Source organism: Onychomys torridus, chromosome X (assembly GCF_903995425.1).
Source record: "Onychomys torridus chromosome X, mOncTor1.1, whole genome shotgun sequence".
NCBI classification, from domain to species: domain Eukaryota; kingdom Metazoa; phylum Chordata; class Mammalia; order Rodentia; family Cricetidae; genus Onychomys; species Onychomys torridus.
In genome coordinates, this window is record NC_050466.1 from 116518301 (window position 1) to 116661822 (window position 143522).

Below are 143522 nucleotides of genomic sequence, written 5' to 3' on the forward strand. Positions count from 1 at the left end.
CCAGGAATCTGGCACTGGCCTCTGTGGGTATACATACAAACACATGCATGCACAAATGTACTCGCCACCCTCCCCCCTCACACACACACACACAGGGACACAGATGCACAAAGAAAGATCATGCTATCTCTAAGACATGGCAGTTAGTTCTATGAAATCTTTCCCAAATGCCAGCATGAGGATACTACTTTGTGCATCACAAATGTCATCCAGCTATTTTGCACCAAGAGCCAGTTTATCAGGAGAGGATACAAGTACTTGCTAGTTTTTTAAGATAACAATTTCTGGAAGGATAGAAGTGCTCCCCATTCAGACTGAAACTGCTCAAATAGTAGTTTAAAAGCTCTTCCAGGAACTGGTCCCCTGGTTTGGCCTCCCCCTAGCCATGGGATCTAACAGTGGCCTGGATTTGATAGCCAAAATCTCTCAATTAATAGCTATGTTTAAAAAAATACTTGGGGTTGGGGATTTAGCTCAGTGGTAGAGCACTTGCCTAGCAAGCGCAAAGCCCTGGGTTTGGTCCTCAGCTCAAAAAAAAAAACAATACTCAACAAAACTCTCATTAGAGTCCATCAAAGGATAGATATACCTCATACCTTTGCTTCTTCCCCACTGCTTCCCAGGCTCAGAGACCAGCAGTTGGAAGACCTCTCTAACCATTCCTTTCTCAAGTCACTACAGGCCCTCCATTCCTCCATAAAGGCTAAACATTGGACTATCCAAGAGACCCAGCTGACCTCTGGAGAACCACCACCAGTTCCCCTTTGTTCAAGCCCAGTGATATTGTCTGGATCAAGCAGGCAGCTAAAGGGGTGCTGGAACCAACTTAGAAATGACCCTACATGGTGATTCTCTCTAATCCTATGGCATGAAGGTAGCTGGAATCACCACACACCAAGTTAAGAAAGCAGAAACCACACAGAACAATGCTAAACAGACTGTATCCAGCACAGACTATGGAGGCATTACAACTAAGGTTTCATTGGGCCTTAGTCCCTTCCATTCACCTCCCCTCTACCTCTTCCTGAGTCTTATGTTTCATATAAATACAAGGTTATGGTCCAGTGCCCACCACCCTCAGGCCTGGATCTAGAAATTGAGGAAGACAGATACAGGGAAGGCATTAGCTAGTGTGACTACAGACCAGCAAACACATATTCATCTTGACCTTTTCTCACTGATGCCCACTTTAAATGTCTGTTTATACTGGGGAAAAAAAGAAAAAAAATATGGGAGCTTATTCTTTGAGTTAAAAATACAGAGTTTATACTTGCCCTGTGGCTGGGCCCTAGTTGGGTTCATCTTTTACAGACAGAAAATAGACCAGGATTGATGGTTGTTTAGACCTCTGGTCCCCATACTACATAGGGATAGGAACTAACCAGACTGTCAGCCCATTGACTGACAAAACTTAATGTGACTTTGGGGCAGCACAAATCAATGCTAGAGGACTTACAAGGGGCTGAAACTTGTCTACTATCCAAAATCTTTAACCTAGGCACTTCCCCCTATTCTGACACCTACTATTCTGCTTTGTAGGATAATTCATCTGGATAACATCAGTATTATCAAGCCCCTGAGCCTAATTGGTGGACATGTACTAATGGTTTTACTAAATATGCCTCTTCTGATGGTTTCCAAACTGAGAAACCCATTTTATACATCTTTGTACCTATTTGTCCCAGGTATACCTATTGTTTTAGTGAGGATTTTATTGCTGTGAAGAGACACCATGACCACAGCAACTCTTATAAAGGAAAACATTTAATTGGGGCTGGCTTACAAGTTCAGAGGCTGAGTCCATTATCACCATAGTGCAGGCAGACATGTGTTGGAAAAGGAGCTGAAAGTTCTACATCCAGATCTGCAGGCAGCAAGAAGAGTGAGCAATACTGGGCCTGGCTTGAGCATTTGAAACTTCAAAACCCACCCCCAGTGACACACTTCCTCCAACAAGGCCACACTTCCTCGTCCTTTCAAATAGCACTACTCTTATGAGCCTACAGGGGCCATTTTCATTCAAACTACCACATCTATATAATTGGAAAGAAGGAAAAATACATTTCAATATGGACCATGGACTACAAAGAAAAAAAAAAAAAGAAAGAGAGCTGCAGCTGTCCTCATCCCAGTCCTGGTTGGAACAGGCATAGCTAGCTCACAACAGTAACAGGCACATCAGCCTTCAACATGGGAAATACAAAATTTAAGAAACTAAGTAGACAGGTTGATCAGAACCTAGAGGTAATGAGTTTCCATTTCTAAAATAAAACAATAATTGGATTCCTTTACAGAAATGGTCCTACAAATCCGAGGGGCTTAGATTTACTTGTCAGGGGAATCAGGGGACTAATGCATGGCTTTGAGAAAAACTTGTTTCTTTGCTAATTGATTAGGTGTAATTAGAGAAAATCTCACCATGGTTGGGGACAACTACAAAAAGAGAAAGAGTCAAAGACATAAATCAAAATTGGTACCAGCCTTTGTTCTCTGGATCCCCCTGGCTAACTACTCTGCTGTCAGCAGTGGCTGCGATCTTTAGTTCTCATTCTAATTGGATTAACTGTGGGGCCCTGAATCTTAAACTATATGGCCAATTATGAGTCAGTTCAGTAAAATTAATGGTCCTTAGGACTAACTACCCTCTTTATGGCAGGATCAGTCCACGATTTGACTCATTCACTAAGACCTGTGGGGAATGTAACAGGGCCCCAGACCTTAGCATAAGTGACTCCATGGTGGAAGTACCATTCAGGCTGTGAAACCAGGCATGTAGACAGCAGCACATGACAAAACTTAAACAAAAACCTAATCCATCAAAGCCTGTAGTTCTAGGAACGTCTCTAAATGCACTAACTTTGCTTTTTGGCTTCTGTGGTTCTGCTTCTGGCTAACTGTACTTATTAACTGAAGAATATCAACCCAGAACATTGTTTTTGTGCTTAAAAGCTCACCCTGAGAAAGGGTGGGGGCTACACTGGGATCCTGAACACCCAGTATAATCACCGTCTAGCTAATAAAGACTTTCTATTGGCTTAAATCCATGCCCAAGCAGTCTTCTTGAGTGGATACCCCACAACAAGCCTTGGTTGACAGAGTTAGTTTGAGGACGGCCAGGTCTATTTAGAGCTCTGGGTTATAGGAGCTTAATGTAGCCATTCTCATTCAGACCGCCACAACCACATTTGTGCCCACTGCCTAAGGAGACCAGAAGAAGGCGTCAGATCCTCTGGAACCAGACAAGATTACAGACGGTTCTGAGCCACCATGTGGGTACTGGGTACTGAATTTGGGTCGTCAGTAAGAGCAGTACGTGCTCTTAACCACCGAGCCATCTGACTTATTTCAGTCCAGTTAAAGTCACGGCCCTAAAGAGCTCATTTGACACCCCATGTTTGTAATCCCAATACTTGAGAGGCTGAGACAAGGTAAATTTGAGTTCCAGGAGAGCCTGAATTCTGTCTCAGTTAATTTATTTGAAGTTCACATAATATTTTGTGTACAAAGGTATTCTTCACTGGGTCATTTGGGTTTTTGTTTTGTTTTGTTTGGTGTGTATGTGTGTGTGTGTGTGTGTGTGTGTGTGTGTGTGGTGTATTTGGTTTTTCAAGACAGGGGTTCTCTGGGTAGCCTTGGCTGTCCTGGACCTAGCTCTGTAAAACAGCCTGGCCTTGAACTTACAGAGATCTGCCTGCCCTCCGTGAACACCAAGCATGTATATGGTACAGACATATGTGCAGACAAAACACTCATACACATAAAATAATTTTTAATTATATATATTGTTGTAACATATTACTAGCATTAAGCTTCAATTAATCAATTTGTTTGTTTGTTTGTTTGTTTTTGGAACAAGCCCTTACTTACTAGCCATAGGCTATTCTAGAACTTACTATACAGCCCAGGCTGGCCTAAAACTTGTTATACATCGCGGACTGGCCTACATCTTGAAATCCTCACACTTCTGCCTCTTAAGTGCTGGAATAATGAGTGTGTTCTGTAATGCCCAGCAATAACATAGATTTTAGAGACAGATCTGAAATCAAGAGCATTGCTGAGGCCTAACAATCTTTCTAAGATCCATATTTCTCTTCTGTAGAATAAAGGCAAGGACAGTTTGTTCTTGGGGTTCTATACCAATTAAATGAAATTATATGTGTATTTAGCACAGGGCAAAACAGATCTTGTAAATAGTGACTCACAATTACTCTAGGGTGGAGCTGCTTACTATTGAGGAAATGGAATCAAAGCAAGGATAAGGCACTTGTTCAGTTCTATACATCTGGGACGTGGTTTGCTGGGATTCAAACCACATCCAATATAAAATTCCAAGCTCATAACCAATAAGCTGTTAGCTGTTATACTTTTGCTGCTGCTCCTGCTGACTATCATGAGTTAAAATGAGGAGTCAAGATAAAAGGAAGGCACAGGATTGTGTATAATGGTATTCTGCTTTTGCTTTTAAATGTTTGTGCTGTACATAAAATTAATAGATAAATATACTTTAAAAAATTATGGGGCTGGAGAGATGGCTCAGTGGTTAAGAGCACCGACTGCTCTTCCAGAGGTCCTGAGTTCAATTCCCAACAACCACAAGGTGGCTCACAACCACTTGTAATGAGATCTGGCGCCTTCTTCTGGCCTGCAGGGACACATGCAGGCAGAACACTGTATATATAATAAATAAATCTCTGAAAAAAAAATCACTGTTTTTGGCTGGTGACTTGGCTCAGTAGGTGAAAGCACTTGCCACACAAGTCTGCCACCCTGGGTTTGAACCCTGGAACCCAGAGTAGAAGGGAAGATCTGAGTCCCAAAAGTTGTTCTCTGACCTCTACACACACCATGATACATCTACTGTCACACACACACACACACACACACACACACACACACACACACACACGCAACAATAATAAATTTTAATCACTATTTTTGAGTAATGGCATATATCAAATGTTAATTATTGTTACAATAATAACTAATTTGATGCTTTGAATACTCATCGTTTCTCAAATGTGAATTTAGTTGAATTTTCCATGCTCAGGATTCATACTTGAATTTGAATATTTGCATTGTGAATTCAATACTTCTGGGATACCCTCTACTGTCACTTCTTTCTATATCTCATGTGCCCTCTTTCACTTGTCTCTTTACCTTTCCTTCAATTTATTTTTAGTTCCCTAACTGTCCATGCTGCACTGTGTCTGATTAGCTGTGCTTGCTATGTGGTTTACTATATCCATTGAGTTTGTAACAGGTTTTTGCTTGTTGTTATTTTTCTTGTTTTTTGTTTTTTTTTTTTAAGTTCTCACAATGTAACCCCAGTTAGTCTGGTACTTGTTATATACAACTCAGGGTGGCCCTGGGTTTGCAATTCTCCTGCCTCAGCCTCCAGCTTGGTAGGATTAAGGCATCGGTGCCAAAGAACCAGCTTCAGTAGGTCAGAAAAACTGGAGAGGAGGCGTCGAGTCGGCGAATACTAAACATACACACACAGGAGGCTTATCTGAGGGGCAAGGTTTAATTGTGCATTTTATTTCCACCCCCTCCTTCTTATTCTTATTTTTCTCTTATCCCTTTTATACCACCTAAGATAAAAACCTCTACGTAAGAAGGAAAACACCTCACAACCACAAGTTACATATTTTTTAAGAACAAATTAAAATCTTTACACAGGAAAAAAATCACATTATGATCACGTTGCATATTTTTCTTGGAAGCCCACAGTAGTTAAACATTTTTCTTTGTATTAATTCCCCACTCTAACATCTTCACCTCAAAGCAATGATTCTTTTATTATTGATTGACAAAGTTTTAAGCAGGCCAAGTCTATTTGAGATGGTCCTTTTGTGCTGGCAGGAGGCTGTCTGTGGTTTTAGTGTAGTGGATTCCTAGCCTATTTCTACTCTACAAAACCTTAACCAAGTGCTCAGCTAACCATCTAGTTTTCTTTTTTCTTTACACACAACTGGGTCATTTCATTTCATTTCACAACTGTTTTTTCAAGAAACCTGTGATTAATTCTGTAAAATACATGACCAAGGAACTCATGCCTAACCTTGGGTGGAGGGACATAATTGCTTTCTTTGATCATCAACATGTTTTTCCCCAGGCAGAATTCATGGGTCTGTAATGCATGAAACTTCCATGCTCTTATTTCCCGTCCTCGGCAAGTCTCAAATCTAGCAAAAGGAGGGTGACTCTAACCTTATTTCTGTCTTTTGTATCCCTCACTGCAGCGATTGGCAGAGCAGCCTAAACCATTTCCCTAGTCATCTTTACTAACGGTCCTAGATGCCTGTATCTTTAAATCATTGAGCCAACTAAGCGTCATTGCTCTATAAAAATCATCTTCACTATGATCTGCAAGTGAATTGCCTAGTGAGGAGTAAAATTTTCCCATGAAACAATCACACCATGTTGCATACAGGGGGATCCTTTCACATAGTAACCACACTATGCCAAATACAGTAGGAACAGGGCAGCAGCAGGCAGGAAGAAGGTCAGCAGAAACCACGGGAATTCTGGAGGCAATCTCCCTGGGGTTCTGCCTCTCCAAGGTGCACCCATCATGGCTTTGCTGTCTGGTGGGTTGAATTCCAAAAGCTCCATTGCTGACTGCAGCTCTTCCAACATGGCCACTGACACATGGGCCACCATACCTCATGAGTTTGTAATTTTAAAACTTTGTTGTCATTTACAGAATTAGGGTTTCTTTGAGACAGAATTTCATCTAACCCAGGCTGACCCCAAACTCATTGTGTACCCAAAGATGGCCTTGAATGTCTGCTTCTCCTTCCTCTACATTCCAGTAATATAGTATGACAACTATGTGTGTCATATGGATTTTAGTATTTTCAGAGGATAAGAGGCAATCTCCCATGAACACAGAGGGACAACTATACATCATATTTTGAGATTGTCTTATTAATTACATAAAAAGCATATTATATATTTCTTAGTAATATAACCATCATTTTTAATAACAAATGTTCCCCTTTGTTCATTTTAGTCCTTAATGAAATTTTGCAATCTAAAATTGATAATGGAAACTGAACAATGACTGTGATTTTTTTCATTTCTAGGAAATGAATACATAATACAATATGGAAAAGAGCAGGTTGTACATGATGAATTTTCAGTGATTTGTTTCTTCTTACTACTTACATTTAGTCTTGAGAACCTACCCTATGTATCTGGAAATTTTACCTCTACCTTAAAAGTCTACCAGGAGACCTGTGGGATGGTTCAGTGGGTAAAGTTCTTGCCACCGAAGTTGATGACCTGTTTGATCCCTGGAACTCATGTGGAGGTGGAAAGAGAGAAGTGAACTCAGCAAGCTGTCCTCTGACCTCCACATGAGTACAGTGGCATGCCCCCGACACATACAAAATAAATAAATGGGGGGCTGGAGAGATGGCTCAGAGGTTAAGAGCACCAACTGCTCTTCCAGAGGTCCTGAGTTCAATTCCCAGCAACCATATGGTGGCTCACAACCATCTGTAATGAGATCTGGTGCCCTCTTCTGCGTACATAATAAATAAATAAATCTTAGAAAAAATAAATAAACATTAAAACAAATTTTAATCTGCCAGATCTTCCAGTTTTGTCCTTCAAGTTTTCAGTGCTTAGTACCCATATAATTATCATCTTCCTAAAATACACACATCAAATACTTTGAAGGTTGCTTTCCTATCATCTTAAAAACAAAATCCAGGACCTAGAGAGATGGCTCAGAGGTTAAGAGCACTCACTGGCTACTCTTCCAGGGGTCCTGAGTTCAATTCCCAGCAAATTCATGGTGGCTCACAACCATCTGTAATTTGATCTGGCGCCCTCTTCTGGCATGTAGGTAGAACACTGTTGTGTGAATTCTAAAACGGGTCTTTTAATAAAAAACCCGGTGCCAGATATTGGGGTAAATGCTGAAAGATCGGAGACGAAGGAACAAGCCACTGCTGTGTCTTACCTCTAGGACTCCTAAGAGTGAAAAGCTTCCTCAGCCAAAAAGCCTTCAGTTCCTGTCTCCTCAGGTCTTATATACCTTTTTCCACCCAGCCATACCACTTCCTTCTTTGTGCTAGGATTAACGGTATATGATTCCCAAGTACTAGGATTAAAGATGTGTGCCACCACTGCCTGGCATCTATGTTTAATCTTTTGGCTTATTCTATTCTCTGATCTACAGGCAAATTTTATTAGGGTGCACAATATACCACCACTGAATATATAATAAATAAATAAATCTTAAAAAAAAATAAAATCCAGAACAGAATCCAGAGGTTCAACTGCTAGCATTGCAAAAAAAAGTCCAAACTCCTTAACACAACATGATAGTATGTCTACATGCCTCTATTTGCTCTCTATGTTCTGTTTTTCTCAGACAGGGTCTCTCAATAAACCTGGTGCTTCCCATTTCAGCTAGGCTGGCTGGCTGGCTAGTGACTAGTGAGCTCCAGGGACCTGCCTGTTTCTGCCCACCCCTTACCCCCATCTCGTGATTCTCTAGATTCTCTGAAGTTTATCTTGCATTAAAATTGTACCAGACTTGGTATGGTTGAATACCCCTTTAACCCAACACCTCAGAGGCAGAGGCCAGCAGATTTCTGTGTGTTCAAGGCCAGCCTGGTGTATATAGCAAGTTCCAGGCCAACCAGAGCTACATAGCAATACCTTGTTTCAAAACGAAGAAAGAAGGAAGAAGAAGGAGGAGAAGGAGGAGGAGGAGGAAAAGAAAAAGTAATAGTAGTAGTAGTTGTTGTTGTTGTTGAAGTGGCCATGCTGGAAAGATGGCCCAGCAGTGAAGAGCCCTGGCTGCTCTTACAGAGAAACTGTTCAATTCCCAGCACCCATAGGGTGGCTCACAACCATTTGCAACCCCTGATCCAAGGGATATGTTGCCCTGTTTTGGCCTCTGCAAGCATTCGGCATCCACATGATGTACATACATGAAGATAAAATCCTCATACACATAAAAAAATACTTTTAAATTGCACCAGAGTTCTGTAATTTATCCTGAATTCTACATAGACCTAAGTTTTTATATTAATAAAATATATTTGATGTGTGTGTGCTCCCACTGAAGTCAGGAAATCAATGTTTAGTAAATTCTGAAGCAGGCATGATGGTGCATATCAGTAATCTCAGTACTTGGGAGGTGGATGTGAGAGAATCAAGAGTTTGAGGCCAATCTAGGCTATGTGAGAATGAAATATTGTCTCAAAAATAAGTAAACAACTGGACCTGCCTGTACTGAATCTACCAGGTTGAGCTGAATCCCCAGGGGAGTCTTGTCCCTGGAGGACATGGGAATGGAGGGGAGGGGCTGGGAGGAAGGCGGGGGTGGGGAGGGAGGGGGGGAATGACAGGGGAAACCATGGCTGATATGTAAAATTAAAACACAAATATAATTTTTAAAAATAAGTAAACAAATAATAAAAAATGTCCAGCTTAGTTATAATTGATCTTCTAAAATGTAATTTCATTTAGATGTAATTTTAATTATTTTGTTTTATTTTTAATTAAAATATAATCTATCATTTCCCCTTCTTCTCTTCTTCTTTTTTTTTTTTTTTTTTTTTTTTTTTTTGGTTTTTCAAGACAGGGTTTCTCTGTGTAGCTTTGCGCCTTTCCTGGAACTCACTTGGTAGACCAGGCTGGCCTCGAACTCACAGAGATCCGCCTGGCTCTGCCTCCCGAGTGCTGGGATTAAAGGTGTGCACTACCACTGCCCGGCCCCCTTCTTCTCTTCTATCCAAACCCTCTCCATCTTTCTCTCTCCCACTCAAATTCATGACCTGTTTTTAATTATTAGTGTTATACACACATACACACACACACACACATACATACACACACACACACACACACACACACACACATACACATACACACACTAAATGTATAACTACAGCCTACTGAGTCTACATGTATGTATATGCTTTTAGGGCTGACCTATGTTAAAACTTACAGAATTTAATTTGAAAACAAGTCATATAGTTGATAATAATTGAAATGTTTTAAAGTTAAATTCTGTTAGTCTTAATATGTCTATTTTTCAATATTTTCAAATGTTTTTTTTCCTCTGAGAGCAAATTATTTACTTGTTTATCATAAGTAAGACCACATAACCATAATACACAGCAGACAATTTTTCATTAAACAGACCAATACACACAGCAAGTCTGCACTTCTGCTTATAGTCTGAACACAGGTACTTAGCTTGTCCTGTGCTATACATGCTTGTAATGCACAGAAGTCCTGTAACCAAAGTGGGATAAAGCACACAAAACTGGTTTTATTTTAACACAGCATTCAGAAGCATATGATTTTTGTGATTTTATTTACATAAATATTATTTTTAAAACTGCTTTAATGGCCTGGCATGCTGTCTCTCACCTTTAACTGCAGCACTCAGGAGGTAGAGGCAGTTGGATCCCTTATCTTCTGAGACAAGAGTCTATCACTGAACTCAGTGCTCTCCAATTGACTAATGGTCTCCAGAGATCCACATGCCTCCTCCCAGCCTTGCTAGGACTATAGATGTGCATGACTACCCCTGGTTTTTATGGGGGTGTAAGGAACTGCAACTCAGGTTTTCATGCTGACACAGTAGGTACTTTACTGAGTTAAACCCCAGACCAAATTCATACATTTTTGATGGTCTTGGGGTGTAGCTTAGTGGTCAATGTGTTCTTGGAATGGTGATCTCTGGGTTTAATCCCAGTACCAAAAATAATGATTATAAAAATACTTACATTATTTTGAATATGGAATTCAATCATATTCTTAAAGAAGCTGAAGTATAACAAAAACCATATAGTAAAAATGTCCTTCACATTGCTACCCTCAACCAGCTAGGCTCCTTTCCCCACATGCAACCAATATTAATAATATCCTTCAACAGGTCATTTATGGGGGCTGGGGAGATGGCTCATTAGTTGAGTGCACTGGATGCTCTTCCAGAGGACCTGGATTCAATGTCCAGCACCCACATGGCAGTTCACAACTGTCTGTAGCTCTGATTCCAGGGGATCTGGTACCTTCACAGACATACATGTAGGCAAAAGAACAATGAGCATAAAATTTTAAAAAATAGATCTAAAAAAAGAGAGCATTTATGATTATTCACGAAAATAGGTATATATTGTAATCTTCATTTTTAAACAAAATGGTAGCTGTATCAAGACTGATTCTTAGAATTTTGATTTAACCTCATCATATACTGGTATACTGGAGCTCATTCTATATTAATATATCAAGAGGTGCTTCATCATGTTTATTGCTGCATAGTATTTCATATTTCAATACAAGGTTGTCCTGGTTGGTTTTGTCAACTTGACACAAGCTAGATTCATCCAAGAACAGGGAATCTTAATTAAGACAATGCCCCCATCAGATTGGCCTGTAAGCAAGCCTACCGACAATTTTTTGATTAATGATTGATGTGGAAGGGCCCAACCCACTATGGGTGGTGATATCCCTTGGCAGGTGGTCCTGGGGTACATAAGAAAACAAACAGCAAGCCATGGAGAGCAAGCCAATAAGAAGCATTCCTCCACTGATTCTGCTCCAGTTCTGTCTTTGAATTCCTGTCTTGGCAGCCCTCAATGGACCATGACTAAAGATAGGTAAGCCAAATAAACCCTTTCCTACTTAAGTTTCTTTTGTTCAGGGTCTTTATCACAGCCACAGAGAGCAAACTAACACAAGGATATTCAGTTCCTACCTCATTGAGAGCCAAATGGGTTGGCTACAGTTCCTCTTTATTACAAACTTTCCTGTGTGTCAGTCTTTACACATGGGTACATTCACAGGATGAATTCCTAGAGGTCAGATTCTGGAATGGAAACTGTGTACATTTGCAACCTGTCAAATGCTGTTAATATACTGTCCGTGGATATAGTAACAATTTACAATCCCACCAATGATAGGAAAAAGTACCTGTTTCCTTACACCCACACATCACAGGATGGTGTCAGATTTTTGATTGTATGTTCTAAATATACAACCAAAACTTTAAAAACCAAAAGAAAAAACAGTGACATATCTTTGTGGTAGTTTTTGAATTTCTTTTAGATATAAAGGACTGTTCTCTTTGTTGTGGGAAAACGGGAATGGGAAGCACCCCACCCAGAATATGTACCAAAGACTGAGGGGAGAATTGAAACAAAGTATTCACTCTGACAGGGACTCAGGAGAGTAACCTCCCAAAACTTGAACACATGGTCCACAGTGTCTTGGATTAGGCTAATCAGCATCATTTCTGACTTCTTTTGTCATTGGTGGGTTCAAATCATAGCCTATTTGACTGAGGACCATGTGTGAGAACTTAGCCCATATGACTGAAGATGAGGAACGGGAAATTCCAGAAGCAAGCATGTTTACAGCAACGGAAAAAGGGGCAGATGGGGCAGGTCTTTTACAAGCAGCTGCAGATCTGAGATAAAGCCCTGTGCTTTTGCTTCCTGACTCCAATCTTTTTTCAATGGTCAAGAGTCATTTCCATTTCCATATATTTGAATTGTTTCATCTGTTAATGGTTGATTGTATGTTGACTTGAGTAGGTTAAGGAGTACCTTGAGAGCTTGGAAACAATATTTCTGGATGTGCCTGTCAAAAGCGTTTCCAAAAGAGATAACATTAGAATCAGTAGCTGGAGCCAAGAAGACCCATGTTTATCAGAGTGAGCAGAAATTCTCTCCGTTTCTGAATTTTGTGTTTAGTGGGAAAGTTGGATTAAAACCCACTCAAAGAAAAAAACTGAGAAGGACTGGGGTTCCTGTTGTTTGGCTTTGGTTTTAAAATCATTGTTATTACTGTAAAGGGCATCATGCCAGAATGTGCACTTGGTAGTCAGAGGAAGAATTTGTGATGTCGATTCTCTCTTTTCACCAATACGTAGGATTCAGGGACTGAACTCTGGTTGTCATGCCTGGCACCACAAGTGCCTTTGTCCACTAAACCATTAGCCTTCCCTCCTTTTATTTTAGAGACTCGGCCTTGCTCTGTAGACCCAGTTGACATCAAAGCCAGGCTGGCCTTGAATTCACAATCCTCTTGCCTCAGCCTCCTGAGTGCTTAGATTTCAGTGCCTGGTTCCTGAGAAGGATCCATATCAGTGAGGAACTGAATATGAATGGGAGTTGTCTATTTAAAATGTATGTACAACCATGGAGATTCCCCTTATAAAGGAAAATGGACCTGGGACTGAAATACTAAGAACCACTGACTGGGGATAAAAGTCAATGGGAAGAACCCTAAAGTGTCGGCAGCTTTGAAGAAAAGCAAATGTCCTTAAGACCTGCCTGAGGGAAAGAAAAATCAGAAGGCACATGGAAATAGAAATCAGTCCTTAAAAACACAGTGTGTCCTTCTTCACAAGGATGGCAAAGAAGAGCTGTTTAGAAGATAATTAGGCAGTGTTGATAATCTTTGCTTTGTAGCAACAATGTTAGGTCATGTTAGATTAAATGAGAACAATAGTGCATTAGTAAATCAAGCCAGTCATATTATGTAGCAAGTGGTCTAAACCTTAAAGAAACAATAACTGCAGGACTGAAACACCGCCTAACAAATAACTGCTGAGTCCTTGAGGCAAGATGCCTCAAACACAGCCTGCTAAAGACAACATGACGCAGGTTGAACATACCTAGTTCAAACTGTGAGAATCTGAAGTACTCTAAAACTTTCTGTGTGTTGAGCTGAAACCCAAACCCAGGGTCCCATGCATGCTAAGAACTGTTTCTTTACTTTTCTTTCTATTCTTTCTTCTTTTTTTATCAAAATAAAAATGCTAAAAGTTGTGGTAATGCTGGCCTGCAATCTGAACACTTGAGCAGACAAGGCAGGAGGATTAGGAATTCAAAATTCAAGATTTTCCTTGGCCAGCTTGGGTCATACGAGATGCTGTCTCAAAACCAAACAAAAAACAAATGATTGATAGTTCTACCTTTTTTGTTCTTGGCTTGCTTCTTAGTTTTTCTGTTAAAATTTTATAGACTATTGTGAGTTACCTTTTAAGTACTTCTGAATGTAGGTGTTTGCATCTGTTCCATAAGTTGTAGGAGGCACTAAATGACTTCAGGGGTTAGCCGAATGTGAAACTCCATGTGGCCCACTCATCTCAATTAGCTGTACCATCTTCCTTTCTATGCACATTTGTTTCCATTCTCACTAGCACATTACTCTCCAACTTATCTCTTTTTTTTTTTTATAGCAGTAAGGATTGAACCCAGGGCTGTGTTCATGCAAGGCAAGTGTTTTACCACTGAGCTACATCCACAGCCCCTTTTAAATTCTTTATTTTTAACCAGGGTCTTGTTATATTGCTCAGATTGATCTTGAACATGCAACCTTCCTGTTTCAGTCTCCAGAGTGGCTGGAATTACTTCCCAGCTCCTACTCCTTTTCTACTCAAAGCTTCTTTCTATTCCTAGTATTGCCCCCCTCTTCTTCATCCTCACTTCTACCTTAAGCCTTCCCTGTTTTCTCTTCTCTCAACTAGTGAAATATTCTAATTACTATTTTCTCTTTCTCCAACCCAATCTATGTACTGCTGCTAAATTCTAAACGGATATGTAAGGGTAAGTGGAGGACTGTCATTTACTATGAGTAATTCTATATAGTTCTTGAAAGTTTGAAAGCATGTATGGAGCCAGGCATGGTAGCACACACCTGTAATCCCAGAACTTGAGAGATGGAGGCAGGAGGATCCAGAATTCATGATCAGTGTAGGGTTACAGAGCAAGTTTCTGATTAGTCTGGAACTACATGAGAACATGTTGAAAAATAAATAAATAAAACAACAAAAACAAACAAACCAAAGGAACTGATTACATCTGTTATTAATGGTTTCTCATGCCCCAGTGGATGGCCTCATACTCATGCTCATATGATCAGCACACATTGGAATAATGGAGTTAATGATAATAATGAAAAAAGAGGTCATGGAGTTGGAAGCAGGATTGAGGGTAGTGGGGGATTGATAAAATAAAAATACATTATATATATGACATTTTTAACAATAGTTAAAATATTATTCAAAATGCAAATATTATTACTCCACTGTCTAAAATCTCTCAATATCTTTCCATCAATTGTAGGGAAAAACTCCAACGTGTATTCATTTTATGTGTATGGATGTTTTATCTGAATGAATGTTTGTGCACTACCTGTGTACCTGGTGCCCACCAAGGGTGTCAGATCTGGAACTGGAATTATTGCTGATTGTGAGCCACCATGTGGGCACTGGGAATTGAATTCAGGTCCTCTGTAAGAATAACAAGAGGTCTTAACAACTGAGAAATCTCTCCAGCATCTCAAGATCCCCTTTTTAAAGGTTTCTCTTAATTCACAGTTTCAGGAGATTGCTGTGGGATGCTCTGTATGTTAAATGTGTTGCTCTGATTGGTTAATAAATAAAACACTGATTAGCCAGTAGCCAGACAGGAAGTATAGATGAAACAAGCAGAGAGGAGATTTCTGGTAAGTGGAAGGCTGAAGCGGAGAGACACTACCAGCCACCGCCGCCATGACAAGCAAGATATAAGATACCGGTAAGCCACGAGCCACGTGGCAAAGTATAGATTAATAGAAATGGGTTAATTTAAGATATAAGAACAGGTAGCAAGAAGCCTGAGCCATTATGCCAAACAGTTTAAATAATATAAGCGTCTGATTGATTACTTTATAAGTGGGCTGTCAGGACTGCCGGAGCTTGGTGGGACCTGGAGAGAAAGCTCCAGCTACAGGAGATATGGTCCATCTCTGCAGAAAAAGCAGGAAAGAGCTGGTCACATTGCATCCACAATCAGGAAGCAGAGATCAGACTCCAAACTCAAATTCTTAACAGAATTTTCCGTGGTTAAAAGGCTTCCTGCTCTTCCAGAGGAACTGAGTTCAGTTCTCAGCACCCACATCAGGGGACTGTGACTCCGGTTCCAGAGGCCTGGATACCCTCTTCTGACCTCTACAGGCACACACCCACATGTGACACACAGACACAAACACACAATAAAAATAGAGAATAAAATTGCTCTAAAAACATTAAGATATGCCCTCATGTAGCCTCACACTCACTATGCAACCAAGGACAAATCTGAACTTCTCATTCTTCTTTTTCCATCTACTGAATGTGGGGATCAGCACATGCTCCCAACACCAGGCTTTAAAGTGACGACCTCTTCTTTTTCTCCTTTTCTCCCAAGCAATCATTTTTCCCGCATTATCAAAGATGCTCAGTTCTGCGAAAATGCTACAATGGGCTTTCAATCAAATTTGTTCTTGAGCCAGTGAGACGGATGAGCTTACTGCCAAATCTGACGTGAGTTCAACCCCTGGGACCTACATGGTGGAAGAACAGAAATGAATTTTGGGTCCTCTGATCTAAACACACACACACACACACACACACACACACACACACACACACACACCTCCACATACACAATAAATAAATAAATTTAAGATGCTCAGTTCTAAGCAACAGTAATAATAATAATCAGCTAGCATTTATATACAGCATGCCAAGTGCTTTTTATGTTATCTCATTTTACAACCCTGTGAAGTAGATCTGACTATCTCAGTTTAATAGATGAAGAAATTGGTGATGAAGAGGGCTGGGAGATAACTCAGTGGGTAAACTGCTTGCTGCACAACCATGGGGACCTGAGTTTGGATCCCTAGCACGGGTATAAGATGCCAAGCATGGAGGCATGTGCCTGTTACTCCAATGCTTGGGAAATGAGACATGCAGATCCCAGGGACTTGCTAGCCTGCCAATATAGCCAATACGGTGCTCTGGGTTCAGTGAGAGACTCTGTCTCTAAAAATAAAGTAGAGAATGATACAGAAAGATAATGTTAATCTCTAGACTCCTTGTGTTCAGAGGCAATGGCACGTGCATGTACAAACACACACACACACACACACAGAGAGAGAGAGAGAGAGAGAGAGAGAGAGAGAGAGAGAGAGAGAGAGAGAGAGAGAGAGATGGGCTAATGATGTAGCTCAGTTGTTAAAATGCTTGCCTAGCATACAGAAAGTTCTGGATTCAATTTCTAGCACCATATGAGCCAGTTTTCATTTGTGAGTTTTTAAAAATTATTATTTTATTAACGGTAGCAGTAGTAGTAGTAGTAGTAGTGTGTGTGTGTGTGTGTGTGTGTGTGTGTGCGCGTGTGTGTGCACGTGTGACAAAGTGCAGGTACACATTTGCTATGGTGTCTTGGTCAGTGTTCTATTGCTGTGAAGAGATACCATGACCATGGCAATTCATAAAATGAAGCATTTCATTGGGACTTATTTAGTTTCTGAGGGTTAGTCCATTATCATCATGGCAGGGAGCATGGCAGCCTGCAGACATGGTGCTGGAGAAGTAGCTGAGAGTTCTCCAACAGGATCTGCAGATAGCAGGAAAAAGGAGACTCTGGGCTTGCAATGGACTTTTTAAAACCTCAAGCTGGGTGGTGGTGGCACACGCCTTTTAATCCCAGCACTCGGGAGGCAGAGCCAGGCGGATCTCTGTGAGTTCGAGGCCAGCCTTGTCTACAGAGTGAGATCCAGGAAAGGTGCAAAGCTACACAGAGAAACCCTGTCTCAAAATAAAAATAAAAAATAAAATAAATAAAATAAAACCTCAAAGTCCACACACACAGTGACACACTTCCAAGAAAGCCACATCTCCTAATCCTCTCAAATAGTGCCACTTACTAGTGACCAAGTATTTAATCTATGAGCCTATGGGGGCCATTCTCATTCAACCCACCACACATGGTATAGGTGTGAAATTCTGAGGAAAACTTTTGGGAGTCTGTTCTCTTTTTCCACCATGTAGGTCCTAGGGATCAAATTTAGGTCGTTGGGACTGGTGGCAAGCAATTTTACTTGCTGAGTCATCTCAGACCACATCTGGGGTTCTTGATTCTAGTATTTCAGAACTTGGTTTGCCATATCCTATTGTTTCCTCTATAAATTTCTGTGCAGCAGAGACTGCCACGATTATGCTGCATAGGCTTTCCATTTGTAAGACTGATTTATGCTAGATGTAGGTTTAGATACAAAAGTTTTTTTTAACCAGTTCATACAATGAAGTGTTCAAATGATGCTCATTGATTAAGGTGCTAAGTAATCTACCAAACTACTTAGGCTTTCTTATTTAAGAATTAAAAGAACAATTCAGTTCCTTTATCACAGGAGTCATTTTTTTGGCCCTGGGCATAGCAGTCAGTTCTGCTTCACTTGTCCTTAGTGAAACATTGTTTTTTTGTTTTTTAAAGATTTATTTATTTATTATGTATACAGTGTTCTGCCTCTGTGCCAGAAGAGGGCACCAGATGTCATTACGGATGGTTGTGAGCTACCATGTGGTTGCTGGGAATTGAACTCAGGACCTCTGGAAGAACAGCCAGTGCTCTTAACCACTGAGCCATCTCTCCAGCCCATGTGAAACATTCTTATGGCCAAAGTCACTAACCTAACCCCTTTGGATATTCTTATCTGCTTTTAGAGGGCCCACTTCATGCTAGGTGTCAGAAACTTTGGCATCATCTTGAAAGTGCCTGCTATTTAGGAAAGCTAATTAGGAGCACAAGCCTGTCATGTGATCTTTGTAACCACTTAAATGAACAGTCTAAACCAGGGCTTGGATATGGTCAGTATATCTACAGTCCTTCTATGTCATTCTTTTCCTAACTCAAGAAATAGCAAACTATGCTCTTAGAAATTTCACTGGTACTTACTACCTGTGGTGTCCTTTACATATTTTTAGCTTCTTTTTTTCCCTATGCCTTTGGAGATGTTCCTTTTAGTCCATACCTGTTGCATTTTTATAATACAGCAATCTGGGCCTTTTTGTTTTGTTTTCTGAGAGGGTTTCTCTGTGTAGCCTTGGCTGTCCTAAAACTAGCACTGTAGACCAGGCTGGCCTCGAACTCACAGAGCTCCAATTGCCTCTGCTTCCCAAGTGCTGGGATTAAGGGTGTAGGCCACCACTGCCTGGCTTGATAAAAGTGTTTTTATTATCTAATAAAATGCCCCTAGCTGGCTAGCTCTGTAACTAATTGAGATGCAGTTAAAGATTCGGGATTCTGAGTGTCCAAACACAACACTGGCTATGGCAAGGGCTCTCCCTCCGGCTGCCACCTCATGGCAGGTGGCAAAAGTGGGAGCATGGCTGGCATGAAGAGATTGCAATGACAAATAAGGCAAATAGCAGTCTGAGTCAGGTTTGTTCTAGTAACTCACTCTCTGAAGAACTCAGTGGCCTCTGAAAGGTACCTTAACCCTACCCAGTCAGCTTCATCAGTGACTTAATGACCTGCCCTCAGCTCCTACCTCTATTGCTGTTCTTTTTCTTTTTGTATGAGTGTTTTGTCTACATGTATGTCTATGAGTATCTGGTGCCCACAAAGGCCCGAGGAGGGAGTTGGATCCTCCGGAACTGGAGTTATAAACAGTATAAACCACCATGTGGGTGCTGGGAACTGACGCCAGGGCCTCTTCAAGAGTAGCAAACGCCCTTAACCACTGAGCCATCTCTCCAGCCTGAAGGTCCTATCTCGTAAATTGCCCTTCCATTATCACCACACTGGGCCCAGTCTGAAGACTGAATTGAAATACATGAACCCATAGAATACATTCAAAATTATCTAAACCATACACTTGAGATGGATGAATCTGAGTAATACCCACATGCCTACAGAGAGGAAAGACGTAGAATACAGGACACTCCTCTATCAGCCTTTGATTCGATTCCGTGCCAATAAACACAAGCCTGAAGGAAGTTTTAAGAGAACTGTACCAGTGGATAATCTTTGAAATAACTGCTCCCTGGTCCAAGATTGTTTCAGAATTTTATAAGAAAAAAAAATTGGTATTAGAATTTTTGTTGTCTTTATTGTTTTGTTTAAAGAAAGGGCTATCAATTGTTTCCTTTGTCTCTTGGAAAAACTTTACACGGGTTGGCTTGTTCCATTTGAGACTTCAAACTCCTTATAAAGATGCTTATTGTCCTCGTTGTAAAGTCCTTGTTTCCCTTCTATCTATCTTTGCTAATATTAGTTCATGGACTCAGCAGTGGGGATTTCAGAGACAGGCAGGATACTTGGGAAATCTTTAGGGCCTCTAAGACAATGTCTTAGGCTCTGGTCAATATATGGGCAGGCGAGGCAACAGCGGAGATTCCGGGTAAGTAATACCTTCCACAACAGAGCAGCTTGGCCTCTTATTATATGTTAGGAATTACATCTAAGATTTCAGTTCAGATTTTCTTTTTATTTCAGTCCTGAGTTTTCTAATGTAAACATATTTGAAATCAAGTTTTGGAATTTCAGGACTGACAGTATGCCTCTTTTAATCAAGGTGTGAAAACACATTCCTGGGATTGCCAAAAACCCAGTGGTTGCAAACTACTGGAAGCAGGGCATAGGTTATACTTCTCTATTATCTTGTACCTAATGGTACTGAACAATAGTGCCAAATCATAATGTCCGAACCTAACACACTCTTCCTTGTTCTATTAGCTGATTATGTGATAACACTATAAAGTGAAAGCATTTCCCTTTGCGCGAACATACAATGAGACACAATATTTTAAGAATGAAGAATAATTCCAGGCATAGTGGTACATACATGGCTTTAATCCCAGCATTTGGGAGGCAGAGGCAGAAGTATCTCTTTGAGTTTGAGACCAGCCTGGTCTATCTAGTGAGCTCCAGGCCAGCGGAGACTAAGAGAAACTCTGTCTCAAAAAAAAGAAAAAAGAAACTCTGTGCCATCTTTCACCTTGACACATATAAAAGATGTATCAGATACCTACCCTCAGTGTTGAAACTCTGCTCCACATGAAAATGGCATCGTTACTAGTACTCCACCAAGCAGGAAGTTATGACATCACACACCTGCTTAGAAAAACCCACTCAAATGGCTTTCCACTATGCCAGGTAAAAGCCAAAAGGCCTCACACTCTCCTACCTTCCTCAATCTTGTCTCATCTCATGCTACTTACTGGACTTTGTGTTTTATCTCATGGCATGTAGCTTTTACCCTGAGGCACTTGGATTGTTATCTCTGCCAAACAATTTTCCTTGGCACTAAAGTTTGGTCCCTTGGTCCTCTCAAGTTTCAGCTATTTGTTAGGAAAGAGCAAAGCTCCACAAACATCTCCTAACACCCTGATTGTACTTTTTCTTCAAATTCTTTTTAGATGTAAGTTTACGTGCATGAAGACTTGCCTGCATGTATGTATGTGTATTGTGTGCCTAGTGCCAGGAAAGGCAGATGGCCTTGGATCCCCTGGAACTAGTTAGGATGGTTGTGAACTATCATAAGGATAAGAACTGAACCCAAGTTCTCTGCAAGAGCAAGTGCTCTCTCTCTAAACCGCTGAGCAACGTCTCCAGTCCCGTGCTGTTTCTTAATGAAACTTACTACACAGAAACCTTTATGTGTCCCTTGGCTAGAACTAATCTCCTTCAGCCTTCCAGCTGCTTCTATTGAATCCCTCTTACCAAACACGGAGGCTGGCTTGGAAAAGGCACTTTAGTTTGACTTATATTTTCATCACAATTGCAAAAATTTCCCTGTGGTGCCTAAGAGGAAATGGTAGAAGTATGTAATTGCCCACATGGATTTGTATTAAGCAGTTTTCCTTTAGGTCTACACTCCAGTCTATGAGGATTTTAAAAACAAGAGGGGAATTCAATATAAGCTCTTCTATCAGACACCTAAGTGTTAGCACAGAAGTTGTTTTCCCTTCTCATCTCATCTGAAAGAACCTTTATCTCACAAAATGTCAGGGACCTCTAGGAGAGATGAACTACATTTCTGTCTTGGAATGCGCCCACGTGAAATCTGAGTCGCAGATAAAAACCCAAAACAGAAAGCTTCACCATCGCAAGTTGATCTTTTATTTCAGTGACCGAAAGAATGCAGTAATGGAATTTATGACTGACATCAGGCATGCACCTCTACCTGAAACTGGTGTTAGTTTCTCACTGGCCTAAATCATTAGCATTTCTTTAGGCACATCTGTGAAGGGTTTGTATCCTGATATACAGAGTAGGTTAACTTGCTCCTGTGGCAGTCTCGTAGTAAGAATTATGCTCATGAGCTACATTCCTTTATAACTAATTAAAGCCCTCTAGATTCTCAGGCTGCCCGTTCTACCTTGAGACCATATTTTCAATTTGATATTTAAGTAAATCACAGTATAGGGGAGAAAGACAACCTAAAAGGCTGGATTATATGGACACCCATAGAATTTTTTCAGCTCTGATAGTCAAACTTGTAAAGATAAGAAAGCTCATGGTTAAACAGAGCCAGATTATTCCCCCACTGTTACTCCTTCTGACACAAAGATCTCCCTAAAAAATCAGAAATGAATCCATACAAATAGAGATTTACCCTATGTGGTCCCACTATCAAATTATAGAAGCACTTCCACTATCAAAATTATATAAAGCAGTTAGGGGACCTTGAGGAAGCATAGTCCCATATACAGTAATCTGCATAATTTCATTTATCTGTCAATTATTTTCACATGATTAGCTTTAAAAACACAACCAAATACATATGACTCTCAACTCCCATACATAAAATTGGTCTTTGTTCATTCTCAGGAGGCAAGATGTCCCAAGATGATAAAGAAAATTGGGAGCCAATCCCAATCCCAATCCCCCGTAGCCATTTCTTCAACCATCCAATCAACAGCTCTTCATTTCTTGAACTACTTTTCCAAAGAGGTAATGCTGAGATCAGTCAGAAAGGCTTTCTGAGAAGACTGGTTTGGACTTCTGGGTCTGTTCCAGTCGATTTAAGATGAATTGGCTTGTATCAATGAAGCGCTCAACACAGTTCACAAAGCAGGCCTCAGCCCGACTGTCCAACTTTGGCCCAGGCTTATCCATGCACTTCTCCTGTTCAGAATAAGACACAGAATCACAAAGGGAACTTGCAAACAAAAGCCTTTTGCTTATAGAAGTAATTTCACCTAAACCACCTGATTTGCTAATGCATTTGGACCTGTGTTTTCTCTTACCTAGAACACCTACACTTAAAATTGCATAGCATGTGTGTATCTATATGTGTGATGTAACTAGAAGACTGAGGAGAGAAAGAGATTGTAAGGGAGGCAAGAAATGCATGTTAAGAACATATGTGCCATGATAAAGCCCCTGGCTTTTTTTTTTTTTGCCAGAGCTGAGGACCGAACCCAGGGCCTTGTGCTTGCTAGGCAAGTACTCTACGACTGAGCTAAATCCTCAACCCCGAAGCCCCTGACTTTTACTACAAAATTAATATAAAAATTTTCACATTTAGCATCTTACCAATTGTCAGACAATTGGACACAGGTTTACATTACATTTTGCAACAAGTCAATGGAAAACACCATTATCAATCCTCATTGTTAACAGTGGAAACTCTGGCAGAGTTTGCTCAAAGTCAATGGGCCAGAAAATGGCACACCTTGGATATAACAGAGTGAGAAAAGAGGCAAAAAAAAAAAAAATACAAGTGAAAGAACCTTTCTCAGGCGGTGGTGGCAGCACACACCTTACCTCAGCACCTGGGAGGCAGAGGGATCTGAGTTTGAGGCCGGCCATGGAGGAACTGCTTGGAAAAACAAAACAACAAAACAACCTGTTAGGTACCCTAAAACCAACCAACAAAGAAAATCTATGAAGCGACATTCTTTAAGCCTGTTTCTTTAAGACAGAGTAGTTTGTCTTGTGAGACAGGGTCTCACTATGTAGGCTTAGGTGGCTGGAACTCTCTGTGTAGGCCAAGCTGGCCAGGAACTTCAGATCCTTTTGTCTTTGCTTCCCAATTTCTGGGACTGTGCCATCCTACCCAACACGTACCAAAGGTTCCTGTATCCCCTCAGGAGGAGCAGAAAACTGGAGTTCACAGATTAAAAAACAAACAAACAAACAAAAAAACTGACAACTTCCTACATGTATATATATGAAATGCATGTATATGATACAATTTGATCACATTCTCCATTACCCTCTCAATCCCCTCTACTTCCCAACAAGTCCTCTCCCTAGTGTATGCCCTTTCTTTATGAGCTAGTAGTTTGGGGTTGCTTGCATGAGCATACAAGGTTCTTCTATGGGAGCATGAGAAACTTCAGTTGGCTGTACCAAGGAAGGAAAATTAATTCTTCCTCTCCTAGTTCATTATTCTTAAAGCAGTCATTAACCACACTACTTCCCACCCAAACATAATCAGAGACTTTTTAAAAGAGAAAAAGAAGCTGGGCACAGTGGTACATGCCTTTGATCCCAGCACTCTAGAGGCAGAGGTAGGAGGATTTCTGTGACCAGGACGGCCAGGGCTGTCACACAGAGAAACATTGTCTCAAACACACACACACAAAAAAAAAAAAAAGAAAGAAAAAGAAAAAAGAAAAGAAAAAAGAAGAATCTATCATATCTTGGTGGTGAATACCTTTAATCCCACCAATCAGGAGGCAGAGGCAGGAAAAAGATCTCTATAAATTCCAGGCCAGCCAGGAGTAAAGTAAATAGCAAAGCCCTATCTCAAAAGAAACAATTTAAAAAAAATAAAAATAAAAAAAGCTGGAGGAGGCAGGAAAACCATTTTCAAGGTCACTTTCGGCTATTCTCAGCTATCATTCAGTATGAGGCTAGCTTGGAATACATGAAAACTTGTCTCAAAAACAAACAAACAAAACAAAGAACTGAAGCCCTCTGATCCAAGGCAAGCCAGAATTAATCCAAGCATTTCTAAAGAGCACAGTCCAGCAATCCATAAGTTTACAGGAAAAGCACCAAGTAAAGCAATGTCTGTATTACAGTTAGAAACCTTTATAATAAATTGCGCTCATGATTCTCTGCTTTATACACAGGACTTAGAATCTCTCTAATTCCAACGAATAATATCCCTGGCCTCTAAATTCTTTAAGTTTTTATGTCACAGGAGGGCAGTGCGCTTGTCCTTGGCAACGAGAACACTTTGATCTCAGCTACAAACAAATGCCTTCTGCCCCTCTGCCAAAGTCCCCTCACTGAGCCGACTCAATTTCTCAACCTTCAGACCTCAATGTCTTGGTATTACACAACTCACCGTGATGGCAAATAAATGTGTGTGTTGGGAGAGATTATGCCACTTTTATTCTTAATGAGCTAGAGCCGCTTGCCTTTTCATCAGGAGGGGTTATAACTGGGTAATCTAGGTAAATCCCGAGGAGTCCAGAAATAAGTCATGGGCTCTCTGGGATTCGGGCACCCTAAAATTCCAGGACTGGGGCTTCTGATCAGTCTTAAAGGCTAGCACTACAGCTTCAACCTCAGGTGCCTCCGAGTGCTGGGTGGGACAGAGGTGTGAGCCTGTGACTCCCAAACCCTCTCTCTGCACCTACGGTCTTCCAGAGAAGTTCAGGCTGGGCCTTAGGAATCTGAGAACCCAGAGTGCAGTCAAGACCACCCACTCTGAAGTTCCCGACATCCTAGCAAGTCCCGTGGGGCAAGGGCACAGGGAAAGTAGGCATAGCACCCAGATCCAAGCCCAGGGCTCCTCACCCAGCAAAGTTCCGTCATCTGGTGCACCAGCTGCTGGAAGCGCTGCTTCTGCGTCTCCACCTCGATGAAATGCTGCAACTGCGGGTCCACGGCGCCCAAACCGGCGCCCGAAGACGAGGAGTTGGAATCCATCCCGGCGCGACCACGCGGGCCGAGGCGAGCACAGAACCGACTTGCCGACCTTCACGTGTCTGGGTGACGGAACCGGAACCACAACCTCCCCCCTCCACCCCTAGCGCGCGCCGCCCCACCCCGCCTTGGGGACCGCCCTGTGAGCTCACTGCGTCGGCGTGGGACAGGTGTCCAGGCCGGCTCTGCCTGCTTCCCGCAGGCGATCGCTCTCCGCTGTCCCCGCGGGGAGGGGGGGAGGCTGCTCCCCGCCGCACCCCAGCCGTAGCGCCGGGCCGTGACCTGGAGCAGCGCGGCGCTGTGGGAGCGGAGATTCAAAAAGAAAAGACTAGTAGAAAGGAAAAGAGGAAGTTACTTCACACCACGTGGTCCAGTAAAGGGCCGGCCCTGCAACTGTGCCCTGCCCACTTCCAAATTGGCCCGCGCTTTCTCAGCCTTGGCTTTGCCCCCAGCCAGAACTCTTCTGCGAAGGAACTGGCTACCCTGGACCCCTGGGTCCAGTTCTTTGATGGGGTTTTCCTCTTGATGTAGAGAAATGAGGATCTGGCTGTTTGTCCCTCACTAAGATCCATTCAAATGATACTGTATGTCTACTGTGTGCCAATCACCGTGGAAGGCTGGTGGATTCCTCTACAATTAAGAGGCAGGCTTTAACAGGAGAAAGAGGGGTGAAATGTGGATTCTGTCGAGTTCTAGATTAGGAATATGCCAAACTAATAACACACGATTTTCTGCAATTCTCAAAACAGGGAGCTTCAGGGCGGCTGTGTAATGAATTAAAATAGAAGATAACTTCACTCTTTCCAATAATTTTATTTTATCAAAACAATCCATCCCTCTGATTTTAATGGCACCATTCCAGTCTGTCCTGCCCCCAAACTCTTTTAACACTTACCAACAAGCTGTTAGACATCTAGTGGAGCTATTTTCATCTTTCCCTCCCCCCAAATGTTCCCATCCCAAATTCAGTCTGTTAGGAGTCTTGAAGTTACAGGCAATACCAGGCACAGAAATTCCTCGTCCTTTTCTCAGAAGCATTATGCCGGGGACTGAAAGAAGAAATGCATTCCTTGGTATACAGGGGCCTTTACGTATTCAGTAGGAGCATGGAAGGCTACAGAGCCCGTGAGCCTGGGAGCCCTCAGAAAAAGTGGAATTAGGACTTGTAGGAGAGAGGAGTAGATCCACGAAGCTTATCAGCCAGTTCAGGATTCTTCATCCATGACATCTAGAATGTTACTCAAGAGAATTTTGAAACTAGGACGTTCATCTGCTTTCTAAAACCAAAGAAAACAGACAAGTGTTACAGTGTAGAATCCAGAATCCAAAAGGAAGCAAGTAGTAAATTACAAAGTATTAGGCTTATTAAGTATGTACTAAATACCTAGCCACATATCTTCTTGATAACACACAAAGAAGAAAAATGAAAAAGCAGGTCTTCATAAGGTCCTTGTGTGCTCTTCATCTTTAGCAACTCAAGTTTTGGGTTTTTTGTTTTGTTTTGTTTTGTTTTTGTTGTTGTTGTTTTTTTTTTTTTTCGAGACAGGGTTTCTCTGTAGCTTTGGAGGCTGTCCTGGAACTCGCTTTGTAGACCAGGCTGGCCTCGATCCACCTGCCTCTGCCTCCCGAGTGCTGGGATTACAGGAGTGTGCCACTACCACCTGGCTCAAGTTATTTTTTTATAATATATTTTTATTTTATGTGCATTGGTCTTTTGCCTGCATGTATGTCTGTGTGAGGGTGTTGGATCCTTGGCACTGGAGTTACAAACAGTTGTGAGCTGCTGTGTGGGTGCTGAGAATTGAACCCTGGTCCTTTGAAAGAACAGACAGTGCTCTTAACTACTGAGGCATCTCTCCAGCCCATAATGCTAGTAACGTTTGCCTTATCCCTTGCATCTCTTTCCAGAAATCAGGCAAGGACTTCCTATCCCCATTTCCATCTGGCTGTTATACAAACGATTCTAGGATTACTCTTTTTTATCTGTTTGTTCTCTGTGCAACCCTGGCTGTCTTGGAACTTGCTCTGTAGACCAGGCTGGTCTTGAACTCACAGAGATCCACCTACTTCTGCCTCCCAAGTGCTGGGATTAAAGGCATGTGCCACCAAACCTAATTGAGATATGGTCTTTTTGAAAAGAAAAATTTAGTTTTCTGTTGTTTGTTTTGAGATAAGATGTCACTCTATATCTCAGGCTGCCCAGGAAAGGCAATATGTATGTAGCCCAGGCTAGCCTGAAACTCATGGCAAACCCTCTGACCTCAGGTTCCTGAGTGTTGGGACTACATAGGCTTAGTTGCCCTAATATATTGGATAATTCAGGAAGGATTCATGACAGAATAGCCTCAATCTGTCAGAACCAAAGGGTCATCAATTTGTTAGTACTCAAATCAGTGGTTTTCAAAACTAGACAAGTATCAGAAGTTCTGGGAAACATGAAAGGATTTCTGAGTTCCATAGCAGATGTACCTATCCAGAATCTCTTGAAAATAAGCCCAGTAATTTATATTTTTGAAAATGCTGCCAGGCGGCGGTGGTGCACGCCTTTAATCCCAGTACTCGGGAGGCAGAGCCAAGTGGATCTCTGTGGGGCCAGCCTGGGCTACAGAGTGAGATCCAGGATAGGCACCAAAACTACACAGAGAAACCCTGCCTTGAAAAATAAAAAAATAAAATAAAAATTAAAAAAAAAGAAGAAGAAAATGCCTTAGGAGGCTGGACAGCGTAGCACATGCCTTTAATTCTGACACTTGGGAGGAAGAGATAGGTGGATCTCTGTGAGTGTGAGTCTGGTTTGGTCTACAGAGTGATTTCCAGGATAGTCAGGAATATGTAGAGAGACTCTATCTCAAAATAATAATAAAATAATAAAATCCTTAGGAGTAGGGCATATCAGTGCATGCCTGTGACTTCAGCACTTGGCTGGTGGAGGCAGGAGAACCAGAAGTGCAAAGTAAACCTTGGCTACATAATGGGTTTGAGGCCAGCCTGACAATTCGAAACCCTGTCTCAAACAAACTCCTGCGCTACACGCCTGGCTTACAGGCTGTGTGAATGAAACCAAGGCTTCATTCATGCTAGGTAAACACTCTACCAATTGAGCCACACTCCCCAGTGCTGGCAAAGCATTTTTAGAACAGTGAAACCAAGATATTTATTTCTAAAATACTATAACCGGACCCCCTCAAAATCTATAATATATCATTTTTTTAAGTGAGCTAGAAAGTTGACACAGGTATTTAGAGCACTGGCTGCTCTTCCAGTGGACCCAGGTTTGATTCCCAGCACCTACATGGTGGCTCACAACTATCCATAACTCCAGTTCCAGGGGACCTGATGCCCTCTTCTGGCTTCTACGGGCAGCAGGTATGAATGTGGTGCATAGATATACATACAAGCAAAATACCCGTACACGAAAAATAATCAAATAATTTAAAAATATTTTTGAATCAAAACCGCAAGCCCAAAGCAGACAAACAAGGTAGGACCTCATTAAAGTCTCATTTAGACACCCAACCAGAAAAGGTTGGCAGCTAGTAAAATGGAAGGAGAGTCCCAGATAATGATTACAGACTTTGCAATGCCCATTGTCTTACCTGCTCACCTTTGATAGATGGTATGGTCCCACCACCACCACCCCACACACTCTTAAAGCTGATATAGGTACTAGGGTCTGCTCTGCTAATGATACTCGATTGAAGATTAGGGTGGGCATGGAAAAGCCATCAAAGGATTCAGATTCAGGCCAGAGTAAGAAAGCACATGCAGCTATAAGTCTGTGCCCAGCTGACAAGTGACCATGGAGAGAGGGGACTGGCCAGCTAAATGAGAAATTAAGGAAATTAAAGGGAATAGTTTAAGAGCGAACACTGCAACACTTACCTCATGCCAGCAGCTGTACATGATGGTATACACCCTCTCTGATGCTAGATGAGGTCTGTACAGACGTAAGCCTTGAGCAATGTGTTCTGCTGTCTCACTGTTAGTAAATCTCTCATATGGCATCTTCCCCAGGGAGTAAATTTCCCACATTAAAACCCCTAAAAGATTTAAAAAGAAAAAAAGAGAGAGAAGTGTATTCAGTCTTTTTTGGAATACTTGGGGCCTAATCCTTCCGGATGAGCCTTAAAGATCAGAAGAAGCTGATTTCTCCCCTGTGAATTTTGCATTTTGTTCAGACAACTGCCATGGTCCTGGCTGCATTGATGGCTATCAGAGTTGCACTATGCTAGACCATTAGTTCCTCTAGAAGAGACATTGTGTCTTGTTGTCTTGGGAGCTCTGGGGTCTGGCAGAATGCCTAGTACATAGTCAGTATTCAGAAGCCATTGAATAATGAATGGTTTGTGTCCCAGGATATATTGTAAGTTCTAAGAAAATACAGATTATGTCCAGTTTGCTGTGGTTGTCCTCAGAAACCCCTATGGTTCCTGACACATAAGAAGCACCCAAGGATCAGATGAATGATAATGGGAATGCAAATTTGAACTTGTCCTGTTATGTTCTTCTCTGAAGTGTATAATTTATATTCTCTCTTCGCCTCACCAGTGTGTGTGTGTGTGTGTGTGTGTGTGTGTGTGTGTGTGTGTGTGTATGTGTGTGTGTGTGTGTGTGCATGCTCATGTACACCACAGCATATGGTGGAAGTCAGATAACAACCATGGTTGTTAGTCTACACCTTCTACCTTGTTAGAGACAGGAGGCTCCTTTGCTGTTTTTTGGTAGATTCTACAGGCTATCTGGCCTTTGAGTTACTTGTGTTTTCCATCCTCTGCCTCCTGTCTGCTGGTAGGGGCACAGTGGATTACAGATGGCTGTATTCACTACTGCGTCCAGCTTTTATGTGGTTCTGGGGATCGGAAGTGGGTTCTGGGGATCTGAACTCGAGTTGTAAGGCTTGCATGAGAAGCGTTTTGGCATACCCATGGAGCCATCTCTGCACCCTAACCTGTATGTTCACATCTACTTACCAAAAGCCCAAATGTCAGATTTGCTGCTGAACTTGCTATACATAAGCACTTCTGGCGGAGACCATCGGACTGGAAATTTGGAGCCTACCGAGCTGGTGTATTCATCATCCAGGACATACCTGCAAGGGATTCAAGACTTGTTGCCATTAAGATTTAGACAGCTTGATATGTGTGTGAGTCTTCTCAGCACACCCATGAGGGAGGGCTGCATGAATACACATTTACATTCTTTCTCAAAAGTTTCTGCGGGCCAGCCAATGCAGTCTACAAATGTTACTTTTAACAAAACCCGTTTTTCTTTAGAAAAGTATTAATTTGCCTTCTGTGTGGTTGAACCCAGAGCCTTGCCTATGCCAGTGATATTCACTTCTGGTCCTTTTTTGTACTTTTTTAAAAATGAGACAATGTCTCATTAATTACCCAAGCTGGCCTTGAACCTTTTTTTTTTTTTTTTGGACAGATTTCTCTGTGTTCCCTGGCTGTACCTGGAATTCACTCTGTAGACCAGGCTGGCCTTGAACTCACAGACATCCACCTGCCTCTCCCTCCTGAGTGTTAGGATTAAAGGCGTGCACCACCATCGCTGCCCAGCTAATTGTGAACACAGGTGGGATCTGGGTTTGAACCCAGGTCCTCTGGAAGAGCAGCCAGTGATCTTAACCACTGAACCATCTCTCCAGCCCCTTGAATATTCAATCAAGCCACTACCTGAGTGTCCAGAGTAGCTGAGATTACAGGCCTGCACCATCAGGCTCAGCTTCCATCCTGACTTCTGAGTGAGCTTTCTTGATCCACAATATGGTTACAGTAAGAATAAACAGGAAAAAAATCCCCAATAAGGGCTTCTTTCCTTTTCTCTACTCCACCTTTTCCTTTCTCTGCATTTCTTCTTCTCTTTTCTTTCATTCTGCAGTCACCAACAAGGGTTTTAGACCAAGAAAGCAGTAATGGAAGAAAGTCAGCAGGTTGAATAGCAGGCTAAGATACTGGGGAGATGGGAGAAGGATGAAGAGGGGGAGCAAGGTGCGGAGGAAGAAGAGAAAAGGAGAAGAGGGATACAGCAGCGAAGGAAAGGATGAACCAGGGTAGCCGTGCATGCCTGGAGTCCCAGGACTCCAGAGGTGGAGTCTGGTGGGGGCACAAAGGTCCTGGCACCCACAGATCACTACAGAAAACAGGCATGCTAAACACACAGGGGCCTCTTCTCAACCGGGGAGATAAAATACCCATTTTCCTGCCCAGAAGGCTGGGAGTGGATTTTGTTACCAAACTGGTGACTTCTTTGCTATCTGTGGAGGCAGACCTCACCCACCTTTTGCTATAGAGGCAGACCTCATTCAAATCTCCCAGAATGATTATCCCAGACTCTTTTCTCCTTGGACCATTATCCATCCTTAGGGGACATGTCACATGTACTCTATGGCCTGCCGACCTCTATACTATCAGAGGCCACACTAGTTTCTAGGCCTTTTAGCTATAGACCCCACCCTCATGGTCACACTTGCTTTGTAAAGGAGTTTCTTTGTAATCACACCTCAGCTTTATTGTGCACCTGGAATTGGATTGATGGCTACCTGGAGACCTTTTCCCAAATTGTAGTGTTTTAAATATGCTGACAATGAATCACCTGGCTTTAGACTCCCCAAAGTCTGATCCAGGCTGACAAAGTCAATCTGCACCAGGTTTTCAATCTCATCTCTTGGAGGGTTCACTTCCCTGCCCAGATACCTGTAGGGTCCCCCTCATGAGTCAAGACACTAAGGCAGGGTAATGTGGGAGGATAGCTGTGAGTTCCAGACCAGCCTGGGCTACACAGTGAGTTCCAGACCAGCCTGGGCTACACTAAAAAGATAAGAAATATAACCACCCCCACCCCCCGCCAAAAAAAAGAGAGAGGGAGAAAGAAGTGAAGTAAATAATTCAGAATATGCAGAGGTTAGAAGACACTATAACGAGAACAGAAAGTCCAGGCATGATGGTGCATGCCTTTAATCCCACCTGCTCTACATAGTGAGCTCCAGGATAGCCAAATCTACATAGAGAGGCCCTGTCTCAAAAATCAAAAAGACAAAAAAGAGACCAGAAAAAGAAAACAAGGAGATTAAAAATCATCCCACGCCCCTCCCTGTTAGTTCTCTGTCATTTTCCCATTTAAAGTGGACGAGAAAGTCAGATGTGGTAGCAATACCTGTACTGCCAGCAGGGTAGAAGCTGAGGCAAGATAGAATGCTCACAAGTTTGAGGCCACCACGGACAACATAGCACAGTCATTTTCCCCAAATAAATCCTAAGTAGGAAGATGAAAACGGCACACTCACCTAGACAGGCCGAAGTCGGATACTTTCACAACTCCTTGATCGTTTACCAAACAGTTTCGAGCTGCCTGTAGTTCAATAGATACGAGTGAGACAGCAGTCCTGGCTCCCAGGTTAAAGACACGAAGCTTCTGCCTACCAGCAAAATGAAACTGGGAAGACTTGTGGCCTTCAGCTAAAGGTACCTTCCACCGAATAGGAATTATTTGATGCTACAGAGGGTGTGTGTGTGTGTGTGTGTGTGTGTGTGTGTGTGTGTGTGTGTGCTGCATGTGGAGGACAGAAATTGATGTCAGGTGTCTTCCTTGATCCCGTGCTACTTTATTTCTTGAGACAGCATCACTGAACCTAGAGCTCACTGATTGGGCTAGGCTGGCCAATGAGCACCAGGCATCTGCCTGTCTCTGCCCAAAACCCTAGTGCTGGGATGACAGATGTGTGTTGCCATACCTGGCTTTTATATGGGTGCTAAGCATCTGAACTTGGCTCTTTTTTCTTACTCTGAAGGCACTTTACCAACAAAACTATCTCTCTTCCCTTAATTTTGTGGTTTTTGCTTGTTTGTTTTTTTAGAGAGAGGGTCTTATCCTGTACTCTAGGCTGACCTAGAACTCACTATGTAGCACAGGCTGGTCTCAAACACATGGAATCTTCCTGTTTCGGTCTCGAAAGTGCTGAGATTATGAGGGTGAGGCAGCATACTTGACTGGTCCTGAGAAATGTTGCTGCATTTCCATCACATGGAGAGCAAGCAACCTGCCGTGCGTCCCTGAGTAAAGCCTGCAGGACAGTTTCATTCATGCGGACCACTCCACTTCATTGAACTGCTAAGAGAATCCAGTAGAAACACTGGGCAAGCTTGTTTTGTTTTCTGCCTTTCTGGTAGCGAGACGAGATAAGGGCCATTTGAGTTTCCATCCGGCTAAAAGAACAGATGTACAAACTGATGCCTCCAGGGGCTAAGAAAGCAAGCAAAGAGTGATGTGGAGTAGGCGGGACTGAAGGAAGTGGAGCACACCGGCCTGCTATGAAGGGGAGAGCTGCATCCCAGCTCCAGGGGACTATTAGCATGGACAGTGAGATTGTGGGTCCTGACTTCTCAGGTGGTCTACATTGTCAAGAGAAACTGGAAAGTACAGTTGTTGTTGTTTTTTTTTATGTAGAATGCTCCTCTTCAAGTATTATAGTATGTTAACTATAATAAAAGAGTCTTAAAAACCACAAGAGAGGGATGGAGAGATGGCTCAGGGGTTAAGAGCACTGGCTGCTCTTCCAGAGGTCCTGAGTTCAATTCCCAGCTACCACGTGGTCACTCACAATCATCTGTGGTGAGATCTGGTGCCCTCTTCTGGCAGCAGGCATAAATGCAGACAGAACACTGTCTACATAATAAATAAAACAAATAAATACATAAATAAATAAATCTTTTTTTAAAAAAATGAGAGAGCTGGAGATGTGGTCAGTTGGTAGAATGCTAAGCACAAAGCCCCGGGTTCAATTCCCAGTACTGCATAAACCAGGTGTAGTGATGCACACCTATAATCCTAGCACTTGGGAGTGGAGAGAGAAATTTCAGAAGTCCAAAGCCAGCCTGGTCTACATGTAACCCTGTGTCAAAAATAAAATAGAAAGAAAAGAAAAAGCGGATCAAAATGTATCCATGGGTCCCGTCTGTGCCTCTGATGTAAATGACTCAAATGGTGACTTTGTACCAGGAGCGGTCCCTCTGAGAAACACAGGATTGCTCCTCTTCTCAAGGTCTAGAATGGGTAGTGTTTCCTCACAAGTGACAGGGACTCAGGGTAAGTGGCAGGCCTGTTGGAACTGAGGCTGGAGACAACTGATGGGCTCACCACTGGGGCAGATGCACACTTGATGTGTAATGTTTTCTAGAGAAAATCTAAATGCTGGCACTTACAACCCCACTCAACAGTGTATATTATATCTTCCAATGATCATTCCGCCCCCTTGATCCCCATCCCGGTCCTTCTGAGGTCCCACCAGGTCTCGGTGAAGGAACTGCTTCGACTCCAAGTACTCCATTGCTTCACAGACATCTTTGCACATCTCGAGCAGCTGCTGAGTCTGGAAGCGGTGGCGCATCTCCCTCAGGTAGTTCAAAAGACAACCATTAGCCATGTACTCAGTGATGATGAAGATGGGGCGCTGTTTAGTGCAGACTCCATACAACTGCACCAGCTTCTCATGGGAAAGATTCCTACAGGAGAGGCAAGGAGCTAGTCCTCCCATCTTGCCCCTGCAGACCACTCATAAAGGGGTAGGGGAGGGAAAGGATTGGCCTAGCATAGAACATCTGATAGGGTAACATAATAGCAAGGTTATTTTCTTCTTCCCATCACAAACCCCAAAGGTGCCTCAAAAGTGAGGGTGGTCAGGGATTTGGAGCCTACCAAATGGACAAGAAACAAGTCCAAGCTTAAAATAACAATAGGTAAAACTAGAACCATCTTTTCTTTTGAAAGTTCAATATTATACATCTACTCCAAAATGCTGCTGAGAGGGGCTATCTATGTGTCGAACACTATTCTCAACCAGAATCTAAATCAAAGAAATGATTACCTTAGCAGGTTTTTTTGGTGTGGGGTTTTTTTTTGGGTTTTTTTGTTTGTTTGTTTGTTTTTTGAGACAGGGTTTCTCTGTGTAGCTTTGGGGCCTGTCCTGGAACTAGCTCTGTAGCCCAGGCTAGCCTCAAACTCACAAAGATCCACCTGCCTCTGCCTCCCGAGTGCTGGGATTAAAGGTGTGCGCCACCACCGCCCAGCACCTTAGTAGTTCTTTAAGGCAACCCACCAAAGGCTAACTAACCTCAGGGCCCTGATCCCAAGTTTCTCCCACTGTAAGTCATCTTAGACCACAGTGTGTTCTCCTTATAGTTCTTAGACTCCCACAACTGCACTGAGAGTTGAATTTACGATGTAACTCACATCATGACTTTGGCTTCTTCAATGAATTCATCCTCAGACATGGAGCCTTCTCTGATCATCTTGATGGCCACATCATACTGGCCCCTCCATTTCCCATATTTCACTACACCAAATTGTCCAGTTCCAAGCTCCTTCAAGAAGGTCAGGTCCTTTGGATCAATTTCCCATGATCCTACCAACAAAGTCTTGTTGTGAATCTTTGAAGAGGCCTACACTATACAAGATTCCCTACTAGGGGATAAATAGGAAAAACAGTAAAGGGTGAATTCTCAGGAGTACTAATCTACCTTTCTTTACTCAGATAAATCTCAAAGGGAGGGGATTACTGATGGGTGGAATCTGAGGGTTTTAGGTAAAAACTGGCAAAAAGGCAAGAAGATAAACAAAACAACCTTTCAAAATCCAGTTATGATTAGGCTAATAATGACAGTTAATAAACTTGTGAATGATGCTGAAAATTTTTTTACATGATAACATAGAGCTAGTGAGTTGGCTCTATAGGTAAAGGTGCTTGCCACCAAACTTGAAGACCTGAGTTTGATACCCTGAACTCACATGTTGGAAGGAGAGAAACAACTCCAAGTCATCTTCTGTCCTACATCTGTGTGGTAATGCACATTTGTGTGCACACGCACAAATAAATGTAAAAAATTAAACCAACAATAAATCCTTTCCTGAACCTGTTTTTGCAGTACCAGAAGTAACCACGAGGGGGAGAAATTTGCTAAATATCTTGGTTCTGTCTAGCCTTTCCTAGAAACAGCCGGCACAGAACAGTATATCTTAAGAACATTCCATAAGACAAGATCTACTGAGGTAATTCTTGTAACTGCCAGTCCACCCAATGCTACAGAAAGAAGCTGTTACCATAGCCCAGGCCTGCAGTGGAAGGTGCATTTTTGTTTTGTTTAGACACAGGATATTTCAGCCTGGATATGAGTCCTGAAACAGAGAGGTTATAATGTCAGCGTAGGGCAGGAGGATTCCTTGTGCATCTTCTTAAATTCTTACGATTCCATTGTGAATCTTTCTAAGTAATTTTGAATCCCAGATCTCCACTAATCCACATTGCTTGCTGAAGGTTTCTTTCCTCACAAAAGTTTTTGAGGACAAACAAAAGAGGAAAATAATAATGGAAATAGATTCCTTATTGTCGTGTATGGTGATTCACACCTGTAATCCCATCAGTCTGGAGACTGAGGCAGAAGGATAGCTATAAATTTGAGGCCATCCTGGGCTACAGGACACGATAGCAAGACCTTATCTCAAAAGAAGATAAAAATAGAAACAACAATCTGAAAGAAAGAAAAAAGACAAAAAGAAATAGCCTTCTTACTCAGTGACGAATGTATCCCTACATCCCAGCCTGGGCTTACCTCACTTCCTACTTTCTCAAGGAAGCATTCCCAAGTGCTCAGGCCAAACCAGTTTTCCCAGCTGTTAGTCTGGGGGTGCTGAGAAACTGTGTTTTTCTGCTGTCTAACCTGAATGTTCTTTCAGGCCAAGGATCTCAACTCAGAATTTTTCTTGCTTCCAGAACTGAGTGAATTGCAAGAGTCCATGGTAGGAAGGTGAATGATTGCTAGTGAATATTTTCCCATTCATTAGTCACTACTCTCTTCATTATGTGTCCTTAGCACCAACTAGGAAGTCAGTCCTGGGCTGGAGAAGTGGCTCAGTGGTTAAGAGCACTGACTGCTCTTGTAGAGGACATGAATTCAGTTCCCAGCACACACATAACTATCGTGCCAGAGGATCCAATGTCTCTGGCCTCCATAGGCATCTGCTCTCACAGACACACAACCATACACACACAAACACACCCTCACAAACACGAAAAATTTAAATAATAAAAATATGTGAAGAAGAAGGAAGAAGAGAAATAGTCTTGCCAGTCCCGGTGAGGCCTGTAATCCCTACTCAGGAAACTAAGGCAGGAGAATCATGAATTTAAGGAGAGCCTGAGATATAATTAAGGCCCAGGTCAGCCTGAATAACATAGTGAGAGCCTGTGTAAAAATAAAAAAAAGCTGGACATAGTGGCGCATGCCTTTAATCCCAGCACTAGGAGGCAGAGACAGGCAGATCTCTGTGAGTTCGAGGCCAGCCTGGTCTGCAGAACAAGTTCCAGGACAGCCAGAGCTACATAGAGAAACCCTGTCCCAAAAATCAAAAGAAGAAAGAAAAATACAGGTCTGGGAACATTGCTCAGTGATAGAGCACTTGCCTAAAATGTTGAGTTCGAGTTCCTGGCACTACATTTTAAAAAACAGTCAATGTTGGATGTGAGGTGTAGTTATATCTTGACTAGAACTCCATCCAGCATCACAGGGATTAACTTTCATTAACTAATTCTGACTGCCCTGTGTGACTACACTTCACATCCTTCTGCTTTGAATTGTTTCTCCGGGTGTTTATAAGCCTTCTCGGCTGCCTCGGGTACTCACCTGCAGAGTTATGTTGATGGTAGTTAATGAGTTCAGGGATGGTGCTGAAAAGGTGTTTCTCGGCCAGGTAATACTGGCTCTGTGGTGTGGAACATACAACGTAATGGCGTATCACCCCTTGAGGGTCCCTGAATGAACGATATTTAGTTAGTAACTTGGGGACCAGACACAGGAGGACTGGAGAGTGAAGTGAGATGTGTTTTAAGGCTGGGGAGGCAAGAGAGGTAGACCATCAGGAAACGTAGAAAGACCACCCTTGTCCTTTGGCCCCAAGCCATTGGAACAGTAAAACTTACCCTGTAGATTTGGCAAATACAGACACAGTGTATTTTCCAGCTTTGCTGGAGTCCCTGACAATGAAACCTCCTTCTTTTCCCTGAAACAATAAAAAAGAAGTTCGGGTTGGGGATTTAGCTCAGTGGTAGAGCACTTGCCTAGCAAGTGCAGGCCCAGGGTTCGAAACTCAGCTCAAAAAAAAAAAAAAAAAAAAAAAAGGTTCACGGTAAGAGAAAATGGTGTTTATGCCTACATCCTGCCTGCCCAAACACTGGAAGTAGAAAACAGAATGACCCTGATTTTCCCCCTCAAGGTCCATGTTGGAGATGCAACCTCCCCGCTTTTAATGAATTAAAAGGTTGAAGTGGGATCCCCGTTGACGGAGGACCCAATTCTTGGCTTATATTTCCTGTGTACAGAGAAGGTCTTTTGCTTGTGACCCATACTCACCTCTTCCTTTAGCAGTTGCTCAGCTTGACTCCGAGTCATGTGCTTGGAATACCACCTGGGAAGAGAAAGTGCTTGACTGGCTTCTAGGCCAGTCCAAGTGCCTTGGAAGTTAGAGCATCCTCGGGGCCCACTGGTACTAAGATTCCATCATTTCATGCCAACACTGTCAAGGATCTATCAACAGAGCACACAGCACACTCGAGCCCTTCCAAAGCTCCCATTGGCACTGAGGACTCATGGAAACAGAGTGGAGGGGCAAACAGGGATTTATAAGGAAAGTATTCGGGATGGGTCACTCAAGGACAATCCACTTCTTGGATGAAGGAAGGAAGGACACTGGTTTAATTTTGGTATTTTTGTAAATGTTTTCTGTGAGAGTTCTTTGAGTGAGATTCTTCTGTATTTCGAGCCTGAAAAATCCTCCAGCACTCATATATAGAGGGATTTGGGGTGGGCATATCCTAACAAGATACGGACACTAACTTGGGGGCATCATTTGACTGAGTTAATACTAATTTTGTTGTCAATCTTTAAATAAACAAATCTCATTAAAAGTATATAAACTTATTCCAGGCAGCAGTGGCGCATGCCTAATCCCAGCACTCGGGAGGCAGAGCTAGGCAGATCTCTGTGAGTTCAAGGCCAGCCTGGACTACAGTGCAAGATCCAGGACAGGCTCCAAAACTTCATGGAGAAACCCTGTCTCGAAAAAAAAAAAAAGTATATAAACTTTAATCTCAGCACTTGGGAGGCAGAGTCAGGTGGATCTCTGTGAATTTGAGGCCCGCCTAGTCTGCAGAACAAGTTCCTGGACAGCCAGGGCTACACAGAAAAAACCCTGTCTTGAAAAACAAAAAAGTATAAAAAATATATATACTGGGAGGAGAGGGGTAGAGAGATGGCTCAGCAGTTAAGAACACTGGCTGCTCTTCCAGAGGACCTGAGTTCAATTCCCAGCACCTACATGGCAGCTTACAACTGTCTGTAACTCCAGTTCCAGGCGATCTGACACCCTCACACAGACATACATGCTGGCAAAACACCAATGCATATGAAATAAAAATAAATAAATAAATCCTTTTTAAAATGTATAACATTTATTAAAAAGTATATAGTGTACTTTGCTCCTCCCCCAAGTTTGTGCACCGAGAACATAAGCATACTCACTCATACATCTCTATGGAGTCTTCTGCTTCAGTGATGTAGTTACTGGGGATGTACCCTTCCTGCCTGTAGAGTAAACAACATGGTCATGCGGTGTTTCTTCACCCTCACGTAGACAGATTCCTGTATCCCCTTCCCTGAGCTCAAACCAAATCTCAATCAGAGATGGAAATATAGCCCTTAAAGAAGACTGGGTCTCTGGTGCATGGTGAAGCCAGTGGAAAGTGGAGCTTCTGAACTTTGACACTGTGTTATGTGCATCGCCACAGATGTGCCTAGAGGGGATGGAGGGTACATGGAGAGCTGAACACTGAGAAATACTTGAAGGGAGAGGGTATTCATTATGTTGTGAGAAGAGTGAGCACTGATCCAGACCCAGAACAGAAGTGCGTTGCAGCACTTCGTGTGCAGGTGGAGTGGGCAGGCAAAGGCTCAGGGGGGCTGCACACACTCACCCATTTTTATCTCGTGCTCGCCACCATGGTAGGTTGCTTTCCTCCAGTATGAAGTACTCCTCGCCCTTTCGCAATTGTAAGTCATTTGCATTCATTGGCATATAATCATAAAGGGCCACAACCTTTTTCAGCTCATTTGTGGAGACTGGTGCTGCTGTTGGCTCAGGGGGGAGTGGTTTTTTCAAGATCTATGTGGTTAGGAGGAAAAATAGTAGGGGAGAAGGTTGGCTCGTCATCAGACACGCTCCTCTCCTCCTTCCTTCTAACTCTCTGGTTTACAGGAGAAAGAAACTATTCTAACTCACATCAGGCATAATAAACATTTTTTTTTTTTTTTGGTCAGAGCTGAGGATCGAACCCAGGGCCTTACGCTTGCTAGGCAAAGCACTCTACCACTGAGCTAAATCCCCAACCCCCACAATAAACATTTTAATCCACTTTCATTCCACAATTATTTAAGCCCCATGCAGGTGTTCCCAATTTGGGTATGCATGAAGATCACCTAAGGAGTGTTTCAACACTGTTATCTCCAGAAAGTTTCCAACAGACCAACTATGTTAAATTTTCTGCTAACAGAATCCAAACATTAGCATTCTCTATCTGTGACCAGGAAACTTGCTTGGTACTTAAGTAGTACATGGGTCTAGTAACTCATGTGGGACCTCAGATTCCTTCTTTGCAAAATGATCATAACAAAACTTCCTAAAGTCAAAATGGAGCCCCAAATCAAGGTTTTATACTTATTCTCTCTCCTCCCTTTCTCTCTCTCTCTCCCCCCCTCTCTTTTTCTCTGTGTATGTATTCATGCAAGTGTGCCACAGTGTACATGTGGAAGTCAGAGTACAACTTATCTTTAACCATGTGTATCCCAAGGATTAAACTCAGGTTGTAAGACTTGGTGGAAATCGTCTTTACCTGACAAGCCATCTCAACGGCAAAGTAAAATATTAGCCAGGGATGATGAAGCATGGATGTAATGCTAGCACTCCAGAGACAAAAGCCGGTGGATTAAGAGTTTGAGGTCAGTCAAACATGGTACCACACATGCCAGCACTTGGGAGGGGGATGAAGGAATATTAGCAGTTCAAGACCATCCTAAACTACATATCAAGTTGGCTACCTAAAAGATCATGCCCTCCCCCTACACCCTATCTAAAACAAAAGGAAAAGAGAGAGAGAATGAGGCCAGCTTGGATTAAATACTGAGCTCTATCTCAAAATGCAAAAGAGAAAGCAAGAAAGAAGCAAATGGGAAATGGTAGTTGTAGAATCTAAAAGTGTTCAGTGCTAAATTCTTTTAACCTTACTGTATGTTTGAAAACACTTTTTTTTTTTTTTTGGTTTTTTGAGACAGGGTTTCTCTGTAGCTTTGGAGCCTGTCCTGGACCAGCTTTGTAGACCAGGCTGGCCTCGAACTCACAGAAATCCACCTGTCTCTGCCTCCCGAGTGCTGGGATTACAGGCGTGCGCCACCACCACCCGGCTTGAAAACACTTTTAATTAAAAAAAAAATAAGCTGGACATGGTGGTGCACACCTCTAATCACACCACTCTGGAGGCAGAGGCAGGCAGATCTTTGTGAGTTTGAGGGCAGCCTATCTACAGGGGGAGTTCCAGGCCAGTCAGGGCTATAAAATAAGACCATCTTGTCTTAGCATTTCTATTGCTGTGAAGAGACACCATGACCACAGCAAGTCTTATGAATGAAAACATTTCATTGAGATGGCAGCTTACAGTTTCAGAGGTTTAGTCCATTATAGTCATGGCAGGAAACATAATGGCATACCAGGCAGACATGGTGCTGGAGAAGAGCTGAGAGTTCTACATCTGGATCCGAAGGCAGCATGAAGAGACTGAGCCACTAGGCTACTTTGAGCTTCTAAGACCTCAAAGCCTGCCTCCCTAGTGACATAGTTCCTCTAACAAAGCCACACCTACTATAGCAAAATCACACCACCTAATAGTGCCAATCCCTATAAGCCTATGGGGGCCATTTTCTTTCAAATTACCACGTCTCAAAAAAATGAGATTAAATAAATTAAATAGGTGCCAAGAGCTACCTGATAGCCCTCTCCTCATTGAAGAGGAAGAGAAAGTAGATGGGCAAACCCTTTTTCTCAGTGTAAACATCAACAAGTACTTCCAAGTTCCAGGCAAGTCTAAGACTCTGATGTGTGGTCAGTGATCAACAACATGTTTCATTGTTCTTATTGTTTTGAGCCAAGGTTTCTCTGTGTAGTCCTGGCTATTCTGGAACTCGCTTTGTAGACCAGGTTAGCCTCAACTCAGAGATTCACCAGCCTTTGCCTCCCAAGTGCTGGGATTAAAAGTGTGTGCCACCATGCCCAGTGACAACAAATTTTTATTTAGCCCACAGCTGTATTTAATTTCCCTTTATACCTGATCTTCCTCCGGGGTAGGGGGAAGAGGCTTTTTCGTTTTTCGATGAGAACTCCCAGGTTTTAAGCCTGTAAAACAAGAAGCCATACCATAGAATGCATTTTAGGAGAAGGCCCGGTGACAGGTTTGCTCCGGGCTTTGCTGTTGTATACACTGCATTTGGCAAGTCAAGAAGAGATTCATTCACCTTAGCATAATACCAGCCAGATTTCAGACACCATTAACTAATCCCTCCCACCAAATTTGTGCTGTGTACTTGAATTTGACACACCCTTGAGATCGTGATGGAAATAATGTCAAAGGAAGGAGAATTCAGGATGGGGATACAGTTGTCTGAAGCCTTGGGTTCCATCCCCAGTAACACACACACACACACACACACACACACACACACACACACACACACACACACACACACACAGAGGACGGGGGTGTACTAATCAGATAGCTTACTTCCATTCCTGTTCTCCAAAATTTGGCAGCCCATGGCGTTTTTGGCTGTCTGAGAGCAGCAGAGATACTGTCCATCGATCCAGAAGCAAGGGTGGTATTTCTGTACCAGGTCACTGTTGTACCGGATTACTGTTGCAAGAGAGAAGAAAGATCACCCGGAACATGCCAGAGAACATACCAGCTTCCTGCTTTCCTCTTTGCCAGAGGGAAGTGTTGAGTATCAAACAACTACTCTCTCTCCTTAATCACCCTGAAGGACACAGACAGCAAGCAGCCTGGCTGGCTCACAGAAGCAGCTTGGCCTGCCTGTTTACACTGACTCCAATTATTTCCTGCACAGTTGTCTTTAGTGGTCTGTCAAAATAACTATTCTCCAATCAACACAATAAGACTAGCGGGTGGCTTCAGAACCCAATGATAAAGGTATTGTCTGTGTTTTCCCAGCAAGGCAGTTGTTAATTATGCTGTTTGTTTTTCAGAGGAGAGAAATCAATGTACCCAGGTGTAACTCATTTCACATTTTAGCATACCAATTTCCTGGCTCCCACTTCCTGAGTCATCTTTTTATTATTTGTTTGTTGAGACAGAGTCTCACTTTGTAGCCCAGGCTGGTCTAGAATTCACTGTGTAGTATGGGGTAGCTTTCTACTCAAAATCAATGACTGCTGCCTCGGTCTCCATGCCGAAGGTTCCAGGTGTGAGCTCCTTTGCCTGGATCCTGAGTCACATTTCAGTGACACCTGTCTCAAAACAAACAAGACAAAGCAAAACAGCACCAGAACAAAATTTTGAAGACAGCATCCCTACTTTTGTTGGCTATCTAGAGCTGTGTATTTCTAGCAACTTGGAAGAGAATTAGAAAGACAGGGTGTTCCATCGAGAGAACTTAGCTAGGTGGCCTGTCAGGAAAGTACAATGGTTGGTGCTTATCCTCTGAGTACTTGAAAGACTGCCCCACAGCCTTCATGCTACCAGGAGACTGTCTACAATTCTGTTTCAAACATGTATAATCCACTGCCCAGGTTCGCTGTTGAAGCTTTGCCTGTGCCTTCCTTCCGTTACTTTTGGTGAGGTCAGGACGCTTGCTGTATTGGAAGGCCAATTAGGATGGGCTTTATTGAGCTTGACCAAACATTCTCAAGAAGAAATGTGAGGCCGAAGTATGTAGTTCAGCAACAGAACCAGCGCTTAGCACGAACAAGGCTATGGTTTTATGTGCTAGCACTAAAGAGGAGGAGGAGGAGGGATAGGAGAGAAATGTTTGTTGGTTTTATCCACTACTGTGTTCAAGGAAATGGATTTGAAAGCACCCATGGCTAAGTCCTAGTGATATGGCTATTTTATGGAAAGTCTCATAGAGAAAATTACTACAGACCAGGTGTGGTGATTCACACCTCTAATCCTAGCACTGAATCAGAAGGATGGCTATAAGTTCAATATGGGCCTGGGCCACAGTGTGAGATAATGCCACAAACCACATAAAACAAAAATAGAAAAGGGAGCCAATGAGATGGCTGCAGGTAAAGGCTCCTACCACCAAATCCAATAACCTGACTGATCCACAGGAGAGAAGAGAGCTGAATCCCACAAGGCAAGCTGTCCTCTGACCTCCATACTTGTAGCACGGTGCACGTGTTTGCACCCATATATATTCAGACTTAATAAAAAGGTGTAGGGATGGGAGAAGAGGAGGAGTAGGATGGATTGAAAGGAGGTGAAGGAGGAAGAGAAAGAGGAGGAAGGGAAATGGGAAGTAGATGAAAAGGAGAAGGAGAAGAAGAAACCGGAAACAGAAAATACAGCAGCTGGATATTAGGTTCTGCTTTAAAAATTAAGGTCAACTTATGATAAATTACACAGACCTATGGTGTATAGCATGCCACTTTTTTTTTTTTTTGAGACAGGGTTTCTCTGTGTAGCTTTGTGCTTTTCCTGGAACTCGCTTTGGAGACCAGGCTGGCCTTGAACTCACAGAGATCCACCTGGCTCTGCCTCCTGAGTGCTGGGATTAAAGGCGTGCGCCACCACTGCAGGCCACTTTTAGAACTCATTGTTTAACCTCACTTAGATCTAATACTTCAGAAGGCTCCTCCATACCTCTTTATGATTAACCCCCCTCCCTCAGTGATCAATACTCATGAAATCTTCTCCTTTGTGTGTTGGTGATTTCCACTTGATGCTTTTTAACCCAAGACAAGGTTAGTATTAGTATAATGAGACTTGAAGGTTCCTAATAAAGTTTCTGCATTTAGGTTTTTTGAGAAAGGGTCTCAAAATATGTAGCCCTGGCTGGCCTAGAACTCTCTGTGTAGACCAGGCTAGCCTAGGACTAAAAAGATCCTCCTGCCCCTTCCTGTCAAGTGCTGGAATTAAAGTTGTGCCCCACCACAACAAACAGAACAGCTCACTGTTCTTAATCTTAGCACCAAAGACTATCCTGAGATTATTAGGACTTTCATCTGAATCTCTCAGCAACAATAGTAACTGTTAGAAGATGCTCCTGCTTCATGTCCTCCAAGTAACTCATGCAGCTGAAAGCCTAGTTGAGTCTAAAAAGATGCCACTGTTAAGTGAGCTCTGAGCGTCGTTTTTATGCAGGCTAGCAACATGCCATACTGGTCCTTTCTGGGGCCCTTGGCCCAACTTTAGCTCATGGAACTGCTTCTACACTGAAGTTCTGCCTCTTTATTTTTTTTTTCAATTTATTTATCTTTATTTTATGTGCATTGGTGTATGCATGTATGTCTGTGTGAGGGTGTCAGATCTTAGAGTTACAGACAGTTAGCTGCCATGCGGGTGCTGGGAATTAAACCCAGTCCTCTGGTAGAGCAGTTGTGCTCTTAACCACTGAGCCATCTCTCCAGCCCCTGCCTCTTTATTTTCATATGCTGGGTATCAGGACCCAGGGCCTTGCATGTAGTAGGCAAGCTCTTTACCACTGAGATACATCTTCAGTCCTGTAGGTTTTTGTGGGGGAGGGAGAGAAAGAAAGAAGAAAGAGAGACCACAATTTGAAAACAGCATGATATGTATCTAAAAATTATTGAGAACAGTAATAAATCCCAGTAAACTTTCAAAGAGGAGGAGGAGGAGGAGGAGGAGGAGGAGGAGGAGGAGGAGGAGGAGGAGGAAGAGGAGAAGGAGGAGGAAGAGGAGAAGGAGGAGGAGAAGGAGAAAAAGCAGCCCCTGCTTTGTCTCCTGTGGGATGTCCAAACAGGTTTGACAAGTCATAAGGAGGCGGCTTGAGCAAAACCAAAGGGAGTGCAAACCTGTAGCTAGCCACACTGACTACCAACCACTAGCAGTCCGGCTGAAGTGACAGTGTTTTTGTTGTCTTAGCGTTATGATTTGCCTATTGTAATTTTGGTTCGTGAACTTGGTTTGGAAATTAGTGGTAGAAGTGTAAAAGAACTGCTAACTCACATTTCTCCCTCGCTTCTCCTCAGATAGTCTGCCCATGGTTTCCTGTTTCCTAACTTGCTGCCAGCTATTATCGCAGAGCCTAAATTGGTGGTAGGTACCTACTCCCCCACAAAAAAGCAATTTGTGCATCTTTTTTTATCAATTGCTTTCTGTGTGCAAGACATTGAAGGCAACACTGTCAAGGGAACCAAAGAAATACAAACATAGATGCCCCCAAAGCACGTGTGTCAGTCTCTAGGAATAACTCTCTGACTTGGAAATCGTGTGTTTGTTTTGAGAATGGAGTCTCAAGCCTGTAGCAGCCACTGATTAGCTATGTGCTCATGAGCAGTTATGGCCCTTCTTTGAGCCTCAATTCTTTCACCTGGAATGGGGAGAATGGTAAATCATCAAACTGTTGTGAGGATTTAATGAGCTAATACATTTGAAGCACTTAGCACAGACCCCGGTGCATAACAATTGCCTGTAAGGCACTGGCTATTGTTGCTATTAGTCCAAGATAATTGCGAGAATGAATGTGATAATACATAGAAGCTACTCAATAACTAAATAGTCCTTTCCTCCCTTTTCTCCTTCAGTTTGAGAGAATTGGTGATTGGAATTTGTACTGATACTTCCAAGGGGGTGACAAGGCTAACCCCCTCTCCCCAGCACCAGAGTCTAAACGTTTGTGAAGATAAAGGGCTGTCATGCAATAACCCAACTGTGCTGTTATCGGGCTGCCCTCCTTCCTGTTTCTCTAGGCAGCCTTTCCTGATGTCAACTCAACCAGCTAATCTCTCAGTCACTTGACATGTAGCTATACACACACACACACACACACACACACACACACACACACACACACACACGAGAATATGTGCATGCATCCTGTGCTGCAAGCATTTACAGTGAAACTTGTCTTTATCACTGTGTGGTGAAACACTGAGGAAATGTTCAAGTTTAGGTCTTCACATAGCAATGACTACAAAGTAGCTCCTTCGGAGATATTTACCCACAATGAGGAGCTGGTTGCCCCATCTTATCTAGTTAGTGCCTTATGGTTTTTCTCATACTTTTACATATGTTATTATTGGTTTGATTCTTAGGCAACGCTGGTGGTGGGTATGGCAGGCATTATCATCATTGCCATTTGGGAGAAAAAGCTGGACACCAAGAAGCCCATGGCCTACTTGCCAAAAGTCAATAATAGAAAGTGGCTTGGAACCAAACTCTTTGTCTCTGACTTCAAGCACTCTTGCACCCCATCAAATTAATTTTTAGAGCTACGTATTTCATATCCAGGACTTTAAATACTCTGTGATCTTTAAATACTATGTGATCATTAGCAACACACCCCCTTTGTAAATGGTGCGGCATTCATATGATATTGTTATATAAAGTTCCATAAAAATAAGAAAATGAAGGTGTCCATAATTACAAATCTGCATTATTCTGGGCAATGGTGGCACACGCCTTTAATCCCAGCCCTCCAGAGGCGGATATTTGTGACTTCCAGGCCAGCCTGGGCTACAGAATGAGTTCCAGGACAGTCAGGGCTATACAGAGAAACCTTGTCTCGAAAAAATAAAACAAAACAAAAAGACTCAAAACTGCATTAGAAAGGGCTGATGTGGTGGCTTCCTGGGTAATGGAGCTTTCCACTCCAGCCTAACAGCCCAAGTTCCATTCCTAGAACCCACAATGGAAGGAGAAAACCAACTACTGAAAGTATCTCCACGTACATGCTGTGACGTGCAGACACACACACACACACACACACACACACACACACACACACACATAATAATAAAAGCATTTTAAACACACAAAATTGTGCTGGAGAGATGACAGAACTGGGTTACAACTCAGTCTAGTATGTTATCTTTTATTCATATGACGGAATAGCAATCTGTTGAGGAAAAACACTCACTGTCCTCTCCTCCCTCTATGAGCCTTTCTCCCATCTCTCTCTCTCTCTCTCTCTCTCTGGTTTTTCGAGACAGGGTTTCTCTGTGTAGCTTTGAGCCTTTCCTGGAACTCACTTGGTAGACCAGGCTGGCCTCGAACTCACAGAGATCCGCCTGCCTCTGCCTCCTGAGTGCTGGGATTAAAGGAGTGCGCCACCACCGCCCGGTCAAGCCCTTTCTCTTTCGTTAATTCATTCTTCCTTCCTCTATACTTCATGTTTTCTTCTGTCTCTTTTCCTCTCTCCCGCCTCTCCTCTCTTTGTTACAATTGTGTTCTTTTCCTTTCTAAAACTAGTTTACTTTTAAAGGAATCCTCACCATTTTTGAGCTGGTGAATCCAACGCTTTCTCAGCTCTTCAGTTGGGGAGAAAACATAAAGCGGTCCTTCATCATATACAACCTGGAGTGATGAACACAGCAAATTTCAAGGTTAGGATTCAGAAAATAGATGGGACATCTTAGCACACGCAATGAGTGAATCTTAAGGAACAGCACTGTATATCTGTTGTATAAAAGAAAGAAAGAAAACCAGAATATTTTCACTTAGCAGTGGTTCAGGGGTCAGGGAAACCAGTTGAAGAAGTCCTAAACTATTCATGTCCAGGGATGTAAGACTTCAAAGCTTTGGCTCAGAGGTTAAGAGCCTTGGCTGCTCTTCCAGAGGACCTGGGTTCAATCCCCAACAACCATATGGTGGCTCACAACCATCTATAATGAGATCTAGTATATACATAAAAAATAAGTAAATCTTTTTAAAGAAACTTTTTAAAAAAAGACTTCAAAGCTCTTAGCTTTTGAATATTCAAGTCCTCTTGGTGTATGTTTTAATTTATGTGCCTGTTTAGTCCACAATGTCTCCCTTAGCATTTGATAGAGGTTTTTTTTTTTTTTCCTTTAACAAGGGATATTTTGTGATCTGAGTATTAAATTTTGGTCTATATGGAAGGAAATGGAAAGGATAATCTACATTACTTAAACTTTGATGATTATTTCTCTGTTTGGGGGCTTGGAAAAGAGGCAGTAAAATTTTAATTACAACCATTTCCAACGGTCTTCTCTCATTAATATGTGCCAAACAAATTGGGAACTACAAACTTATTTCAAACTGGGTAAGTATATATCAGGGACTGTCATCAAATCAGTATTTTTAAACACTTACCATGTTCATTATGCTGGGTATTACATACATGCGTAAAATACAAAAGGTTTGGTTCTGATGTCAAGCATGGTGACTTACACCTATAATCCTATCACTCAGGAAGCTGAGGCAGGAGGATGGTAAATTCTAGGCTAGCCTGACATACATAGTGAAGTAGTGTCTCAAAAAAAAAAAAAAAAGATCTGGATCTAACACTCATAGAGTTAGCAGATTTCACATAATGGATTCTAAAGTCAAATCCAAGTTACTTTTGAATTACGATTATTTTTATTTATACACTGCCATTCTTCATCATCTGCTTATACAGCCAAACAAGATCATCATGTTCAAAGACAATGGTAATAAAAACTACGTCACAAACACCCTTCTTTCACAAGTTAGCCATGAAAGTAATCGTTTTACATTTTTCTTTTTGCTTGTTGGGCTTGCTTGTGTTCATACATCCATGACAGAAAGCTCCTCCCCTGAGACTTTTCACTTCCTTTTCTGGCTTCCACTGCTGCTGAGGCTGTTACATTCACTGCGTGTGGCCTACACATTTCTCAGGAGATGAGCAAGCCAGTTTGAAGCCCAGTTTCCATTCTTTTCTATGGCTTCTGCTGCATCTGTCAAAAAGATGTTCTTCACCTGTTTCAGTCTAGACCGGAATGTCTATTTTATGTCAATAAACCTTCCCCACACTGAACTTCCTAATACTACCCCTTCCCTCCCCTTTTCTGTCTTTTCAACCCACATGACCGCCATTAAATAGACCTGCAGAGCCAGAAGGAAGTGAAATGATCAGTCAACAAGCAGAGTGGCTTTCTCACTTCAGCCATCATAGACAAGACATATCATAATAGGCCTGGTGTTTATGTATAATCTTTTTGAGGTGTAGATATGGAAAGAAACTGTGTTAGATGAGAAAAACACAAAAGCAAATATGCTTCTTAATCTCATATATTGTATTTTAAAATTTTAAATGTAAATAAACAAATAAATAAATAAGCCTTTTCTGGATGGCCAAGAGGCTTCTGCTGCATATTTACTAAATGAAGGGCTTCCAATAGTAAATATATCTTATTTGCAGCTCAGAAGCATCTTGTAAGGACCTGAGAGCCGTTAAAATACTAAGACCTCTGTCTCTAAAACTCCACGGAAGGCCTGAATCCTACCTTCTGCCTGTAGCACGAAGCTTAAAAGTTCTTATTAATAAAAACAAACCTGGAGCCAGGTATTGAGGTGAAGGCTGAAAGGTCAGAGAAACAGAACAAGCCACAGCTAACCTCACCTTGCCAATTCCTCAGCTGATCTTGTTTCCTTAGACTGGAAGCTTCTGAGTCCTCAGTTTCTCTGATAACTCAGTGCTCACCCCAATACCTGGCTCTGGGTTTGTTTTTTATTTTTTATTTTTATTTATTTATTTATTTATTTTTGAGCTGAGGATCGAACTCAGGGCCTTGCGCTTGCTAGGCAAGCGCTCTACCACTGAGCTAAATCCCCAATCCCTCGTTTTTATTAATAAGACCTTTTAAGATTCATGCTACATCTGTCTGTCATTACTAGCCAACAAACACAGCTGGCGGAATCATGTTTACACCAAGCTACCCTTTGTTTGCTTTTATCTGACTTCAAAAGAAATCATTAATCCTGCAAGAAACACAGCTGAGGTATATGCATGAGCCAGCCCTCGTTTTGCTGTAAGTAAGACCTCTGACACAGGGTTAATTATAATAATGTTTGTCTAGATTGCCTTTCAGAGACCTCCAAGGGCTCTTACCAGCCAGTATCACCAGTGTGATATTGTGGGTGTGGTAGCACTAGTTAGTAAACCTGTTATCCCAGCAACTGGGCGGCTATGGTAGGAGAATTGGAAGTCTGAGACCTGCCTTACACCTCATAGAAAGACCTCATCTTTTTAAAAATTGGAATAAAGAGGAAGATTAAGATGGAGAGTTTAGTAGAGAAAGGGTAAAGACTAAAAGGGAGATGGGGGTTAGGAGGGAGAGGAAGAGGGCTAGGACAAAGGGGGAGAAGATTCGGAGAGGGGTTAGGAGGGAGAGAGAGAGAGAGAGAGAGAGAGAGAGAGAGAGAGAGAGAGAGAGAGAGAGAGAGGATTAGGATGGGTAGGATGTAGTGGGTGGCTGATTGTACCATGCCCTGAAGCCATGCTTCTAGGGAAGTAGCAGGAGGCTATTAGGTACCTGCCCCTGGGGCACAGCCTCCGGGGATCCTTAAGACCAGAGATGCACTTATGGGTCGCTCTCTCTTCCTTATGGATGTTGGATGCTGAGACAGACCAGGGCACAGCTCTCCGGAGAACAGCGTTGGCACGTGCCTTACCTTTCCAGAATCCTGCTACCATCCCCACAATCCCCATTACCTGTATTGTGAGTTTCCTGTATTGTGAGTTAACCTCCCCCCCCCCCGAGTAAATTCCTTTAATTATTAAGCTATTTCCATGTGTTGATATCTATTTAATCATATTAGCACTATGGTGAGAGAGGGAATTAGGAGAAACCATTGACTCTTCACTTGGTCCTGTGCAGATTCTCAAGGAATGGTCTAGAACTGAAAACTTCACCCCCATATTATGTCATTTTCTGAACACATGTCCCACAAAGAGCCATGACAATTGACTTCGAATTTGCTGACAACTGATTACCTTTAACTACCTGTCTCCATACCATAAATTGCTCTGCTTATTTTTCCGATAAATGTCCTTCAACCCTTTGAGGGAGGGCAATCTGAGACTTGCATCTGCTACTTCCACAACTGTCTGCCTTGTAAATGAACTCCTTCTCTCTTGAAAACTCATCTCAGTGACTGGCATACCATGCAGAGGGCCAAACTGGCCTGATTTCATTACATGACTTCCTTGACTGCTTTAATTTCTGCTCCCGGGGACCTAGTATCCTCCACCTGATACCTAATGACTTCATTACAGAGGCTTTTCCAGAGGGGGTTAGAGAAAATAACTCACCTGGAATGGGTACGGGAACCTTTCAATGATTGAAATCTGTTCCATTTCACTGGACTCCTCACCCCTCCTCTGTAGTGAGAGACAGAAGTACGGTTACCTATGGATGTTGTGGTGGTGTGAATCAGAGTGGCCCCCATTGACTAACATATATTTGAATACTTGGTCCCCGAGTGGTGGAACTTTTGGAGGAAGGATTAGGAGGTGTGGTCTTGTTGGAGGAGATGTGTCACTAGGGCCAGGCTTTGGGGTTTCAAAAGACTCATTCCCAGCCTCTCAGCTTCCAAGTGGTAGATCAAGATGTAAGCTCTCGCTGTTCCTGTGGACATGCCTTTACTCTATCATCATGGACTCTGACCTGTTGAAACTGTAAGCCCCAAATTCAACACTTTCTTTTATAAGTTGTTTTGGCCATGGTGTTCTATCACAGTAATAGAAAAATAAGTAGGACAGAAGTGCTGCTCTTTTCTGAATTTCTTCAGGTTTTGGGAATCTTCTACCATGGATTTAGAAAACATTTGCAAAAAGTCAGTTCTTACTTTTTGTTTGTTTGTTTTTACGAGACAGGGTTTCCCTGTGTAGCTTTGCGCCTTTCCTGGAACTCGTTTTGTAGCCCAGGCTGGCCTCGAACTCACAGAGATCCACCTGCCTGCCTCTACCTCCCGAGTGCTGTGATTAAAGGTGTGTGCCACCACCGCCCAGTTCTTACTTTTAAAAAATATATATATATTTATTTTTTATTGTATATATATATATATATCTGAAATGTCCAGAGATGCCAGAAAAAAGCATGGTATGCCCAGGAGCTGGAGTTATGGCAGTTTTGAGCCATCCTCTGTGGGTGCTGGGAACTGGACTTATGCCCTTTGCAAGAGCAGCAATTGCTCTTAACTGCTGAGCCAACTCTCTAGGCCCCAAAATGATTTCTTTTTTTCCCCCAAAATAATTTCTTAATGATTACTTCCCATAGTCCCATAGACATGTCAAATCATTAGCAAAACTTCTCAATAATTGATGTTCAGAATTGGATAGCTATTTCACATCACACCCCAATGTAAAGTTCAGGCGGATGTACGAGCATAAGATGAAAGTAAAACTATGATGGGGTGGGGCTGTAGTTCAGTGCTAGAGTGCTGGCCTTGTGTGCATGAAGTTCTGGGTTCAATTACCAGCATGGCAAAAACAAACAAACAAACAACAAAAACAAAACCGTATAAAGAACTTAGGATCTGGCAGCAATGGTATGCACCTGTAATCCCAGCGCTTGGAAGCTTGAGGCTACAGAGGGAGATCAAGCCAACCTGGGCTACCTGGGCTACAGAGTGAAAGTGTTGAAACACAAACAGGAAAAGACAAAAACAAAAAGAAAGAGCTGTGTGAGCTGTGTGGTGACATATGCATTTCATCTTAGCACCTGGGAGGCAGAGGCTGCTCTCTGTAAGTTCAAAGCCAGCCTAGTCATCAGCCAGAAATACATAGTGAGACCATTTCTGAGAGAGAGAGAGAGAGAGAGAGAGAGAGAGAGAGAGAGAGAAGATGAAGGGAAAGAATGTAGGAAGGAAAGAAACTGCTGTGTGGGCAGAATAAAATAAACCAAAACCAAATTTAAAGATTAAAAAACTGGGAGATATTTTCAACACACTAATATTAACAAAAGACTTATACTCTTATATCAAAATGTCTTTAAAAGTGTTAGAAACATAGTAAATGTCTCAATAAAAGTGGACCAAAAAATAAACATGCAATTCACAAATGAAAAATATAAATCATCAGTAGACATATTATTGTCCAGTCTTATAAGTAAAAATAAGTCAGCAGTGAAATATTGTTTTTCTTCTCTGAAAAATTGACTAGTATTTAAAAATCTCATTTTAAAAAAATCTCATGTTATAAAGATGAAGAAAATACCACCCTGTATAGTTTACAGGACTATTAAGATACGGTAATTCCCCTTCTAGAAACCGAAATGGAATAGAAACAAAAATAATAAACGCAGTGGGCCTGGAGAGAGGGCTCAGCCACTAAGAGCACTGGCTGCTCTTGCAGAGGAGTGGATTTAACTCTCGGGGTGCACACCACAGCTCACCAACACCTGTAACTTCAGGTCCAGTGAATCCGACACCCTCTTCTGGCCTCCTTTCGTACCAGGCATGCACACACTGCATTTATATATATACAGGCAAAATGCTCAAGCACTTTAAAAACTGTTTGGGGCTGAAGATTGCTCAGCAGTTATAAGCACTTGCTGATCTTCAAAGGACCCGGATTTGGTTCCCAGTACCTACATGGAGGCTCACAATTGCCTATATTTCAGTTCCATGGGATCCTACAGTAGATCTGATGCAGTGTTCTGGCCTTCACTGGCACCAGGTACTAAGCATGTATGTGGTGCACATACATGCTGGCAAACATTCACAAGATAATAAGCCCTAAAAAACAAAAATAAGGCTGGAGCGCTAAAGAGATGACTCAGAGGTTAAGAGCACTGGCTGCTTTTGCAGGGGACCCAAGTTTGTTTCCCAGCACCAACATGGCTGCTTACAAATCTGTAACTCCAGTTTTAGGGAATCTGACTCCCGCTTCTGGCCTCCTCAGGTACTGCATACACGGTACACAGACATACATACAGCCCAAACACCCATATACATAAAATAATAAAATAATTATTTTCGAGACAGGGTTTCTCTGTGTAGCTTTGCACCTTTCCTGGAACTCACTCTGTAGACCAGGCTGGCCTTGAACTCACAGAGATCCGCCTGCCTCTGCCTCCCGAGTGCTGGGATTAAAGCGTGCACCACGCTGCCCGGCAAAAATAATTTTTAAAAATAAGGTGGAGAGGACCAACAAAATGACTCAGAGAGTAAAGGCACTTGTCACACAGCCTGGTGACCTGAGTTCAGTCTCCAGGAACTTCATGATGGAAGGCAAGAACTGATTTCCTCAAGTTGTCTTCTGGCTTCCATACTCATGCTGTGACACTTTGGAACCCACCCACTGACATGCAATAGAAGATAGGCAGTGTAGTGAGGCATGCTGATGCATGCCTTTAATCCTAGCACTCAGGAGGCCGAGGCAGGTGGATCTCTGAGTTTTGAGTTCAGCCTATTCTACATAGTGAAATCCTGGCCAGCCAGAGCTCCATAGTGAGACCCTGTCTCAAATAAATAAATAAATGGACAGATAGATAGATTAGATAAATATAATGAAAAACATTTTAAAGGGAAAAGAATGAGAAGAAAAACCGAGAAAGGCACCTGACCTGGACCCCTGTCTTCCACAGGCACACAAGCAGGTGCATGTGCATTTGCGTACACTTCTACCACACACACCACACACAAAAAAAAAATCTAAAACACCAACTCCCTCCCAAAGAAAATCAAGGTAAATTGTAAAGCAAGGTGTATAGTAGTATTGTATTCTAGCTATATAATATATATTAGTGCATGTGTATTGCTAGTGGAGAAAAATATATTTAAATCTGTATGTACCAGTGTGATAATTATTATTTAAGTGGATAATGAAATTTACATCATTTTATCTGAGTTTTGTGATTTCTATATTTTTCCGGTTTCTATATTAGATATGCATACTCTTATAAACCGGAAAAAATGACAAAAAAAAAATCAACTCAATAATCAGCAGGTGCTATTCCCTGGAAAGAGCCTGTGAATTCAGGGAGGATAAACAATGAAATAGTAAAGAATCTAATCTTGGGGGCTGGAGAGATGGCTCAGTAGTTAAGAGCACTGTCTGCTCTTCTAGGGGAGCCTAGTTTAGTTTCCAGCACCTGTACAGTGGCTCACAACCTTCTCTGTAACTCTAGCTCCAGAAGATCCAATTCCTGTGCAGGCCTCTTCAGGTACAAGGCAAGAATGTAGCACATAGACATATATACAGGCAAAACACCCACGCACATACAAATAATAAAATAATAATTATTGTGAAATTTAAAAAATAGACTCTAAATTCACGCCTGTAATATCAGCACTTGGAGGACTGAGGTAGAATTGCAAAGAGCTGCATGGTGAGTTCCAGGCCAGCTTAGGTTACAGAGTGAGACTATAAATCAACCAGTCAATCAATAAATGAAGGAAGGAAGGAAGGAAGGAAAGAAGGAAGGAAGGAAGGTAGTTCTTTTTAAAAAAAAAAATCTGTGGATGGGGCTGAAGAGATGGCTCAGAGGTTAAGAGCACCGACTGCCCTTCCAGAGGTCCTAAGTTCAATTCCCAGCACCCACATGGTGGCTCACAACTATCTGAATGAGATCTGGCAACCTCTTCTGTATACATAATAAATAAATAAATCTTTTTAAAAAAAATCTGTGGATATCTGAATAGAGGGGGCCATTTGGGGGTTAGGGAAAAACTCGGTGCCAGGGAAACTCTCAGAAATCCATAAGGACGACCCCAGATTAGACTACCAGCAATAGTGGAGAGGGTGCCTGAACCAGCTTACCCCAGTAATCAGATTGGTGTCATCATAGAACCTTCATCCAGTAACTGATGGAAGCAGATGCAGAGATCCACAGCCAAGCTTTGGGCCATGCTCTGAGAGTCCAGTTGAAGAGAGGGAGGGAGGAGGGATTGTACAAGCCAGGGGGGTCAAGATCATGGGGAAACCCAGAGAGATGGATGACCCAGGGGGAGCTCACAGACTCTAAACTGATGGCTGTGGAGCCTGCATGGGACCAAACTAGGACCCCTGCATGTGGGTGACAGTTGTGTACATTCGTCTGTTTGTGTGGCCCCTGGCAGTGGCCAGGATCTGTCCATGACACATGAGCTGACTTTTCAGAGCCCATTCTCTATGGTGGGATGCCTTGCTCAGCCTTGATGCAAGGAGGAGGGGCTTGTCCTGCCTCATCTTGATATGCCATGCTTTGCTTACTTCCATGGGAGGACTTACCCTTTCTGAGGAGTGGATGGGGTGGGGGTTAGAAAGGAGGTAGCTGGAGGGAACGAGAGGAGAGGAGGGAGGGGAAACTGTGGTTGGTATGTAAAATAATTTTTTAAAATTTTTTTATGCTTTTTTAAAAAAAGATTTATTTATTATGTATACAGCATTCTGCCTGAGTATGCCTGCAGGCCAGAAGAGGGCACCAGATCTCATAACAGATGGTTGTGAGCCACCATGTGGGTGCTGGGAATTGAACTCAGGACCTCTGCAAGAGCAGTTGGTACTCTTAACCTCTGAGCCATCTCTCCAGCCCATAAAATAAATTTTAAAATTTAATAAAAAAGAAAAAAAAATCTCCTGTGAGTCAGCCTTGGCATGGAGACTTACTCAAGTCATGACTCTGACGCTGGCACCTGAAGGAGGAAAACTGGTCCTCTTTGCTCATTGGGAGAGGTCAGAACAGCAGCATTTTAAGGTGGGTGTTATAAAGTTTTCCGGGTTCAGTGTGTATCTGCTAAGAAGGAAAGATGCTGATTTGGTATCTCCAACTCGTGGAAGAACTAAGACTTTTCAGGATGGAAAGATGGCTCAGTGGTTAAGAGCATATAACGGCTCTCCCAGAGGATCCAAGGTTGGTCCCAAGAAGCCGAATGCACTCACAACAGCCTGAAATTTTCAAAAAAAAAGCAAGCAAATTCTCTTATAATCTCTTTCCTCTCTCTGTCTCTGTCTCTGTCTCTGTCTCTCTCTCTCTCTGTGTACATATGTATGTATGTATGTATGTGTGTGTGTGTGTATGTATGTATGTATGTATGTGTGTGTGTACATATTTTCAGGAGCAGACAGCCTCAGGTATGAGTGCTCATCTTCCACCTTCTTTGAGACATGGTTACTTTTTCAACTGTTGCATATGCCACACTAGTTGAGCCTTGAGCTTCCAGGAATTCTCCAGCCTTCACCTCCCACCTTGCCATAGGAGTGTGAGATTACAGATACACTACAGGGCCTGACTTTAGATGAGCTCTGGAGATTCTCCAGTCCTCAGGCTTGTCTGGCGAGCACTTTACCACTGACCCATCTCCCAGCCTGAATGAAAAACTTATTTTCTTTTCCATGACAAGGTTTCTCCATGTAGTTTTGATGCCTGTCCTGGATCTTTCTCTGTAGACCAGGCTGGCCTCGAACTCACAGAGATCCACCTGCCTCTGCCTCCTGAGTGCTGGGATTAAAGGCGTACACCACCACCACCTTTCTTTCTTACATTCTTGTTTTCTATCTGTTTCCTCGTGTGTGTGTGTGTGTGTGTGTGTGTGTGTGTGTCTCCATACTCGTGTCACAGTTTTCAGTGGAGGTGAGAGGACAATTTTCAGGAGTTGGCTCTCTCCTTCTACTATGTGATGTGTTCAGGGACAGAACTCAAGTCATTAGGCGTTGCAGCAATTTCCCTTACCCTCTTGACGATCTCCCTGGCTCCCAATGAAGAGTTTTCTAAAGAAACAAAACAATCAGGCTGTAGTGGCGCATGCCTTTAATCCCAGCACTCGGGAGGCAGAGGCAGGCGGATCTCTGTAGGTTCGAGGCCAGCCTGGTCTACAGAGCTAGTTCCAGGAAAGGCGCAAAACTACACAGAGAAACCCTGTCTCGAAAAAAAAAAAAAAAAAAAATTAAAAAGGAAAGAAAGAAAGAAAGTCAAAGAAAAAGAAAGAAAGAAAAGAAACAAAACTGTTCTACAACACACGACACCACCATTCTATGTGGAGTATTTGGAAGTTCCAAGTGCCTTACAATCTGTAGCTCCCCTCTCTTTAACACTGGCTTCTTCTTACCGGAATCTGTCTTTCGGGTGGAGGATTTTTTTCAGGAACTACTGTTTCAACGCAGGTGATCTTCTCAACATCTATTGAACCTTTCTTGCTGCCTCTTCTCTGAAGGAATGAAGAAGAAAATGGAGAAAGATGGAGAATGATCATGCAATCAGACATTTACACATTGTTATCTAATCACCCTCTATGGTGAGATGGCGCACATAGCCTAACAGAACCTGGTTTCTGTTTGTTTTTGAGATGGGGTCTCACTATGTAGATCTGGCTGGCCTGGAACTCACTATGTAGACCCAACCGAGTGCTGGGATTAAAGGTGTGTGCCACTGTGCCTGGCAAAACCTAGTTTTTTTGTTTGTTTGTTTTGTTTTTTGGTTTTTGGAGACAGAGTTTCTCAGTGTAGCTTTGGAGCCTGTTCTGGAACTCACTCTGTAGACCAGGCTGGCCTCGAACTCACAGAGATCCACCTGCCTCTGTCTCCCATGTGCTGGGATTAAAGGCCTGTGCCACCACTGCCCAGCCAGAACCTGTTATTTTTAAAGTAAAAAATAATCCAACATCTATCTAACCTTTAAATACCAAATCAGAGATAGATAACATGGCAGAATAAATGATTATATGCAATTTGTCACAAAAAATAAAAAGGCAATGTTGACTTCTTGGCTTTTATTCTCAACAAGCATATAATGATTTCTTACCAACCATAAGACATCCTGAACAGATACTCACACCCTTGAATTTTTTTCCTGGCATGACTATACCTACTCCTAGGCTAGGAAATATTTTTCAGAGTTTGATGTACTTAGGTCTATTTTATTTCTATGCCCCCCCCATACACGTTATGTAAGACCTATCTCCTGTTTCCCAGAAGATCCCAGACTAAGTCCTTGAAATGGTGAAATTGAGACTTAACATTTGGGAAACTTACCCCACGTTCAAAGTCATACTCATAGTAGGAAAGTTTTTGCACAGTCAAGAGAAATAGGCGCTTCTTAAAGTTCAAAGGTGATGTTTTCTTTTTCTGTTGGGAGCGCTTCAGAAAGATGCTCTCCAGGATCACTGCAGCCATGGCTTCCTCTCTGGGAGCTAGCTTGTGTGCTGTGGATAACGAAAGGTTTTAAGGTTCTAGCACAGCCCACCTCTATCCCTCCTGGTACCCCTTAGCCCGGCTACCTGTTTTAAATGAGCCACACATTCCCAACACTAGCAAGTAGCCTTATTTTTCTCCCTGGTCGCCTTCTTCCCCAGTCCCCAACTCTGTCAAGTTTCAGGTACAGTGAACCCACACCAAACAAAGCCTGGCTTCTTATATAAGGGAATGCAGTGCTCTAGATAACCAACAACAAACACCAGCTGATTGGTAGTGTCTAGACATTGTCCTTTTATGCCACATGGCCAGAATCTGTAAATGAACTGTTGACCCTGATATTCTCAGAAGGGATATTCTCAGAAGGGGTACCAGAACTTCACTAAGGCAGACCCTGGATTTTTAGTTCTCAGTTTCCTGAACAATAAATGTAATTTTTCAAACGTTGACCCACTCAGGTCTGTAGCCAAAAGGACATTGGAGGGTTCACCTGTACTTCTGAACACAAAATAACTGCCATTCAACTGATTTAGTTCATGACCTGCTGCCTGGGTTATGAAGGGCAGAAGCCTTGTTTTCAAGTTGAGAACAGTTTTACTATAGAGGTTAGTGCTTTGGCCTCCCCGTCCCTTTTCCTTAGATGGTTTCTTTTAGATGGCACCAGGAAATAGAGATATAATGATGGAGCAGTGGAGAAGAGCACTTGTTGCTCCTGCATGCAGTCAGCGTTCAGTTTCCAGCACCCATACGATGGCTCACAACCACCTGTAACTCCAGTTCCAGGAGATTCAGTGCTTTCTTCTGACCTCCATGGGCACCAGGCACACCAATGGTACATATACGTACATGCAGGCAAAACACTCATAACCATCCAATAAAACTTAAAAAATAAATTGTCTCTTTTTTTTTCTGAAAAAATGTAATGTAACTATGTTGCTGTTAAGGATGCCATCTGTACTCATGGAGGAAAAACAATGTGCTTAGAATATTCCAGAAAATTCCATAAAGCAATCAAAGAGTCTTGGTGGTGCTGAGGATGGAAGACAGGGCCTTGCATGAGGGAGACAGGGACTCAACCACTAAGGCACATCACTGGCCTCTTTTAAATTTTGATTGTATTTTTGAGACTGTATCTCCCTGTGAAGCCCATGCTGGCCTCCAACTCATTTGGTGGCCCAGGTACAGCTGTCTTGCTGCCTCAGCATCTGGAGTGCTATCTACATTATAGGCCTGCAGCACCAGGCACAGCTCACAATGGCTTTTTCAGACAGACAGACAGGCGCGCGCGCACACACACGTCAATTCACCTAAAGTTCATGCACAATTTTATCAATTATAAACTTTCATTAGAAACGTAAGTGAAAAGATGATTGGCATAAAAATGGACTACAGAGTAAAATGATTCATCGGATCTCCTCTGAGCTTTGTTAGAAGCAGGGGCTCCGTCCCTGCAAGGAGTGTGGAGTTTTATTTTCACTAAATTCCTTTTGCTTTTGGTGACACTACGGAAACCAAATAAGTAAAGTCAGCACTTTACTTTTTTCTCTGAAAATCTGGGGTTTTTTCAGTAAGGAGAGAAAGGGAGTGCCTTTTTTTTTTTTTTCTTTTTGAAAGCCTGATGCTAGTCACAGTTATTTTGCTCTTTCTTGTGGTTTAGACAGTTCTATTATCACGAAGAGAAGACAAAAATGGATTCAAAGAGCGTCGGAATGTTGAGAATGATGTTTGCCATCTGTCTATACAGCTGCTGCTTGCTGTCTTCTGGCAGTGGATTGGGTTAATGTTTTGTTGGTGATCTTTAGAGAAAACTGATGCAGAAATGCAAACCTTTCCCTGCAGCCTGCTACATAAGTCTCCATTCTTGGCCCCTACCTCAAATGGACTCCCACCAGAGTGACAAGCTGACAGGATGCTGAGTAATCATACCTTCAGTTTCAGCTCAGACTCCAAAGAAGTTCCTCTTAATAGCACACTCTTCCATTTAGTGATAAGTAGTGGTAACAGAGCAACTGTACTCTAATCTTCTTAACTGCTAAGTCATGAAGACCTTTGTAATAATATCATTCTTGCTCATGGCGAATCACAATCAAATACCTCTTCAGAATCAAAGGCCCAGATAACAGAAGGCAAAATAAAACTTGAAGGAAGCTGAGTAGCATGAGCAGTCAAGAAGATCAAAAGCATTCTTTTTTTTCTTTTCTTTGCAGCCTCTCAGCTCTATATGCAGCAGTAGAATTCAGACAGAGGAAGCCTGGTAGTGAGAACCCAGTCATCATACAAACTGCACTGTGCCAGGGAATTCATAATATAAATAGCACTTGAAGACTTAGTAAATGAACGCATCACTGGCAATTATCCTTGCTGTGATAAGATAAACACTGCTAGGAACAGATAACACCAGAGCAATAGTCAGTAAACGACACAGCTCGCTTACGGTTGAAGAGAGTAGATGAGACAGATACAAACAACTCCTGCACCAGAATATTCAGGAGGTATTGTTTTTGCGTTGTGTCAAGTTCTGGGGAACTGACCATCAAGCGTCTGGCCATCTCGATTCTCTCTGTAGGGTATGGAAGAAAACTGTTCCGGTGTCGTTTACCTGCCCGGCACTTTGTACTGTGTGACTATTTATGTGTGGTGCTGGGGATGAAGGTCAGGAGGGTCTTGTCTAGAGCTCTACCACCAAGCCACACATCCAGCTTCTGACCAACATCTTCTATGTGTCATTCCATGTCTTCTTCACAATAAACATAAGGAAACGAATATTTGTAGACTGCATCACTTGTCCATCATCATCCATCTACATAGCTCCTGCTATATAGTTCTTGAAGTTTCTGTAGCATGCCATTACTTCCCAGATTGAGTTAGATTGAGTTTCCTTTTTTCTTTTTCTTTCTTTCTTTCTTTCTTTCTTTCTTTCTTTCTTTCTTTCTTTCTTTCTTTCTTTTTCTCTCTCTTTCTTTCTTTCTTTCTTTCTTTCTTTCTTTTTTCTTTCCTTCTTTCCTTCTTTTTTTTTTAAACCACAAGGTCTCATGTAGCCCAGGTTGTCATCAAACTTTCTATGAAGTCACGGATGACATTGGCATTCTGATCCTCTCCTGCCTCTATCTCCTGAGTGTTGGGATTATATGGCTGTATCACCACACTTAGTTTATTTGGTAATATCAAACCCAGTGGATTTTCCTTTTCTTTTCTTTGAGACAGGGTCTCACTATGTAGCCCTGGGTATTCTGGAACTCATTATGTAGACCAGGCTGGCCTTAAACTCAGAGATCCTTCTGCTTCTGCCTCCCAAGTTCTGAGATCAAAGATGTGCACCACCACATCCAGGCAGAAGAAACGTCTTTAAAATGTCATCTCCATAGTAACAAAATAATCCAATTATTAGTGATAAATTCCCAAGAAACACTGTTTAGACTCTACTGAAACCTACTTATTTTGTCAGCATTACAGGTGGCCAAATTCATGGTAAAGACCAACATTATATCTGATTTATTTTTCAATTGAGTTTTTCTTTTTCTTTTTTCTTTTTTTTTTTCCGGAGCTGAGGACCAAACCCAGGGCCTTGCGCTTTGCTAGGCAAGCGCTCTACCACTGAGCTAAATCCCCAACCCCTCAATTGAGTTTTTGTTTCCCTTTGGTTAAACATTTATTTTTTCCTTATTATATCAAAATAACACAAATTCGTTGTAGGGAATCTTTCAAGTTCAGGTATATTAAAAATAAAAAAAATCAATTACAAACCTCACATATAGATATATTAGTATCTTGGTATCTTCATTTTTTTCTGTGCACATTTCTTATTGTATTTGGAATCATATTGCACATATCATGTATAGCTTGCTTATATTTAAAATTATCCATCTATCCATTCATCCATCCATGCAACAATACTTTTTCCTAAAAAATGTTTCTAAGATTCTTGCTTAACATTATTCCTAGCTAAGCCTGTGAAGTAGGCAAGTTAGCCCAGCACTCAGGAGGCTGAGATAGGAGGATCACATAGTAAGTTCAAGGCCAGCCTGGGCTGCACAGTGAAACCCTGTCTTGAAGTCTAAACAACAAGAGCATTACACAAACAACAATAATTAATGATAATGAAGAAGAATTAGAGAGATGGTTCAGCAGTTAAGAAGAAGTCGATGCTTCTCCAGAGGACCCCAGTTCAGTTCCCAGCATCCACACCAAGCCATTCACAACTGCCTGTAACTCCAGTCAAGGGAACCTGACAGTCTCTGAAGGCATCAGCACACACTTTTGCATACATACACACACACACACACACACAGCAAACACAGATAAACACAGATACATACACCATATACACACTGACATACACACACAGATACACATACATACACACAGATACAAACAGACCCACACACCACAGACAAAGACATCCATACAGACACACACATACCACACACAATGCATAAAGAAATGTGAAAACTGTGTGTACATTTTGCATTTTGATACATATTGCCAAAATACTTTCCAGAAATAGTATACCAATTTCTGCTCCGAAGAGCGGGTTTTGAGAGCCTAAGTCCCCTTTCCTCTACATCTTGACTTCATTTTCACTTCACTTTAAGTCATTTTATAGTCTGGTTTTATTGTACACTAACTTTTCCCCTGAATCAATGATCTCAGATCCTAGTTTCTTTTAATCTCCCACTTGTCGATTCCTTGTAACTCTCTAAACGTTCTTTTTGGTGGTGAGACTTTTTCATTTTGGTGAGGTTAATCAATGAGGAAAGCTGAAGCTCAAATAACCAGTGTTACCCCAAATTTTTCCGTTTTGTGGCTTATTTGAAGAGGGTTTTCAAAGGGTGGGGACTGGGAAGGAATGCCTGTGATTAAACATTCTAGGTTTATAATGTTCTCAGATCATACTCAATTACTGTATGTGAACCTCTGTAACAAACTGAAAGTTACACGTGGCCCAATTGTTTCAGGCTCCTCAGAGGCGTATTCTCCTCCCCTGATGGCTTCATGCATAACCAAGCAGGTTGGAGTAAAATAAGTCAGTCTCCTCCATAACAACTACTTCTTCCTCCTCCTCCTCCTCCCCTCTCCAACCTCCTCCTTCTTCTCCCCCTTTGGGAAACAACTTCTTGTGCTGCAGTTCAGGTTGATCTGGAACTCCAGGCAATCCTCCTGCCTCAGCTTCCTTAATGCTGGGATTACAAGTGTGTGCCACCACACCTAGCTCTTCTTTAACTGTTTCTTGAGCTCTGTTACACTCAAAATTCTAGCCCTCCTTTATCTTCAGAAATTAGGTTCCACTCTCAGCAATGCTGAGAGAAAAGTGGACATACAGACACAGATGACTCTTTGGAGATCACCCAAACTTTGGTTTTCAGTAGCCATATCTTCCCCCTTATAACTAAGTGACTTCCTGCTGTGGCTCTAGACCCTGACAAGAAACTCTATAGGAAATTTGCTCAAATGGAACTAACAAATCATAGTGATTATTTAAACTGCATCAAGACCCTCCCTACAAGGAGATGGAAAGTTACACTGGTTCTCCCCCATAAGGCATTTGCAAAGAGTCTGAACAAAACATCAACAGCCATAAGGAACAGAAATCTGGAGTTTTGCACAAGCAAATAAATTAACCAGTCTGAACAGAAACAAGTCAGGCCAGGTGTGGCAATGTCCACAGGCAATCTCAGTACACAGGAGAGTAAGGCAGAAGGACCACAAGTTTGAGACTAGCCCGGGCGACATAGCCTTGGCTAGGTAGGTAAGACTTTGTCTCCAAATAAAATAAATAAATAAAATCAAACTAGAGTGGATAAGGCAAGCCTTAAGGGATACTGCAAGGGTGTAATACTTTAGGTTGCTATGAGAATCTGCATTTTGTGGCATATTTCCAATAATTGAGAAAGACAATGGTACACTTGCTTCAGAAGTGTGGCATGCAAAATGAGGGAAGGAGCAGGCCTAAAACACACACCTAACAGCAAAGAGGACAGTCTCCGAGCTGCGTGGAGTGTCCCCCACCCCTTAACCCCCAACCTCTGGAGTTGCTACTCTGCCTCAGGAAATGCATGGCATAGGATAAACACCCCATCCCCCACTGCCACTCTGCTCCGGCAATGGATGGCATGGGATAAACCTTCCAGCCTTGAGGGCCCAGTAGTGAGGAAGATAAGATTCCATTTGGAGGTCTGGCCACTCACTCCAGAATGTCTGGATCAGAGCAATCTGAGTCTGAATTTCACACCATTTGCCCCTAGACCAACTCTATGGGCCACTGGCAGGGCTCAGGAGGAACAAAACTAGTAATGACTGCTGAGAGACAGCACTTACGCTTGCCGGGGGGCCTGTCTGGAGGACTTCACATTTATTTACATGCTAAGTCCAGGCTATAACTTCCAAGCAAAGTAACGGGCAGGTGGGAAGCGGGAAAGGAAAATAGCTTGAGGAGTTTGTGACAAGATAAATGTGATGCAACTTAAAGGCTACGTGCTGATTCTGGATCAGGGGACAGTGACCAGGAAAAGAAGAGGAAGGAGAGGGAGGGGAAAAGAAACGAGAGGAGAAATAATGAAGCCAAGAGAAAAGGCAGCCATGCACATGGTAGACAATGGTAAGAGGAAAATCTTCCCAGAGACCTCAGGGGTTGGCCACACTGTCTCAGCTGGGGCGGAGGCTGCTTTCCGCTGGCTCTGTCTCCTACCCACTATTACCACGAGGTTGCCACAGCCTCCACACAATCATTCCTATAAGCCAGCTTTCATCCTGGTAATATTTGGCCTGTTGAAGGCCAAACCAAGTTGCCTTTGCCCCATGTAGCCCAGACAGACCTTTCCCCAGTTAGCACTGCCATTTGAGACACATGAGCTATTTTAGAGTTTTTGCAGATTAAGCGGCTGCTTAGAATTCCTTCTTCTAAGGGCCTCATTGATCCGAGGACGCATTTCAGATCTCCAAACAGTGTTTGGTGAAAATGGCTTGCTTTTACCCGACTGCTGCCTGAGGTCTTTCTTTCCCACCAAGAGCTGCAGAGCTCCATGTCTAACCTTGGCTACCTTTTCAGATGTTCAAATCACTCTTTCCCCTTTCTCCTACCACCCACCACACTGGCTGTCTTCAGAAGACCTTTACATTCCCCTCCACCACTGGAAGGGCATGCCAGAGTCTTCTGCTGGTGACACTCCCCCTCTCCAGGAGTCCCCTCCACCAGCCATGCTTTCCTGTCTGGCCTTTGAAGGTTCCAAGAGAAGTAGTTACGGCCATGCCCAGTCTCTGCCTCACCTCAGACCCACCTCAGTTCTGACTTAATGCAGGTAGCTTCCCAGATGTAATGAGATGCCGGGACTTGGAAGGTGGGACTCGGTCTCTGAAGACACTGGCCCTGGAGACATATTCTTACAGTCCAGAGAGGAAGGACAGTCTGAACAAACCCCACCCTTTCACAGCCACCCAGTTCCCTTTTTTTGTTTCCTGACTTAAACCAATGCCTTTTTTTCTTCTTAACAATATGGTATCTGGTTCCGTGCTGCTGTCCTTAGTCTACCTCCCCTCAACCCCCCTTCCCTCATTCGCCTGGGACCTCTCCCACCAAGAGAGTCTAGCTCTGACAGAATCTTACCATTGCTGGGGTTGCTGAGTCCCCTGAAATGATGGGGCTGGACTGAACGAACAGGTCAACAGATCACCCTCCCTGGGGGTAAAGGGATGACATACCTAAAGGTTTGTGGGGGACGATCAGCACAGGAAGAAAAGGGATGCCCAAGCTAGCGAGACACAGAACAAAGCCAGTGTCTTTAAAGTCTCTAGTCCCTCGAGCAGGGGAGACTCAGGGTCGCGAAGAGGGCTCACTCAGAGACCCTGAGATACACAGCCTAACAGAGGTAGAGACAAGACTTCCCCTGCTGAGTCATTTTCTAAGAAAGCTTTTTTTTTTCTACAGATAAATATGCCCGTATGTAAGCCCACACAAAGACTTGTGCCCTTCCCCATTTTTTTTTGAGACTGTTCTTTTGTGAATATTCTTCCTTCAAGATTCAGCCTTATGACCTTAACCATGAGGAAACACATTTATAATTCAGCTACTAGGGTGATGCAAGTTGAAAGCCTGGACAACATAGGAGATTCTGTCTCGATTTTTTTCTCTCAAAGATTAACAATTTACACCATTTTCTTTGATTCTGTAAAACAGTAAACAAGACTAGATGTGTTATTTGAAGCCTGAATGGTCCCTCAGCAGGTCCCTAGTTTGCGTCCCAGCTCCTGTCTTATCCCAGAGGATTCTCTAAAGAAGTGCAGCCTGTATCTGCCACATGATGTGGCAGAGCCCCTGGTGACTGATTCCTTTGTCCATTTCTTTGTCTTCACTCATGGGGCACTTTCATATTGCCTTACCTTGAGATGTTATACCCTAATACAGAAACATATCACTAATCCCCCAAATTGGTCAGAATTTCGAAAGCACCAGGACTTTTAAAAAGCATTTATAGACTGGCAGATTGGTAAATCATTACATTGGTACAGATGGATGGGCACCAAGTAGTATATGGCTCTCCCTACTTTATTGATGAGTTATGTCCGTTCCCTGGTCACATGCAGTAACTGTTCCAATGGAGTGACCACAGACATTCACGTCCCTCCCCTTTTCTTCAGTCAGATGCTCCTTGTCACATGCTCTACCCTTTCTAAAGGTCCATTTGGGGTGGGCATTGCTAGTTAGTAGGAGCACTGCGAGAAATTAGACAGGGAGGCAAAGGGGGAAGGGCAGAATAAAGCTACCTCTTCATCTTTTGCACATAACCACCCATCCAGCACACTCATTCATGCCAAAAGGACTATGCCCAAACAGTGTGAAGAAATACACTTACAGCATAGACGCAAATGGCTCCCAGTGAATGGACTGGCAAAATGGTGCAGTAGGAAAAAGCACATGCTGCCAAGCTTGTTGGCTTGTGCTCAATACCCATGGAAGGGAGAAGGTGGCAGCAATGCTCGTGAAAATGGTACCTGGGCTTTGCTGATAGCAGCTAAGAGAAATGGCAAGTCAGAAATAGACATGGCTGGGAGAAAAGTCAAGATGACACTGGGCCTTTTTTTTTTTAAGTAGAAGCATAATATCTAGAGGAAAGTGAATGTCTCACACACTGCAATGACAGACTATACCTAGAGACTTGTCTTTTGTTCTGAGTGCTTCATTTTGGGGAAATCAATGAGCAGATACATGTAGAAAACAGAAAATATTGCTAAACAAATTTTGAACTAAAAGCTGAATAATTTCTGGGAGTCTAATATGCATCATGGAGACTGTATTAATATTCTATTGCTTATTTGTAGTTGGATATGAGAGCAGACTTAAGTGTTTTCACCCCTACACACACACACACACACACACACACACACACACACACACACACACACAGAGAGAGAGAGAGAGAGAGGCAACAATGGATAGTGATGGATGTATTAATTTGACTGTGGCAGTTATTATAAAAGATAATTGTATATGATCACACTGCATACCTTAAACATATACAATTTAGACAACTAAATATTTTAAAATAAAAAAATTCCCCAAACCACATCACATGGGGAAATGATTAAAGGAACAAAGTTTGATTAGATGAAGAAGGCTAATTGTCTTTCTATCTGCAGATTACTTACATGGAAAACAAAAACAAACAAACAAATGAACAAACAAAAAACCCGTAGAAACTCCCTAAAGGCCAGAGAGATTTGTAAGAGTTTAGAGGGAGTGTTGCTGGACTTCATGCTGGCAGCTTGGCAAAGAAATGTAGCAGGCTATGGTGTTGTTATTATCTTAGCCCCAGAGACCATTGAACAAAAATGTGGGTGAACAAAGAGTCCATTTATTTCTAGAGCATTATGCAAGCAGGATGCTCCAGGGTCCCCTAACATTAGCCCCTAGGTCACCGCTGCTTCCTCCTGCATTCTAGCCCAAACGTCTACCCTGCAGAGACTTCTCTTTCCCAGTGTAATATACTGGGTAAGGGTAGGCCTATGTACTGCTAAATGGCCTAAGATCAAATTCCAACTTTAAAAATATCCATGTGTGTGACTTTGGATAAGTGAATGTAATGCCTCATGTGCCTCAGTTCCCCCATTTGGTAAATAATAGTAATAGAAAACAGCTCCCGAAGGTTGGCAGGATTAAAAGAGGCAGGCATCCATACACTGGTGGCACATAGCACATACCTGTGACCCCAACACTCAGGAGAAGGATCAGAAGTTCATCGCCATCCTCTTAAGGACAGCCTGGGATTTGTGAGGCTCTCCCCACCCCAACGATAGCTGTTATAATAGGCAGACCGTAATTGTAATATTGGGTGATAGTAAAAGGAAACCAGGTTCTGGAGTCATCAGACTACGTGGGGCTGGGGTGTGTATCCTGAATCCACTACTGTTAACACCGGACAAATACTTTCACATGCTACTGGATCCATGCCCTCCCCTGGAAAATGGAAGTAGCATTACCACCTTCCTCCTGGAATCACTCTGAGAATCAATGTTAAAACTCAGGCGCCTCCCCCAACCCCACAAAAAAAGAAAAAGCTCTACAGGCTTGCCTGTAGTCTTATCTTAAAAAGAAACAAACAAAAATAAAAACAAAAACAAAATTCAGCTCCCTTCAGCCTTTCTCTGTTGAACTATCTTGAAAACTCATACATGTCTGCTGCCAAGTATTGAGGGAAGTGAAGGGTTGAGGTATGTTTTCTTGGTTGGCCCAACTATTTCAGAAGCCAGATAAATTCACTGTCAGTTTTCAGAACTAAGAGCAGCCAATTTACTTCCTCGGCTAAAAGGGTATTGCTTGCACAGTTCTTTTTCTTCAAAGTACTTAGCCTGGAATTGGACAGTGATGAGCATAATCGATTACTGTGTCCTGCTCCTACATGTGCTTGAAACAGAACAGACATTAAATAAATAAACTAAAGCAATTGGCTCCCTCCCAGGGCTTTCTTGAGCCACAGTTTGCCGTGAAAGATCATTTCAGTCTCCTTGAAACAGATCGAGAATGTTAGGCTGAGATGGAAGACCCTTCCACTTGATCCTAGTCCCTATTCTGCTTCAACACCGCAGATCCGAGTCTGGGAAGAGCATTGCTTCGCTTAAGCTGCTAAAGTGCAACGTCCGCCAAAAGGGATGGAGTAAAGAAGTTGCGGGGCTATGGGCAGGAGGAAGTGGAGGAGAGAGCCACAGACTATGGGCGGAGCCTTAGGCTGAAGCGCTTGTCTGAGGCTAAGATAAATCATCCCAGCCATCCGAGGGCGCTGCGCTGGGATCCTTACAGACTCTATGGTAGCTGTCTCCCAGGGCTCTGAGGAAGTGCACTCAGGCACCTCCTATAAACTTCCGTTGCTGGCCTTGTCTCTTTCTTTCTGTGCCGATATCGCTCCCGCCAACATGGTATGGTGGTGTGTTGCAGTTTTGTAGTATCCAGCTTAATCCTTGCTCCCGGCGTAGACAGTACTGTCCCAGAGTACATCAAGGCTCTGGCAAGACCTCGGTGTACCTAAGGAATATAGCATTGCCGAGAGCGACACAGGGAACCGAGTTATGGGCGGAAGAATTGATGGGTTGATTTAGCTGTGGGTGGACACACTGATGGAGCGTGTGACTGGACCAACTTTTAGATCTACATGGTCGTTGTGTTTTTAGTGAGTAGCTGTAGAGTTATTAAGTTTCATCTGGATCCAGAGAGGGTGCTGGGCCACTGTGGTCTGGTAACTGCACGTTCTGAACACTTTTTTTTTTTAAACTAGGTGAACGTTCCTAAGACCCGCCGGACGTTCTGCAAGAAATGTGGCAAGCACCAACCCCACAAAGTGACCCAGTACAAGAAGGGCAAGGATTCTTTGTATGCCCAGGGTAAGCTGTTTATATATAATTTGGTGGTGGTGGTGGCTAGGGGATGGGGAGTTTGTAAAGCAAGCTGGCCTGGAATAAGCAATCCTCCTGCCTCAACCTCTGAAGGGTTGGAATTGTGCCTGTTTCCTGCCATGCTGGAGAAAATAACTTGGTTTTGATGTGACATTTATGAGACATAGTAACAAGTTCAGGTATTCCCCCTCCTCCTTGGGTGCAACCAAAATTTCTTAATGCAGGGCGGCTCCAATTTAAACTTAAGACTTTTCCGTGTGGCTATTTTGACATATGATCTGTAGCACATCATAACAAATGACTTTTCCAGGAAAGCGGCGCTATGACAGGAAACAGAGTGGCTATGGTGGGCAAACTAAGCCGATTTTCCGCAAAAAGGTTAGTGATTCTAATTGACATGTTCCTTGATTATTGTGGGAAGGACCTTGCATCTATCATCTCTTGTCTCCAAGCGTTACTAGTATTAATTACAGCAAATTTATCCCACTTGTGGCAGGGATGTTTCCAAGGCAGTGGAGCTGGGAGTCAACCCAGATCTGACAATAATCTAGACTATAGCATCTCAGTATTTACAATACCTCCTAAAGAGGCAAAAAGGAAGGAATATGTCCTGCTTTCCTAAGAACTGAATTATGTGTCCCCCAGCAAGACCTTTTATTGTCATTTCTGAATCCTCAGCTCTTTGTTGCTGGAGGCTCAATGGTAGAGTGCATGCCAAGTATGAGGGAAGCCCAGGTTCAATTCCCTGTATTGCCATGGAAGGATATTTGGATTTACGAAGTCTTCTTACAGTATGTGTGTAGGCCTTTACTTGCTGAATTCTGGATTCTTCTCCAGTATAATGAGGTTCCTTAAGGTTCAGCTACTTGGAACATAGCATTTCTTCGTTCATCTCTTTGTTCCTCCTCTGCCAGCCTGCTTGTAGAAATTAAATGAGTGACTTCCTTTGGGTCCTGGATTGGATGTAGGTAATGAGAATGCTTGTTCATTTAAATGCCCAGCCAATTTGGTTTGAAGATGGCTATGTGCTTCAGCTTTCAAATTGTAAACTAGCAACAAAACTCTGGCTAAAATAGTGGACTTAAGAAGTTGATTATTAATGGGGTGTGAGTGTTAACTGATTTTCGGGCTAATTGAAGTCTTAAGAAAATTGATTGGTGAATTCCATGCGTTGTATTTCATATTTGTGTGGATTTGGCTGGCTTTTATTTGAAATAACTTTTTTTGGGTGTGTGTATGGGGTGGCAACCCCATGTAGCCTAGGCTGGCCTCAAACTCATGTGGCTGCCACTTGTCTCCACCTCCATAGTGCTGGGAACACAGGCACGCACAACCACATAAGCTTCAGCTTTGTTACTATTAAGTTCTCAAAATCGTTGGCTTCTAGGTTTTTGTTTTTCCTCCATAGCTAAATACAGATCATGGCAAAAAAAAAAAAAATGTAATTTGGTGAAGGATTTGACTTCATTTCTTTTGTAGGCTAAAACTACAAAGAAGATTGTGCTGAGACTTGAGTGTGTTGAGCCCAACTGCAGATCTAAGAGGATGCTGGCTATTAAGAGATGCAAGCACTTTGAACTGGGAGGCGATAAGAAGAGAAAGGTAAGATAATTGTCCAGCTGAAGGTACAAGTTACATATCCCATATCTGAAATGCTTGTGGGACCAGGAGCTTTTCGTGTTTTGGTTTGTTTGTTTGTTTTTCAACACAGGGTTTCTCTTGGTAGACCAAGCTGGCCTGGAACTGAGTACCTGCCTCTGCCTCCCGGGTGCTAGGATTAAAGGTGTGCGCCACCACCGCCCAGTTCTTACATTTTAAAAAAAATATTTATTTTATTTTTTTTTTTAGTGTGTGTGTGTGTGTGTGTATCTGAAATGTCCACAGATGCCAGAAAAAAGTATTTTATTTTTATGTTGTTTTTCAGATTTGTGGATTTTTCGTGTGCTTTATTAACTGAAAATCTAAATGGCTTTCAGTATATCTAAATGGCTTCAAGATTTTGGTGTATAGATTTTGCAGTAATTAGGGAAGGAAGAGGCAAGCAACATGGTCTCCTTAGAAGTGTTGTGGTCTTGGATTAAACCCAGGGCCGTGGTAGGCAGGCACCCAACTAGTAAACTATGTGTCGAGCCCATGGATAATGTATGGTTCCTTAAAAACTACAAAGCAGGGGCTGGGGAGATGGCTCAGTGCTTAAGAGCACTGACTGCTCTTACAGAGGTCCTGAGTTCCAATTCCCCGCAACCACATGGTGGCTCGCAACCACCTGTAATGAGATCTAGCACCCTCTTCTGGCCTGCTGAGACATATGCAGGCAGAATACTGTATACATAATAAATAAATAAATCTTTTAAAAAAAAAACAAAGCAGGCCAGGCCTTGGTGGTGCACACCTTTAATCCTAGGAGGCAGAAGCAGGTGGATCTCTGAGTTCAAGGCCAGCCTGGTCTACAGAATGAGATCCAAGACAGGCTTCAAAACTACAGAGAAACACTGTCTCAGGAAAAAAAGATACTACAAAACACAACACTTTTTCTGTTCTGTTTACAGGGCCAGGTGATCCAGTTCTAAGCTGATCTTGAAGACAAAATCATGAGCTTGTACTCACCTCTTATGATTGCAGTTGGTTTTTTGGGAGGGAATAAACAAATTCTCTGAGTTTTTGCTTGGTGTCTGAGTATTACTTTAGAATTGAACTTTGAGCCAGTGTAAAATATGACTTATGTATTTGCTACTTAAGATTTGGCTGTATTCTCCAGGCATCATAGTACACTCCAATGTACATTATTGGTTTTGATCTATGTCCCTTTAAACATCTTGACTTAGAGCCACATACCTTTCAGGTGAGTTGTTTTTTGTTTGTTTCTTTTAGCTTTTAATGTAATTTGTTTATTATTTTTGACATTCAGAAGGAGGCTCCTCTACCATTTTATTATAGTGTGAGAAGAACACAGGCAAGCTGTAAATCCCAGCAGGAACCAGATGAGGGAGGAGATACTGAGAGAAAACCCATGTTTTTAGAGTTAGGTGCAGCAGTGGAGGACTGCAAGCATCAGGTGAGACTTTTACTGTGTTGAAATGCTCCCCAACAAACCCACCACCTTGTGGGTGTTAGGAATTAATCTGGGTCTACAGGAAGAGCAGCCACTGCTCTTAACCTGCTGAATTAGTTCTCTGGCCCATGTATGGGTTGAGCTTTTCTTTTACGTCAGTATGAATGCAGGGGATGAGAAACATTTGAAAGTTGATTCTCCTACCAAGGGTTCCAGGGTCAAACCCAGGTCTGCCCCCTTCAGTATTTCAGGTGGGTGCTTTTGCACCATTTTGTATACATTCAGAATATCAGAGGTAGATATGTTTGCTCATGAATTTGTGTGTATGATTGATATTTTTTTTAACATAGCCCTGGCTGGTCTCGATCTTGGCAAACCTGCTTCAGCTTTCTGAATGCTGTGATTACGTATATGCACACCTCTTGGTGAGAAGAGTAGTTAAAAATGGCCAGAGCCAGGTGGTGGTGGTACACACCTTTGATACCAGTACTCAGGAGGCAGAACCAGGTGGATCTCTCTGAGTTCAAGGCCAGCCTGGTCTACAAAGAGATCCAGGACGGGCACCAAAACTTTACAGAGAAACCCTGTCTTGAAAAACAAAAGAAAAAATTGGATAGCAAAGGTGCAGTTTTGGAACCCTGACCACAAGTTTGTTCTCACAGATTAGAATGTCTACTAATGTGTTTGAAACTGCTTGAACACCACAGTTTGTCACTAGGGTATTTAGTCATTTGGGGTCTTAGTTAATGCACTGCCTCCCTAGTACTGGGATTAAAAGCATGCCACCAGGCCTAGCCTGGCATTTTTTAAATCCTTTAACCAAGAGAGCTGATTTCATTTTTCTTCGCACTAGACTGTAAGCAGTCCACACCAAGTACCTCACCTAGTGATCAGTGTGTGGTTGGCTTGGCTTTAAATCCTTGCTTTGTGTGTTAGAGAACTGGCACAGTGATAGAGAGCACATGGTTCACAAACATCGCTTACTCCAGTTCCAGAGGATCCTATGCCCTCTTCTGACTTCTTGGGCACCAGGAATGCATGTGCACATACATGTAGGCAAAACACTCAACACAATAGAATAATTTTTTTTTTAAATCCTGGCCCTACAGATTCCAGTAGGTAGAACACCGGGCTCAGCATTATGAGGGCTAAAATGAATCAGTATACCTGAGGCATCTGTCAGAGTGCCTGGCACAGGAGTACTCACTTTATTTCAAAAGCCTTTCCAAAAGCTTACCTTGAAGTAGCTTTTAAAGGCCATGACTTTGGGATACTTTATTTAAAGGGGAAACAGGAAAGACACAGGAAGTAGTTCTTAGCAAAACTGGCCATTTAATGTACATCTCTGCCTTTAGATAGTCTAGCTTATCTTTCTAGCTTAAGCAAGACAGTGCCTGAGGGATTTATTCGAGATTTTAAGGTTAAAGTCCATCCATAGAAGCCTAGCTGTACTTTCACAGGGAGGAGCTGTGTGATGGTGCAGCCAGGATTGCAGGCTACTCCTTGACCTAGGGAAGAAAGCTGGATGCTGTAAGAACGAGGTCCACCAATTTCCTGCAGGTTTCTCACGGCTATGGCCCAGGCTAAGTTTGAGAGTGGTCGTTCCCAAACCTCGATGTTGTTTTCCTAAAAAACCAAGAAAAGAAGTGTGAGCAGATGGGAACCCCATTACTGGTCTTATTTGATATTCAGCCTTATTGTCAGAACTACCATATACTTGGAGGAAAAATTAAAATTGGCCAGCAGTATGTTTTAGAAATTAAAAAGTAATGTCCAGCTGAGCATGGTGACACACCTTTAATCCCAGCACTCTGGATATATATAGCCACTCAGGTGGATCTCTGAGTTCAAGGCTAGCCTGGTCTACAGAGGACATTCCAGGATGGCCAGAGCTACACAGAAAACCTGTTTTGGAAACCAAAAGACCACCGGGATCCTGAACACCTTTAATCCCAGCACTTGAGAGGCAGAGGTAAGAGGATCTGTGAATTGGAGGGCAGCCTAGTCTACAGAAGGACAGCCAGAGCTACACAGAGAAACCTTGTCTTGGAAAAACCATAAAAAAGACTTTCTATTGGCTTAAACCCTTGTCAAAGTAAATTTCTCTGGTAGATACCCTGTAACAAGCATGGTCAGCAGAGTAAGTTCTGGGACAGCCAGGGCTACACAGAGAAACCCTATATTAAAAAACAAAACCCAGTAACAGTTCTGACAAAGTCTTACTATTTAACTAACAGTTCTCAAGCTCAAGGGAAATACAACTGAGAAAAAAGCCAACCATTTCTTCGTATAGCAGTTAGGCTTGGGATAATTTGGTAGTTAAGTATTAAAAGGCCATCACAAATACTGCAAATCATAAACTTTAAGGCAGGATAGTATACTCCTGGTCAGTTTTCTCCCAGGAAGTATTACTTACCTTTCTAAAACAGTAACCCTGCTTGCCCAAGGGGTCTTGGTTGATAGCAATTACATCCTCATTCTGAAGTAGAGCTTTGGCTTGGGAGCTGATTTGTCGGAGATCATTGGACATGAGTAGAGGAGCTGCCATTATAGCCCAAAGGGCCATCTGAGTTACCTGCTGGTCCCAACTGAGGCCAAAGTTGCCAATCACTAACTGTGACAAAGAGGGAAATAATTCAGATGAGAAAAGATGCAATTATTTGGGGTTTTGTTGTTTGCTGAGGGTACAGAGATCCTCATACTCACAGAGAGGCATTAAGGAAAGCCAGGAATGTTAAACACACTCGGGCCTCTTCTCAACCAGGGAGATAAAATACCTGTTTTCCTGCCCAGAAGGCTGGGAGTGGATTTTGTTACCAAACTGGTGACTTCTTTGCTATCTGTGGAGGCAGACCTCATTCAAATCCCCCAGAATGATTATCCCAGACTCCTCTCTCCCTGGACCATTATCCATCCTTAGGGGACATGTCACACGTACTCTATGGCCTGCTGACCTCTATGCTATCAGAGGCCACACTAGTTTCTAGGCCTTTTAGCTATAGACCCCACCCTCATGGTCATGTGTACTTTGTAAAGAGTCTATATATAGTCACACCTTAAACTTTATTGTGTACCTGGAATTGGACTGATGACTGCCTGGAAGCCTTTACCTAAATTGTAGTGTTTTAAATATGCTGACAGTGAACTGCCTGGCATTAGATTCCCCAAAGTCTGATCCAGATTGATAAAGTCAATCTGCACTGGGTTTTCATTCTCATCTCTTTGCAGGTTCGTTTCTCTGACAGGGTATCTGCAGGGACCCTCTCAGGTTTTTCTTTTCTTTTTTTTGGAGATAGGGTCTTATTTTGTAGTCCAGGCTAACTTTTTGGCCTTGAATTTGGAGCAACTCTTCTGCCTCAGCCTCCAGAGTGCTGAGACTCCAAGCAGCTTACCCAATGCCTGCTGGAACAATTAAAAAAAATTCCTAGATGGTCAACTGAGAGAAACCATTTTCCACAGCACTGTGATGTAAGTACTCACAGACAGCCTCTTCCCAGGGCTGGGTATAGGGTCAGTGCTAGAAACGTTGGTTTGTGCTAGGCCCTGGTTTCAGACCCAGGCACCAACAGAAAAAAGCCACCAGCTCTCAAATGAGGCGGGCTCAGGTCTTTACCATGTCTGGGTCATTCCAACCCCCTGGTCCAGCGACTTCAATTATCTCCTTCTGGTTCATTGTTGTCCAGGCCAAGATACGCTTTATGCTTTCCCAGGAATCATAAACATCATCAAAATTTCTCCAGTGATTGCAGTAATACTGGATATCTGTATAGTTGGGCTGTGAAGACAGAATTGTTTGCAGTCTTAACTTTGCAGTGAGATGCGGATGATCCAGTTTAAAGGAGGCACGGATGGCCTCTACAGTCTACAGATCAAAAATCTCCCTATAACAAATAATAAGGCCTGACCATCTTTTAGAGTTTTAAATGTAAGGGAGTTTCACTAGAAGATGCTCACTTTATAAACAGACCATACAATTTTAAGTACCTGTTTAAAGTGACTTTAATATTATTTGTGCTGGACATGCACTGAACTGTGGTGTCTAGGTACTGGCATTATGAAAGAACTTTGTTTGTACTGGAATCTGTAAACTAGCCTAAAATGGGCATGTTTCTGTTTTTTGTAATGAGATAATTACAATGATCTAAATGAGCAAAAATAAGGCTTGTACAATTATATAGGATGCCATCAAACATGATAAAATCTGAATGTGAGACATGTAATTTGTGGAATGAATCGGTTTGTAGATATGTAGGTGTGCTATCCAAGGGCTAAAATGCTGAGGAAAAAGACTACCGAAAGATTTAAAGAAAATAACAGGGACTCATTCCATAAATACTTATTCAAGTGACCATATGGTTGGGAGACAGTGAGAAAGACCTACCCTCCTGCATTTACATTCTAGTGGGGAGACAGGCAAACAAGCGAACAGTAAAGGTAAACTCTTGCAGGGAAACCAAGCAGCTAATGACTAGAGAGTGCATGGGCCGAAGGCTATTTTAAAATAGAGCAGACCCGAGTTTGTAGCACCTGCTCAGATTTCAATGTTAAGTAAGCAGCCCTTTTAAAATCTTGGGGGGCAGACTTGGCAGAAACAATAAGCAAATACATAATCATAGATGCATATGAAAATGTCTTTGTGTGGCCAGTACCACAAAGCACAGTGACTATCCACCAGTGGGGTCAATATGGTATGTGATGGACAGAAAGAAAAAATGTGCAGCGAGGGAAAGAGCTGTTGGAAGAGAGAAGGCAGGCAAGAGGCAGGTGAGTGGAGTTTGATTTTACTCCCGGTGCAATGCAAAGCCAGTTAAGTTTTAAGGAGGTGACTGATGGGATGCCCTTGACATTTCTCAGAAGGTGGTTCTGCTGCTGCTTGGGAAGTGGTGGGGGTGGAGAAGAGAGCAGAAGTAGGGAGATCAGGCTGTCAGAACAGGCCGGGTGAGAGATGAGAGTGGCTTGGAAGGCCAGGGTGGATGTGGTGGGGACGGCAAGAGTTGGTACATATTCAAGACAGATTTTTGGAGTGAATACTGGCAGCATTGCCTGTGAATAAGATATGAACAGTGGGACAAAAGGGAAAGAAAGCAAAGATGGCTGCCTAGTTAACGGAAGCTCACACTGTAATTACAAGCATTCTGAAACTTAGATTCTGAAATTCCGGGCTCACTAGCTCACCTTATGAAAGGGTCTCATATAGAGAGGCCACTCACAGGAGTAGACAATGCTTCTGCCAGTCCTGTTCAAGGCCAAGGACATGTATTTATAACCTGTAAGAGAAAACAATGGGTAAAATAAAGGAAAGAAGGGAATTTCCAGTGAGTGCCGAACATTTGAAGAGGCCGCTCGGAAGGTCCATGGTTATATTGTAAACCAGTGACAGGGACAGTTTGCTCTCTGCTTAAATTGTGACTGCCAGGACCGCTCTGGGGAGGTGGTGCAGATATGATGAATATATAGAGAAAAGGCAGGGGTAAGATGCTACTTTATCTGTGGCATTCTGGACTCTCACAAATGATGTCAGATCTAGTTATCATTACTCATTATAGTTCATTTTCAGAGTCCTTGGCTTGAAAGTACACAGTATATGCCACATGCCATAGTTAGGCACAAATGAATCCCACAGAGATGAATAAATGACTGAGATTAGTTCTTTGGAGGCTTGGCTTCCTCTGGCCTCAAAGCTCTTGTCTCTGTGGCTTGATCTTTCAGTTGATGTTGTAAAGACTGAGAAATGATTATGGCTGTATTTCTTGAAGAAAATAAACTATTTGGGCTGGTGAGATGGTTCAGCTGGTAAAGGTGTTTGCTGCCAAGCCTGACAACCTGAGTTTGATCCCTGGGACTCACACGGTAGTCACAGATAAAGAGAGAACCAATTCCTGCAAGCTGTCCTCTGACTTCTCAGCAGGCATCATAGCACATACACCATAAGTAATTTCTATTTTGTTGATTGTAATGTAATTTCAAAAATAAATGTAATTTAAAAAAACATACCATCTTCCAAGGATGTCACACTGTCACAGTGACAACCATCAAATTTTAGCAGATCTACACCCCAGTCAGCAAATGTCCGGGCATCAATGTCATAGTATCCAAAACTCCCAGGAAAACCGGAACAGGTGTTATTCCCAACATCTGCATAAATTCCTAGCTTCAGTCCTTTGCTGTGGACCTGAAATGAGAAGGATGGACCAGGAAGTAGTTAAAAACAGGAAGGGGACTTCCTAAGGCTTAGAGCAGAGAGACATGTGCTTCTCCGGGTCTTGGGGGCTTGCTTCCTTAAACCACTCGAGTTTTCTAGCTGAGTTTGTGGGAGCAGAGAACAAATCCTCCAACTCTGCTAGGACAGTTCTAACTATACATGGTGAACTGTAGAACAGAAGTGAAGAAAAAGCTATGACCACTTTAACGTTCCTCATGGGATCTCCAATGGTCTCCTTCCAAAACTGTAACAGATCTATCTTGAGAAGGCTGACTACATTTCAGTTAGGTCTCTTAGAATCTCCTCCTGTCTTGGCCTCCATGGTATCTGTCTGGGTGAGCTCACTATGGCAAGAATCCTGCTAAGTTATACCATCCCCTGACTTGATGTTTCCTCTTAGCTGTTTTCTATCTGCCAAACTCCCAGGATTTGCTCATTGGTTGGAGATTCTCACTTGTCCATCTGGATTGGAGCTTGACCCTTTTTTCTACAATCCTGAATAAAATCTGCTGAACTGCCTTGAGCTTGTATCAGGGCTTCATTTGCCTACAGTAGTCTCTGGAAGGTTTGCTTTCATTTTTTAGAATTCATGAATGGTATAACTGATAACTTCCCACACTGCTATGGTGATACAAGTATGCTCGACACACCAAGCTCTCCTTTTTTCCAAGACAATTCAGTGGTTTCAGAAAAAAAAGTCTCAACAAGACAGGCCTCAGGAGCTATTGCAAAATGTATATAGGCTGATGTGATGATAATTCCACCTGGTAAGCATCATAATTTATTGTTCAGATAACAGCAACCATTCCATTTTTGAAGTATCATGTGGCCTGTTTCTCAATAAGCTTTTGTAAGTGATACAGACCCATAAAAAAACAAACAAACAGCTTTAAACTCACATAATTAGCTAGGTGCTGGATCCCACTGGGAAAGCGCTGGGGATCTGCCTGAAGTCGGCCCTTTGAGTCCCTTTCTGGAGCCATCCAACAGTCATCTATGCAGAGGTATTCATAACCTGCGTCCTTCCAGCCATCAGAGACCATGAGATCTGCCATTTGCATGAACAGCTGCTCACTGAAAAAGAAATTCCAACAGTCATTCCAATTCACTAGATACATGCTTACACGCTCCCATGTTAAGGCACCTTGGGATTTCACCGGTTCCAAAATTCAGTGATACTGTGGTAGTAATCACAACCCATACGAGGTAAAATTAACTATCCTCCCTGTTTCCCCTTTCCTCCCACGATCTTTGCCCCAGAACTCACAGAAGGGGTGGGGCCGTTCTTTCCCTAACCACAAAAGAAATAAACAAAAACTGCAAATAGTTAAAAATAAGAATGAGATACATGAGAAATTTGGAAAGTTATTGCAACTCAAAAGTTGTGGTGACAAAGGTTTGTAATCCCAGCTATTGAGGAAACTGAAGCAGGATGATTTGCAGGTCCAAGGTCTGACTGGCCTACATACAACTAGAGGAACCCCAGCAGAGTAGAGATAGCATAATAGCTTCTTCTGGTACCAGCTTTTCCTGCGTAGAGCTAAACAATCTCATTCACAATAATAACAACAACAACAAAAAGCTAAGATACCTACACATTAATATATCATATGTTAAAATCAATCATATGTTAAAACTATCCTGCTCCTCTCTGGCTTAAATAAATGGAGAAACATTAGTCTTGGCTCAGAAAGCCTTGAACAAACCCCAAAAAGACTTTTGAGGGAATTTGGCAAAAGATTTGAAAAGCTCACCTGAAAGATGAAATGCTTTGTGTTCTATGAAAGGAAGGAAGCTACTGTAACATGGCATTAGAATACAAAGATTACTGTAATTCAAGGCTTCAGAAAGAGATCCACCCATTTCATGCCATGAGTCTTCCAGCTTCCTCTAAGAATACAAGGTTTCACAATCACCTTCCTTTTTTTTTTGGTCTTCTTGAGACAGGATTTCTCTGTGTAGCTTAGCTGTCCTGGAACCAGCTCTATAGACCAGGCTGGCCTAACTCTCAGAGATCCACCTGCTTCTGCATCTGATTAAAGGCATTCACCACCACCACCTGGCTAGCAATCACCTTCTTATAAAAACCCAAGCTGGGCTGGAGATATGGTTCAGAGGTTAAGAGCACTGACTGCTTTTCCAGAGTTCTGAGTTCAATTCCCAGCAACCACATGGTGACTCACAACTATCTGTAATGAGATATGGTGCCCTCTTCTAGCCTGCAGGCAAACATGCAGACAGAACACTGTATACATAATAAATAAAAATAAAAACCCAAGTTCAGTGGTGGTGCATGCCTTTAATTTTAGCACTCAGGAGGCAGAGACAGGCAGATTGCTGAGTTCAAGTCCAGCCTGGTCTACTGAGTGAGTTCCCCAGACAGCCAGAGCTGTTACACGGAGAAAACCCTGTCTTGAAAACAAAAAAGAAACAAACAAACAAAAAAACTCAAGCTCACCTTCTCTCTGGAATGCTATTTCAGTCGAACTGAGTCTTTGTTTTCCATTTGCAAATTTACTCTGCACCCAAATAAAATGCTATTTACTTTTTTGTCTTAACTTTATGATTTCTTGGCATAAGACTCCAATGCCAGAAATAATGAAAGAACTGATATGTCACATTATATGAATATCAAAACAACTCAAAGTGAAGAACCACCTGTATTTGCAATACATACTAGACCCAAACCTAATGGAATAAAAGAAAAATGCAGGTGATGTAGTTAAATAGGGTAATGGCAAAAATCGGGGGAGGGAGATCCATGGAAGAAACAGTTCAAGGAGTAGATTTAAAGTAGGAAAAGACATTTGACCTCCTTAGTAATTAAATCAATGTATATTAAGAAGGACTGGGGTATAGCTCAGTGGTATATTTCCTAACATGTTTGATCCTGGGATCAAGTCCCACAGAGGCAGAAAAATACATAAAGAATAATTCAAAGCAGATTGGCGAAAGATTTAAAAGAATGACAAAATTCAGGTTTGGATACATTGTTGGAAGTAGGTATTCTTTACACTGTTGTGTACATATATCTGTGAAACCTTTGGAAATGAATGATGTTATTAAAATGAGCATACATTTGGGCCCTAGAATTAAGCTTCTAAGAAAAGAATGGAGCTTGCCTGTCCTGGTGGCGCAAGACAGTGATCTCAACACTTGAGAGGCTGAGACATTTGAATTGCTTAGAGTTCCAGACCAGCCAGACCTACAAAGTGAGACCTTTCTCATGAAAAAAAGAGAAGAACTGAAGAAAAAGAATCAGGTAAAAATAGGATGCACAACATTTGAAGAATCCAAGTAGCTATTAACAAAGAATCGCACACCGGGCAGTGGTGGCACACGCCTTTAATCCCAGCAGAGGCAGGTAGATCTTTGTGAGTTCAAGGCTAGTCTGGGCTACTGAGTGAGTTCCAGGAAAAGCTACACAGAGAAACCCTGTCTCGATAAACAAACAAACAAACAAACAAACAGACAAACAAACAGAAACAAAGAAGAAAACAAAGGACAGTACATACATTACAGTACATACAGACATTTGCATTTATCAAGTTCTTACTCTATACCAGGTACTATATATACTCAGCACATTTTTTTCTTGAGGTCACATGTATCCCAGGCTTCTGTAGCATAGGATGGACTTGAACTTTTGATATTTCTGCTTCTTTCCACCTCCTGAATACTGGAATTTAAATGTGCACCACCACTCTCTGTTTACCAGATGATGAGGATCAAAGCCCATGGCTTTGTGCATGCTAGGCAAACACTGTACCAACTGAGCTACAACTCCAGCCCAATTTAGCTAAAAGATAATTAAACTGGACATGATCTTGCATGCCTGTAACCCCAGCAAATAGGAAGTGGTGGCAAAAGGATTCCCAGTTCAAGGCTATCTTGATCCATACAGGGTGACCATGTCCCCCAAATCCAAGTGCAAGGAATTAAGCTCAGTAATAGAGCACTTTCCTAGCATCTGCAAGGCCTGTGGCCATGTCCTCAAACCTCAAGAAAAACAAAACAAGATAAATGATTTGCCTCAAGGTACAATGAAGTAGAATTTTAGGGCACTGAGGTCTTGATGTTATCCACTCATACATAAAGTAATACTATTTTTGGGGAAGTCAATTAGAAAGCTGTGTGTTCATTTACATAATTATAAGGTTGTATATGGATGCTAACCATGATTATTTCTAGACGATGAAATGGGGGGGGGTCTTAATTTCTATTATATCATTTTTACTATCTACATTGTTTGCAATGACCATGCATTAGTTTTATAACAAACAAAACCAAACCAAAAAACAGCCACAATTAACAAAACAAAAATATAAAAAAACTGTATTGGCAAATCGCCACAAATTTTATTGTCTCAGGGATAGAATAGACTTAGTATGAAACTTAGAAAGCCAGTTTCTTTAATGATGTCTGACCAACACCCTGATTTTATCTTTATAGGCATTCAGAGAAATAACTGGTGAACACAGAGCAGGAGTTGTGGCAGCTGCCTTTAGAGGCAAGTTTTGCACCACTGGGTGATCTTACTATGTTTTCAATAATTTTTATAAGGCAGTCACTCAATATCTAACACTTGGTTCTTAATCATTTCTAGATCAGATTCATTTAAGAATTTGAAGAAAGGAAAACATCTCCTCTCTAGAAAATGCCCATATATTTGTAAACTTACAATTCATTTCCTATACATGCCAGGATAGAGACATCTGTTTTATTTGCCTAATTGAGGGAGTCAGGCATGAATGGTTGGTTTTGTAAATGGGTTTATTTACCTGAAAGTTTATCTGTGTGAGATAACCGTTTTACAGCTCTTTCTTTTTGAGACAGGGTCTCACTATGTAGCACAGCTTGGCCTTGAATTTAAAGAGATCTGCCTGCCTCTACCTTTGCAGTGCTGGGATTAGTCCTGAGCCACTATGCCCAGCAATTTTACAGCTTTTTCTGTGTCAGCTCCTTGAGTTAAAAAAAGATGTTCTTCTAGTTTGTAAACTAGGATTGTGAGGATCAGATAGGTTCTACCCGGTCTCAACTCTCTCACCTTTGATGTGTAACGTTTCTTCAGGTCAACTTTCCAGCCTGATACCACACCCAAGGAAAAGGCGTTGAGGGACAGCTCAGTAATCTCATAGTTTCTTTAACTCTTGCTTCCGTACAGCCAAAGAACCCGTGATTCAAAAAGAAAAACTGACATTGGTCTTAGTCATCCTCCTACCCATTCCAACCATGCTTATGGCTAGCTCAAGGGTAGCATTAAACGAGGGCAGAGTACAAACTCAAAGGGTCTGCATGGAACCAAATGATATATGAAAAACTCCCAGTGCAGGAAGAGATGGAGCGGGAGCAACGCACTGGCTGCTGGCTATCTCCCATCTCAGGACAGCTAACATTGATAACAGTTTAGGGACCGTCCAGATCCCGGATGAATATTTTGCTGGGGATAAAAAAAAAAAGCAATAAGCCGGGCGATGGTGGTTCACACCTTTAATCCCAGCACTCGGGAGGCAGAGGCAGGTGGATCTCTGTGAGTTCGAGGCCAGCCTGGTCTACAGAGCTAGTCCAGGACAGGCTCCAAAGCTACAGAGAAACCCTGTCTCGAAAAACCAAAAAAAAAAAAAAAAAAAAAAAAAAAGCAACAATAGTAGGGGATCTATCCCTCCAGCTCAAATGTTCCCATTTCTTCTACCAAATACACCCACACAAACACACGGAAAGGGAAAGGACCACTCAATATTTCATACCTGATGCAGGCATCGGGCTCTTCTTGGCAGTCGAGGTTGCACATGAACCTTTCCCAGTGCAGCCAGCCCATAGTAGGAGTCCGCGCCAAGCCATTGTCCAGTGCTTTGACCCCAAGAATGCTCCAGAAAACTAAGGCCGGGAGACGAAGCACAAGCTCACAGACCAAACCCAGATCTCCACTCAAAAGCTTCATTCTCACAGGAATTTTTTGGTTCAGTTTTCTGCAGTTAACACGGGCTTTAAGTTTACCCTTGGGGCGGACCAATCATGGATGAGCTATTCAGTAATGACATCATCGTTTCTCAGGCAACTGGACGGTTATCGCCAGAGGTGGACCAATGAACAATCACGTAAGACATACATTAACCAATCATATTGGCGCTCTCTTTACCTTGACCCACCCCATTTCCAAACCGGGAGGAAGTGCAGCACCTCAGTGATCCCGAGTTTAAGCCGAGAGTTGCTCACGTGACCGAGATCTCACATGACGTAGGCACTCACGTGATCAATCGCTTACGTGAGCAGAAGTAGTTCTGGTCGTCGTCTATCGTCTCGCTATAGCCGTTTGAGGGAAGAAGGAGGATAATCCCCCGGTCTCGTTGGAGGTTGGTGTGTGGGTGGGAAATGGGGACCCCGGGTGGTGATAAGGAAGAGAAGAGCGGAGTCCGGGGTCGCCTCCGCCTTTTTCGTGCTCGGCTCCCCCCCCCCCCCCGCGTCCTCCTCCCCCCTCCCCCTCCCCGAGTGCCGGGAAGCGGCCTGCGCTGCGCCTGGTGGGGAAATGGTGGACGGTCGTGACTGCGTGCGTGTTTTTGTAAATCAGTTCGTGTGGCCGGATCTCGGGGGACCTTTCCCCCTCTGCCCGCAAGAGGGACCTGTAAGGTAAAAAGCGTTTCAAAAACACGGCTGGAGTTAGGAGAGAAAAAAAAAAAAAACAACAACAGACTGAGACCCGCGGTCCAAGTACCGCTCCATCCATTCAGGCGCTCAACTGTTCAAACTGCCCGATGGTCGCGAGGGGTCCCGAGTGAATTACACCTTTAGAGTATGAAGCTGGGCCACTACTGCGTGCTCGAGAGGCGCCCAATAAATGCTTTTACTTAATTATTTGAACGCTTGCTTTTCTGCTTATAACGATCTACGAGTTGAATTTTGGTCATTCGAAAAGTAATATAGCATTTAAAAAGGACACAGTTCAGCATTACCCAACTCTATTACAGTTACAAAAAGTGTGCTGTAACACAGGTATAATAAAGTACACAGATTCTTAACTCACAAATCCTGGTTACTACGTTAGGTAACAGAGTCCTGGTGGCCTTCTCAGGAAATGTAAGGAAGCAAAACCTCCCAGCCACTAGGGAGGACCTATTGAGGCAGAGTGCTGTAGAAAACACCATCATCCCTGGGATGTTTTGTCAAATTATTATTCTTTCAGCAGACTGTTAGCCTGCACAGAAAAAAATAATAAATGGAAAAAAACATAAATTCAATAGTCACTGTTAACATTTGAGATCCAATCTCCATCAGCGCACACAAAAAGTTCTTTAAAAAAATTTGTCATGTTTCCAATGCTTATATTTTTTTTCTAAGATTACTTTTGTTCCAATACAGTGAGCTTAAAGGATTAAAACTATAAAAGTGTATGGTATTAAAAAGTGAAAGGCCACCTCCACTTCTTGCCCTCCATTTGTTCTTAAAGTTTATCTTACACGAAGCTACTTTTACATCGTTTCACACACATTTATACACTTGGTTTTATGCTTATATTTTGATAGAAGTAGGATTGTATTATATGTATTCATTCATTCAATGTGTTTTGGAAATCTTTCAGAGTAAGGGCAAATCTCTTTTATAAGGGGTTGCATAGAACTCCATTTAAAAAGTAGAAATATAATTCATCCATCTCTGTTGATGGCTATTTAGTTTTCTGATTTTCTACCATTACAGTGCTGCAGCAAAAATTTTTTAAGTATTTCTGTCGACCAGATTCCTGGAAGAAACTCTAGCAGGGTCAAAGGGTATGTGAATTTTTATTTCTACATAATTGAGATTAAAAAATATATTTGATCTTCAATCATTTAAAATTTTATAACTATATTAAATGTATAATGTTCCAGTTTTCTTTCTAAAATGCCTTTCAAACAATATATAGTTCAATAAGTCCTGCTCTTAATTTCAGATAATTCCTTAAGGCACATACCTGAAGTGAATTTTCTGTCAGAACGTGTGGTAAATATTATCAAAATATTTATTTATTTATTATGTATGTATGTATGTATGTATGTATTTATTTATTTTGGTTTTTTGAGACAGGGTTTCTCTGTAGTTTTGGTGCCTGTCCTGGATCTCACTCTTCACAGAGTTCCACCTGGCTCTGCCTCCCGAGTGCTGGGATTAAAGGCGTGCGCCACCACCGCCTAGCTATTACCAAAATATTTTTCCAGAATAGTCATCAGTTTTCACTCTTCTAATTGTGACTAATGTTGACTTATCACTGTTTAATCGCCACTGTTTTTGATGGGTTAAAAAGTGTTTATTTTACTTCAAATTTCATTTCCAGTGATTGAAGTTTGAATATTTCCCAGACTTTTCCCCTATATACTCCTCTTTTCCCTGTATTTAAATTTTGTTGAAGTTATAATAGGATTACACCATTTTCCCTGTCCATTTTCCTCCCTCCAAACCAGCCCATGTTTAAACACCTCCTCACCTTGTGCTCTTTCAAATCCCCGGCCTCTTTTCATAGTTGTTGCATATGTGTACATATTCCTAAATATATAGATACAGCCTGCTCAGTCTGTAGAATGTTATTAGTGTGTGTGTTTTCAGGGCTGACCATTGGTATCAGAGAACCAGTCAGTGTGCCCTTCTCTGGGGAAGACTTTTTCTCCCACTATTCGTATTTCTAAGTGGCCTGTATCTTCTGTTATTGCTTGTTTTGGGGATAGGGTCTCACTATGCAGCTCTGCATGGCTGGCCTGGAGCTTACTATGTAGATCAGGTTAGCCTTGAACTCACAGACAGCCACCTGCCTCTGCCTCCTAAGTACCATCCCTCGTAGCAACCCTTAATACCCATAATCTTTTTATCAGGTCCTGCAGATTCCACTTTTTTATTTAGGCAGATTACATTTTTTTTCCTTACCTCTTTGCTGCTATTTTAGTGAATCTCTTGACATACCTCTAAGAGGTCATTTTTTTTAATTTGCTCTTTTCAGCTAGTCCCCCTTCCTTCTGTTTGAATGTTCCAGTTGCCTGGGTGATGAGTCTGAAAGGGCTATAATGACATCACTCCTGTTTAAAATCCATAAAAGATGCTATATATTCCCTCTCCACACCCAGCGTCAGAGCGGTAATGTCCCAATGTCTTAAGGTTTGGGGGAGGCAACTGTCACACAGAGGTGTGACTACTGAATCATCGTGCTCGTGAACCAAACAAGAGGCTAGCCTCCTTATATTAAATAGAACCCTCAGGAGCTAATCTCTTTCTTGCCAGCCCTGACTTTTGATTTTTGTACTCTTCCATTTTTTGCTCCATTGAAAATTTTTATAAATTGTTTCTGGATCCCTGATCAGGATCATTTTAGTTTGTTTCAATTAACCATTATGCCTCCAACTGATAACACTTCAACTAATCCTTCCTTTATTCTATTTGCACTTACCTTTGGTGAAGCTTACATTTCTCCTGTAGGCCTGTAAGCCCTTTCTCTACTCATTGATTCTTATATGTCAGAACTGAGTACTGGACCTGGCATCTAAAAGATGCTTGAATATGTAAATTCCCATATTTTTTTCTGTTTATCTCTTAGGCTTTAATAGTTCTGGATGTTATTGATTTGCATGCATTGTTTATATTCTTAGGATATTAATGGACTTATATCTCCTCATGAGTTTTGTCTTTTGATTTAAAGAAATTTTTGATTTTTATATAATGAGATATATTTTATTTGCAGTCTTTAATTTTCTCTCTATGATGTTAATACATTGGGTCAGTGAAGATAATTTAGAATGTTCAAAAATATCTTAATATTTTTCATGTATATATCCATGGAAACAAGCCCTATAGTACTGCTACCTAGAAATAATCACCATTAATTATACCTAGTATATAATAGAAATGGGATAAGTAATTATTAAGTGAATGAATGAAAAATTTTTGTTCATGTGGCTATCTTTTTAAAAAGTTACTGATGTGAACTTCTCTATCAATAGTTTTGTTTCTCTTACTATAATTTGTACAATTTTTCATGACAATGGTTTTCTAATTTTTTTTAAAGCCACGTTGAAATTGTGTTGAGTCAAGCTTGCCACCAAGAGCCCAACAGTCACCATGATGCTGAGCACAGAGGGCAGGGAGGGGTTCGTGGTGAAGGTCAGGGGCCTACCCTGGTCCTGCTCAGCCGAGGAGGTGATGCGCTTTTTCTCTGATTGCAAAATCCAAAATGGCACATCAGGTGTTCGTTTTATCTACACCAGAGAAGGCAGACCAAGTGGCGAAGCGTTTGTCGAACTTGAATCTGAAGATGAAGTGAAATTGGCTTTAAAGAAAGACAGAGAAACCATGGGACACAGATATGTTGAAGTATTCAAGTCCAACAGTGTTGAAATGGATTGGGTGTTAAAGCATACAGGTCCGAATAGTCCTGATACTGCCAATGATGGCTTTGTACGGCTTAGAGGACTCCCATTTGGCTGTAGCAAGGAAGAAATTGTTCAGTTCTTTTCAGGGTTGGAAATTGTGCCAAATGGGATGACACTGCCAGTGGACTTTCAGGGGCGGAGCACAGGGGAGGCATTTGTGCAGTTTGCTTCACAGGAGATAGCTGAAAAGGCCTTAAAGAAACACAAGGAAAGAATAGGGCACAGGTACATTGAAATCTTCAAGAGTAGCAGAGCTGAAGTCCGAACCCACTATGATCCCCCTCGAAAGCTCATGACTATGCAGCGCCCGGGTCCTTATGATAGGCCAGGGGCTGGAAGAGGGTATAATAGCATTGGTAGAGGAGCTGGGTTTGAAAGAATGAGGCGAGGTGCCTATGGTGGAGGGTATGGAGGCTATGATGACTATGGAGGGTATAATGACGGGTATGGTTTTGGGTCTGATAGATTTGGAAGAGACCTAAATTACTGTTTCTCAGGAATGTCTGATCATAGATATGGAGATGGCGGGTCCAGTTTCCAGAGCACCACAGGGCACTGTGTACACATGAGGGGGTTACCATACAGAGCCACTGAGAATGATATTTACAATTTCTTCTCACCTCTTAATCCCATGAGAGTACATATTGAAATAGGACCGGATGGCAGAGTTACAGGTGAGGCAGATGTTGAGTTTGCTACTCATGAAGATGCCGTGGCAGCTATGGCAAAGGATAAAGCTAATATGCAGCACAGGTATGTGGAGCTCTTCCTGAATTCTACTGCAGGGACAAGTGGAGGAGCCTACGATCATAGCTATGTAGAACTTTTTTTGAATTCTACAGCGGGGGCCAGCGGGGGTGCTTATGGTAGCCAGATGATGGGAGGGATGGGTTTATCCAACCAGTCTAGTTATGGAGGTCCTGCTAGCCAGCAGCTGAGTGGTGGTTATGGTGGTGGTTATGGTGGTCAGAGCAGTATGAGTGGATATGACCAAGTTCTTCAGGAAAACTCAAGTGAGTATCAGTCAAACCTTGCTTAGGGAGAGAAGTAACACCAAGCAGCTCCAGGAATAAAGGCAGTGCATTTATAGGAACTGGATAGAATAGGAAGGATGTCCAACATATCCAGTATGATTGGTAAATGGGAAATACAATTGCTTCTGATCACTACTGGTCAGCTTCTTTCTTTCTTTCTCCTTTTTTTTAAGAACAAAATTTAAGTTTAACAGTTTTGCATTACAAGCTTGTGATTCATGCTTACTGTAAAGTGAAAGTTAAGATTGTTTTCAAACTTTAAGCTCAGCAATTTTGAACACTGAAATATTCATCTAGGACATAATAACAAGTTCAGTATTGACCATAACTGTTAAATCCACTTTCAGCTTTCCTCAAGTTAGTTATGTTGTAGGAGTGTACTTAAGCAGTAAGCACATTTAGGTTTAAAGCAGTTTCACTTATGTTAAATGTTGCTCTTATACCACACAATACATCAGAACCTTCAGATGCATGTTGAGAAACATGCTTTTCTGTAAAAATCAATATAGGAGCTGTGTCTATGATTCAAAGTGACAACATTTGGCATGTTTGTTAATTCTAGCTTTTTGGTTTAATATCCTGTAAGGCACGTGAGTGTACACTTTCACTTTTTTTTTTAAAGATCTGGGACAATTTTGAGATGTAAAACCAATACTTTAGGAGTTTGGTCATGTTGTTTGTATGGAATTCTGAGGCTTTGATTTAAATCTTACCTTGTATTGTGAATTCCATTTAGATGTATTGTACTAAGTGAAACTTGTTAAATAAATCTTCCTTTTAAAAACTGGAAAAGTCTTGTATAGTTTGATTGTTTTTAATTATGTTCTATTATATGGGTATACAGTATCTGACTTTTAAAGTTCTCTGCAGTTGAATGTAAATTTTCAGTTTTCTTTTTGAGATAAGGTCTCAAATATTCCAGGCTGTGAATGACCTTTAAATTTTAATCCTCTTGCCTCTACCTCCTAAGTATTAGAATTTCAGTCATGTATGACTTATGTATGACTTTCCAGTTTATGCGTTGCTAGAGACCAAACCCAGGACTTCTTGCATACAAGACAAAAACTATACCAACAGAGCTACATCCAAAGCCTAAATTTGGATTTGTGTGTGTGTGTGTGTGTGTGTGTGTGTGTGTGTGTGTGTGTTTAAGTGCATGCACATACACGTGTATACCATGAGTGTTGGTAGAGACCAGAGAAAACCATGGGGTACTCTGCCATATTGTCTTGATAACAGGGCCTCTCACTGAGCCTGCAGCTAAGCTGGCAGCCAGTAAGTTCCAGTGATGCTCTTGTCTGCTAAAGACAGCACTGGGATTACGTGTGTATGACAATGGCTGCCTTTTTACATGGGTGCTGGAGATGTGAACTCGGGTTTGACGTGCTTGCACAGCAAGTGTTCTTACACATTAAGTTGTCTCTAGCCCTGCGATTTTATTTTTGATTTATTTCTTCCTTTTTTTTTTTGAAACAGGGTTACTCTATGTAGCCTTGACTGTCCTGGAACTCACTCTGTAGACCAGGCTGGCTTTGAACTCGGAGATCCGCCTGCCTCTGCCTCCAGAGTGCTGGGATTAAAGGTGTGCGCCACCACTGCTCAGTAATAAAAACCTTTTATACCCTTTATTTTCCTGGTTTGCAGAACATCTAGTTTGTGACCCACTTGTTCTCTGACACTGCATTGGTGTCATTGGAACACATTTAAAGACTGATTGCTGGACCCCATCCTGGGAAGGTTCTGAGATGGGGCCAAACACTGCCCCGAGATTATTCAAGAGTATGTTTTGAGACAGCTCACCATTCTCCCATTGCTAAAGTCTAACCCTAGAAGGAACTGTGAAGAAATGGCTTCGTTTATGGTCACGTGTTCTCTCCCTCATTCATTGCAAGTAGTTGAACAATTCTTTTGAAGTGCAAGGCACAGTTGATGGAGCTTGCACCTCCCATGAGCATTGTGCATCTGCAGCACTTCTGTCTGGGTGTCTCACATCTGTATCATGGTGGTTCGGTGTTTCACCTCTCACTGACCTTCACTGGACACCCTCAGATCAGTAACGACTGCACATGCACTACATATTTCTGGATATATGACTGCCCAGAAACTGGATCTTTGAGTTGTCTATGCTTTGGCATCTATAGAAATACCCTGTGCTGTAGATACAGATACCAAATTCATATTAATTGATCCTGTGTTTAGGGATACTTTAGTATCATTTTTGGAAATTAAAAAAGATGGCAGTGAGATTTGAGATTAATTGATGGTGGATTAATTGATGTTTTTTTTCTTTATTTCTAATTTCTATTTCAATGGACAAGAAACTAGGAAATCCGTTTTGACTCTTATGCCATTGTGCCATAATAGATTGGAATGATTGCCCTTTTCCCCTAAGCTCATTTGGAACCCTTCCTCAGAGGAGTAAATAAATTTAAAGTGTTTTTGCTTTCCATAGTGCTGAGTAATTTTTCCAGAAGTTTCTCAAAGTATGAGTGAAAAAGCACCAGTTAGCCACTAGATGTCACCAAGTCCCAGAAAAGGAGAGCTGAATCCTGAGGTACTAGAATACCCTATGCTCCGTTGAAATAGGGCTTGCAAGATGGCTCAGCAGGTAAAGATGCTTCCTGCCATCCCTTGTCAGAGTTTGATTCCTGGGGACCCACACCAGAGAGAACAGAGCCCAGAAAATTGTCCTCTGAGCAATTTCTTCTCATGTGGTGTGTCTCCCACCACAATAAATTAGTAGGAAAGCCAGGCTCTGGAGAACAGTCAAGGGAAAGCATGGAGGATGGCAGAGGGACAGCACCCGCCAGGGCATCGACACAGATACCTGTGTACTTCACGTGTCTATAGGTGCACTCCACCACCACTAGTGAGCCAGCATGGAAGTTACCCAGGGGAGGGTTAGAGGAGGTAAAGTGCATGTTCCACTCCACTGGGTCAAGGTACTTAGCAATATCAGCAAAAAGTTGTCAGCTACAATAATCATGGCCTAAAACTGTCCCCACAGTAGCTTCTGTCCAATTCCAGTGTGGTTTGTGGAGCAGCAGCAGCATGATGGAGTGTGTCACCCCAGATGGATTGAAACGATTGAAAAATTCAGGGGGCGAGGCCCAACAAGCTGTCTTTTGACAAGTAGGTAATTATTCTGCTAATGTGCTTATAAATGTAAAACTCACCAATTCGTTCATTCCAGAATTCATTCATCTGACCTTAAGATAGGTAACCAAATAGAGACAACCATATGTAACCATAGAAGACTGTTGGCTCATCCCCTAGGAAAATAATAAGAAAATGTGATGCCAAAGTCCTTAGTAAATCAAACACCTTTTTCATCAAGATGATTTCTAGCAGTATGAGTAAAAATGAGGTTCCCCCCTCCCCAAGATGGGCCTTGAGAGCTCTTGTCAGACAACTGGTGATGGAGTGAAATTCCATTTGCTTTCCCAGTACTGGGCTGAGTGTCATGAGAACCTTTATACAACCTACTCACACATGGACTGCAGTTCAGTCTTGTGAATGCAAAGCAGACATGCCATGGGGTCACCAGCTTAGTGGGTGCAAGAGTCCACTGAGTAGGTGAGAGGTTAGGTTGTACCTGTCTTGGAACCTTTTTATGGAGCCCACCTTCCCTAGCATTGGCCAGGACAGATGTGTACAGGTGTACGTTCTGCAGCCCTCTGTTGGAAGTTAGGTTTCTGGAAGAAGAAATCGGTCCTGAGAGACAATAGCTGAGATTATAGTATCTTAACTGGTTATCCCTTTACTTTCCCTCTCTCCCTTCTTTTCTGCACATCAAAAAACTATTTTATGGGGTTGGTGATCTAGCTCAGTGGTAGAGCACTTGCCTAGCAAGCACAAGGCCCTGGGTTCGATCCTCAGCTCCAAAAAGAAAAAAGAACTTTTATGTGTATGGGTAGGTGTTTCTCCTGCATGTGTATCTGTGCACCACTTGTGTACGTGGGACCAGTGGAAGCCGGAAGTGGGGGAACTCGAATGAGCCACCCTGTGGGTTCTGAGAACAGAATCTGTGTCCTCTAGGAGAAGCCAATACCCTTAACCTACAGCTTGCGTTTTCACCCCCTACCCCTCAAGCTTGAGGACAGTTTAATCTAAATGATCCCAGGACAGCAAGCTGTAAATCTTGGTAGCTGCCAGGAGGAGGAAGATGGAGGAAACCAAAAAAGCCATGCTATTTGGATTAAAGAGTGAAGCCCAGAGTGCTGGGGAAAGCACGCTTAGAAAAGAGAAGAAAAGGAAAATTGAAAAATTTCTGAAAAGTGAGCAGACTAACTGCTGCTCCGTTAAGTGAGTGTCCCATTTATCTTTTCTTTTCTTTTTTTTTTTCTCATGACATGGTTTCTCTGTGTAGCCCTGGCTGTCCTGGAATTCGCTCTGTAGACCAGGCTGGCCTCTGCTTCCCAAGTGCTGGGATGAAAGGCATGCATCCCCACCATCTGGCTCCATTTTATCTATTTCTAATGCGCTGTTTGACTAACTCTTATCTGTCGTTTATGTATTTGTTTGTTTACAGGTCAAGGGAAGCTGGGGATTGAACACAGGACCTTGCCTATGTCAAACACTACCACTGAGCTATATACCTAACCCTTTTTAAGAAGGTCTAATTGAACAATGCCAGGACGTTTCCCAAAGTCCTTTTTACCCTCTTTCCTTCCTGCTATCCTTTGTACTTGACCTGCTTCTCCTATACAAGATACCATTAGGTTTCATTGCCTTCCCACTTTAGAGATGAGGAAACTGAGTCTCAGTCGACTATCTTGAGGAAAGAAGCTTGTGCTGGAGGGAAGCAGGAAATAATGGGGATCGGGGAGTGAAGGACATGTATGGGATTCACGTGGGATTGTGTAGCCGTTCCTGGGAACCTGTGGGTGAGGGTATCTGTGAGCAGCGCTGGAACCCCTCTCGGTCAGCTCTCTGGTTCTCATTCGGGAGCTCTCAGTAAGGGGAAGGGATGGGGGCTGGGGCTCAGCAGGATGGAGAGAATTTGGCAGGAATCCATCTCCTCCTCTCTTTCCAGATTTCCGGAGGCCCTTCAACAACCCGCTCCCCCCTCCCCTGGAATATTCCACTTTAGGGACAGGAGTTGGGAAGAGGCTGCCAGGAAATGGCGGCGGCTAGAGACTGGGGGGTGGGGTGGGGGTTGGCACCGTGTCGCCGAAGCAAATGGGGGAGTGGTCAAGAGTGATGAATGGCAGATGGCGGCAAGGAAAGAAAGCCGCCTAAGGTGTTTGCAGAGCTAAGAGAAGGATAAATACCCCTTTTGTTAGCCATTTCCAGGCATCTGGAAAGCCCGGGCTATCTCTCCCTCCCTCTCAGACCTCTCTCTCTCCTTTTGGCCCTATGGAAGCGGGAAGCCTGGCCAAAATGTAGCATAGACAAAGATAAGGAAGTCTGGATAGCCACCCCACCCCCTAACTGTCAATGTGTTATCACGTCCAGCCAGGGTTGTCAGAGGCTCGTTTGTCCCCCAATGGGGGACTTTGCACCAAGGGCAGCTCCAGGAGCGGGTAGGAAGGGGCCCTGCAGCTACCTCTTCTAGAAGGTGTCACATTACCCAACACGGTACTCCTGGCTTGGCATTGAGGAAGCGGCAGAATACAAGTTTATTTTCAGATGAGTGTTGATCCAACTTTTATGGCTTGTGATTAATCTTTTTCCTTCTGTTCTTGAATCTCCTATCGATGATGGGATCAAGGGCAAACAGATCACCAACTGTCACAACACCATATTGGAACTTTCAGAAGTTCTGAAAACATGCTGCTTGTTTTCTTTCTCTGCCCATAGTACTTTCCTTTTCTTCTTTCTGACTTTTCTCCTATGTAGTAAAATCTCTAAAAATATTTTACCACTTTGCTGAACCTCTCCCTAGGTCACACTTATTGTTCTCATTTTGCTTTGTTTTGTTTGAACTGTGTAGCCCAACCTGACCTCAAATACATACTCTCCTGCCTTCTACTTCCCAGTGCTGAGATTCAGGCCTGGCCTACCATGCAGAGATAGTCCTCACTGATTCATAGTCTCTTGGTCTTTTTTGAGCAAGTAAACTGAGCAGTCACTGTTTATCACTCTAATTTTTCTATGTGTATGTTTTTTTTTTTTTTGTCTTTTTAATTGTCCTGTTACACTGTACCTCTTACCTCTTTTGTGGTGTTGGGGCTGGCACCTAGGGCTTTGCACAATCTAGTCATGTAGGGTTGTTTTTGTTTGTTTGTTTGTTGTTGTTTTATTATTATTTTGGTTGAGCTACCACAGGCCATTCTTTTTAATCCTTAAATGTGATGACTTTCCCAAACTGCCTGCCAGGTGGAGACTGAAGGATGGCTACAAACAGACATGAAGCTTTTGCGAGATTTTAAGAATGTCTGAGGGGTTGGGGATTTAGCTCAGTGGTAGAGCGCTTGCCTAGCAAGGGCAAGGCCCTGGGTTCGGTCCTCAGCTAAAAAAACAAAACAAAACAAAACAAAACAAAAAAGAAGACTGTGCAAAGCTTTCATTGCAGTGATGGTTGAAAAAGGCTGTTTTAGTAAGACTTCTCCTTCCCTGATGTCTCTCTCAGTAGTCTCCAGCTAGCCGCAGCCTCACTTAGCTCCTTGGCTGTAAATATATGCTATCCTTGTTAAATTTGGGTTGAGGAACTAAGTGGTGGTATGGTGGAAGCGGCGGCGGCGGACACCTTTGATTCCAGCATTTGGGAGGCAGAGGCAGGTCAATCCTTGAGTTTGAGAGCAGCCTGGTCTACAGAGAGAGTTCTAGGAAAGGTGCGAAGCTACACAGAGAAACCCTGTCTCACAAACAAACAAACAAGCAAACAAATACAGCATATGGATCTATATTGAAACCTCTGTTACTTTATTATAGGAGTATTACTAAAAAAGCCCATCTAGGGGCTAGAGAGATGGCTCAATGGTTAAGAGACCAAGTTGCTTTTCCAGAAGACTTGGGTTTAATTCCCAGCACACAGATGGCAGCTCACAAAGTAACTCAAAGGGATATGACTCCCTCTCCTGGCCTTCATGGAAATTGTTCACACATGCTACACAAACATACATGCAGGAAAAACATTCTTTTTTTTTTTTTTTAGAGCTGAGGATCGAACCCAGGGCCTTGTGCTTACTAGGCAAGCACTCTACTACTGAGCTAAATCCCCAACCTGGCAAAACATTCTTTACATGTAAAACAATAAAACAAGTTTAAAACCTATTTAAAAATCTGTCTTTCTTATTTTTCTTTTTGTGTAGTATATACAATGTATGCATGTGTTGTGTGTGGTGGTGGTGGGGAATTGTGTACCCAAGAAGGTGAATGTTATGTCAGTTCTCTGCTCCATTCTCCCCATTCTGCCACTGAACTTGGGGTTCATTATTTCTCTTCAGCTAGGTTGACTTGCCAGCAAGTCATGCTGCCATGCCTGTCTTTTTTTATGTGGGTTCTGGGGATCCAAATTCAAGAGCTCATGCACAGTAAATACTCTTACTCACTGAGCCATTTTCCAGTTTACACCTTTACTGCTTTTAACTAATACATAGCTCTCTTTTTTGGGGGGGAAAAAGACACTCTTAGACACAGCATTTATGGTAATATATAGTAGTCTGGTTTCCTGGAGGACAATTATTTTTTAAAGATTTAGTTTAGCAGAACATGATGGCACACACCCTTAGGCCTAGTACTTGGGGCGCAGAGAAGGTGAATTCTCTGTGAATTTGAGGCTAGCCTGGTCTACATAGTGAGTACCAGGTCAGCCAGAGTTACATAGTGAGACCCTGCCTCAAAACACCCACCTAAAACTTGCTGAAGTATTTATTTTATATATAATTGCCTGTATGTGAGGGAGATGGAAGCCAGAGGCATTGGATTCCTTGGAACTGAAGTTATAAGCTGTTGTGAGCCATCTGACAGGGGCACTAAGTTCATTTGGGTCATTTGCAAAAACAGTATGTGTGGTTTTGTTTGTTTGTTTGTTTTGAAACAGGGTCCTACTGTGTAGTCCTGGCTGGCCTAGAACTCCCTGTGTAGATAAGGGTGGCTTTGAACTCACAGAGATATGCCTGCTTCTGTTTCCCAAGTTGTAGAGTTAAAGGCATATGCTGCCATAGATCTCTCGAGCTCCTGCAATTATTTTTTAAAACCCCATGCTTGTTGCCAGGCACCACATTGGGTGCAGAGGATGAATGAGCAGAACACCTCCAAAGTCTCTGCCCTCAATGAGCCCACAGTCAAATGGGGAGCCAAACAGCAAGAAAAACTATATGTGTGTATAATGGAGATGAGGGTAAGTGTTTGGTAGAAGAAGGTACATAGTGCTACAGAAAAAAAAAAAAAAGGAAGAGATGTGAGAAATGGCTTGGTGATTCAGAGCATTTACTGCTGTTACAGAGGACCTGGGTTCGGTTCCCAGCACCTACATGGTGGTAAATAGACATCCATAACTCCAGTTCCAGAGGATCTGATACCCTCTTCTAGCCTCTGTAGGTACTAGGCATGCATGTGATATACATACACATATGGAGGCAAAACAATTATACACATAAAATATAATCTTTAAAATTGAAAGACGGGCAATTTGACTAGTCAAGGTGGTCAGGAATAGTTCCCTAGGGCAGTGAGTATCGACTTGGCAACTATAGGAAGAGTGGAGGCTAGTTAGCTTGGGAAACAGATCCCAGGCTATATGTTTGGAAACAGATCCCAGGCTATATGTTTGGAAACAGATCCCAGGCTATATGTTTGGAAACAGATCCCAGGCTATATGTTTGGAAACAGATCCCAGGCTATATGTTTGGAAATAGATCCCAGGCTGTATGTTTGGAAATAGATCCCAGGCTGTATGTTTAGAAACAGATCCCAGGCTATATGTTTGGAAACAGATCCCAGGCTATATGTTTGGAAATAGATCCCAGGCTATATATTTGGAAATAGATCCCAGGCTGTATGTTTAGAAACAGATCCCAGGCTATATGTTTGGAAACAGATCCCAGGCTATATGTTTGGAAATAGATCCCAGGCTATATGTTTGGAAATAGAACGGAGAATAATAGAGCTGGAAATAATATGTATGGACTCTAAGAGGCATTTGGGAGAGCATTAGCCTGGAGTTGAGGCTGTGCCAGTGAGGAGGGTCAGGACAGACAAGGCTTTAGAAACAAACTTTAGCTGTTTTTGCGACTATCCTAAGAACTGTTGGAAACCCTGTGGAGTGGGGGCAATGGATCAGATATGATTTTTGAAAGTAATATCTTTGGCTACAATGTGAGCAAAGGATTGGAAAGGGATCAGAATGTATTGGAGAGTCATATCAGGGATTTTTGTTTGTTTGTTTGTTTGAGATATAATCTTACTGTAGCTCTGATTGGCCTGGAACTCACTATGTAGATCAGGCTGAGCTCAAACTCTCAGAAATCCTCTTGCCTCTGACCCTATAATAGTAGAACTAAAGGTATGTGCCATGGTGTCTGGCTCCTATTAGGGGTTTCAGACAGAGTACTACTGCATCAGGCTTTTTTATGGGCTCTGGGGATTTGAACTCAGGTCCTTATGTAAGTGCAGCAAGCTCTTTGACCTACTGACCTATCTTCCCAACTCATGACCTTCTTTTTAAAAATGAATGAACTATTATTATTATTATTATTATTATTATTATTATTATTATTATTTTAATTGTACAAATATATGATTATGGGCTATATTATGACATTTTAATACTTGTATATAATGTGCATATGAAAGTAATTAATATTCCTTATTTCCTTATTTATGTTTGGTGATTTCAAACTCTGTTTCTCCAGGTTTTTACAAACTCTGTAATATGTTATTGCATATACACTCACCACATTGTGCTATGGAACCCCACAACCCATTACTCCCCCCTTTTTATTGAAAATAGATGTTTTCTCATATAATATGTCCTGATTATAGTTTCCTCTCCCTCTACTTCTCCCAGTTCCTCCCCACATCTCCTCCTATCTGGATCCATCCCCTTCCTGTCTCTCATTAGGAAAAAATAAAGGCTTCTAAGGGATAATAATAAAATATGATAGAACAAAACTAACATATTGGAGTAGAACAAAACAAACAGAAGAGCCCAGGAAAAGACACACAAAACAGATATAGACAGGAGATCCTCTTGTTCACAAACTCAGAAATTCCATAAATGCACTTAACTGGAAGCAGTAATATATATTTAAAGGAGCTGTACAGTAAAGAGAGCTAGCTAGCTAGACAGACAGACAGAAGAGAAATAAGGGGCTGACATGACATTATAAGGCAAGGAACCTCCAAAGATGCTGTTGAATTTGTTTTCTGTTGTCCATCTATTACTGGGTGTATAGTCTACTCTAAGAGTAGTTTGTTTCCCCAGAGAGACTCCCTTAAATTTTTATTTGCTAGTAGTTATCAATTGGAGATAACTTCCAGTTTAGGGATGAAAGCATTTGTCCACTTCTTTCAGCTCTAAGACTCCATCTAGGTGCAGACCAATGCCCTCAATCTCTGTGAGTTCATATGATGTATGTAGATCCTGTTGACTTAGAGGGCCTTGTTCTCCTGGTGTCCTCCATCGCCTCTGACTCTTATACTCTTTCCATCTCCTTTTCTGTAGGATTCCCTGAACCCTGAGTGGAGGGATTTTATGGAGACGTCCCATTTAGGGATAAGTGTTCCTTTTTTTTTTTGAGGATTGAACCCAGGGCCTTGTGCTTGCTAGGCAAGCGCTCTACCACTGAGCTAATCCCCAACCCATGGGATAAGTGTTCCAAGTACCAGAAATAGGTTACATCTAATTGAGTTATTTGACAAAGGGGTCACATGGGAACCCCCAAACAACCCAGGTTGTTGTCAAGACTATAGGTTGGTCTCCACTAACTGACAGCAACACCCTATTGATGAAGATAATACCTACGTAACTCACTGTACATGGAGAAGCTGAGCTGGTGCCTACATAGAGCTTCACCCCTACATGCTAGCCTCTGTGGTATGGGAAGATACTCTGCACAATTACCAAAAGAGAAATGTAAACATCAACCCAGCCATGAACTCTTTGGTCTGCAGTGATGTTCTGCCTGCAAGATATGCTAGTGCAATGGTGGTACAAAGCTTGTAGGAGTAACCAACCAAGATCTGATTTGACCTAAGGCCTACTCCATGAGATGAACTCCATACTCGATACTGCATAGGAGACCAAGAATCTGAGACTAGATGGCCCAGAGACCTAGGGTAAAACCAAATTGTACTGTTCTACTAAAAAAAACCATAACAGTAGTGAGGCAGTGGTGGCATATGCCTTTAATCCCAGCACTTGGGAGGCAGAGGCAGGCAGATCTCTGAGTCTGAGGCCAGCCTGGTGTACAGAGTTCCAGGACAGCCAAGGCTACAAAGAGAAACCCTGTCTCCTTACAAACAAAAAACAACAACAATAAAATTACTCCTGAGGTTGGGGATTTAGCTCAGTGGTAGAGCGCTTGCCTAGCAAGAGCAAGGCCTGGGGTTCAATCCTCAACTCAAAAAAAAAAAAAAAAAAAAAAGCCGGGTGATGGCGCACGCCTTTAATCCCAGCACTGGGAGGCAGAGGCAGGCAGATCTTTGTGAGTTCGAGGCCATCCTGGTCTACAGAGCGAGATCCAGGAAAGGCGCAAAGCTACACAGAGAAACCTTGTCTCAAAAAACCAAAAAAAAAAAAAAAATGACTCCTAATAACATTCTGCTGTACTCATAGATCAGTGCCTTGCTCAGCCGTCATCAGAGAAACTTCCTCCTGCAGCAGATGGGAACAAATATAAAGACTCACTGGCAGACATTATGCAGAGAGTGGGAGACTTCAGAACACCCATTACTTTCATCTATCTGTGTGTTGATACCCACCTAATGTTTTTCTTAAATACTCTACCTTTTTGTTGTTGTTGAGGCATGATTTATGTAGCCCAGTCTGGCCTCGGACTCTCTATAGGTAGCTGAGACTATCTTTGAACCTCGGACCTCTCTGCTACTTCTTTTTTACTTTCTTTTTTTTTTTTTTTTTTTTTTTTTTTTTTGAGGCAGGGTTTTTCTATATACCTCTGGCTGTCCTGGAACTCATTTTATGTAGACCAAGGTATCCTTGAACTCAGAGATCTACCTGCCTCTGTCTCTCAAGTGCTGGGATTAAGGGCGTGTAGCACAACACCCTGCTCTTCTGCTGCTTACTACTGTTAGAATGGCAGTAAAATTTCAACGGAAGTTTTGGATAAGACAAATGACAGTATTCATTCTTGTTTCCCGACACGACTCCTAAAACCCTCAGAAGTTTTTAGAAGGAATGTATCCTACTCCTATGAGGATGATTGGTATCTGGGGCTCCATAGTAGCTTCACAATGGAACGCCTGCAAACCTGGTGACCTCAGTTTGAGCCCCAGAACCCACATAAAAGTTGGAAACAGAGAATTGACTCCACAGAGCTGTCCTGTGACAACTGTCTACCTATAGTAATAAGTATAATAAAAATTAAGACTAAGGCACAATAAGATGGTTGGAAGTTTCAGTCCCACCCTCAACCTCTGAGATGGGAAGGAGTTGAAGGTTAAGGTGATCTGGAGGGCCAAAGATGGTTGGTCATGCTTATATAATGAAATATCTACAAAGTTATGGCTTCTGAGGTGTGTGTGTGTGGGGGGCATTCTGAAACTGAACCCTCACCCTGTGAGATCTGATCCTATTTTCAAAGTAGGAATTGTCAGAATTGTAGAGAAGTCCCAGCTTATTCCTGCTGCAGTACTTGTTATGCATGCGGGAGGCTTTGGCAGGTAGAGCCAAGATGTCTCACGGCGGTGAGAGACAGAGATGCCATACAGATAGTGCTCAGTGAACAGTTTTATTTGGTGGAGGGGAGAGAGAGGGGAGAGAGAAAGATAGATGGAGATAGAGATGGAGAGAGAGAGAGAGAGAGAGAGAGAGAGAGAGAGAGAGAGAGAGGAGAGAGAGAGAGAGAGAGAGAGAGAGAGAGAGAGAGAGTGCACCTTGTGGGAATAGAGAGAAAGAAGGGGGAGGGGAGTTTTCTTTTTTTATTTAAATTTCATTTCATTTCTTTTTTAAAAAGATTTATTTATTTATTATGTATACAGAAGAGGGCGCCAGATCTCATTACAGATGGTTGTGAGCCACCACGTGGTTGCTGGGAATTGAACTCAGGACCTCTGGAAGAGCAGTCGGTGCTCTTAACCTCTGATTCATCTCTCCAGCCCCTGGGAGTTTTCTTTTTTTTCTTTTTTGTGGAGCTGAGGATCGAACCCAGGGCCTTGCGCTTGCTAGGCAAGCACTCTACCCCTGAGCTAAATCCCCAACTCCGGGAGTTTTCTTTTTTAAAGGGAACTTTATGTCAGGATGCTGGACCAGTATCCAAGGGGCAGGTTGGAATATTAACATTACTGATGGCTTTGTTTGTTTGTTTATGTGTTTGTATTTTGAGACAAGGTTTCTCTGTTTAGTCCTTGCTGTCCTGGAACTAGCACTGTAGATCAGGCTGGCCTCAAACTCAGAGATCTGCCTGCCATTGCCTCCCAAGTGCTGGGATTAAAGGCATGCACCACCACCAGGCTACTGATGGCTTTTTATGAAGAAATTGCTCATACTTGTGGAAATACAAAAAGATTCTGCCAACTAGAGAAGAAGAAAAAGATCACTTTGATTTCTTCTCTCTATAACTTATTAGGGAAAGTGAAAGGGTTAATAGGTTTTTCTGTTCCCCGATAATAGGTTTCTCTGCCGAATACAGTAAGTTGGATTAAGCCAAATTGAAAAAAAATATAACAGCATGTTTATTTGAGCAAAGCAACTCCCCAGTGGATTCTCCAGTCCCAGAGATAGAGGCCAGAGAAGCTGTACCTACAAATGAAAGCAGGGGGATTATATAGGTTGTAGGCAAGGGGTGATGATGACATGTCCACCACAAGTTGGGTTTGTGCCCAAGTATGGTCAAAAGCTGAATGCTTTAGGTGGGGACTTGGGCGGCTGGCAACTTCAGAGGAGGAAGCTGCCTAAGCCAAGAATGTGGAACTGGGCTTTTTGGGGCCTCCCATTTGTTTGGAGATTCTCTGAGTGGGTGGGGTTTGGAGAGACAGGAATAGAGTTTCTCAGTGCAGGAGGGAGCTGGAGGTTCCTACTGAACGTTGGTAAGGAGTCAAGGACAGTTTCTCAACTGGGCATGGAGATGCATGTCTTTAATTCTGCACTTGGTAGGGTGAGGCAGGAGGCTCAGGAACTCAAGGCTGTCCTTGCAAATATAGTGAGTGTAGGAGGCCAGCTACCACCTTTTCCAGGGTTCCTATGAGGAGGAGAGAGGGATAAGAAAATATTAGATAGAAAGAGAGATCTAGCTGGCGAGAAAAAGAAAAAAAAACACAGGATATCTTCAGGAGGACCTGGATCAATACCCAATGGCCTTTTCTGTTTATTCAAAGGGGCTTTTTATAACAATGCCAAGGGGTGGGCAAAAGACCTCCCCCTTGCTAGATCAAAGCACACCACACAGCCAAGTGTAGAGGCTTCCAAACAACTGGTAACCACGCCTTTGGTCAAATCATCCCCTTATGCAGCCCTGCTGGGTAAAGCTCAGATTCTCAGACCCTGATTAATCTGGGCCTCCACAAGTGAGTCTAAGGGAGCCTAGACTACATGAGACCCTGTCTGGAAAAAAAGAAGAAAAAGGAAAGAAAACTCAAAAAGGAAGACAATTTCTTAGTTTCTTGTTTATACACCTGGATATTTGGTTTGAGGTACTGGTCAGAAAAATTGATACCAAATTCAGGGATGAAGAGTATGAGATTGGCCTTAGATATGTTGTATTGCAGATGCCTTTGAATGTACCTAAGAGAAGCCATATGGATAGTTGCATGGACAGGTCTAGAGCTTAGGAGGAGTCTGTAGACTGGAGGTATAAAGTGGAGTTATTTGTATTCAGGTGGTGTTAACTGAAACCACAGGTTAAGTCAGATAGTGTCAGTGAGACTGTAGAAGACAAATAGCCTTAAGAACTAGCAGCAAACATTTTATGTGGAATAAAGGAGGACCTCCATGCAAGGGAGACAGGGAAAGAGCACCTAGAAACTTCTTTAAAAAAATATTAGGAGAGGCTTCAATCAGTGAAGCCAATGATAGAAAAAATAGGGGCTGGTGAATATGGAGGCCAAGAGGTGGACTGGCTTGTTCCTTCCTTCCTTCCTTCCTTCCTTCCTTCCTTCCTTCCTTCCTTCTTTCTTTCTTTCTTCCTTCCTTCTTCCTTCCTTCTTTCCTAGCTTCCTTCTTTCTTTTCTCCTTCCTTCCTTCTTTTCTTTCTTTCATCCTTCCTTCTTTCCTTCCTTCTTTTCTTTTTTCTTCCTTCCTTCCTGCCTTTTCTTCCTTCCTTCCTTCCTTCTTCCTTCCTTCCTTCTTTCTTTCCTCCTTCCTTCCTTCCTTCTTTTCTTTCTTTCTTTCATCCTTCCTTCCTTCTTTCTTTTCTCCTTCCTTCCTTCTTTTCTTTTTTCTTCCTTCCTTCCTGCCTTCTTTTCATTCTTTCCTCCTTCCTTCCTTCCTTCTTTCTTTCCTCCTTCCTTCCTTCTTTTCTTTTTTTCTTCCTTCCTTCCTTCCTTCCTTCCTTCCTTTCTTTCTTTCTTTCTTTCTTTCTTCCCCCTTTTCTTTCTTTGAGAAAAGATCTCTCTCCACAGTCAAAGCTGGCTTAGAGCTCATTATGTAGCTCAGGTTTGTCTGTATTTATGGCAATCCTCCTGTTCCAGCTTCTTGAGTCCTGGGATTATAGGCATGAGGTACCATGCACAGTGCCAGATCTATTTTTGTGGAATGATGGGTAGAAATCTAGGTTGGAGTGAATTGAGGTATGGCTAACTGTTAGGAGTATCCAACAAACTAGAAAAAAATGATTATAGGCAACTGTTTGAGGCCGTTTGTTCATAAAGGGAATGCAATAGTGTAGCAGGAATTCGATGAGAGGTCAAAAGATAGCATCATCATCTTCATCATTGTTATTACAGTGATGATGATGATGATGATGATGATGACGGCAACAGACTTTCATATAGTTCAGGCTGACCTCAAACATATTAAGTAGCCAGAGATGACCTGGAGCTCCAGATTGTCTTCCCTCACCTCCCAAGTGCTAGAGAGAAGCCCTTTTTAATAGGGAGAAATGTATGGCTGCGTAAAGATTACAATTAAGCATCTGTTGGGAGTGAGTAGTCTAACAGAGAAAATGATTACACTTTAGTGTACATTTAAAAGGAGGAGGATCTGGGACCTAAAATGTAGGCAGAGCATAGGAGGCAAGGACATCGATGTTGTAACCGAGAGACTCTTTATAAGGATGCTTGAGCATCTGTACCATTGATGCTTGCTTTAGGGAAGATGAGAGGGGGCTCTTTTCTGACACTGCACAGCCATTCTTTTTATGCAAATGAGTGTGGTCACATGCACAGAGAGGGAATGGGAAGGCGAGCCATTGGAAGTTTGAAGGGAATGGAGGTTCAGTGAGTGGAAGCGTGAGAGCAGGTTGTGGGATGACTGGGTAATTCTGATTGTCAGGTTGTCAATGGTAAATTTACTGTGAACCACATTTTACTTTTCCTAAGGGTTTTCTAAGTGACATAGTGTTTTGTTTAATCTTCAAAGTTGCCTAATAAGTGGGAAATTATTTTTATCTCCTTTTCAAGATGACAAAATGGAGGTACAGCAAAGCTGTCTTTGTTTAAGGTTAGAAAGCTAGGTTTGCAGCCAAACATCACATCCAGATTATCTTGTTCCAGCACCAACTATCTTGACCATTATAGGAACCTATGTTCTAAAATTAGCTCCTGATTATACTTCACTATTGTTAACCATAGGACGACATAATCATATTTAATGACTGCATTGTATTCCTTTGTGTGAACACAGTACATGTTATAATGTGATCTATGCATTTTTTTTTATCCCACTAGGTAGACACTGAGTTGCCAGAGAAGAATAAATGTAGCACACATTATGATGTGAGCTAAGCATTTTTCTCTTAATAGGCACAAGCTGAGTTGTCAGAGCAGAATAAACTGTTGTGTTCCTTTGTCTCCTGTGCTGTGGAGGAAGAAAGCTCAGAAAGGCTGGCAGTCGTTTGCCTTTCTGGGCCTGATTAGAGGCTCTGATTCTTCCATACAGAGCTCCATGGATTTGTACATTGATTTTATGCTTGACAGTCTGTTCAGTTAATTTTCCAGAAAATCTCTAGCTGGGATTCTGCAGTCTCAAGACAGCCAGTAATCAACACTGAATCCCAAAAAGAAAAGATAATTTCTTGAGCCCTGTTATAGGAGTATTAATATTCTCCTTTTTTGTATTTTCTTATGGATTTTCTTTTCTTTCTTTTTTTGAAACAGGGTCTCATATAGTCTCAGCTAGCTTCAAACTCCTTATGCACTTGGTAGTGATCCTCCTGCCTCTAATTCCCAAGAGCTGGGATTGATAGGCGTGTACCATCATGTCTGAGTATTTATTTAGAGACAGTGTCTCACAATGTAACTCTGGCTGTCTTGGAGCTCACTATGTAAAGCAGATCGGCCTCAAATTCACAGAAATCTGCCTGCCTCTGCTTCCTGAGTTCTGAGATCAAAGGCATGTGCTACCATCCAACTGTCATTTTGTTTTTTAAACTTCTTTTTTTTTTAAAGATTTATTTATTTACCATGTATATAGTATGCCTGTACACCAGAAGAAGCACCAGATCTCATTATAGATGGCTGTGAGCCATCATGTGGGTGCTGGGAATTGAACTCAGGACCTCTGGAAGAACAGCCAGTGCTCTTAACCCCTGAGCCATCATCTCTCCAGCCCTTGTTTATTCAACTTCTTATTTCCTTATTTAATGGGGGGGGGCTGTGCACGTGCATGCCATGTCACACACGTGGGGGGCAGATGACAACTTGCAGCAGTCTGTTCTCTCCTTCCACCCTGTGGGTTTCAAACACAGTACCACGGTTATCAGGCTTGGTGGCAAGTTCCTTTACAAGCTGGACCATCTCAAGTCCTTCCCTTGTGCCTTGTTTTTTGAGACAGGGTTTCATATGTAGCTCCTGGAACTCTGCAGCCGAGGTTGTACTCAAACTCATGACTTTTCTGCTTCAGCCACCTGTGTGCTAGAAATACAGGTTTGCACCACCATATCTGCATTGTATTTTCCAATCTCCTATAGCCCTATAGAGTATGTATAGTTTCCATTTTTTGGAGAAATTTAATTTACCTAAAATCCAGGCAAGGCAGAAGACTGAAGGGTAAGACTCCATTTTTTTTTTTTTCCAAAACATGGTTTCTCCGTCTAGTTTTGGTGTGTCCTGAATCTCGATCTGTAGACCAGGTTGGCCTCGAACTCACAGAGATCTGCCTGGCTCTGCCTCTCAAGTGCTGGGATTAAAGGCCTGTGCCACCACTGCCTGGCTAAGGTTCCATTTTTAAAAAAAAAAAACAAAAAAACAAAAAAACAAGGCCCCTCTATGGACTATGCTGGCCTGGAACTCATAGAGATCCACCTACCTCTCCCTCCCAAGTGCTGGGATGAAAGATGTGAGCCACTACACACACCCTAGCTGAAGACTCAATTCTTTAAAATCAGCTCTAGATAAACATATGTTTGTTCTATGACCCAACAAGTCTATCTTTTGGGAAGGTAGATGAAAGCTTATGATACACACACACACACACACACACACACACAGAGAGAGAGAGAGAGAGAGAGAGAGAGAGAGAGAGAGAGAGAGAGAGAGCCTTTTATACTTATTGCCATTTGTAATTATCCCAAACTAAAAACAACTGAAATGTATATGTATAAGTGAGGGCATAAACAAACAGGCACATCCATACAATGCAATTGAACTTATTAAGAACGTATTGAGTTTTACATAAAGGTTTGGCCTCCTAGGATTCTGTGACTTCAGAAAGCTTTGGGAAAGGGTCGGCTTGATGAGCAGTAAAGTTAGCATTCGGACTCCTCCTTCACAGTAGGGTTGTTTAAGTTGAATGGGAAACCCTGGGTGAATAAAGCACTTGACACAATGTCAAACACCAGTTTCCCTCGAATTTCCTGCCTTTCTACTTGGACTCAAATGTTTTTAAAGAATAATCTCAAGTTGTTTGCCTAGCATGCAGGTCTGATCACCAGTCAAGCAATAAGTGAATGAATGAATAAATGATTGAATGAATGAATGAAAAATGTGAGGTTTGGTGTAGCTTAATGGTAGAGTGTATGTTAGTGGTAGTGCATGCTCAGCAGGTATGAGGCCTTGGATTCGAGCCTCAGCACCAAATTTTAAAAAATACTGAGCTGGGCGGTGGTGGCGCACTCCTGTAATCCCAGCACTCGGAAGGCAGAGCCAGGAGGATCTCTGTGAGTTCGAGGCCAGCCTGGTCTACAGAGCGAGAACCAGGAGAGGCGCAAAGCAACATAGAAAAACCCTGTCTCAAAAAACCAATATATGTATATATACTGTAATGTGAAATATTTTCTAAGTTGGATTCAAGTTTCACTTGGTGTCTGCCCCTGTAGTCCAAAGTACATAGAACAAGTGGGTTCCAAATAACCATTCCTTTGATGTCATGATGAATTAGCATTTCTCTGCTTTGTCCTGGTTTACCCATTCAAATCATATTCTTCACTGAAGTCAATTGTGAGACTTGTAGAGCACATTGCATATGTCAGCCACCAGCATGGGTTTATTGGAATTTTCTCATTTAATCACAACAGTCCAAAAAAGTGGTACTTTATAGATCCATAAGGAAACTAGGCTCTCAAGAAATTAAATGTCTTTACTAAAAATGGTTTTAAAAGCCTTCTTATTATATAGGAAGCCATTATAAAGTAATAGCTAAGGAGCCACTAGTAGGTTCAGTCCATTCTAGAGGCAGGGAATAGAGGGCAGGAGTGGTTAGGGGGGTTTCCTGGCTAAGGTGCTGAACCTGCTTGTGGCAATAAGTGGGAAAATATGCAATTTAAAAACGAATGTTCATGAAACATTTGATTGAAACTGGGAAACTGTCTTAGTTAGGGTTACCATTGCTGTGGTGAAACATCATGACCAGCAAGTAGGGGAGGACAGGGATTATTTGGCTTACACTTCCACATCATAGACCATCATTGCAGGAAGCCAGCACAGGAACTCAAACAGGGCAGGAACCTGGAGAGACGAGCTGATGCAGGGGCCATGGAGGGGTGCCGCTTACTAGCTTGCTCCCTACTGCTTACTTGGCCTGCTTTCTTATAGAACCCAAGACCAGCAGCCCAGGGATGGCACTACCAACAATGGGCTGAGTCTTCCCCCATCAATCACTGATTAAGAAAACACTCCACAGCTTTGCCTGTAGCCTGATCTTTTTTTAAAAATGTTGTTTATTTATTTACTTGCTTACTTATTTTAGTGATGGTATTACAAATGTGTACCCCTAATCCAGTCCATTAAATCTTGGTGGTTTTTTTTTTTTTTTTTTGAGCTGAAGATGGAACTCAGGGCCTTGTGCTTGCTAGGCAAGCACTCTACCACTGAGCTAAATCCCCAACCCTGCCTGTAGCCTGATCTTATGGAGACATTTTTGTTGTTGTTCATTCAAGACAGGGTCTTACTTTGTAGTTCTGGATGTACTGGAACTCACTTCTTAGACCAGGCTGGCCTCAAACTCACATAGATCCTCCTGGGATTAAAGTCTTGTGTTACTATGCCCACAAGAGGCATTTCCTTATTTGAGGTCCCCTCCTCTCTGATGACTTTAGCTTGTCTCAAGTTGACATTAAAACTAGTCAGTACAAAAACACACATGTTATAATGCCAGTTTTTGAAAGAGAGATTTAAGATCACAATTTGTGTGTGTGTGTGTGTGTGTGTGTGTGTGTGTGTGTGTGTGTGTTTACAAACTAGAGAAAATATGGCGAGACATCAACAGCAATTTCCCCTAGTTCATTTTTATCTCTCTGTAGTCCTGTGTTTCCATAAACTGCTATAGAGCACAGTGATTTTAAAAGACCAGAACAATACAACCTCTCAACAAAGCCAGGAAAAATGGCTATCTCTCTATCTGCCTTAAAGGAATTTGCTATGTAAACTTTTCTAAGACCAGATATGGGCAATTCCTCAACTGTTTATCAGTGGTTTGGGGAAGCCTTTGAACTTCTAGGAAGTATGGCGTGTAAAGCAGAGAAAAGACTAAATGCAGAGAACACATTTTGAGAGATAATTGTGTGCAAAGCACATGTTTAATCTAGGTCATAATGGTTTATTCATACTTGCTTCACTGTGCCTCATGCTAGGAAGGGAGACCCAACCCTGAGGGCACTTCTGAAGTGGCAAGAAACTCAAGTCTGACCATCGTAAATGAACAAGATATCCCTACAGCATGGGAGACGATAAACAGACACCCCAAAGCACCTTTATCTAGATACCGTCATCACCATCTGGGGCATAAAGAGGATGAGAAGAAGGGGACAAAACCAGGCCTTAGTCCCTCAGAGTCCCACCTCTGGGGAAGTCCCTACGATGCTGCTGCCTGCAGTTGAGAGTCAGCAATCTCCTCGGCAGTTGATGAGTTTCCGAGGATCTCATGAATAGGATCCAATCCATGTTCAATATATGCTTTTCTTCCTTCTGAAACTCTCCTCACTTTCTACCCCAACTATCAGACTTATAAGAGGTCCCAAGAGGGGACTTGCTTCATTTGTACAAGATAAATCCTGTTCAACTCTGGGGTCCCTGTACTTCACCCCACATGATGCCTAGTACCTGGTCCAAGTGTCCACAAATCTCTATGAAATGAATAAACAAATGGATGTGTAGGTAGGTGGCTATTGGGTCATAGGGTGGTTTAGAGAGTATGAGCCTTTGGCGACTGATTCCTTCTGTGGTTCAGCTGAATGGTTTTCAGTTTCAGGAAAACACCTCCACTGTTGACTCCAGTGGAACCAAGACAGAAAAGCTAGACCATTGATACATCTGCATTAATACACAGGAAAGGCAAACAAAACGATGGCTTCAGCTAGAGAACACTGCTTTTGTCACACACCCAAGTGTCTGTCTGCCTAGAAATCAGTTCTCTCCTTTAAAAGCAACTTTCCTTGACTCCAAACGTATTGACGAGTGATGACTTTTGCTTTACAGGATGCTTTCCAGTCTCGGGATGAAAACAAACCCTAGTTCCAGGTCTGACACAGAGCAGCCTGTTCTATTTCCACTGAACCTCCTCCTCTGGAGGAGATAATTCTGATGTCAACTAAATTGTACAGCATAAAATACTCTCAAAAATGGGTCAGCAAAGAGGAAACAAATAGGCCTTGTGTTCTGATTGACCCTGCCCACCATTTCTATGTGGTAGAAATGGGTCATCTGGGAAAGTCTGGAGGGGAGAGAAAAAACATAAGACATTTTCTTTACCAACGTTTCAGCAATGTCTTATTATACCTGTACACAGCTGAGAGCTTCAGGAAGCCACAATGTCTTCCTGTCTTCAATTTTGTAACAAATAATGGTTTCAATTTGACCACCCAGGACTGCTTATTTAGGAGGAAATTGGCTTGCACCAGGCGTGGTAATGCCTGTCTGCAATGCCTGTACTCAAGGGGTAAAAGTGGGATGATCAGGAGTTTGAGGTCATCTTTGGTTATGTGGGAAGTTCCAGGCCAGCCTGAGCTATATGAAACCCATCTCAAAAAAAGCAAAACAAAGAAAGGATGGAGGGAGAGAGAGGCAAAGAAGGAGGGAAGGTAGGAAGGAAAGAAGGGGCTATGTGGTATGTTCTGCCAAGAATGGCTATATAGGCCTGCAATCCCAGTACTTGAAGAGCAGAGGCAGTAAAGGGACACTAGCCACTTGAACTTGTGGCTCCGACAGGCCTTGCCCTTCTCCCCAGCTCCCTCTGTCTGGCTGTAACCATTAGATTCCATTCCTAAAGCTAACCATCAAGGTCTATTCCCTTATTTGGCCACTTCCTCCTTCTGAGACTGACTACCAAGGTCCAGCTATCAAAGTACTGAAGTCCAGCAATCAGAAGCCCTCTTTGGCTCACTTAAATAACATGCCCAGTTAAAATTAAACACCTCATCCTAACACCTTTATAAACCATCATTTGCCTATGGACCAAGCCTGTCTCCTCTCTATCCAAAGCTAGTCCTTTGTCCCTCCGGGACAAATATCCATGCCCCTCTCCCTTACCCCTTTTCTTTCTTCTCCCTTTTCTCTTCCCCTTCTCCCTCTTTCTCTATTTCCCGTCTTTGTTCCTTATCCCTGCCCTCTGTCCCTCTGCGGCAAATAAATCTCCTTTGTGCTGAGAACTTGGTCTTGGGGTCCTGATCTGTAGCACGAATCTTAAAGAGTCTTATTAATAAGAACAAACCTGAGGCCAGTTATTTGGGTGAATGCTGGAAGATCAGAGAGACAGGACAAGCCACAGCTAACCTCACCTCGCCAGTTCCTCAGCTGGTCTTGTTTCCTCAGACTGCAAGCTTCTGTGTCCTCATCCCAATGGCTCTCAGCTGAACTGCTACTCGAAAGCCTGAATGCTTAACCAGCCAAATGCTAAACCAACCAAAAGCTGCTAGTTTTTGGTCTTCACGCCTTATATATCTTTCTGTTTCTGCCGTCACTCCCTGGGATTAAAGGCTCACTTCTTGGGATTAAAGGCACGTGTTCTCAAGCCTGGCTGTTTCCAATGTGGCCTTGAACGCACAGAGATCCAGAGGTATTTCTGTCTCTAGAATGCTAGGATTAAAGGTGTGAGTGCCACCATTTTCTGGCCTCTATGTCTGTCTAGTGGCTGTTCCGTTCTCTGACCCCTGATAAAATTTATTAGAGTGCACAATATTTTGGGGAACACAATACCACCACACTGATCCTCCTTTGAGTTTCCCTATTGGCAGGAGAATAAGAAGTTCAAGGACATCTTTAGCTACATAGTGAGTTTGGGGATCACATGGAATACATTAAAAACCCTGTCTCAAAAACAAATAAAAAAGCTTTGTGATCTCAATGATAGATTTAAACATCACATTGCAAGTATAATGCTTCTCCTTACCTGCAGCAGTCAGTATAATAGCATTTTGATGTCCAGTGGAGGAGAGCCAGATGTCACCAAAGATTATAGGTTCCCAGGCACCTAGGAAAATAAAAGAACCAATCAGAATAAAGTGGCTTCTCGGTAAGCAAAGCTTTTTACTTATATTATCTTGCTTAATTCCTAAAACAACCAAGGAGGTAGCAATTGTAGTACTGGTGCTCTAAATAAGAAGTCTCAGGAGACTTGTAGTGGCGCATGTCTTTGGTCCCAGCACTCAGGAAGTAGAGGCAGGCAGATCTCTGTGACTTCCAGGCCAGCCTGGGCTACAGAGAGAGATCTGGTCTTAAACACTAAGCAACAACAATGAAAACTAAGACAGAAGTTAAGTGAGTTCTTCAGTGTCAAGTGGTTAGTAAATGGCACAGCAGGAACTCAGATGAAAATCTTTCTGACCCCCAAGACCAGGTTGTAAAGAATTGCCGCAAGAAAAGTGAGGGCCCAGCATCAAAGTGGAAGGAACAGAAATAAATATTCTCTCCGGGAGTCCTCATCTTACTTCCTGCAATAACTGTCCTCTGCATTTTCATCATGAGGGCTATGCGAACACTGGGTTTTCCAGGATTCCAGATAAACTCAGTATCAGTGCCTGGTACACCATCCCCCCAACACCAAATACATAAGAAATAGAGAGAGGGATGGAGAAAGGAGCCTGCTGACCAGTCAGCTGGGTATCTGGGTAGAGGTGTGCACATTGTAGAGACAATGAAGAAGACAGGAAAGAGTCGAGAGGACTGCTAGTCAATGCCAGACAGTTGATTTCCCAGCCAGCTTATATACAGTTTTGAAGGACAGGGATAGAACAATGCACAGCACAGGCATTCAGCCGCTATCTATCCTGCCTTGCGTCAAGGAGCAGGCAGTTTCATTTTCTATCTCAGTGTGCCTCCAGCTGGTGTTAACAGCCTGGGTCTAGCTAGATAGTGTGTTCCTTCCCATGGGCTAATCAGGACTTTCTCACAGCCCTTCAAGGAGGCTCTGCAGGCTAATCAGGACATTCTCACGGCTCTGGAGCAAGCAAGCCTGAACTCTATTGACTCAAAATAGGCTTCAGATTCAAACTGGGAAACTGAGTCAATTGTGGGCTCCCACAGAAAGGAAAGATGGAAGTGGTCAAGAGGAAGATGAAAGGAACCAACAAAGGCAGTCAAGTGAGTTTAAAGCCTGCCTTTGCTACAGAGTAAGCTTCAGGATGCCACCGGCAATTTAGAGAAATTCTGTCTCAAGATGAAGAAACAAAAGCCAGACATGATGGTACACAAATATAACCCAAGCACTTGGAAGGTATAGACAGAATGGCATAGGATCAGGAATGCAAACTCTAAAGGAAAAAAAAATAAAGGAATGCAAGGTCATCCTTAGCTATGTAGTTCAAGGCTAGCATGGGCTACACGAGAGCCTGTCTCAAATTTTTTTTTAAACAAAAATGTGAAAAAAGAAAAAAAAAGGACTGGGGACTCAGCTCAGTGGTAGAGCACTAGGTAAAATCCCCAGTACTGCAAAAAAAGGAATAACATTAAAATCCACACAATAATGTGCACTAATTTTAAATGTAAAGACTGATGAACTTTCTGTGTTCATATGTACCAATGTACGCAATCAAGATATAAAACATTTCCACCCCAGAAGAAACTGTTAATCTAATTATTCAAACCATATATTAATTTACAATTTATAGAACAGTGTACAGATGGAATAAAAGTTTGGATTTTTATTTGTTTCGAGAGAGAGAGTAGCTTAGGCTGGCTTCAAATTCATGATCCTCATGCTTGTTTCCTGCACATTTTTGGGCATGGTTTTGATTGAAAAGGGGTTCCACTCTGTAATCCAGGCAGGCCTGGAGCTCACTACATAGCCCAGGCTGGCCTATTAAACTCCTCCTGGGTTGCTTCTATTAGGCCTGTACAAGACTGAGCCGGTCATCAGTCAATCACGGACTGGGGAGGGGCTTACAGGGCTCTCCCTCTCCCTGCTGAAAAATTAGCTACTGGTTGATTGCTGGAGATAGGCAGTCATTGTCTCCAGTCCAGTCCCCATAGGTGAACCTGCCAGACTGCAGTGGATAGTTCCAAACTCAAGGTTGCACAAATGGCCTAGTTAGACTCAGAGGGTTGTAAAATGAAGCCAAATGTCGTGCAGTTTGGCAGGATCAGGTAGAGTGTTGGAAGGCACAATAATCACAATCATGTCCTGAGCTAGTTGTGGTATCTGCCTGTAATTGCATCACTCTGCTGACTCTCAGGTTCCCTATCAGCCTACATAGAAGACTTGATTTCAAAAGGCCCAACACAATAAAAACTAAAGCCTGGGGCTGTCTCCAGCAATGGCTTGCATCACTGGGTCTAAGTGTGGTTTATGAATCACTGTCATCAACAGTAGCAGCAGCAGCTACAACTTGTGACCTAGGGCTTCCTTAGGAATGTGAATTTTCACTTCACATGGACTGATTTAGAAACCCTGAGAGATGGGCCCAACAAGTTGTGTTTTGACAAGTGTCTAGGGTAGTTCTGCTCCAAGTTTATTCACGGTCTCTGCAATTTGATCCTTCTTTTATTTTGGAATTCATTCATCCTATCCTAAAGTAATTAAAACAAAGAGCATCATGTGTGAAAGCATAGCATGCCTATGACTCATATCCCCCGGCAAATTGTTATGAAAATGCACAGCAAATTTGACTATAAATTGTTAAACCCAAAACTCATGAGACCAAGGGATTTCTAGAATAAAGGGGGTGTTTTAGTAGTTTCTATTGCTTCAATGACCAAACACTGTGACCAAAACACAAGCTGGGGAGGAAAGGGTTTATTTGGATTACACTTCCATATTGTCATTCATCACTGAAGGAAGACAGGATGGGAACTCAAACAGGACAGGAATCTGGTGCAGAGGACATGGAGGGGTACTGCTTACTGGCTTGCTTCCCATTACTTGCTCAGCCCGCTTTTTTGTAGAATCCAGAACCACCAGCCCAGGAGTGGCACCACCACCCACCATGAGCTGGGCTCTTCCCCATAGATCACTAGTTGAGAAAACTTTATAGCTGGATCTCATGGGAGCATTTCCTCAACTGAGGCTCCTTCCTCGATGATGACTCTAGCTTGTGTCAAGTTGACCCACAAAATCAGCCAGTACAAGGGGCCACTATAGAATCTACAAACAACCAGAAGCAAAATTAGTAGCCATTGGGAAACTCTTTCAGATCCAGAGCTAGGAATATTTGTGGCAAACCTTGGAGAGTGTGCTGGTTGATTTTTGTTGACTCAACACACATCTAAACATTTCTGAGAAGAGGGAACCACAATTGAGAAGATATTTCCATTGGCCTGTAGGCCACCCTGTGGGGCATTTTCTTAATTGTGACTGATGTTAGAGGGCCTAGCCCATTGTATATAAGAAAGCAGGCTGAGCAAGCCAGTAAGCAGCATTCCTCGATGGCCTCTACATCAGTTCTTGCCTTGATGGACTGTAAGAGTGAACAGAAATAAACTATCCTCATCTAGTTGCTTTTGGTCATGGTGTTTATCGCAGCAATAGAAACCCTCACTAGAACAGGGAGAGGAGCCATCCTTTCCATCAGATATGTATTTACCATAGCTAAAGCAGGGAGCAGTGGAGGAGAAAGGCATTCCATCCAGACAACTATTACTGCTTTTCGAATGCTTTTGGAAGAGCAGCCTCAAAAGGTTCTGGATTCAATGGCCTTGATGGCCAGCTGTGATGGGATGTAGCGCAAATATTCCACATGAGCAGTCTTTATGTTGATTTCACCTGTATCTTTTAGATTATTAACTTCTCTCATCTCTCCTCCATCAATCTTCAGGCGCTTGTGTTCAAATTTAAGACATCTCTGGAATGTTGGTTTTTTTTTTTTTTTTGGTCAAAACTGAGTTCTTTTATCTTTCAACATAGATGATTTCTACCTAAAGGACAATAATCTCCAAGGTGATCTGAAAGGGATATTGTAAAACAGTTGCTGATGGGGTGAAATTCTGTCTGGCATCAGGTTGAGAGTATCACGAGAATGTTTCATAACCTGCTTCAACTTTTATTCATGGATTCAGTCTTGTGAATGCAAAGGTGGCATATCCCTGGGCTCACTAGGTTAATGGGTGTGTCAGCATTGTCACCATCAACCTGAGGAGTCCCCCACTTAGGGATTTCCGCTCACATAAAGCTTGTTTCTCCACTATGCCTCCTGAAAGAATGAGTCAGAGTGAAGGAATGTTGCCATGCTTAGGAAGGAGAGATGAGAGATAGTACACACCTCATCAAATTCATTCATTCATTCATTCATTCATTCATTTACTTGGTTTTTCGAGACAGGGTTTCTCTGTGTAGTTTTGGTGCCTTTCCTGGAACTCACTTTGGAGACCAGGCTGGCCTCGAACTCTCAGAGATCCGCCAGTCTCTACCTCCTGAGTGCTGGAATTAAAGGCGTGTGCTATCACCACCTGGCTCACACTTCATCTTTAAATGTGGTTGTTCAGAGATAGGGATGCCTTTAGGAGTCTTTAGAATGGTTCTTATGAGATTCTGTGGCTTTCCTAGTTACGTTTCTCAAAGGTTCTAATTTACAAGGTATAAAGATCAAGCAAAATTTAAAAATCAAGTAAATTTAAAAACGAAAAAGTCAGTTGTGGTGATGCATACCTTTAATCCCCACACTCAGGAAGCAGAAACACTCAGGAGGCAGAGGCAGGCAGATATCTTAAAAAGGAGGTGGTGTTAATGAAAAATAAACTACAGGATCATTGATGTTGTCTACAATGCATCCAATAAAGAGCTGGTCCACGCCAAGACCCTGGTGAAGAACTGCATTGTGCTTATTGACAGCACACCATACAGACAGTGGTCTGAGTTTCACTATGCATTGCCCCTGGGCCGCAAGAAGGGGGACAAGCTGACTCCTGAAGAGGAAGAAATATTAAACAAAAAACGATAAAAGAAAATCCAAAAGAAATATGATAAAAGGAAAAAGAACAACAAAATCAGCAGTTTTCTGGAGGATCAGTTCCAGCAGGGCAAGCTTCTTGCCTGTATTGCCTCAAGACCAGGCCAGTGTGGCAGAGCAGATGGCTATGTGCTAGAAGGCAAGGAGCTGGAGTTCTATCTGAGGAAGATCAAAGCCCGGAAAGGCAAATAAAGCATCACTCATTCATAATAAAGGTGTTTATTGTTCTATAAATAAATAAACAAACAAACAAACAAATAAATAAATCGATCGATAAATAGACAGATAAATAAATAAATAAACTACAAAATGAATCTGTTTACTTTCTTTTTATAAGGAATTTTCCTTTGTAAATGGTGAGGTTGTCTTGAGATGCCCTGTTTAGATTTGGGGATGAGAAGGGATCTAATGTAGTTAAGACCATTAGCATTCTGGTCCTTAGTAAGTACAGAGCTTGTTTTTTGTTTGTTTACTTTTTTTTTTTTTTTTTTGAGACAGGGTTTCTCTATGTAGCCCTGGCTGTCCTGGAACTCTGGAGACCAGCCTGGCCTCAAACTCATAGAGATCCACTTGCCTCTGCCTCCCTCCTAAATGCTGGGATTAAAGGTACTGGCCGCCACTGCCCAGCTTAGCTTGTTATTTTTTCCTTTTTTTTTTTTTGAGCTGAGGATCAAACCCAGGGCATTGCACTTGCTAGGCAAGCGCTCTACCACTGAGCTAAATCCCCAACCCTTAGCTTGCTATTTTTAACATCTTTATTTGGAAAGTATTTAGGAAAACAAGCACACCTTTATAAGCAATTTTGATCTATCAGTTGTGTTGAAGCTTCTAATTCCTAGCCAGATTCTGTAGTGAGGGGCTTCCTCCCCACCTTATGAGCTACTAGAGCAAGACTCCACTGAGGAGGTGATAGGCTCTGCCTATTCTAGAACTTGTGTCTGGACCCTTTTGGGTCCAGGGTCACGCAATAATGGGGGGCAGACCATCAAAGTCTATTCAACCAGAAGCAAACTTTTTTCCAGAAAGAAAAAGAAGGAAGGAAGGAAGGAAAATGTCACCGTGGGGGCACAAAAGCTTATCAACTAGCTGAGACCACAGCCAGAGTTGGATTTTGAGGCTGTGGCAATGGAGGTGGGTTCTGACTCTCTTTTTACAGTGAGGGGGAGAGCATCAGGCATGGGTGCCTGCTAGGAGTCATGTAGAAACACCAGGCATGGGATGCATGCTAGAAGTCACGTAGAAACATCTATTAAAAGTTAACTTTGGTCCAGGCAGTTGTTGGCTATGAGAGGTAAGTGGCTTAAAGGCTGTTGACAGAGGAGCTGGCTGTAAGCAGAGACCCATTGTTAGAAGTTAACTTTTAGAGCTGATGACTGTCAACTTTTTTTTTTAGGTTTACAATTTTATATTTCTATATTCCTGGATCCTTCAGACCCCAGTTTTCCATCAGTGGTAAAATAACCAGCTGAGTTCTTATATTATATTCCTGCTATCTATCTATCTATCTATCTATCTATCTATCTATCTATCTATCTATTATATTATATTATAAGAACTCAGCTGGTTATGGCAAAGCGATCACCTGAAGGGATCAAGGAATTCCTTCAGAGGAAGTCAAATTCCAAGGAGCTTTTGGTGTTATTTGGCTTGTTATATGTCAGCTGTCTTATGTTATGAAAATTGTGTGTGCCTTCATAGTTTTCCCAATTGGTTTTTCCCTAAGAATTGCTAACAGTGTGCACTGATCACTCTTTGGACATGCACGTTCAAGGTATTTGGAGAACAGCCCCAGGAAAGACTTCCTTCCCCCAGCCTATCTGTTTCTCTCCTTTCAGCACTAAGATCAGATATCTCCCTTAGTCACTTTCAAGGACTGGCAGTAATAACAGTCCGCATTCTAAGTCTCCTGATTTAAGATAAATTCCACAAGGAGACATCGCAGAGGTCAGGTGGATCTTAAGTAATAGCTCTATACAGTTTAGCTCAGACCCTCCTTTCTTACAGCCTTACTAACTTTATAGACCCCTAACTACTTACCTAACCACTTCTAGGAATGTAGAATGAGCACATAGATCCCCCTTTTGATATACTAACCGGTCATTAGCACTCAGTTGACCTCCTCTTTACCACTTCATTTTGGATTGTAAAAGAAAGCCTAGTGGTCACTGCCTGAGGAAAATTCTTACCTGCCTTAATGACCGTGTAGGAATTCAAGTCTGTTGACCTTGCTCTGCAAGAGAATTGCTATTGCTTGGGTTTATAACTGGATTCCTGAGAGACTTAGAGGAACATAGAGAACTTAGAGGTGGAGAATGGAAAAGAATAAGGAGGATTTTGACCAGAGAGTACATGTGGACGAGATGGAAGATGAGGAAGAGCCAGATGGGAAAGTTGACCTAGACATTTCCACCTAGTTATTTCCGGTTCAAAATAGCCATTTTGGGGTCAAAACATCTCGTGTGACTAGGACCCCGTAGTTTTGTGTGGTTGCGTAGAGCGCAAGCACAGCCATGTGATCTACGCACATGCGTGAAGTAGCCACATGAGTTCCTGTACGCATGCGCGGCCCACCCTTTATAAGCCGGCGCCAGTTTGCACCAGCCTCCCTTTCCCTCTTGACCACGGTGTGTTTCCCACAGACCTGTTCACATCTGTCTCTTTCTCTCCTATCTTAATAAAAACGCTTCTGTGGATTTGTCGTGTTTTGGACGTTTCCTCGCAGGGTAAGAGTGCCAAATAACTAACAGAAATACTAGCTGGGCAAGAACAAGATGAAAAGAACCTAGATGAGGCAGAATTAAGATGAGAGAATTAAGATAGAAACTTACAGGGAGCCATAGATAAATATAGAGAGAAATCAGGCAAGAAAGGAGCTAGGCATGAGAACAGAACTGAAGCTGTGTAAATAGGATGTTATCCCAGAGGAATTAAAGCAAGTGGACTAAAGAGCTCGATGTGCTGAGATTCTATTTCCCAAATATAGTCCTCACCGTTCATAGTTTTCTCTTCTGAGCCCCTGGGAAGTATTAATATTAAGGCTGGTCCCTCTAACATTATACAAGAATCAACTAAGATATATGCAAATCTTTTCTGTCTTTTTTTTTTTTTTTGAGACAGTGTGTCACAAAGCCCAGTCTTGCCTTGAACTCCCTGTGTAACCTGAACTTCTGATCCTCCTTTCTCCACTTCCTGAGTACTGGTATTACAGATGTGCAGCGCCATATCTGGTTTGTGCAATGCTAGCTTTATATGTGCTAAGCAAGCAGTCTACTAACCTTATTACATCCCCAGGGAGGTATAGGCTTAAATAGAGGATAAGAAGTATGCATAACTAAGCAATTCTGGTCAAGATATGGTTGTACCTATCAAGGACATATCACTGTCAACTGTTAGTCCGTCTCTGGAGATGGTCTTATAAGTTGTAAAATCCATGTGAACTCCCTTTTCTGAAAAGTATCACACCTTGTCATCCCTCCCCACCCACTGGTACCAGGGCCCCAGCATTTTCCTCCTTGGGTAATTCCAACTTCTTGAGGTCCGTTGCCTCAGTTGTCTGATAGTTGAGGAGAGAGTCACAAGTGTAGGAAGTGAAGTTTGAATTCCATTGGCTTCATCTTCCAAGGGTGGCAAATGAAATTGGGGTAGTATGATTATAAGCTTGCACAGTTTTAAGTTATTAAATGTACTTTAGCAGCTTATTGCTGTTATTTTTCTTAAAGATACTGAGATTGGCAGGTATAACCCATTTCAAGTTTCTCAGGGCTTTTTTTTTCCCTTCTGTTCTGAGATGAGGGTCTCACGATGTTGTTGTGATGTTTTGAATAACAATGTCCACCAGAAGCTCAGATATTTGAATATAAAGTCAGTTGATGATGCTGTCCAGGGAGTTTTGTCAGTTGACAGTGCTGTTCTGGTGGGTTTCAGAGGTGTGACCTTGCTGTATGTCACTGGTGGTGGGCTTTGAGGTTTCAGATTGTCTATAGTCCTAGTTCTTTCTTTTGCCCCAACAAAGCTCTTATATCTACTGAAAACAGTTTTTAAATGACATGGACTTTTTCCCTTCCTATCCATATGTTCCGTACTGGAGATATGACTCCGTGGTAGAGTATTTCTTCATAATTTGTAAGGCCATTGGTTTGATCCCCATAACTTCCAGAAAAAATAAACAAATAAACTCTCTATTCAGAATGAATTTATAGTCAAGGTAGGAGGACTGCCCCAAATTTAAGGCCAGCCTGACTATAATGAGTTCCAGGTCAGTCTGTGAGACTCTGTCTCAAAGACAACAACCCTGACAAAAGCATCACAAAGTGGCTTCATTTCCAGTTGGCATTGTGACACCCACTTATAATTCCATCACACAGGAGGCGGTGGCTAAAGGATCAGGAATTCAAGACAAGTATACAGTGAGTTTGAGGCTAGCCTGGGCTACATGAAGTCACGCCTCAGAAAATGTGTTCCTGGAGCTACTAAATACTAAAACGCTCCCATTTTTTAGAGCATTGGTAGCAGCCATTACACTGTGCTCTAGGAGGGAAGTACTAGAGTCAGCAATGAGACTTGCTATAAAGACCTCAGTTGGTCTTGACTTCTTTCTGTCCAGTTCCATTAGGGGTGGGACTGCCTTCCTTGTTTTCACGTCCTGCAGTCTTTGCTAGCCACTGCTGTGGGTTTTCATTTTGCCTCTCCTTCCCGAATGCTTGAACTTTCCCCTCAAGGCTTATCTTTCCTCTTGACATTTGCTTTGGGCTTTGTTTCAACTTCTGCAGCAGTAGGTTTAACCTGCAGGCTACAGATCTCCCGACCTCTTTATTTACTGCCTCTTTAGCTGAATTAACTTTCTTTGTAGAAATCTTTTTGTCCATAGTGGGTTCCTAGGTGCCTGTGGGTTTTCACAAAGTTCATCTGCCGAGCTACTTCCAATTCACACAATCCACAGCCTGAGCTACTGGGCTCCTGAATTAAGAAAAATTGTCCTTTCTTTCTTTCTTTCTTTCTTTCTTTCTTTCTTTCTTTCTTTCTTTCTTTTCTTTTCTTTCTTTCTTTCTTTCTTTCTTTCTTTCTTTCTTTCTTTCTTTCTTTCTTTTCTTCCTTCCTTCCTTCCTTCTTTCCTTCCTATCTATCTATCTATCATCTACCCACCAATCTTATGTCTTATATATACATAACACCCTTCTTTTTTCTTAGATAAATAGTAGCATACTTATGTTTTTCTCCATCTTGCTTTTTTTCACCTAGCAGTATATCAAAAGATCACCACCAGGTATATGGAATGCATGATCTTCCTTTTTTATTGCTTCATAATACTTCATCTAAGGAATCGACTGAACTTGGTCCAAACAGTCCTACTGATGGACATTTTAGTCTAGTTTTTTTAAAACCATCCTGGTATTGCATATAGAGCTGCAAATAATGACCTTACATATGTCATAGTGAGGTTTTATCAGTGTTTCTTTGGGATGGATTTCAAGAAGTGGGATTGATAGGTGAAAGGATATTGACATTTCCCACCCAATGGGGTGGTGCTGTTTTATATTCCTACCACCAAAATGACAAGAGTGCTTGCTCATAGCTTCACCAGAATACCTTTCAGACAAAACTTGGATTTTTGTCAATCTGATAAGTGAGAAATCATATCATAGTGTACTTTTAATATATATTCAGATGATAAATGCTTTTCATGATTGAATAATTTTTTCTGAGCACTGACTTTTTTTAATTACAAAAAATTTATGTGTGTGAGTATCTTGTCAGTATCTGTGTCTGCACCACATGTGTGCCTGGTGCCTATAGAAGCCAGAAATGAATAAGTCGGATGCCTTGGAATTAGAGTTACAGATGGTTGTTTGCCACTAAATAGGTGCTGGGAATGGAATCTGGATCTTCTGTACGAATAACTAGTGTTGTTAACTTCTGAGATATCCCTCCAGCCCACCCCCCCCATGATACTGTCTTGACAGTATATGTGTGTGTGTGTGTGTGTGTATTTAAAACTATTATAGTTTTTATTGTTCAATTATTATCTTTTGGAAATGGGCATATTGCTTTATTGGTAGGACACTTGCCTAGCATGCATGGAACCCTGGGTTTAGTTGTTTTACATCTGTGATGCCAGCATTCTGTAGGTGGAGGCCGGAGGATCAGAGGTTCAAAGTCAAATTCAAAGCCAACCTGGGATACAGGAAACCCTGTATTAAAAAAGAAAAGCATTATATGGTCCCTCCCTTAGATGAAGAGCTATAGGTGGTCGATGGCTGCTAAAAGACAGAGAATCAGTTTTCTTCAGGGAATAGATTGCCCAGTCTCAAGTGAGCATCTCTAGACACATATACCAACAAGCAATGCTAAGGGAACTCAGTAGATTGCACATGCATGTGTGCTTCTATATACACATATATAATACACATATTTGTAACCATAATAACTAAGGAACGGATTATAAATTTGCGAGGAAAGGGTGGGACACAGGAGGAGTTGGAGGGGAAGAGGTGTTAGTATTTAGTATTTAAGTGGCGCTAGGAACACGTCCCGAACAGGACAAGACCACAGAAGAGTTTTATTAAAGAGGATAGAGGTGACAGGCCTGCGTGAAACACACGTGGGTGAGGAGATAAGGAGAGGGCTCATGCAAGATGGTGCCGGCCTTTTAAAGGTTGGGCCACGCATGCGTACAGGGACTCCTGTGGGTACTCCACGCATGCGAGTAGATTACATGGCTGCGCGCGCGCTTTACGCAATCACGTAAGGCCACAGAGTCCCGGTCCCGCGAGATGTCTGACCCAGAGATGGCTATTCTACACCAGAAATAGTTAGGCGGTCCGCCGGGGAAGCCCAACCGTGTGAACATGTAATTCTCTATCAGGAAGGAGCAGTAGAAGAGATGTAGACAGATTCAGTGCTCATATGTGAAGTTCACACACGCACAAGAAAAGGACTGTCTTTGGTCAGTAGAAGTATTTTTAAGTTTCAGTCATGTTCCTTTGCCATGACTTCAATATCCTTTAATTTTTTTCCTTTGAAGTATTTTTGACAGCTTCTTTAGTAAATTGTGTAACAAGATATTTTAAATTTGTTTTGTACATTAAATACCCCAGAACTGGCATCAACCATTTCCCGAAAGTGTTGGTAGAGCAATAACCCCGTATTTGCAAAACCTCATCTCCACACTCATATTCATAACACTTATCACTATCTGACATTGTATTCATATGGCATTTCATTGTTCATGTTTCTTCCTTTCATAGTCTAAGATAGTAGGACCTTGATGTATGAAGGGCAAGAACTTTCTTTTCTTCATTCGCATTTCCTAAACCCAGAACAAGACTTGGCACACTGGCAGGGTCAGAACCTGCTTTTTCCCACTTGTCAGAAATTGTGATTATCCGCCCCAGCATTAGGGGAGTAGTGGTCTTCTAGAGGCTGAGTCCTAGTCATTCAGTTATTCATTCCATGTACTGGGTGACAGGTCAGTTGCAGGCATCATTCTGGTCATATAATCATGTTTCATTAGACTGGGGTTCACATTGGCTAGGACTGCCCTGATCAGCAATCTGGGAATTGTATAAGTGGGAATGATTCCTCTCCAATGTCAAGCTATAACTAACCTGACAAGGCCAGGTGAGCCCTTGGAATAGAGGGAAATTGGAGCATTGTCCCCCTTCAGGGAGAAAACATTATGTAACTGTGTGTACATTTCATTTCTTTCCTAATCCAGAAGCTACGGTAGCGATTACATGCAGTTTCCATCAAAGTCACGTGTTTAACATTTTAAAGTGTATTTTTAGTGTTCACATGTGTTTAGGTGCTCACTCATCAAGCATGTGGAGGTCAGAGGATATCATCATGGAGCTGGAGCTCTCTTTCTAGTTGTTTTGTTTTTGTTTTTGTTTTTTGTTTTTTGTTTTTTGTTTTTTTTTTTTGTTGTTTTTTCGAGACAGGGTTGCTCTGTGTAGCTTTGCGCTTTTTCCTAGAACTCACTTGGTAGCCCAGGCTGGCCTCGAACTCACAGAGATCCACCTGGTCCCACCTCCCATGCTGGGATTAAAGGCGTGCACTGCCACCACCGCCCGGCTTCTTTCTAGTTTTACATGGGTTCCAGGGATGAATTTGGGGTGCCGGGCTGCAGCAGTAGCCCTATGTGCTGAGCCATGTCTCTGGCTCCTAGAAGTCACATTTTAATGTGTGGGAGGAAGCAGGCTGGGTGAGGCGACCTGTTTGTTGTTCAAGTCCTGCTGATGCCAGACATTCTCTGCAGATCTGCTCTTTACGTTTTTCCCTTACCACTCTCCAGAAGATAAAGGAGGGCAAGAAAGCGTGTGTTAGAAACAGGACATCAAAGAAAGAGTTTCTGTTCTTTTCTGAAGCCCGGAAGTAATTAATCTCATAGCACTGCATTATCTTCAGATACCATCTGCACAGGATTTCCTGTTTACTCCTTACACTGTTATTACAACAGGCCTGTTTGGCAGCCTCACATTGGATCAACCACTCACATGCTCCCCCCACCAAAAAAAAAACCAAACAAACAAAACCAAAACAGAGTTCACAGGACATTCATGGGTGGAAGAGCAGACCTACTCTTCTCAAATCTGCCTCTCCAAGGATACAGTCTGGGGACATTAACGGGGAAAGGGATTGAGCTGATTCAAGGTGTGAGGGCAAAGGAGTCAGAAGTGAAGTCATCTGTGGTCTGAACACAGTCTTGGTGACACTTCACAGGGTGCACGCATGTTCAGAAAATGACTGTGTTAGTATGATCTGAGGGTGGAGTTTTGAGGCTCTTGACACCAAAGGTCACCAGTCCAATGCTAGTGCAGGTCTAAGTGAAGTGTCAGTAGTTTCTACCAAAGTAATCTAGGGAACTGTTTCTACCACAGCCAATACTTCAGACCTTCAGAATTAGTGATAGCTTAACATTTAATTATTTATTTATTTATTCTTTCTTTCTTTCTTTCTTTCTTTCTTTCTTTCTTTCTTTCTTTCTTTCTTTCTTTCTTTCTCTCTCTCTCCCTCCCTCCCTCCCTCCCTCCCTCCCTCCCTCCCTCTCTCTCTCTCTCTCTCTCTCTCTCTCTCTCTCTCTCTCCACACGTGCGCGCACATGCCATGGTATGCATGTGGAGGTCAGTTATTTCATTCTACCATGTGGTTCTCAGGAATCAAACTCAGGCTTGGCAGCAAGCTCCTTTACCTGATGAACCATCTCCCCTGCCACCCAGAACTAGTGATATATTTATTTTTAAAATATTTATTTATTTATTTATTATGTATACAGTGTTCTGCCTGCATGTATCCCTGCAGGGCAGAAAAGAACACCAGATCTCATTATAGGTGGTTGTGAGCCACCATATGATTGCTGGGAATTGAACTCGGGACCTCTGGAAGAGCAGTGAGTGCTCTTAACCTCTGAGCCGTCTCGCCAGCCCCATATTTTTTTATAAGACAGTTTTTGTTTTTGTTTTTTGTTTTTGGTTGTGAGCCTAGCCTTTAACAGCTGAGCCATCTCTCCAGCCTGAGGCAGTTTTTATTTTTTATTTTTTTAATTGGTTTTCGAGACAGGGTTTCCCTGTGTAGCTTTGTGCCTTTCCTGGAACTCACTTGGTAGCCCAGGCTGGCCTTGAACTCACAGAGATCCGCCTGGCTCTGCCTCCAGAGTGCTGGGATTAAAGACATGCGCCACCACCGCCCGATTTTTAAATGTTTTATTTTACTTAAAAAAACATGTTGGGTGTTTTGCCTGTATATTTATCTGTGTACCACATGCTTGAAGTGCCTAAGGAGGCCAGATGAGGGTATGTTAGATTTCCTGGAACTGCAGTTACAGGTGCTGTGTGGGTGCTGGGAATTGAATTCAGGTCCTCTAGAAGAACAGCCAGTGCTCTTAACTGCTGAGCCATCTCTCTTGCCCCAGAATTAGTGATTCCTAAAATCGACAAAAAGCAAGTAACTAAAAGAAAACAATTTATTTTTTCTTTTTAGAGAATTTATTTAGATTTTTCTCTTTAAGTCTCTTTGGTGAGGAGGGGAGTTTGACAGTTCAACCAAAGAGACTCAAGCTCAGGAGAGTATAACATATAAAACCCTAGTAGTCATTAATCAACTCAACAGAGGGGCTCAAACTTCAGCACAAGTCATTGGTGGAACATGGAAATACCAATTGCTGGGCCTTACCCTGAGAACTTCTGACTCAGACAATCTTGGTTAGACCCAAGGATATGCATATGAGCACAGGACCACAGTTTAAAAATCACTGGTGTGGGGGTGGAGGAGATGTCTCAGTGGTTAAGATCACCAGCTGCTCTTCTGGAGGACCTGAGTTTGACTCCTAGTACCCACATAGTGGCTTACAAGAAACTATAACTCTAGTCCCAGGGGACCTGACACCCTTTTGGGGCAATGCATGGGCATGGTGCATAGGCATATATGCAGGCAAAACATCCATATACAAATATTGGTGAAATTATTAAGGCCACTCCACGTAGTTAAAAGGGAGGTTTATTTTGTGGGGTAACTTACAAATGAAGGGATAGGTTGCAGGGTCTGGGAAAGGTATGGTGCAGTCCAGAGGTGTTCTTTGGAGAACTCTGCTCAGTCTACCTCCAGCGTCCAGGGTCCTGGAACCAAGAGAGCCCTCTCCTCTTGATCCTGGGTCTTCAGTGTCCTCTTTCAGCTCTGCCTTGTAGGCGTGACCATTACCGAAGCCTCAATGGGGGTTGGAACTTCCAGGCCAAGACTGGAATGGCTACCCACTACATACAAACAATAAAAATAAATAAGTGACCAGGCATGCTGATGCATGCTTTTAATTCCAGCACTCAGGAAGGAGGCAGAGGCAGGCAGATCTCTGTGAGTTCAAGGCCAGCCTGATCTACAGAGTGAGTTCCAGGGCTGGCTCCATAGCTACTGAGAAATTATCTTGAAAAAACGAAAACTAACTAAATAAATAAATACAATTTAAAAATCACTGACATGAAGGGTGCTGGTGGCGCACACCTTTAATCCCAGCACTCGGGAGGCAGAGGCAGGCGGATCTCTGTGAGTTTGAGGCCAGCCTGGGCTACCAAGTGAGTTCCAGGAAAGGCGCAAAGCTACACAGAGAAACCCTGTCTCAAAAAACAAAAACAAAAAACAACAACAAAAAAATCACTGACACAAATAATAAACAAACCATAGAACCAGCTGTGGTGGTTTGAATAAGAAAGCCCCTCCCCCACCAACAGGCTCATAGATTTGAGTGCTCATAGATTTGAGTGCCACCAGGGAGTGGCACTATTGGGAGGTGTGGCCTTGTTGGAGGAAGTGTGTCACTATGGAGTTGGACTTTGAGGTTTCAGATGCTCAAGCTAGGCCCAGTGTCTCTCTCTTTCTGCTGCCTTCAGATCCAGATGTAGAACTCTCAGCTCCTTCTCTAGCACCATGTCTGCCTGCATGCTGTGATGTCCTGACATGAAGATAGCAGACTAAACTTTGGAAATTGTAAGTCAGTTCCAATTAAATGTTTTCATTTATTTATCCCTAATTAAATGTTGTTGTGGTCATGATGTCTCATCACAGTAATAGAAACCCTAACTATGACACCAAAAAAGTAGAAAGTGACCAATCAGGAGAAGAACAAAAAGAGTTCTAAAGAAGAGGTTAGTAGAACACAAATGCTATAATAGGAAAAAGGGAAAAATCAGGGAGACTTAAGTGTGGAGGAGGATGAGAGGGTAAAACATAGAGAAAGTGGGTGGGAGAAATAAATAACACTAAAGATGGTTTAATTTGAATTAGCCACATGGAGAGATAATGCTCTCCAAATTGTATTATGTTTTAAATATGCTGACAGTGAATTGCCTGACATTAGACTCCCCAAAGTCAATCTGTCCCAGGTTTTTAATCTCTTTGTGGATCACTGCCTGCATTGACACCTTGTCTTAGTTAGGGTTTCAATTGCTGTGAAGAGATACCATGATCACTCCAACTCTCACACAGAAAAACATTTAATTGGGGTGGCTTACAGTTTCAGAGGTTCAGTCTATTATCATCATGGCAGGGAGCATGTTGATGTGCAGGCAGACATGGTGCTGGCTACACACTGATATGCAGGATAAAAGAAGTAGACTGAATAAAGACTGAGTAAAAGAGACCTCAAATCCTGGGGGGAGACCCCCAACAATAACACACGTCCTCCAGCAAGGCCCCACCTCCTAATGGTGCCACTCCCTTTGGGGGCCATTTTCTTTCAAACCACCACACCAACAAATTTGTCTTGTAGATTGCACTTCATATATCTGAACAAGCCTCTCTACTGCAGTTAAAGTAGAGTTAATTGCTATCCTTTTAGTAACCCTAGTAGGGCCATGATTCCAAGGCATTAAAGCCAGATAAGATCAGGGTTTAGGGCTGGAGAGATGGCTTAGAGATTAAGAGCACTGACTTCCGGAGGTCCTAAGTCCATATTCCCAGCAACCACATGATGGCTCACAATCATCTGTAATGAGATCTGGCACCCTCTTCTGTATACATAATAAATAAATAAGTCTTTAAAAGCAAAATAAAGATCAGGGCTTAAACTCAGGCCTTGCTAGTTGCTGGCTGTATTACCTTTTAAGCCTGTTGGGAATAAAATGGAAATCATCATGCTAACTATTCAGGGTTATTGCTCAGAGAGTGACATTTGTTAGCTATGATACAAAGCATTAGCATGTAGCTTGACTTATATACAGCATTCGTAAAAGGTGGTGGTTGTTACTAGTATGGCCACATTAAGAAATAGGACTTCATTCAATTAACAACAGGATTTTTGTTGTTGGTGAATGCCAGTAATTGTTTTATATTTTTTTGAACTTCCTGTGTTTATATGCCTCAGCCCAAAGAAAGATCTGATTTCTTGAAGCCAGAAAAAAAGATCACTGATATACTGCTGTGGATAATAAACAAACACAATAGCACTTAGTCTTTATGGAATACCTGGAAGATCACACTGAGCTAACAGGGCTGGTAGAAGTACGTGACCTGAGGCCAAGCAAAGGGTATGTAGTATTCCTACTCGAGAGTACATGGAGAAGAAATAGGAGGTGCCTCCCAAGTGCTGGGATTAAAGGTGTGTGCCACCACCTGGCTAAATTCTTAAACATATTTTATTTATTATTTTTATTTCATATGAAATGTGTTTTATTTGCATATATATCTATCTGTACACTACATGTGTATAGCATGTGTGGAGGCCAGAAGAGGGCATCAGTTTCCCTGTGATTGAAGTGTAGACAGATATTTCTTTGGGCTGCCAGCTCACAAAAAATGACATGGAGACTTATTAATTATAAAAGCTTGAGCTATAGCTTAGGCTTGTCCCACTAACTCTTAAAACTTAAATCAACCAATTTATATTAATCTATGATTTTTACCTCTCTTCCATATTGCACCTCATGTTTCCTATCCATGTCTCCTGGTGTCTCCTGTGTGCCTAGACTCTTCTTCCTTTTCTCCCCTGGAATTCCACCTATACCTCCTGCCTGGCCATTGGCCATTCAGCTTTTTATTACACCAATCATAGCAATACACCTTCACACAGTGTACAAATATCCCACAATAATGAAACTAAAATTAGACAGTTGTTAACAGTCACATGGATGATGGGAATAGAACTTGGGCTCTTTGGAAAAGCAGCCAGTGCTCTTTTTTTTCCTTTTCCTTTTCCTTTTTTGTTTGTTTGTTTGTTTTAGCTGAGGATCGAACCCAGGGCCTTGTGCTTACTAGGCAAGCACTCTACCACTGAGCTAAATCCCCAACCCTTGCTTTTTGTTTGTTTGTTTGCTTGTTTTTTTATTAAAACTTTTTGGCCATTAGCTCAGGTTAACTATTGATGAGCTCTTACACATAAATTAACCCATAATTCTTATCTTTGTTTAGCCACATGGCTTGGTACCTTCTTTCAGGTCTGCCTTCACATCTTGCTTCCTCTGTGTCTGGCTGGTGACTCCTGACTCAGCCTTCCTGTTTCCAGAATTCTTCTCTCTGCTTATCCCACCTATACTATACTTCCTGCCTGGCTCCTGGCCAATCAGCATTTTATTTATTAACCAATCAGAGCAACACATAGCATATAAAGTGATATCCACAGCACTTGCCCTTTTCTTTTTTTTTTAAAGGAAGGTTTTAACTTTAACATAGTAAAATTACATATGACAAAACAATTATCAAGCAAGAATTACAGTTACAATATCTAGTCTATTTACAATATCTAGTCTATTTGTATTTGGCAAAATTAAAGAAGATATCCTATCTATCCTATATTTGTGAGTCTAAGGTTTCATATCTAACTTACCTTTTATCATAACTAAGGAAATTATAACTATCTAGTCTTCAACTACATCAAAGACCTCAGAAGGATATAATATTACCTAAGTAAACAGGAAGTGCATTATAAGCAACTTTCAAAAATCTAGAATGACAGAGACAGCTGGCAGCCTGGACAGTCATCCAAAGTTCCTCTGTAAAGTTGGGGCATCTGTCTTCAGCCCACAGGACTAGAGCCTCTCAGTCACTTCTCTCTGTGTCCAGTAGAATGTCTGGCAGTTTTCTCTGCAAAGCAGGAACCTGAAGGACCATTTTACCAAGCAAAGTTTAGTGGTCACCTTCCTGGGTCCTGCATGCTTGATCATTTTCTTTTTTTTTATTATTTTATTTTATTTTTTCTATCATCTGCTTGATACAGTACAAATTCTTATCCTAATAGTGAAATGTTTCACTGATGCTTGCCCAGTGATTGAGTAAAACCAAGACTTATTATAAGTGACACTCATTCTAGGGTCCCCCCTGCAACGTAGCCTCCCTGGATCTGTGGGTTGCAGTCTGATTGTTCTTTGCTTTATATCTAGCATATCTATTTTTTATATCTATTTTAAAATGGCTTTTTGAGACAGGTTTTCTCTGTGTAGATTTGAAGTCTGTTCTGAAACTTGCTCTGTAGACCAGGCTGGCCTTGAACTCAGAGATCCACCTGCCTCTGCCTCCTGAGTGCTGGGTATCACTACCACCACCCAGCACAGCCAATACTCTAAACTGAGGAGCCATCTACAGGCTAGAGAGATGGCTCAGTAGTTGGGAGCTGGGGCTGCTCTTCTGGTAGACCAGGGTTCAATTCCCAGCACCCACATGGCAGCTCACAACTGTCCCATTTCCAAGGGAAATAAGACTACTGAGGTACTTCTCTCTAGTTCACTTTTAACTAAATTCACAATGAAGGTTGGGGTATAGGAAGGTTAAGTAAATCAAGGAAATGACTTTTCAGGGAGGCTGCTTAGTAGGAAAATCTGGAATTAATCAAGAGCTTTCTCTTTTATGTCAGGAAGTTTCCAAGGTTCTAACTGCCTAATCTTAGTGAATAATTGATGCTGGCCAGGACATTGCTTAATTAAAAAACAAACAAACTGCATGTGGGGTTGTGGTGGCACGTGCCTTTAATCCCAGCACTCGGGAGGCAGAGCCAGGTGGATCTCTGGGAGTTCAAGGCCAGCCTCGTCTACAGAGTGAGTTCCAGGACAGGCTCCAAAGCTACAGAGAAATCCTGCCTTGAAAAACCAAAAACCTGCATTATTATTTTCTTTCTTTCTTTCTTTCTTTCTTTCTTTCTTTCTTTCTTTCTTTCTTTCCTTCCTTCCTTCCTTCCTTCCTTCCTTCCTTCCTTTCTTTCTTTCTCTTTCTTTCTTTCTTTTCTTCTTCTTCTTCTTTTTTTTTTTGAGACAGGGTTTCTCTGTAGCTTTGGAGCCTGTCCTAGACTAGCTCTGTAGACCAGGCTGGCCTTGAACTCAAAGAGATCCACCTGCCTCTGCCTCCCGAGTGCTGGGATTACAGGCGTGCACCACCACCACCTGGCACATTATTATTTTCAATATTAATATTATTGAAAAAAATAAAAGTGGACATGGTGATGCACACCTGTATTCTCAGCACTTGGTGAGTTCAAGGCCAGTTTGGTCTACATGAGACACTATGGAAAAGATACAATAAAATTTAGACATAATACATAGAAAAAATTCAGTAAAGACTGTCTAAGACAGTGGTTCTCAACTTTTCTAATGCTGTGACCCTTTAATACAGTCCCTCGTGTTGTGGTGACCCACAACCATAAAATTATTTTTGTTGCTACTTCACAACTATAATTTTGCTACTGTTATGGATCATAATGTAGATATCTGATATGCAGGATATCTGATCTGCAACCTCTGTGAAAAGGTCCTTTGACCCTAGAGGGATCACGACCCACAGGTTGAGAACCACTGGTCTAAGATGTTTATAGTAAACACTTGCAATCACCTGTGGTTAATTCTCATGATCAATGATGCATTCCCACTAATCAATGCAGAGAGGTGGGTGAATAGGATAGACAAATAGGTATCTGGAAGTCTGTCTCTGACTGTCTGTCCATGCCTTTGTGATGTCTCCATCCTTGAGTGTGAGCTGGGAGCTAGGGGAGGCTATGTACAGCCACTGAAGTTGGAATCATTCAAGGTTTCCCTTTGTTTCCTGACTGGGATGCTCCCAGGGGAAAGCTCAAGTTATGATACTATGATCAATTTTATTCATTTCTCATTTATGAAGAAGTAGAAATACCTTAGAAATTGCCATTTCACTCATTTCCAGGAGTACTCTTCAGTGGCATTAAATACATCCACATTGTCCTGGAGATGGACGTCAGTGGGAAGGACAAAGCCCTGGATTTAATCCTCAACAGCTATACACAAATAAATACAATCACATTGTTGTGAAATTGTCACCAACATTCTTCCCCAGTACTTACATTGCATCACTGGAATTCTATACTCATTAAAATAATTTCCTGGGTTGGGGATTTAGCTTAGCAAGCACAAGGCCCTGGGTTCAGTCCTCAGACCTGATTAATAATAATAATAATAATAATAATAATAATAATAATAATTTCCTATTTTCCCTCCCACAGACCCTGAAATCCACCATTCTACTCTCCATTTCATATGAATTTGGCTACTGAGTACATAATAGAAATGGAATCATAGTGTGTTTGCCCTTTGCTGTCTTGCTTCTTTTGCTTAGCATGTTTTCAAGGGGTTTACCTGTATAGTGTAGCATTTAACAGACATTATTTAATTTTGAAGGCCAAATGACAGTCCATACTGTGGATATGCCATACTTTGCTTGTCTGTCTATAAACATAGGTGTTTCCATCATTTGACCATTATGGATAATGCTACTATGATTATGGATGGGAAGCTACCTCATTTGAATCATATCTTTTCACTATATGCCTAGAAGGTGAATTACTGGATCATGTGTTAGTTCTATGTCTAATTTTTGAAGGGCTGCTATACTGTTTTCTAAAGAGGTTGCATCGTTTGTGTTTACATGAACAATACAAAGTGTCCCACTTTCTTCATATCTCCATCAACATTTTTCTTTTTGGTTTTCCGAGACAGGGTTTCTCTGTGTAGTTTTGCACCTTTCCTGTAACTCGCTTTGGAGACCAGGCTGGCCTCGAACTCAGAGATCTGTCTGGCTCTGCCTCCTGAGTGCTGCTGCTGCCGCCACCTCCACCGCTGCCACCACCACCGCCACCACCACCACCACCACCACCTGGCTCACATTTTGTTTTTTTTTATAATAGCTATCTTAATAGATGCTAAACTATGCATCTTAAAGTAAACTGTTAGTTATTTTATATATAAAGGTTTCATATTAATATTATTGAAAAAATCAAAATGACATGGTGTTGCACTTGTTAGAGAGAGGCAGCAGGACTGGGAGTTCAAGATCAGTTTGGTCTACGTGACACCCTGTGAGAAAGTAACAATTTCAATTCAGATATAGAAAACAGTAAGTGCTGTGGATGGCAGGAAAACAGTCAAAAGTTAGGTGAAAACATAGAATATTTGTAAACTATATGGAGTTTATATCTGCAGAATGTTTGGCAAACTCACTCACTAAGAGATGGGTGAGTTAAAGCAATATTTGGAGCTGGGCACAGAGATGCATATTTGTTATCTCAGTACTCAAGTGTGGAGGCAGGAGGATTCTGATTTCAAGGTCATCTTCAACCAGATAGCCAGTTCATGGCCACCCTGGGTTACAAGAGATCCTGTATTTAAAAGAGAAAGCAATAGTTGGTGCCTTTTAGGCCCTAGTCATTTAATGTCGGTGCAAATCAGAGCTATAATAGTCAGTGAAATAGGCAGAATGTGAACGAGTAAGTATGTAGTGATTAGGATTCTGGATAATATGTATTTTAGCTAAGTGCTTTCCTTTGTATTTAAACTGCACTCAGAAAACCATGTCTGAACTGCACACATCTGTTTTCAGAGACTGAGGGTCAGGCAGAGGAGACACACAGGGTTCAGTTTACACATACACCTCTTTCTGTCTTTCTGCAAAACTTGTAATTAGGAAAATATATTAAGATAGAAACAGGGAGCTAGGGAGATGGCTAAGCAGCATGACATGAGCTTTGTCTCCGGAACCTTGAGGTGGGGGTTTGGGGATATGGGTTTGGGAGGGTGTCTCTGAGACCACCACTGCCAGCAGAGTAATGGTCTGAGGGAGGCAAGAAGTCAGTTGAGTTCAGCATGACTAAGGAGCCACTGTTGATTCAAAACACAGGTTCTATAAAGTGACTGAGAAAAACAAGTTTACAATAAGAGTCTGCGGGAGGGTTTCATGTGTTCTTGGACATACAGACAGTATAAAGGTCACCAGGCTATTAGCCAAGTCCATTCCCAGCCTTCTGGGCAGATAACAGGCTGTGCATTCCTTTGAAGGAACAACCCCATGTGTTTAACATTTCAGATTCCCCTAGTGCTTATCTGGGAGCACAAAGATTGGCCTCCTACAGAACCCATAGGGTGAAAGGAAGAAAGGGACTCATGCAGCTTGTTCTCTGACCTCTACACTCATACACTGAAGCACAGTCACATCAATATCTACACACACACACACACACACACACACACACACACACACACACACACAAATACATGTAAAATGACTTTAAAATGTAAAAATAAAAATGTAACCCAACTGACAAAAATCCTGTACATCTATTAAATTTTGAAGTGCATACATAATACATTGACTTGTTGAGCAAAGTGTATTTAGATGAAAACAGTTATTTTGGCAGTATATCTTCAGGTGTATTTTCTGTCTCAAACTTCTTCCAAAATAATTGTGCAGTTTTCTCTTCAGTTCAGGCAGGAAGTGAATATCTAGTTTGGGGCTTAGAGACAGTAGAAAATCGTGTGTTTAGGGAATCGCTGCCAGTGGGTTGTAAATTCTAGAAAGATCTGGCTTATGTCAGGATTCTAAGCCCCTCCTTTCCCCTTTCCTGTTTGAAAAGCTTCAGGATCTGAGCCTTTCAGAACTGCAATTTTGATTCTGACCACCAGGTGGCAGATGTCTTCATTGTCCTTAATTAAAGGATATAGGATTTTGTGAGTGTGTGTGTGTGTGTGTGTGTGTGTGTGTGTGTGTGTGTGTGTGTAATTCAAAGCAAATGTTTGTTTTTTTAATAAAATCACATCAGAAAGCATAGGGTTAAAACAAACAAAAACTTCAACACTCCTCCCCAACTCAAAACAAAAAAATCCCTCAAAAAATTATGTATATATATTTGGTAATAGAAGATGATGCAACAATGAATCCAAGTGGAACAGAGGAGCAGTGTTAGTTTCTAATTTCTAAACAAGCACACCTCACACTTATTTATCTCAAAATATTTTGACAGTTAGCTGTATTACAGTATATATATATATATATATATATATTACATATATATGTATTACAGTAAATGCTTTGCTGTAAATAAAAAGTACAAGATTCCAATGAGTTTTAAAGCTAATTAACAGTGCTCTCAAATACGGACAGCCAGCTATAGCTCTCTGAAACAGGTATGTATGCTGCCTAAAAGATTGAGTGTACTTAAATGGGTCTGAATGAAGTGGGACTTTCATGCTATGAAAAATATTTCAGGATGTAGTATGATAGGGCTACAACAGCAATAGCACCATTATCAGAAATCACAGAAGAGCTTATTGCTGTACCTTGCATGAATAAAAACAACTGCATCACAGGAAACACAACCACGTGATCCACTGAACTTCACAACGTTTTTACTCAAAAGAGAATAAGTCATACATCTTTTCTGTAAAAATTTCAAGTATTGGATGTGCAGCTTCACATTACATCACCATGTTTTGCCTTATTTTCCAAGTACACAAAACAACGTGGTGAAATAAGATGTCCACATGAAAAATAAAGCCTACAAAACAGTTCCAGAGCTCGGAAAGATTATTCATATGGCACATTGTCATCTCCAAGGTCCAAACTCTCTAAACAAAGTCCATGTATACATCTTGTTTATTTTTCTTTGCCACACTAACTTTATTGAGGTAAAATCACAATTGTAGTTCTTCAGTCAGTAAGTAGACACAAATATTTTCCTACACAGTTAATAAAAACAGGAGGTCAAGCTGAATATGCCAAAATAATGTTGTTGGTATTTTACTCTTTTGGCTCTTTAGGGGCCCACCACCCAGCTCCCAAATAAATTACACATAGAGGCTTATTCTTAATTATAAATGCCTGGCTTTAGCTTGGCTTAGTTTCTAGCCAGGTTTTCTTTTTTCTTTTTTTTTTTTTTTTCTTTTTGGTTTTTCGAGACAGGGTTTCTCTCTGTAGCTTTGGAGCCTGTCCTGGACTAGCTCTGTAGACCAGGCTGGCCTCGAACTCATAGAGATCCACCTGCCTCTGCCTCCCGAGTGTGGGATTAAAGGGGTGTGCCACCACTGGCCGGCCAGGTTTTCTTAACTTTAAATTATCCCATCTATCTTTTGCCTCTGGGTCTTCCCTGATCTCTTGCTTCTGTAAATCTTACTCTTACTCTATGTCTTGGTTGTAGCTGAGTGGCTAGCCCCTGATGTCCTCCTCCTGTTCTGGCTCCTCTTTTTCAACTCCCTCTTCCCTGATTTCTTCTCCTATTTATTCTCTCTGCTTGCCAGCCCCACCTATCCTTTCTCCTGCCTCACCATTGGCTGTTCAGTTCTGTATTAGACCATCAGGCGTGTTAGGCACAGTAGCACAGCTTCACT

The 143522-nt window shown here is 42.2% G+C and overlaps 5 protein-coding genes and 1 non-coding gene across 9 annotated transcripts; 2 read left to right on the top strand and 4 right to left on the bottom strand.

Annotated features, from left to right (window-relative positions):
* Positions 1-21888: 21888 nt before the first annotated feature.
* Timm8a (translocase of inner mitochondrial membrane 8A) lies at positions 21889-26003 on the bottom strand. The gene is made up of 2 exons (XM_036174723.1): positions 25551-26003; positions 21889-22919 (listed from the first exon to the last, which is right to left on the bottom strand). Exons 1-2 carry the CDS (start codon positions 25680-25682, stop codon positions 22758-22760), a joined length of 294 nt encoding a protein of 97 aa, XP_036030616.1. The 5' UTR covers positions 25683-26003; the 3' UTR covers positions 21889-22757.
* A 477-nt stretch (positions 26004-26480) lies between these two features.
* Btk (Bruton tyrosine kinase) lies at positions 26481-68251 on the bottom strand. Of its 2 annotated transcripts, none has more exons than XM_036174729.1 (19): positions 68122-68251; positions 60689-60858; positions 59767-59865; positions 53048-53116; positions 49245-49326; positions 43555-43683; positions 43102-43169; positions 40702-40889; positions 40250-40312; positions 39083-39137; positions 38653-38732; positions 38357-38484; positions 36777-36851; positions 35910-36081; positions 34966-35182; positions 32968-33032; positions 30650-30768; positions 29562-29719; positions 26481-26956 (listed from the first exon to the last, which is right to left on the bottom strand). In XM_036174729.1, the coding sequence occupies exons 2-19, from the start codon at positions 60827-60829 to the stop codon at positions 26885-26887; spliced, it is 1980 nt and encodes a 659-aa protein (XP_036030622.1). In that variant the 5' UTR covers positions 60830-60858; positions 68122-68251; the 3' UTR covers positions 26481-26884. The 2 variants fall into 2 exon arrangements, with proteins under 2 accessions (XP_036030622.1, XP_036030623.1); XM_036174730.1 differs by having other exon boundaries at positions 26490-26956; positions 68111-68229.
* Positions 68252-72139: 3888 nt separating this feature from the next.
* LOC118574169 (60S ribosomal protein L36a-like) lies at positions 72140-75386 on the top strand. 2 transcript variants are annotated; one of them, XM_036174899.1, is made up of 5 exons: positions 72140-72250; positions 72607-72712; positions 73035-73102; positions 74204-74326; positions 75274-75386. In XM_036174899.1, the coding sequence occupies exons 1-5, from the start codon at positions 72140-72142 to the stop codon at positions 75292-75294; spliced, it is 429 nt and encodes a 142-aa protein (XP_036030792.1). In that variant the 3' UTR covers positions 75295-75386. The 2 variants fall into 2 exon arrangements, with proteins under 2 accessions (XP_036030792.1, XP_036030793.1); XM_036174900.1 differs by lacking the exon at positions 72140-72250 and adding an exon at positions 72267-72501.
* A 1569-nt stretch (positions 75387-76955) lies between these two features.
* Positions 76956-88166, bottom strand: Gla (galactosidase alpha). The gene is made up of 7 exons (XM_036174752.1): positions 87726-88166; positions 82878-83052; positions 81771-81948; positions 80952-81043; positions 79390-79551; positions 78193-78390; positions 76956-77402 (listed from the first exon to the last, which is right to left on the bottom strand). The coding sequence occupies exons 1-7, from the start codon at positions 87917-87919 to the stop codon at positions 77142-77144; spliced, it is 1260 nt and encodes a 419-aa protein (XP_036030645.1). The 5' UTR covers positions 87920-88166; the 3' UTR covers positions 76956-77141.
* A 15-nt stretch (positions 88167-88181) lies between these two features.
* On the top strand, positions 88182-94189 carry Hnrnph2 (heterogeneous nuclear ribonucleoprotein H2). 2 transcript variants are annotated; one of them, XM_036174749.1, is made up of 4 exons: positions 88182-88331; positions 89671-89741; positions 89903-89952; positions 92000-94189. In XM_036174749.1, the coding sequence occupies exon 4, from the start codon at positions 92053-92055 to the stop codon at positions 93400-93402; it is 1350 nt and encodes a 449-aa protein (XP_036030642.1). In that variant the 5' UTR covers positions 88182-88331; positions 89671-89741; positions 89903-89952; positions 92000-92052; the 3' UTR covers positions 93403-94189. The 2 variants fall into 2 exon arrangements, with proteins under 2 accessions (XP_036030642.1, XP_036030643.1); XM_036174750.1 differs by lacking the exon at positions 89903-89952.
* LOC118574922 lies at positions 91065-91167 on the bottom strand. The gene has a single exon (XR_004943797.1). It is a non-coding gene; the product is annotated as a small nucleolar RNA U13 (small nucleolar RNA).
* Positions 94190-143522: the final 49333 nt, after the last annotated feature.

Coding starts and splice junctions, on each gene's coding strand:
- Btk (XM_036174729.1), bottom strand. CDS start 60,829: ATGGCTGCAGTGATCCTGGAGAGCATCTTTCTGAAGCGCTCCCAACAG. Junction 36,852..38,356: donor CCATCAACATAACTCTGCAG/GTGAGTACCCGA, acceptor TCTCTGTTTCAG/GACTCATATCCAGGCTGAAA. Junction 36,082..36,776: donor CACTGCAGGCCTGGGCTATG/GTAACAGCTTCT, acceptor CTTTGTTGGTAG/GATCATGGGAAATTGATCCA.
- Timm8a (XM_036174723.1), bottom strand. CDS start 25,682: ATGGATTCCAACTCCTCGTCTTCGGGCGCCGGTTTGGGCGCCGTGGAC. Junction 22,920..25,550: donor AGATGACGGAACTTTGCTGG/GTGAGGAGCCCT, acceptor TATTCTGAACAG/GAGAAGTGCATGGATAAGCC.
- Hnrnph2 (XM_036174749.1), top strand. CDS start 92,053: ATGATGCTGAGCACAGAGGGCAGGGAGGGGTTCGTGGTGAAGGTCAGG.
- LOC118574169 (XM_036174899.1), top strand. CDS start 72,140: ATGGTAGCTGTCTCCCAGGGCTCTGAGGAAGTGCACTCAGGCACCTCC. Junction 73,103..74,203: donor AGCCGATTTTCCGCAAAAAG/GTTAGTGATTCT, acceptor TTTCTTTTGTAG/GCTAAAACTACAAAGAAGAT. Junction 74,327..75,273: donor GAGGCGATAAGAAGAGAAAG/GTAAGATAATTG, acceptor TTCTGTTTACAG/GGCCAGGTGATCCAGTTCTA.
- Gla (XM_036174752.1), bottom strand. CDS start 87,919: ATGAAGCTTTTGAGTGGAGATCTGGGTTTGGTCTGTGAGCTTGTGCTT. Junction 81,949..82,877: donor TCCAGCACCTAGCTAATTAT/GTGAGTTTAAAG, acceptor TTCTCATTTCAG/GTCCACAGCAAAGGACTGAA. Junction 77,403..78,192: donor AGGGTTACTGTTTTAGAAAG/GTAAGTAATACT, acceptor TTGGTTTTTTAG/GAAAACAACATCGAGGTTTG.